Raw genomic sequence first — 144179 nt, forward strand, 5'->3', positions numbered from 1 at the left:
TCTCATTGCAAGAACAAAAGTATTTGATTGAAAACATTCTTGGAAGCATTTAAGACATTTGATTTTCTAAAAATTCTATACCTAATTCTTTTTTTTTAATGATTTATTTAATTTTCAGCATAACAGTATTCATTATTTTTGCATTACACCCAGTGCTCCATGCAATCTGTGCCCTCTATAATACCCACCACCTGGTTCCCCCAACCTCCCACCCCCCCGCCACTTCTACTGTGTCAGAAAATCAAGGCTTGATGGCAATGTGGAAGACTAAGGCATAATGGGCCCACATCATTACTGAGCCAAGATGTTGGAGACAAGACCAGACTTGGGTAACACCACACACTTTGGAACAAAGGACAACCCTTTGTGGAGATAAAATGGCACCACAATAGCTGTCTGCACAATGGCAGTGTCTTTTCTGGTGCGACTAGTGTTTGAGCTCATTCATGCTGCTGTTTGTTTTATAATATTCAATGAGTTGTGTAGGTGCATCAGTAGGAAATCAGGTTCTGGTCCAATGCTTTGTAGTCAGGCAGAAATACTATTCAGTTTATATATTACTGTATATCAGGAATAAGCAAAGAATAACATGGCTGGGTGTAAGCTAATAGAAAACGAAATTAGAGAATGTAGCTGGGGACATGGGCAAATGATTGGCACTTGTGGCTGGAGTCTTCTATCCTTGAGAAGGGTTATGGTCAAATAATCTTCAACAAAGCAGGAAAAAAATATCTGGTGGAAAAAAGACAGTCTGTTCAATAAATGGTGCTGGGAAAATTGTACAGCTATATATAGAAGAATGAAACTCAACCATTCTCTCATACCATACATAGAGATAAACTCAAAAGGGATGAAAGACGTCAATGTGAGGCATGGATCTATCAAAATCTGAGAGGAGAACATAAGCAGTAACCTCTTTGATATTGGCCACAGAAACATCTTTCAAGACACATCTCCAAAGGCAAAGGAAACAAGAGTGAAAATGAGCTTTTGGGACTTCATCAAGATCAAAAGCTTCTGCACAGAAAAGGTAACAGTCAAAAAAACAAAGAGGAAATCCGTGGAATGGGAGAGAATATTCACAAATGACATTACAGAAAAAGGGCTGATATCCAAGATCTATAAAGAACCCCTCAAACTCAACACCCAAAAAACAGATAATCATGTTAAAAATGGGTAGAATACATAAACAGATACATCAGAAAAGACACATAGACAAGTGGAACAGAGTAGAGATCCCAGATATGGACCCTCAACTCTATGGTCAAATAATCTTCAACAAAACAAGAAAAAATATACAGTGGAAAAAAGACAGTCTCTTCAATAAATGGTGCTGGTAAAATGGGACAGCTATGTGTAGAAGAATGAAATGCAACCATTCTCTTACACTGTACACAAAGATAAGCTCAAAATGGATAAAAGACCTCAATGTGAGACAGGAATCCATCAGAATCCTGGAGGAGAACATAGGCAGTAACCTCTTCCATATCAGCCACGGCAACTTCTTTCAAGATATGAAAGGTATTTCAAGATTTCCAAAGGCAAAGGAAACAAAAGTGAAAATGAGCTTTTGGGACTTCATCAAGATCAAAAGCTTCTGCACAACAAAGGAAACAGTCAACAAAACAAAGAGGCAACCCACAGAATGGGAGAAGATATTTGCAAATGACAGTACAGACAAAAGGTTGATATCCAGGATCTATCAAACTCAACACACACAAAACAGACAATCATATCAAAAAATGGGCAGAAGATATGAAAAGACACTTCTCCAATGAAGACATACAAATGGCTATCAGACACATGAAAAAATGTTCATCATCACTAGCCATCAGGGTGATTCAAATTAAAACCACATTGAGATATCATCTTACACCAGTTAGAATGGCCAAAATTAGCAAGACAGGAAACAACGTGTGTTGGAGAGGATGTGGAGAAAGGGGAACCCTCTTCCACTGTTGGTGGGAATGCAAGTTGGTGCAGCCAATTTGGAAAACAGTGTGGAGATTCCTTAAGAAATTAAATTAAATTTAATTTCCTCAAGAAATTAAAAAATTAAAAATAGAGCTTCCCTATGACCCTGCAATTACACTACTGGGTATTTACCCCAAAGATACAGATGTCGTGAAAAGAAGGGCCATCTGTACCCGAATGTTTATAGCAGCCACGGCCACGGTCACCAAACCGAGATGTCCTTGAACAGACGAATGGATAAGGAAGATGTGGTCCATATACACTATGAAGTATTATGCCTCCATCAGAAAGGATGAATACCCAACTTTTGTAGCAACATGGATGGGACTGGAAGAGATTATGCTGAGTGAATTAAGTCAAGCAGAGAGAGTCAATTATCATATGGTTTCACTTATTTGTGGTGCATCACAAATAGCATGGAGGATATGGGGAGTTAGAATGGAGAAGGGAGTTGGGGGAAATTGGAAGGGAGGTGAACCATGAGAGACTATGGACTCTGAAAAGCAATCTGAGGGTTATGAAGGGGCAGGGGGTGGGAGGTCGGGGTACCAGGTGGTGAGTATTAGAGAGGGCATGGATTGCATGGAGCACTGGGTGTGGTGCAAAAATAATGAATACTGTGATCCTGAAAACAAATAAAAAATAAATTTAAAACAAACAAAGAAACAAACAAAAAAATAAAATCTTTGTTAATTCAAAAAAAATAATAAAAAAATAAAATTATATTGATGAACAACAACAAGAAATATATACTTATGCATATGTCTCCTCAGGGTAGGGAAACAGAAGCAAAAATAATCTACTGGTATTGTACCAAAATAAAAAGCTTCTGTACCATGGCAGAAACCATCAACAAAACAAAAGGCATCCTAGTGAATAGGAGACAATACCTGCAAATGATATATTCAGCAGGGGGGTTAATATAAAAGTTATATAAAGAACTTATACAGCTCAATACCAACCCCCCACACACACACACAACCAAACAACCCTCTGATTAAAAAATGGACCAAGGACATGAAGAGACAATTTTTCATATATACTTTAGTTGTGATTTGAGAGGAGCTGTGGTGGACACTTCCATTCATATTTAGGAAACATTGATTGGGTTCAATCCCATGCAAGAAATGGGATTGTGAACAAAAAAGGCCTAGTTCCTGCCCTTCTGGACTTATATGTTAGTGTAGTATGCTACCAGATTATCCCAGAGATCAGAAGGAAAAAGAAATTATTCATGTTAATATAGAACAGACAAAGCTTAGAAGGAGGAATATGGGAATTTAGTGAGTTTAAAACAAACCGAGTAACATGATATAATAAGTACTATTCGATTTTACAAAGATGAGTTTGGAGATCTTGAGACAAAGTATGTCAGTTCAGCTCAGGTACAGTACTTGGCAGGAGGTGATGTAAATGTGCTGAGGAATATAATGAAGAAGTGAAGTGTGCCACAAAGTGTGCCATGAAGTGAAGTCTGAGCCGTAAAAACACCCACACTTAGTGGAGTAGGATCTCTTTCCTTTCAGATTACCCAGAATGGAAAGGATTTTTGTCAATCTGAGTATCACCTATTGGAAATGTTGACTGGCTCCATCAATGGAAACACTCTGGGTCTCCACACCACCCCATACAGGAGAACAGTTAAAGACAACTCCCCAAAGAAGAAATATGCACTAAACTGTTAATAAGTGAGAAATACAATTTTATTGGGTTATGCTATTATTATTTTTGGGTTCTCTGATTAGGTTATGATACTGTTATTTCTGGGTTCTCTAATGTAGCAGGTGGCAAGTGTTATCTTCACGTATAATGAATGAGCAGTTGAGAGTAGAAGAAGACCCAGTTAATATAAATGCTTTTTGAAAAAGTTTATGGCAAAAATGCAGGGGACTTTGAGATATAGTCCATAAAGGAGAGAAAAACCAAATTATTGACTTTCTCTGCTTGACTTATTTCACTCAGCATAATCTCTTCCAGTCCCATCCATGTTGCTACAAAAGGTGGGCATTCATCCTTTCTGATGGAGGTATAATACTCCATAGTGTATATGGACCACATCTTCCTTATCCATTCATCCTTTGAAGGGCATCTTGGTTCTTTCCACAGTATGGCGACTGTGGCCATTGTTGCTATAAACATTGGGGTACAGATGGCTCTTCTTTTCACGACATCTGTATCTTTGGGGTAAATACCCAGTAGTGCAATTGCAGGGCCATAGGGAAGCTCTCTTTTTAATTTCTTGAGGAATCTCCACACTGTTCTCCAAAGAGGCTGCACCAACTTGCATTCCCACCAACAGTGGAAGAGGGTTTCCCTTTCTTCACATCCTCTCCAACACATGTTTTTTCCTGTCTTGCTAATTTTTGCCATTCTAACTGGTGTAAGGTGGTATCTCAATGGGGTTTTAATTTGAATCTCCCTGATGGCCAGTGATGATGAACATTTTTTCATGTGCCTGATAGCCATTTGTATGTCTTCATTGGAGAAGTGTCTGTTCATATCTTCTGCCCAAATAGCATGGATGACAAGGGGAGATGGAGAGGAGAAGGGAGTTGAGGGAAATTGGAAGGGGAGGTGAACCGTGAGAGACTATGGACTCTGAAAAACAATCTGAGGGTTTTGAAGGGGCGGGAGGTGGGAGGTTAGGGGAACCAGGTGGTGGGTATTGGAGAGGGCACAGATTGTATGGAGCACTGGATGTGGTGCCAAAACAATGAATACTGTTATGCTGAAAAAAAAAATAAATTAATTAAAAAAAATACAGTGCAAAAACCAACCAAACAAACAAAAACATCCCCAAATTATTATTTGTTTGTTTTAATAGGGAAATATTTATCATATTTGGAAGCTGAATGAAGTTAGAGGGAGAGCATATAACATAAGAAAAACATGTAAATGACAGAACAAGTAGGACAGGGAATGAACCTGAGGATTTAGAATTTTGGTAATAACTACAAGGCCAACTCCTCCACCGAATACACTCTGGGAGTATTCTACAGCTGACACGAAACCCACATTAACTTCCGGGGCAGAGCCTTCACCATGAAACGGACCCTTGTTTCCTAGTCAGCAATTTAGAAATGGGCCATTAGTGCCTCCTGAGGATAGGGTAGAACTCTGGAGCATCTGTGCTCATTTATTGAGAGACCAGAGATGCCAGGCCAGGAATCATACCCAACAGGACTCATTAACATCCTGTTTTGTGGACCATCATTTCCAGGGGGAGGCCCTTTCAGCTGAGATGAGAAGTCCCTGGGAATGGTAGGCATAGAATAAAGCAGAGAGGGTGGAGTCATGGGATATGGAGCCAGAACAGCCTCCCGAAGGACAGGGCCCTGGTTCACTGTTCTTCCCAGGGAGAGTGAGGCTAGGCATGGCAGGGCCTCCCTTGGGCAGCTCATCCAATATGTACTTCCCCCAGATTCCTGCTGCTTTCCTCTTTGCTCCCAGACCTTAACAAGAGTAAATGACAGTCTGAGCATCTGGACCCAAGAACTCAGTCTCACACCTTCTCCAGAGCTGGATGCTGGATAGGTTATCGACCTGGAGACCTGGGTGATAGAAGAAACACCTACTAATTCTCCACAGGTGTGAGAACAGGAAATCCATCTCTGAAGTAAGAGCTTCACAAAAACTACGCAAGACTATTAGCCCTCTGTCTCTATTACATCTCTGTGAGGAATAGAGGACCAGAAGAAATGGCCCTGACATCTATGTTGGTCAATCTCCTCAGACTCTTAACCCAACTAGGCAAAATTTGAATCAGCTGGACACTCTTAGAAAAGCTTACTCTTTCTGCATTTCCACAGGAAAATCCTTGACTCTCAAACAACCCCTGAGGCAGGTTGCATGGTTTGGCAGCTTGGCTTCTCACTATCTGAGGTAAAGCCTTTATCTCTCTTTCAGGGAAGTGTGAAGCCTCTAGATATGTTGATTTTTGAAACAGAGCCCAAAGCAGACCCTAAGAGTTTAAGCTATACTGTCTTCCAGATTCTCTAGTGCTTTGGGCTCTGTACCCCATCCTAATGACCTCTATTCCTGGTTTTCTAAACATGAAAAATCCATAAAAATGAAGAAAGAGTCTGTGCAACATCCCAGGTCTGAGTGACCACTTCCTGGTGGAAGTATCAATACCTGTCCACACAGCCCAGGCTTTGCTGGCCTCTGATATGGGATTTTTGCACCTATCTGGTAATAAATGTCTCCAAATCAAAGGGCCATCTAAGAGCCAATAATATGCCTGTCATATGCTTTAATGCTTTCCAGAACAGGAATTCATCCTGTCTATCCTGTGGCCATTTAATCCAATGTAGATGCTCTGGCCCTGCAGGAGGCAGATTGGGGATCTCAGTCAGGTGTAATAGAGTGCAGATAGAATTATTGAGCCTGATTATAACATACAACACATGCTCTTTTGTTGCCAGCAGCTTTCACCTTTTCTCCTAAACACAAACACTGTGATCTTTTTGGGCAGGGCCTCATTAGTTATCAGATCTTTGAGTTCTCCCAGGCTCCCATGTTTGCATAACCAGTAAAGAAACACCTATGTTGTAATTGATCTTAAAGGTTTAGCTCATAAAGGTAATACCATGTCAAAAACTCCATCCCCTAGTCTCAGAGAGTATGGAATCCCTTCTCCCTCAAACACATGGAGAGTATGGAGCTGATCCAGGGAAGTGACTAAGGTGGATGTATTTTAGCTCTTTCTATGAGACTTACAACTATAGCCTTGAGTACTACAAACAAACGTGGACAAAAGTTATATGGAAAATGTAGGGGAAGTGCTTTGTTGAGATCACACATCTGTACCAGCTTTATATTCAGAACAGGTCATTAGGACAGTAACCGGTATTTAAATCATTAGACACACAGTATACTAAAAACAGGTACAAAAACAACCTAGGGTTTGGGTTCCAGGATATTGATTTCTAGAGAGAGGTGATTTAATTGTGGAAAGATACATGTCAAGTTTTGATGTCCTGAATAAGATTTTCATGTAGTGACATGTTAATGTTTAGCTACTGTGATGTCTGCTCTCCATTCAGATGGATCTTTCTTCAAGGTACAATTAAAAGTGTCAGAAACTGAGAAGTTAATAGGTAAAGTCCATTTCCAGTAGGAAAGACATTGCCTCATTGGATTCATGTTGGCCATCATCAGGAGCCTGTGATGTTACAAACTAGGGACCACCTTAGCAAAAATTCACTGAGAATGTATTTGATTCTAGGAAACTAAAGAAACAACACAGAATGGAGCACTGGAACTCCACCTTGGGAAGTGGCTTTATATTGATGGGGATTCTGAATGACAGTGGGTCTCCTGAACTGCTCTGTGCCACAATCACAGTCCTGTACATGTTGGCCCTGACCAGCAATGGCCTGCTGCTCTTGGTCATTACAGTGGATTCCCGGCTCCACGTGCCCATGTACTTCCTGCTCAGGCAGCTCTCACTCATGGATCTCCTCTTTACATCTGTTGTCACTCCCAAGGCTGTCATGGATTTTCTGCTCAATGAAAACACCATCTCCTTTGTGGGCTGTGCCCTTCAGATGTTTCTGGCATTGATGTTGGGTGGTGCAGAGGATCTGCTACTGGCCTTCATGGCCTATGACAGATATGTGGCCATTTGTCATCCTCTGAACTACATGGTCTTCATGAGGCCAAAGGTCTGCTGGTTCATGGTGGCCACAGCCTGGGTACTGGCATCCATAAGTGCCTTTGTTTATACTGTGTATACCATGCACTATCCCTTCTGCATGTCCCGGAAGATCAGGCACCTGCTCTGTGAGATCCCACCTTTGCTGAAGTTGGCCTGTGCAGATACCTCTAGATACGAACTGTTTGTGTATGTGATGAGTGTAACCTTCCTGATGCCCCCTCTTTTTACTATTATTTCCTCTTATGCACTAATCCTGTGTACTGTATTTCGGGTGCCTTCAAGTGAGGGGAAGCAGAAAGCCCTAGTCACCTGCTCTTCCCACCTGATGGTGGTTGGGATGTTCTATGGAGCTGCCACATTTATGTATGTCCTTCCCAGTTCACTCCATAGCCCTAAGCAAGACAACATCATCTCTCTTTTCTACACAGTTGTCACTCCAGCCCTGAACCCCCTTATCTACAGCCTGAGGAATAAGGATGTTATGAGAGCCTTGAAAAGAGTCCTGGGAAAATACATGCTGTGACACAGTCCAGCATCTAGGGAGAGCTTCTGGCTGTCCCTCAGAGTTCATTTCTCTTCAAAGATTTCTGCTAATGTCCCATGGTAAAAACACCGTAATGCAATGGCTACATTTTAATAGTTAAATGAAGGAATGTAATTTGTTTTTTTAATTTTTTTTATTTTCAGCATAACAGTATTCATTATTTTTGCACCACACCTATGGATCTATGCAATCTGTGCCCACTATAATACCCACCACCTGGTACCATGACCTCCCACCCCCCGCCCCTTCAAAACCCTCAGATTGTTTTTCAGAGTCCATAGTCTCTCATGGCTCACCTTCCTTTCCAATTTCCCCCAACTCCCTTCTCTCTATCTCCCCATGTACTCCATGCTATTTGTTATGCTCCATAAATAAGTGAAACCATATAATTGACTCTCTCTGCTTGACTTATTTCACTCAGCATAATCTCTTCCAGTCTCGTCCATGTTGCTACAAAAGTTGGGTATTCATCCTTTCTGATGGACGCATAATATTCCATAGTGTATATGGACCTTATCCATTTGTCCGTTGAAGGGCATCTTGGTTCTTTCCACAGTTTGGCGACTGTGGCCATTGCTGCTATAAATATTGGGGTACACTGGCCCTTCTTTTCACTACATCTGTATCTTTGGGGGTAAATACCCAGCAGTGCAATTTCAGGGTCATAGGGAAGATCTCTTTTTAATTTCTTGAGGAATCTCCACACTGTTCTCCAATAGGCTGCATCAACTTGGAAGAGGGTTCCCCCTTCTCCACATCCCCTCCAACACATGTTGTTTCCTGTCTTGCTAATTTTGGCCATTCTAACTGGTGTAAGGTGATATCTCAATGTGGTTTTAATTTGAATCCCTCTGATGGCTAGTGATGATGATCATTTTTTCATGTGTCTGATAGCCATTTGTATGTCTTCATGGGAGAAGTGTCTGTTTCTATGTTCTGCCCATTTTTTGATATGATTGTCTGTTTTGTGTGTGTTGAGTTTGAGGAGTTCATTACGGATCCTGGATATCAACCTTTTGTCTGTACTGTCATTTGCAAATATCTTCTCCCATTCCGTGGGTTGCCTCTTTTTTTTCTTGACTGTTTCCTTTCCTGTGTAGAAGCTTTTGCTTTTGATGAAGTCCCAAAAGTTCATCTTCTCTTTTGTTTCCTTTGCCTATGGAGACATATCTTGAAAGAAGTTGATGTGGCTGATATCGAAGAGATTACTGCCTATGTTCTCCTCTTGGATTCTGATGGATTCCTGTCTCACATTGAGGTCTTTTATCCATTTTGAGTTTATCTTTGTGTACAGTGTAAGAGAATGGCAAATAATCCTAAAATTTTTATGGAATCAGAAGAGACCTTGAATCACTAAGGAAATGTTGAAAAACAAAAATAGAACTGAGGGCATCACCTTACCTGATTTCAAGCTTTATTACAAAGCTGTGATCAACAAGACAGCATGGTACTGGCATCAAAACAGACACATAGACCAGTGGAACAGAGTAGAGAGTCCTGATATGGACCCTCAACTCTATGGTCAAATAATCTTCGACAAAACAGGAAAAAATATACAGTGGAAAAAAGACAGTCTCTTCGATATATCGTGCTGGGAAAACTGGGAAGCTATATGTAGAATAATGAATGTAATTTCACTTGTCAAATGAATTAATGTGTCTGTATTTTTACCATTTTATTTTATTTTTTGAAGTACAGTTGACATAGAATCTTACATTAGTTTCAGGTATGCAGCATAGTGATTTGACTAGGTCCTTATTTTATGGGACGGTCACCACAAAATATAGCTACCATCTATTATTATACAACACTATTACAGTGTTACGGACTACTATGCCCTTTATCCCCACTGTACCTTTCATCCTGGTGACTTATTTATTCTATAACTGAAGTCTGTATCTCTCACTGCTCTTTAACCATTTCACCATCATTCAACCACCCCCTCCCTCAATGCTCTGTCAACCACCAGTTTATTCTCTGTATTTATGGTTTGCTTTTGTTGTCTCTTTATTCTTTTCTTTTGTTTAAAATTCCACATGTAGGTGAAAGCATATGGCATTTGTCTTTCTCTGACTTATTTCACTTAGGTTATACCCTCAAGGTCCATCCATATTGCCATAAATGGCAAGATTTCACACCTTTCTCTGGCTGATTAATATTCCACTATATAGTGGAATATATATATATATATATATATATATATATATTTATATAGTGGAATATATATATATATATATTTATAATGAAATTTTATATATATATATATATATATATATACACACACACACACACACACATACACACACAACACACACACACACACACACACACACGCCACAATCAGCAGGTACTTGGGTTGCTTTCATTATCTTGGCTATTGTAAATAATGCAGGAATAAACACAGATATGTTTATATCTTTATGAATTAGTGTTTTCATTTTCTTTGGATAAGTATCCTTTCGTGGAACTACTGAATCATATATTATTTCTGTTTCAATTTTTTGAGGAATCTCCATACTGTTTCCACCGTGGCTGCACCAATTTACATTCTCACCAACATTGCACAAAGTTTTCTTTTTCTCCACATTGACACCAGCACTTATTTCTTGTCTTTCTGATCCTGGCCATTCTGATGTGTTTAAAGTGATATTTCATTATCAAATGCTATTAAATCTTTTTTCCGTCAGGTAATTTATTAAAAAAAAAAAAGTCAGTCTATTTAAACGTTGCTGTCCATTTTCCCACGTAGCTAATGAGTTAAATGAGCCCAGGTACTTTTACCAGTTTGGGACTGACAAACCTCTGACTGGGGAGTCCATACTAGACCAACATATGAACCAAAAAAAAGAAAGTTTCAAGTGGGAAGCCTAAGCAAACCCCACATCAGGGGAGCAGACCTTGAGATTTGCACAAATTTTAGACCAGCTGACCTTGTTAAATGATCATGTAGTCAGTCTAATTAACTACTAGTAGTTTATATGCATTTCTGTCATGTTCTCCCCTTTTTCCAAATAGTCTTTATAGAAAATGCCTGAGTCCTCTAACAGGTGTCATTGTTTATCTTTTTTAAAAAATTAACATATAATATATTCTTTGCTCCAGGGGTACCGGTCTGTGATTCCTCAGTTTTACACAACTCACAACATTCATCATAGCACGTACCCTCCCCAGTGTCCATCTCTCAGCCACCCCACCCTCTCACCCCCCGCTCCAGCAACTCCCCGTTTGTTTCCTGAAATTGAGTCTCTCATGGTTTGTCTCCCTCTCTGCTTTCCTTTTGTTTCATTTTTCCCTCCATTCCCCTATGATCCTCTGTCTTGTTTATCAAATTCCTTATATCAGTGAGATCATATGATAATTGTCCCTCTCTGATTGACTTATTTCACTTAGCATAATACCCTCTACTTCCACCCACATTGTCGCAAATGGCAAGATTTATTATGTTTGATGGCTGCATAATATCCCGTTGTATATACCACATCTTCTTTATCCATTCATTTGTTGATGGATATCTAGGCTCTTTCCATAGTTAAGCTATTGTGGACATTGCAGCTATAAATATTCTGGTGCCAGTGCCCCTTCAGATCACTAGGTTCAAATCTTTATGGTTAAATACCCAGTAGTTCAATTGCTGCATCATAGGGTAGCTCCATTTTCAACTTTTTGAGGAACCTTCATATTGTTTTTCAGAGTGGCTGTACCAGCTTGCATTCACACCAACAGTGTGGGAGGGTTCCCCTTTCTTTGATCCTTGACAATACCTGTCATTTCCTGACTTGTTAATTTTAGCCATTCTGACTGGTGTGAGGTGGTATCTCATTGTGGTTTTGATTTGTATTTCTCTGATGCTGAGTGATGTGGAGCACTTTTTCATGTGTCTGTTGGCCATCTGGATGTCTTCTTTGCAGAAATGTCTGCCCATTTCTTGACTGGGTTAATTGGCCTTTGGGAGTTGAATTTGATCAGTTCTTTATAGATTTTGGACACTAGCCCTTTATCTGATATGTCATTTGCAAATATCTTCTCCCATTCTGTCCGTTGTCTTTTGTTTTCATTGACTGTTTCCTTTGCTGTGCAAAAGCTTTTGATCTTGATGAAGTCCCAATAGTTCATTTGCCTTTGGCGATGTTTCTAGGAAGAAGTTGCTGCAGCTGAGGTTGAAGAGGTTGCTGCCTGTGTTCTCCTTGAGGATTTTGATGGATTCCGGTCTCACATTAAGGTCTTTCATCCATTTTGCGTCTATTTTTATGTGTGTTATAAGAAAATAGTCCAGTTTCATTCTTCTGCATGTGGCTGTCCAATTATCCCAACACCATTTGTCAAAGAGGCTGTCTTTTTTCCAATACACAATCTTTCCTGCTTTGTCAAAGATTAGCTGACCATAGAGTTGAGGGTCCATTTCTGGGCTATCTATTCTGTTCTATTGATCTATGCGTCTGTTTCTGTGCCAGTACCATACTGCCTTGTTGATGACAGCTTTGTAATAGAGCTTGAAGTCTGGAATTGTGATGCTGCCAACTTTGGCTTTCTTTCTCAACATTCCTCTGGCTATTTGGGGTCTTTTCTGGTTCCATATAAATTTTAGGATCATTTGTTCCATTTCATTGAAAAAAGTTGATGGTATTTTTTTTATAATTAAATTTATTTATTTTCAGCATAACAGTATTCATTATTTTTGCACCACACCCAGTGCTCCATGCAATCCGTGCCCTCTATAATACCCACCACCTGGTACCCCAACCTCCCACCCCCCCACCACTTCATTCCCCTAAGATTGTTTTTCAGAGTCATAGTCTCTCATGGTTCACCTCCACTTCCAATTTCCCCCAACTCCCTTCTCCTCTCCAATTCCCCATGTCCTCCATGATATTTGTTATACTCCACAAGTAAGTGAAACCATATGATAATTGACTCTCTCTGCTTGACTTATTTCACTCAGCATAATCTTTTCCAGTCCCACCCATGTTGCTACAAAAGTTGGATATTCATCCTTTCTGATGGAGGCATAATACTTCATAGTGTATATGGACCACATTTTCCTTATCCATTCGTCTGTTGAAGGGCAGAAAGATTCCCTTCTTTTTTTTTTTTTTTAATAAACATATATTTTTATCCCCAGGGGTACAGGTCTGTGAATCACCAGGTTTACACACTTCACAACACTCACCAAAACACATACCCTCCCCAATGTCCATAATCCCACCCCCCTTCTACCAACCCTCCTCCCCGAGCAACCCTCAGTTTGTTTTGTGAGATTAAGAGTCACTTATGGTTTGTCTCCCTCCCATCCCATCTTGTTTCATTTATTCTTCTCCTACCCACTTAAGCCCCCATGTTGCATCACCACTTCCTCATATCAGGGAGATCATATGATAGTTGTCTTTCTCTGCTTGACTTATTTCGCTAAGCATGATACGCTCTAGTTCCATCCATGTTGTTGCAAATGGCAAGATTTCATTTCTTTTGATGGCTGCATAGTATTACATTGTGTATATATACCACATCTTCTTGATCCATTCATCTGTTGATGGGCATCTAGGTTCTTTCCATAGTTTGGCTATTGTGGACATTGCTGCTATAAACATTCGGGTGCACGTGCCCCTTTGGATCACTACGTTTGTATCTTTAGGGTAAAAACCCAATAGTGCAATTGCTGGGTCATAGGGCAGTTCTATTTTCAACATTTTGAGGAACCTCCATGCTGTTTTCCAGAGTGGCTGCACCAGCTTGCATTCCCACCAACAGTGTAGGAGGGTTCCCCTTTCTCCGCATCCTCGCCAGCATCTGTCATTTCCTGACTTGTTGATTTTAGCCATTCTGACTGGTGTGAGGTGATATCTCATTGTGGTTTTGATTTGTATTTCCCTGATGCCGAGTGATATGGAGCACTTTTTCATGTTTCTGTTGGCCATCTGGATACCTTCTTTGCAGAAATGTCTGTTCATGTCCTCTGCCCATTTCTTGATTGGATTATTTGTTCTTTGGGTGTTGAGTTTACTAAGTTCTTTATAGATTCTGGACACTAGTCCTTTATCTGATATGTCGTTTACAAATATCTTCTCCCATTCTGTCAGTTGTCTTTTGATTTTGTTAACTGTTTCCTTTGCTGTGCAAAAGCTTTTGATCTTGATGAAATCCCAATAGTTCATTTTTGCCCTTGCTTCTCTTGCCTTTGGCGTTGTTCCTAGGAAGATGTTGCTGCGGCTGAGGTCGAAGAGGTTGTTGCCTGTGTTCTCCTCAAGGATTTTGATGGATTCCCTTCGCACATTGAGGTCCTTGATCCATTTTGAGTCTATTTTTGTGTGTGGTGTAAGGAAATGGTCCAATTTCATTTTTCTGCATGTGGCTGTCCAATTTTCCCAGCACCATTTATTGAAGAGGCTGTCTTTTTTCCATTGGACATTCTTTCCTGCTTTGTCAAAGATGAGTTGACTGTAGAGTTGAGGGTCTATTTCTGGGCTCTCTATTCTGTTCCATTGATCTATGTGCCTGTTTTTGTGCTAGTACCATGCTGTCTTGATGATGACAGCTTTATAATAGAGCTTGAAGTCCGGAATTGTGATGCCACCAATGTTGGCTTTCTTTTTCAATATCCCTTTGGCTATTCGAGGTCTTTTCTGGTTCCATATAAATTTTAGAATTATTTGTTCCATTTCTTTGAAAAACATGGATGGCACTTTGATAGGAATTGCATTAAATGTGTAGATTGCTTTAGGTAGCATAGACATTTTCACAATATTTATTCTTCCAATCCAGGAGCATGGAACATTTTTCCATTTCTTTGTGTCTTCCTCAATTTCCTTCATGAGTACTCTATAGTTTTCTTTGTACAGATTCTTTGTCCCTTTGGTTACATTTAATCTAGGTATCTTATGATTTTGTGTGTAATTGTTAATGGGATCAACTGACTCCTTAATTTCTCTTTCTTCTGTCTTGTTGTTGATGTATAGAAATGCAACTGATTTCTGTGCATTGATTTTATATCCTGACAATTTATTGAATTCCTGTATGAGCTCTAGCAGTTTTAGAGTTCTAGCAGTCTTTTGGGTTTTTGACCTAAAGTATCAAATCATCTGGAAAGAGTGAGAGTTTGACTTCTTCTTTGCCAGTTCTGATGGCAGTCGTGCATTTTATAGAGTTGATATGTGCACATAAAATAGAACTTTTTTTCACTTATTAATATGTAGTAATTTTCTCCTGTGCATTATATGGCAGCTATATTGTGCAGTGACAAAGAGAGTCTGGGGTCACTTGTCAGAGTACCGAGGTTTGAATTCAATACATTCCCACTTACTTATATAACTTTGAGCATGTTTCATTTTTTAATTTTATAACTTTGAGCATGTTTCATTTTTTAATTTTTTGATTTTTATGAACATATAATGTATTACTAGCCCCAGGGGTACAGGTCTGTGAATATCCAGGCTTACACATTTCACAGCACTCACCATAGCACATACTCTCTCCAAAGTCCATAACCCAACCACCCTCTCCCTAACCCCCTACCCCCAGCAGCCCTCAGTTTGTTTTGTGACATTAGGAGTCTTTAATGGTTTGTCTTCCTCCCGATCCCATCTTGTTTAATTTTTTCTTCTCTACCCCCAAGCCCCTCATTTGACTCTCAAATTCCTCATATCAGTGAGATCATATGATAATTGTCTTTCTCTGATTGACTTATTTCATTGTGCATGTTTCTTAACTTCTCTGTAATTGTCTGCACATCTCTAAACTGTAAACTGGTAATAATAGTTAGATTACTCCATAGTCTTTGTGAAGATTAAATAAATTAGCAAATATAAATGTAAGGCATTTAGAATAGCACCTGGCATTTAAAGAGTATTTAATAAATCTTAATTATTATGTGAATAAATAGCCTTAAAGATATTTTTGTGTGATGATATAATGTTATATCATATGGATGTTTTGTAACAGAATTGGCTATTTCATCACTGTTATACACTTAGTGTGTGCCTGTGTGTGTGTGTTTCCAAAAAGAACAATGTTGGGGATCCTGGGTGGCTTAGTCACTAGGCATCTGCCTTTGGCTCAGGTCATGATTCCAGGGTTCTGGGACTGAGATACACATCGGCTCCCTGCTCAGCGGGAAGACTGCTTCTCCCTCTCCCACTCCCCCTGTCAAATAAATAAACAAAATCTTTAAAAAAATAAAATAAATAAAATTAAAAAATAGAATCGATTCTCTAATTTCCCTTTCTGTATTTTCATTGTTAGTGTATAAGAAAGCCACTGATTTCTGCACATTGACTTTGTATCCCGCCATGTTGCTGAATTGCTGTATGAGTTCTAGGGTTCTGGGACTGAGATACACATCGGCTCCCTGCTCAGCGGGAAGACTGCTTCTCCCTCTCCCACCCCCCTGTCAAATAAATAAACAAAATCTTTAAAAAAATAAAATAAATAAAATTAAAAAATAGAATCGATTCTCTAATTTCCCTTTCTGTATTTTCATTGTTAGTGTATAAGAAAGCCACTGATTTCTGCACATTGACTTTGTATCCCGCCATGTTGCTGAATTGCTGTATGAGTTCTAGTAGTTTGGGGGTAGAGTCTTCTGTGTTTTCCATATAAAGAATCATGTCATCTGCAAAGAGAGAGTTTGACTTCTTCACTACCAATTTGGATACCTTTTATTTCTCTTTGTTGTCTGATTGCTGTTGCTAGGAATTCTAACACTATGTTAAACAAGAGTGATGAAAGTGGACATCCTTGTCTTGTTCCTGATCTCAATGGGAAGGCTGCAAGCTTTTTCCCATTGAGGATGATATTTGCTGTGTATCTTTCATAGATAGATTTGATGAAGTTCAGGAATGTTCCCTCTCTCCCTATACTTTGAAGTGTTTTAATCAGGAATGGATGCTGGATTATGTCAAATGCTTTTTCTGCATCTATTGAGAGGACCATGTGGTTCTTCTCTCTTCCCTTATTGATTTGTTCAATCACATGGATTGAATTGTGAATGTTGAACCATCCTTGTAGCCCAGGGTAGAATCCCACCTCGTCATGGTGGATAATCTTTTTACTGTGCTGTTGGATCCTGTTCGCTAGGATCTTGTTGAGAATCTTAGCATCCATATTCATCAGTGATATTGGTCTGAAATTCTCCTTTGTGGTAGGGTCTTTGCCTGGTTTGCGGATCCGGGTAATGCTGCCTTCATAGAAAATTCTGGAAGTTGTCCTTCTGCTTCAATTTTTTGAAACAGCTTCAGGAGAATAGGTGTTATTTCTTCTTTGAAAGTTTGGCGAATCACCTAACCAAAGAGGTAAAGGACCTATACTCGAGGAACTACAGAACACTCATGAAAGAAATTGAAGAAAACAGAAAAAGAAGGAAGACCATTCCATGCTCTAGGATCAGAAGAATAAACATTGTTAAAATGTCTATACTGCCTAGAGCAATCTATACTTTTAATGCCATTCCAATCAAAATTCCAACAGTATTCTTCAAAGAGTTGGAGCAAATAATCCAAAAATTTGTATGGAATCAGAAAAGACCCCGAATCGCTAAGGAAATATTGAAAAACAAAACAAAACAAAACAAAACTGAGGCATCATGCTACCTGATTTTAAGCTTTATTACAAAGCTGTGATCACCAAGACAGCATGGTACTGGCATCAAAACAGACACATAGACCAGTGGAACAGAGTAGAGAGCCAAGATATGGAACCTCAACTCTATGGTCAATTAATCTTTGACAAAGCAGGAAAAAATATACAGTGGAAAAAAGACAGTCTCTTCAATAAATGGTTTTGGGAAAACTGGACAGTTATATGTAGAAGAATGAAACTCGACCATTCTCTTACACCGTACACAAAGATAAATTCAAAATGGATTAAAGACAGGAATCCATCTGAATCCTAGAGGAGAACATAGGCAGTAATCTCTTCAATATCAGCCACAGCAACTTCTTTCAAGATATGTCTCCAAAGGCAAAGGAAACAAAAGCGAAAATGAACTTTTGGGACTTCATCAAAAGCAAAAGCTTCTGCACAACAAAGGAAACAGTCAACAAAACAAAGAGGCAACCCACGGAATGGGAGAAGATATTTGCAAATGACAGTACAGACAAAAGGTTGATATCCAGGATCTATAGTGAACTGCTCAAACTCAACACACACAAAACAGACAATCATATCAAAAAATGGGCAGAACATAGGAACAGACACTTCTCCCATGAAGACATACAAATGGCTATCAGACATATGAAAAAATGTTCATCATCACTAGCCCTCAGGGAGATTCAAATTAAAACCACATTGAGATACCACTTTACACTAGTTAAAATGGCCAAAATTAGCAAGACAGGAAACAACATGTGTTGGAGGGGATGTTGAGAAAGGGGAATCCTCTTCCACTGTTGGTGGGAATGCAAGTTGGTGCAGCCTCGTTGGAAAACAGTGTGGAGATTGCTCAAGAAATTAAAAAGGGAGCTTCCCTATGACCCTGCCATTGCACTCCTGGGTATTTACCCCAAAGATACAGATGTAGTGAAAAGAAGGGCTATCTGTACCCCAATGTTTACAGCAGCAATGGCCACGGTCGCCGAACTGTGTAAAGAACCAAGGTGCCCTTCAACGGACGAATGGACAAGGAAGATGTGGTCCATATACACTATGGAGTATTATGCCTCCATCAGAAAGGAGGAATACCCAACTTCTGTAGCAACATGGATGGGACTGGAAGAGATTATGCTGAGTGAAATAAGTCAAGCAGAGAGAGTCAATTATCATATGGTTTCACTTATTTATGGAGCATAACAAATAGCACGGAGGACAAGAGAAGATGGAGAGGAGAAGGGATTTGAGGGAAATTGGGTGGGGAGGTGATCCATGAGAGACTATGGACTCTGAAAAACAGTCTGAGGTTTTTGAAGGGGCGGGGTTGGGAGGTTGGGGTACCAGGTGGTGGGTATTACAGAGGGCATGGAATGCATGGAGCACTGGGTGTGGTGAAAAAAGAATGAATACTGTGAAGCTGAAAAAAAAAGTTCATTTTCGGTTTTGTTTCCTTTGCCTTTGGAGACATATCTTGAAAGAAGTTGCTGTGGCTGATATCAAAGAGGTTACTGCCTATGTTCTCCTCTAGGATTCTGAAAGATTCCTGTCTCACATTGAGGTCTTTTATCTATTTTGAGTTTATCTTTGTGTATGGTGTAAGAGAATGGTTGAGTTTCAGTCTTTTACATATAGCTGTCCAGTTTTCCCAGCACCATTTATTGACGAGACTGTCTTTTTTCCACTGTTTATTTTTCCCTGTTTTGTTGAAGATTATTTGCCCATAGAGTTGAGTGTCCATATCAAGGAAGTAGAAAATATCATCAGAAGTTATTATCAACAATTATATGCCAATATACTTAGCAACCTAGATGAAATAATGCATTCCTGGAAACCTATAAACTCCCAAATTTGAACCAGGAAGAAATTGACAACCTGAGTAGACCTATATCTAGTAACGATATTGAAGCAGTGATCAAAAACCTCCCAAAAAAAGAAGAGCCCAGAACCTGATGGATTCCCTGGGGAATTCTACCAAACCTTCAAAGAAGAAATAACACCTATCCTCCTGAAGCAGTTTCAAAAAATTGAAGCAGAGGGAAAACTTCCAGATTCTTTCTATGAAGCCAGCATTACCCTGATCCCCAAACCAGGCAAAGACACCACCAGAAAGGAGAATTTCAGACCAATATCACTGATGAATATGGATGCTAAGATTCTCAACAAGACCCTAGCAAACAGGATCGAACGACACATTAAAGAGATTATCCACCATGACCAGGTGGAATTCATCCCTGTGTTGGAAGGATGGTTCAACATTCACAAACCTATCAATGTGATAGGACAAATCAATAAGAGAAGACAGAAGAACCACATGGTCCTCTCAATTGATGCAGAAAAAGCATTTGACATAATCCAGAATCCTTCCTGATTAAAATTCTTCAAAGTATAGAAATAGAGGGAACATTCCTGAACCTCATCAAATCTATCAATGAAAAACCCACAGCAAATATCATCCTCAATGGGAAAGAGCTTGCAGCCTTCCCATTGAGATCAGGAACAAGACAAGGAAGCCCATTCTTACACTCTCATTCAACATAGTATTAGAAGTCTTAACAACAGCAAAGTAATAAGACAACAAAGAGAAATAAAAGGTATCCAAATTGGCAATGAAGAAGTTAAACTCTCTCTCTTTGCAGATGACATGATTCTTTATATGGAAAGCCTAAAAGATTCCACCCCCAAACTACTAGAACTCATACAACAATTCAGCAAAGTGACAGGATAGAAAGTCAGTGTACAGAAATCAGTGGCTTTCTTATACACTAACAATGAAAATACAGAGAGGGAAATTAGAAAATCGATTCCATTTACTATAGCGCCAAGAACCATAAAATACCTGGGAATTAACCTAACCAAAGAGGTTAAGGATCTGTACTCGAGGAACTACAGAACACTCATGAAAGAAATTGAAGAAGACACAAAAAGTAGGAAGACCATACTGTGCTCTTGGATTGGAAAAATAAACATTGTTAAAATGTCTATACTGCCTAGAGCAATCTATACTTTTAATGCCATTCCAATCAAAATTACACTGGTATTTTTCAAAGACATGGAGCAAATAATCCAAAAATTTGTATGGAATCAGAAGAGACCCCGAATCACTAAGGAAATGTTGAAAAAGAAAAATAAAACTGGGGTCATCATGTTACCATATTTCAAGCTTTACTACAAAGCTGTGATCACCAAGACAGCATGGTACTGGCTTAAAAACAGACAGATAGACTACTGGAGGAATTTTGATTGGAATGGCATTAAGAGTATAGATTGCTCTAGGCTGTATAGACATTTTAACAATGTTTATTCTTCCAATCCAAGAGCACAGTATGGTCTTCAAGCTTTTTGTGTGTTCTTCAGCTTCTTTCATGAGTGTTCTGTAGTTCCTCGAGTACTGCTCCGTTACCTCTTTGGTTAGGTTAATTCCCAGGTATGTTATGGTTCTTAGCACTGTAGTAAATGGAATCAATTCTCTAACTTCCCTCTCTGTGTTTTCATTGTTATTGTATAAGGAAGCCACTGATTTCTGTACATTGACTTTGGATCCTGCCATGTTGATGAATTGTTGTATGAGTTCTAGTAGTTTGGGGGTGGAGTCTTCTGTGTTTTCCATATAAAGAATCATGTCATCTGCAAAGAGAGAGAGTTTGACTTCTTCATTGCCAATTTGGATACCTTTTATTTCTCTTTGTTGTCTGATTGCTGTTGCTAAGACTTCTAATACTATGTTGAACAAGAGTGGTGAGAGTGGGTTTCCTTATTGTGTTCCTGATCTCAACGGGAAGGCTGCAAGCTTTTTCCCATTGAGATGATATTTGCTGTGGGTCTTTCTTAGATAGATTTGATGAAGTTCAGGAATGTTCCCAATACTTTCCCTATACTTTGAAGAATTTTAATCAGGAAGGATTCTGGATTATGTCAAATGCTTTTTCTGCATCAATTGCGAGGACCATGTGGTTCTTCTGTCTTCTCTTATTGATTTGTTCTATCACATTGATGGATTTGTGAATGTTGAACCATCCATCCAACCCAGAGATGAATCCTACCTGGTCATGGTGGATTATCTTTTTAATGTGTTGTTCGATCCTATTTGCTAGGATCTTGTTGAGAATCTTAGCATCCATATTCATCAGTGATATTGGTCTGAAATTCTCCTTTCTGGTGGTGTCTTTGCCTGGTTTGGGGATCAGGGTAATGCTGGCTTCATAGAAAGAATCTGGAAGTTTTCCCTCTGCTTCAATTTTTTGAAACTGCTTCAGGAGGATAGGTGTTATTTCTTCTTTGAAGGTTTGGTAGAATTCCCCAGGGAATCCATCAGGTTCTGGGCTCTTCTTTTTTTGGGAGGTTTTTGATCACTGCTTCAATATCGTTACTAGATATAGGTCTACTCAGGTTGTCAATTTCTTCCTGGTTCAAATTTGGGAGTTTATAGGTTTCCAGGAATGCATTAATTTCATTTAGGTTGCTAAGTATATTGGCATATAACTGTTGATAATAACTTCTGATGATTGTTTCTATTTCCTTGGTGTTAATCGTGATCTCTCCCTTTTCATTCCTAATTTTATGAATTTTAGCCCTCTCTCTTTTCTTTTGGATTATTTGGCCAATGGTTTATTTATTTTATTGATTCTTTCAGACAACCAGCTTCCAGTTTTATTGAGGCATTCTACTGTATATCTAGTTTCTATCTCATTGGTCACTGCTCTAATCTTGATTATTTCCCTTCTTGTGTGTGGAGTTGGCTTAATTTTGTTGTTGATTCTCCTGTTCCTTAAGGTGTACAGAGAGCTGAATTTTGGATTTTTGAATTTTTTTCAGGGAGGCTTGGGTGGCTATGTATTTCCTCCGTAGGTCCACTTTTGCTGTATCCCATAGATTTTGAATCAAAGTGTTTTTCCTCATTGGTTTCCATAAATTGCTTAAGTTCTTATTTGACCTCCTTTTTGATCCAAGCATTCTTAAGCAAGGTGGTCTTTAGCTTCAAGGTGCTTGAATTCCTTCCAAACTTTTCTTGTGGTTGAGCTCCAGTTTCAAAGCACTGTGACCTGAGAATATGCACGAAATAATCTCAATCTTTTGGTATCTGTTGAGTCCTGATTTGTGACACAGTATGTGGTTTATTCTGGAGAAGGTTCCATGTGCACTCGAGAGGAATGAGTATTCTGTTGGTTTAGGATAGGATGTTCTATATATATCTATGAGGTCCATCTGGTCCAAAGTGTCATTCAATGCTCTTGTTTCTTTATTGATTTTCTGCTTGTATGATCTGTCTATTACTGAGAGTGGCAGGTTAAGATCTCCTACTATTAATGTATTTATATCAATATGACTGTATATCTTTTTTTTCTACTTTCTATGTTTTATTATTATTATTTTTTTAATTTTTAATTTTGTATAAATATATATTTTTATCCCCAGGGGTACAGGTCTGTGAATCGCCAGGTTTACACACTGCACAACACTCACCAAAGCACATACCCTCCCCAATGTCCATAACCCCATCCCCCTTCTCCCAACCTCCCTCCCCCCAGAAACCCTCAGTTTGTTTTGTGAGATTAAGAGTCACTTCTGGTTTGTCTCCCTCCAAATCCCATCTTGTTTCATTGATTCTTCTCCTACCCACTTAAGCCCCCATGTTGCATCACCACTTCCTCATATCAGGGAGATCATATGATAGTTGTCTTTCTCTGCTTGACTTATTTCGCTAAGCATGATACGCTCTAGTTCCATCCATGTTGTTGCAAATGGCAAGATTTCATTTCTTTTGAAGGCTGCATAGTATTCCATTGTGTATATATACCACATCTTCTTGATCCATTCATCTGTTGATGGGCATCTAGGTTCTTTCCATAGTTTGGCTATTGTGGACATTGCTGCTATAAACATTTGGGTAAACGTGCCCTTTTGGATCACTACGTTTGTATCTTTAGGGAAAATACCCAGTAGTGCAATTCTGGGTCATAGGGCAGTTCTATTTTCAACATTTTGAGGAACCTCCATGCTGTTTTCCAGAGTGGTTGCACCAGCTTGCATTCCCACCAACAGTGTAGGAGGGTTCCCCTTTCTCCGCATCCTCGCCAGCATCTGTCATTTCCTGACTTGTTGATTTTAGCCATTCTGACTGGTGTGAGGTGATATCTCATTGTGGTTTTGATTTGTATTTCCCTGATGCCGAGTGATATGGAGCACTTTTTCATGTGTCTGTTGGCCATCTGGATACCTTCTTTGCAGAAATGTCTGTTCATGTCCTCTGCCCATTTCTTGATTGGATTATTTGTTCTTTAGGTGTTGAGTTTGCTAAGTTCTTTATAGATTTTGGACACTAGTCCTTTTTCTGATATATCATTTGCAAATATCTTCTCCCATTCTGTCAGTTGTCTTTTGATTTTGTTAACTGTTTCCTTTGCTGTGCAAAAGCTTTTGATCTTGATGAAATCCCAATAGTTCATTTTTGCCCTTGCTTCTCTTGCCTTTGGCGTTGTTCCTAGGAAGATGTTGCTGCGGATGAGGTCGAAGAGGTTGCTGCCTGTGTTCTCCTCAAGGATTTTGATGGATTCCTTTTGCACATTGAGGTCCTTCAACGATTTTGAGTCTATTTTTGTGTGTGGTGTAAGGAAATGGTCCAATTTCATTTTTCTGCATGTGGCTGTCCAATTTTACCAACATTATTTATTGAAGAGGCTGTCTTTTTTCCACTGGACATTCTTTCCTGCTTTGTCGAAGATGAGTTGACTGTAGAGTTGAGGGTCTATTTCTGGGCTCTCTATTCTGTTCCATTGATCTATGTGTCTGTTTTTGTGCTAGTACCATGCTGTCTTGATGATGACAGCTTTGTAATAGAGCTTGAAGTCCGGAATTGTGATGCTACCAACTTTGGCTTTCTATTTCAATATCCCTTTGGCTATTCGAGGTCTTTTCTGGTTCCATATAAATTTTAGAATTATTTGTTCCATTTCTTTGAAAAAGATGGATGGTACTTTGATAGGAATTGCATTAAATGTGTAGATTGCTTTAGGTAGTATAGGCATTTTCACAATATTTGTCCTTCCAATCCAGGAGCATGGAACATTTTTCCATTTCTTTGTGTCTTCCTCAATTTCTTTCTTGAGTACTTTATAGTTTTCTGAGTATAGTTTCTTAGCCTCTTTGGTTAGGTTTATTCCTAGGTATCTTATGGTTTTGGGTGCAATTGTAAATGGGATAGACTCCTTAATTTCTCTTTCTTCTGTCTTGTTGTTGGAGTAGAGAAATGCAACGGATTTCTGTGCATTGATTTTATATCCTGACACTTTACTGAATTCCTGTACAAGTTCTAGCAGTTTTGGAGTGGAGTCTTTGGGGTTTTCCACATATAATATCATGTCATCTGTGAAGAGTGATAGTTTGACTTCTTCTTTGCCGATTTGGATGCCTTTAATTTCCTTTTGTTGTCTGATTGCTGAGGCTAGGACTTCTAGTACTATGTTGAATAGCAGTGGTGATAATGGACATCCCTGCAGCTAAGGACATTCCTTAGTTGAAAAGCTTTCAGTTTTTCTCCATTGAGAATGATATTTGTGGTGGGTTTTTCATAGATGGCTTTGATGATATTGAGGTATGTGCCCTCTATCCCTACACTTTGAAGAGTTTTGATCAGGAAGGGATGCTGTACTTTGTCAAATGCTTTTTCAGCATCTATTGAGAGTATCATATGGTCCTTGTTTTTTCTTTTATTGATGTGTTGTATCACATTGACTGATTTGAGGATGTTGAAGCAACTTGCAGCTCTGGAATAAATCCCACTTGGTCGTGGTGAATAATCCTTTTAATGTACTGTTGAATCCTTTTGGCTAGTATTTTGGTGAGAATTTTCGCATCTGTGTTCATCAAGGATATTGGTCTATAGCTCTCTTTTTTGATGGGATCCTTGTCTGGTTTTGGGATCAAGGTGATGCTGGCCTCATCAAATGAGTTTGGAAGTTTTCCTTCCATTTCTATTTTTTGGAACAGTTTCAGGAGAATAGGAATTAGTTCTTCTTTAAATGTTTGGTAGAATTCCCCCGGGAAGCCATCTGGCCCTGGGCTTTTGTTTGTTTGGAAATTTTAAATGACTGTTTCAATCTCCTTACTGGTTATGGGTCTGTTCAGGCTTTCTATTTCTTCCTGGTTCAGTTGTGGTAGTTTATATGTTTCTAGGAATGCATTCATTTCTTCCAGATTTTCAAATGTGTTGGCTTAGAGTTGCTCATAGTATGTTCTTATAATAGTTTGTATTTCTTTGGTGTTAGTTGTGATCTCTCCTCTTTCATTCATGATTTTATTTATTTGGGTCCTTTCTCTTTTCTTTTTGATAAGTCTGGCTAGGGGTTTATCAATTTTATTAATTCTTTCAAAGAACCACCTCCTAGTTTCATTGATTTGTTCTATTGTTTTTTTGGTTTCTATTTCATTGATTTCTGCTCTGATCTTTATGATTTCTCTTCTCCTGCTGGGCTTAGGGTTTCTTTCTTTTTCTTTCTCCAGCTCCTTTAGGTGTAGGGTTAGGTTGTGTACCTGAGACGTTTCTTGTTTCTTGAGAAAGGCTTGTACCGCTATATATTTTCCTCTCAGGACTGTCTGTGTTGTGTCCCACAGATTTTGAACTGTTGTATTTTCATTGTCATTTGTTTCCATGATTTTTTCAATTCTTTAATTTCCCGGTTGACCCATTCATTCTTTAGAAGAATGCTGTTTAGTCTCCATGTATTTGGGTTCTTTCCAAACTTCCTCTTGTGGTTGAGTTCTAGCTTCAGAGCATTGTGGTCTGAAAATATGCAGGGAATGATCCCAATCTTTTGATACTGGTTGAGTCCTGATTTAGGACCGAGGATGTGATCTATTCTGGAGAATGTTCTATGTGCACTAGAAAAGAATGTGTATTCTGTTGCTTTGGGATGAAATGTTCTGAATATATCTGTGATGTCCATCTGGTCCAGTGTGTCGTTTAAGGCCTTTATTTCCTTGTTGATCTTTTGTTTGGATGATCTGTCCATTTCAGTGAGGGGAGTGTTAAAGTCCCCTACTATTATTGTATTATTGTTGATGTGTTTCTTTGATTTTGTTATTAATTGGTTTATGTAGTTGGCTGCTCCCATGTTGGGGGTATAGATGTTTAAAATTGTTAGATCTTCTTGTTGGACAGACCCTTTGAGTATGATATAGTGTCCTTCCTCATCTCTTATTATAGTCTTTGGCTTAAAATCTAATTGATCTGATATAAGGATTGCCACTCCTGCTTTCTTCTGATGTCCATTAGCATGGTAAATTCTTTTCCACCCCCTCACTTTAAATCTGGAGGTGTCTTCGGGCTTAAAGTGAGTGTCTTGGAGGCAACATATAGATGGGTTTTGTTTTTTTATCCATTCTAATACCCTGTGTCTTTTGATTGGGGCATTTAGCCCATTAACATTCAGGGTAACTATTGAGATATATGAATTTAGTGACATTTTATTGCCTGTAAGGTGACTGTTACTGTATATTGTCTCTGTTCCTTACTGATCTACCACTTATAGGCTCTCTCTTTGCTTAGAGGACCCCTTTCAATATTTCCTGTAGAGCTGGTTTGGTGTTTGCAAATTCTTTCAGTTTTTGTTTGTCCTGGAAGCTTTTAATCTCTCCTTCTATTTTCAATGATAGCCTAGCTGGATATAGTATTCTTGGCTGCATGTTTTTCTCGTTTCGTGCTCTGAAAATATCATGCCAGCTCTTTCTGGCCTGCCAGGTCTCTGTGGATAAGTCAGGAGCCAATCTTATATTTTTACCATTGTATGTTACAGACTTCTTTTCCCAGGCTGCTTTCAGGATTTTCTCTTTGTCACTAAGACTTGTAAATTTTACTATTAGGTGACGGGGTGTGGGCCTATTCTTATTGATTTTGAGGGGCGTTCTCTGAACCTCCTGAATTTTGATGCTCGTTCCCTTTGTCATATTGGAGAAATTCTCCCCAATAATTCTCTCCAGTATACCTTCTGCTCCCCTCTCTCTTTCTTCTTCTTCCAGAATCCCAATTATTCTAATGTTGTTTTGTCTTATGGTGTCACTTATCTCTCGAATTCTCCCCTAATGGTCCCGTAGCTGTTTGTCCCTCTTTTGCTCAGCTTCTTTATTCTCTGTCATTTGGTCTTCTATATTGCTAATTCTTTCTTCTGCCTCATTTATCCTAGCAGTGAGAGCCTCCATTTTTGATTGCACCTCATTAATAGCTTTTTGGATTTCAACTTGGTTAGATTTTAGTTGTTTTATTTCTCCAGAAAGGGCTTTTATATCTCCCGAGACGGTTTCTCTAATGTCTTCCATGCCTCTTTCGAGCCCAGCTAGAACCTTGAGAATTGTCATTCTGAACTCTAGATCTGACATATTACCAATGTCTGTATTGATTAGGTCCCTAGCCTTCTGTACTGCCTCTTGTGGTGTTTTTGTGGTGAATTTTTCCGCCTTGTCATTTTGTCCAGATAAAAGTATATGAAGGAGAAATTAGAATACTAAAAGGGTGGCAACAACCCCAGGAAAATATGCTTTAACCGAATCAGAAGAGATCCCAAATCGTGAAGGGGGAGTAAGGGTATAAAAAGAGGTCCAAAAAGAAAGAAAGAAAAAAAAGAAAAGAAAAAAGAAAAGAAAAAAGAAAAGAATTAAAAAAAAGAAAACAAGTAAAGAAAAATATAGAAAAGAATATATATATATATTAGATAAACTAGTTAAAAAAGTTTAAAAAAGGGTAAAAATTTAAAAAAAATTTAGCAAAAGAAGAGAAATAAAATGAAAAAGAAAAAAAATCAGATTAACTGCAAGACTAAAAAAATCACAAGGAGAAAGCCATGAGTTCCTTGCTTTGCTTTCTCCTCCTCTGGAATTCTGCTGCTCTCCTTGGTATTGAAACCACACTCCTTGATAGGTGAACTTGGTCTTGGCTGGATTTCTTGTTGATCTTCTGGGGAAGGGGCCTGGTGTAGTGATTCTCAAGTGTCTTTGCCCCAGGCAGAATTGCACCTCCCTTACCAGGGGCCAGGCTGAGTAATCTGCTCAGCTTTGCTTTCAGGAGCTTTTGTTCCCTGCGGGCTTTCCATAGAGTTCTTTCAGAAAGTGGTTGTTTTTCTGTTTCCAGAATTGCTGTTCTTCTTCTCTTCAATCTTCCGATTGATTTGCAGGTGTTTGCAATTTTTAGATAAGCTATCTAGCTGATCTCCTGCTAGTTGAGGTATTCTCAGCCTGCTACTTCTCCGCCATCTTGATTCCTCCCCTGAATATGACTGTATATATTTTTTTAAAGATTTTATTTATTTATCGGGGTGTGGGAGAGAGTAAGCACAGGCAGACAGAATGGCAGGTAGAGGCAGAGGGAGAAGCAGGCTCCCTGCCATGCAAGGAGGCCGATGTGGGACTCGATCCCAGGACGCTGGGATCATGACCTGAGCCAAAGGCAGCTGCTTAACCAACTGGGCCACCCAGGCATCCCATGACTGTATATCTTGATTAACAGTTTTCTTATGTAGTTGGTTGCTCCCATATTGGGGGTATAAATATTTACAAATTGTTAGATCTTCTTGGTAGATAGACCTTTTAAGAAATATGTAGTCTCCTTCTGTATCTCTGACTAGAGTCTTTAGTTTATAATCTACTTTATCTGATATGAAAATCGCTACCCTGGCCTTCTTTTGAGGCCCATTGGTATGAAAGATGATTCTCCCATCCCTTCACTTTCAGCCTGGGTGTATCCTTAAGTCCAAAATGGGTCTCTTGTAGACAACATATGGATGGGTCTTGTCGTTTTATCCAATCTGCAACCCTGTGTCATTTAAATGGTGCATTTAGGCCATTCACGTTGAGAGTGATTATTGAGAGATACCTTTTTATTGACATAGTGTTACTTGTGAGGTCTATGTTCCTATAGATTGTCCCATATATTTTTGTTCAATGATATTCTTATGATTTTCCTTCTTTTATAGACCCCCCCCCCTTAATATTTCCTGCAGTGTCGGCTTGTGGTCTCATACTCTTTTAAATCTTGCCGGTCTTGGAAGCTCTTTATCTCTTCATCCATTTTGAATGTTAGTCTTGCTGGATAAAGTATTCTTGGCTGCATGTTTTTCTCACTCAGTGCCCTGAATACGTCTCACCAGCCCTTTCTGGCTTGCCAGTTTTCTGTAGACAGGTCTGACATTATTCTTTTTTTTTTAAACTTATTTTTATTTATTTTCAGCATAACAGCATTCATTATTTTGCACCACAACCAATTTTCCATGCAATCTGTGCCCTCTATAATACCCACCACCTGGTACCCCTACCTCCTGCCCCCCGCCCCTTCAAAACCCTCAGATATTCTGATGGGCTTTCTCCTCTGCACATAAGGAATTTCTTTGCCCTAGCTGCTTTCAAGAGCTCTTGTCTACAATTATGATTCATCATTTTCACTATCATGTGTCTCATGGTCTTTCCAGATTCTATGACCTTGGGGAGAGACCTTTCTGCCTCTAGTACATGAACACTGGTTCCATTCTAGAGACTGGGAAAATTTTCATGGAGAATTTGTTCAACTATATCTTCTAGTCTTCTTTATTTCTCCTCTTCCTCAGGGATTCCAATAATTCTGATGTTGGAACGTTTCATGGCATCATTTATTTCCCTAATTCTTGGCTTCTAAGCTGTTTGTTTCAGGCTTCCTCTTGTTCCTTTTCCTTTATCTGTTTGTCCTCCAGATTACTAATTCTTCTGTCTCAGTTACCCTAGTTTTTAGAGAATTTAGATTAGATCAGAACTCATTGAGAGCATTTTGAACATCATCCCTGGTGGCTTTCACTTCGCCCTAATCAATTCCATTTTGTCATCCATGGCTTTCTCCAATCTAGCTATTTCCTGGATAATTGTTAGCATGAATTCCCTTTCTGATATATTGTCTATGTCCATATTCATTAGCTATGTTTCAGAAGGCCCATTCTCTGAATTTTTCTTCTGTTGGGTATTCCTCCTCCTAGTCATTTTGGTGAGAGATGGTTGAATGGATATGTAGCTGAATGTATTGACTGTGGTGCAGGCAAGGTGTACCCTGGAATGCTTCTGAGCAATCAAATGTCCCCACCCAAAAGAAAGAAAAAAGAAAAGAGAGAGAGAGAGTGTGAGAGACAGGGGAAAAAAAAAAGGAAGATAAAATAAAAGAGAAGGCCTAGCCCAAATGGGCCCCAAGGTAAGATTTATGAAGTATACAAACAAAAACAGACAAACAAAAAGAGCAAAAAAGTAGATGATAAGAGAAAAATAAATAAATGAAAACAACAACAACAAAGAACCTCATCAGAAAGAACCCCAAGTATAAGATTTATATACTACCAGGACAAACACAAATACACAGAATCACTGGTGGAAGAAATAGATGGGAGAGTGATTATAAATTCTCAGTGTGGGTGAGGAAGGTTATTTTGATTCTTCCTGAATGTATTTTCATATCTTTGTTAAAGGACTCAAATTTCCTAAGATAAAGAAGGCTTAAAAAGTGGTTTACCAATAGGGGTAGCATTGATTAGGGAAAGGGGGTTACCTTGAAGCTTAACTCTATATGAATATTAAAAAAAAAAGAATAAACTAAACAAAAATAAAATTAAAAAATTAAAAAAATAGAAAAGCAAAAGAAAAACACAGGAATATGTATCAAAAAGTTCAGGTTAAAAGGTTATTATGGAATTTGATGTACTGGACATCTCACCATGATGGTAAATAGGTTAAAAAATATATATACATATGTATATATTTATTATATAAAATATAATTATAATTTAATATATATTATATATGTTATATTTAAATAATATATATATAAATTATATATATTTATATTATTTATATAAATTTATGTATAAATCATTTATATATAATAAATAAATATTTATTTATATATTATTATATATAATATATATTGTCCAATAATATATATTGATGTCTAGTACATCAAATTCCATAATAACCTTTTATTATAAATATATATATTTCATTATAAATATATATTATTTTAATATATATTTTATTTAAATATATATATTTCATTGTAAATATATATATATTTATTTATATTGAACCAGAATAGTGGGAACGAGTTAAAAATAAAAGTTGTATCTATGAAGTAGTGGTGGTTGTCCTCTTGTCGTTTTTTTTTTTGGTTGACTTTCTGGGGAAAGCGTCTGCTGTGTGGGTTTTCAGACAATGTCCCTAGAATTAAGTCCTCCTTCCCCCATCAAGAGGGTGGGCTCTGAGGAAACTGGTTTTTCAGGCTTTTGTTCTCTGGAGTGTTTTGTTTGTTTGTTTGTTTGTTCGCTCATTTGTTTTCTCTCCCCTTGGCAGTGTTTTATGGTTTTTGGAGATTTAGAGGAAAGCAAACTCACCCAGGCCTCCTCTCAGAGAGAAGCCTCAGTCTGTTCCCCTCTGGGTGCTCCAGAGCACATGAATTCCCCCTCTGCCACTGGCAGAACACATTCCCAGTCACAGTCTTGGGTCACAGGCACTCCTGCTTGTACCCAAAACCATGATAGCCACAGCTCTCTGGGCAGCTCTGGACCTCCAGAAAGGCAGTGATAACACATTGAGATTTTCCTGCTGGCCCGGGCTGGGAGTGCTCAGACTCTCCGGGGTCTGAGAGAACACTGGCTGGCGCCTGCATGCACCTCTCTCAAGGGGGACAAGTGGGACATGACTCATACTCTGGTCGCGCGGTGCGCGTGTGTGGAGAGTGCAAAAGGCTGTGGTTCTGTTGGCTGGCAAGGCCCCCTCACCCTCATGGGAGCCACCACCCAGACACTCTCAAGCATGCTGGTGGCTCAGGGACCAAGACCTGGCTTTTTCACAGCATTCTCTCTGGCTCAGCACCAGAGGTGGGTGTCCTGGGTCCGGGGACTTAAGCCCCTGTCCCTAACTGCCCGATTCCCAAAATTTTCCCCCATAATCCTTTGCTCTTTTAGAGTGCTTTCAGCCAGACTTCAAGTTAATGCTTGTCCCCAATCACAGGGCACTCACGTATTGGGGTATTACTTTCCAATGGGTTGCTTCTGGTGGCTCCCTCCCCCTTTTGTTTATCTTCCAATATCAGTCCGATATTCCCACTCTGCTTTACCAGCCCACTGGCATCTTCTGCCCCCAAGGAGATCCAGAAGTGTATAATTCTAATCTCAGTCTGATTTCATGGGTGATCAGAGTTCTTTGGTAGGTAATCAGCTTACTTTAGGGTATAGGTTGAAACGGGGCCTCCTCCTACTTCCCCGCCCTCTTGTCTCCCCCTACCAGTAGTTTTGACAGATGAAAGTCATTTCTCATTTTCTCTCCCTTTGAATCTTTCAGTAGCATTAGAGGGCCAGATATCATCCTGAATATGCTACATGACCAACCTTCAGCAGGACTACAGATAGTCCTAATAAGACTATAGTACTCCTCACAGTGCATCCTTCATTTTATGTAGGTTTGGAAGCAAACAAATTTATATTGCTTCAAACTAGCTAAGTTTTTATGCTGCAAACTCTCAGATAACATTTATGACAGCTGATTTTTTTCCCATTATTTTTGCAAAATAATACTAAAGAAGCACTCTGTGTAAGAACTAGTAAATTAAAGGATAATGTAGTAGTCTGTGGTCCTGGTCTTTAAATAAATTCTTCCCTTATTTGTTTTTAGTGTGAAGAGGGTGCTGAGGAACATGAGTTTACAAAGGCTGCCTCATTGATTGTTGCACTCAGAAGCATCCTTTAAACATGTCTTAATCTGTCCTCCACACTTTATCTCTCTTTGCACAAGGCCCTTTGGCAATAATAACACTAATTTTTATGTGTTGGGCCCTGGTGCCAGTCATTGTTTGTGTATACTTATTTTTAAGTCTTATGTTAATTTGAGGTAGTTATTATCATCCCCAGTACATAGATGATGAAACAAAGGTTCAGAAAAATTTTAAGTTTTCTCACTCTTTTTGTATCCTGAAATTATTTTTCTTTCTTTCTCAAAAGCTCATAGTTGGGAAGGTTAAACTTTCACCTAATTATATCTGTTTATTTCCCACATCCACTTTGTGAAGACAAATCTATAGGCCTCCATTTTATGGGTTTTAAAGCTAATCCACTGTGGCAGATTATCTGTAGGCACAAAAACAATCAGGTGTACATGAACAAATATTTTAAAATAATTTTGGGTGGACTTAGCCAACAGACACATGAAAAAATGCTCATTGGCATCAGGGAAATACTGGTCAAAACCACACTGAGATACCACCTCACACCAGTCAGAATGGCTAAAATTAATAAGTCATGAAACAACAAATGTTGGCAAGAATGAGAGAAAGGGGAACCCTCCTGCAGTGCTGCTGAGAATAAAATGTGGTACAGCCACTCTGCAAAACAGTATGGAAGTTCCTCAGAAAGCTAAAAATATAGCTACCCTATGACTCAGCAATTACACTACTGGGTATTTACCCAAAGGATATAAACAGTCATTCAAAGGAGGAATTGCACCCCAATGTTTATAGCAGCAATGGAAACATTGTGAAACTATGAAACAAGCTGAAATGTTCATCATCAGATGAATGGATTAAGAAGATGTGATATAATGAAATATTGCTCAGCCATCAAAAAAATGAAATCTTACCATTTGCAATGATATGGTTGGAAATAGGGGATATTATGCTAAGTGAAATAAGTCAATCAGAGGAAGACAATTTTATGATTTCACATATGTATGGAATTTAAGAAATAAAACAGAGGATCGTAGGGGGAAAGGAGAGAAAAATAAGATAAAAGCAGAGAAGGAGACAAACTATAAAAGACTCTTAACTCTAGGAAATAAACTGTGGGTTGCTGGAGGGAAGGTGGGGGAGGGGGAATGGGGTAACTGGGTGATGGGCATTAAGAAGGGCACTTGATGTAAAGAGCACTGGGTGTTATATGCATTTGATGAATCACTAAATTCTACCCCTGAAACTAGTAATAAACTATTAACAGTGTATGTTAACTAAATTGAATTTAAATAAATTAAACAACCTAAGAGAAAGTAAGTACATTAAAGCTTACTCTAGACAATTTTGGGGTGGTTGAAGTCAGAGGGACCAGAATGGTCCTGTGAAGGAATTTGAAGTTTATTTTGTTTTCCTTTTCTTTCTTTCCGTCTCCCTGGACTATTTTTTTCTTCATGACAGTAAAGCATATGTCACTTATCTTTATTATCTGTTTATCAGTACCACCTGAGACATAGCAGAGGTTTAAAAGTGAGTGGGGAAGGATGTCTGGCTGGCTCAGTTGGTAGAGCATGTGACTCTTGATTTTGGGTGATGGGGTTGATGTTGGATGTAGAGATTACTTAAAAATGAAATCCTTAAAAAAAGAAGTTGAGTGGGTGAACAAAGTCATGCTGACACTCCACACAAACACATTTGCCATTAGCACACCAACATATTCCCTTTCTCAAGAGAAATGTAAGTTAGAAGAAGGGACTATGTTGACTGTTGAGATGTTGAGTTCTGATCTGCGATTAGGACAATCTTGGTTTAGAAGATCCCAGGACTGATCACCTGGCTAAAGAGAGTGAATGAACTGACCATTACCCACATCCAAACAAAGAAGGGTGAGTTCAATATGAGAGGGGGCAAGATACCTGGATTTGTGTATACCTGCACATTCAAATTAGCATATTCACACAGTCTTTTGTTTCATCCAGGGATGTCTGGCCACACGAAGATTCTGTCTGTGTGCCCTAGGACAGGTGGTCAAGGTCCCCTCCTGGTCCTGCCTACTCACACTGTCCAAACCCAGTGGCTAAATGAAACAAGGAGGGAATCCCTGAAGAGAGAATATTGAGACAGCAAGTGGCAGAGGAGAATCTGGCAGATTAGCTTTTGGTGCAAAAAGAGAGACAGGGGGTATTCACAGCCCTTGCAGTCACTCAGGTATCCTGGGTGAGTAGTTTAATCCTCTCCAGAGGAGACGTAAAACAGTATGAATGAGGCTATCACTCAAGACAATCAGTGAAAAAGTAGAGCAAGTATTCTCTGTCAAAGCCAGATAAACAGAGAGGGGAGTGAAAGGCAGAGTCCACCTAATGACAGGATCAAAATTTCAGACTCTCTAAAAGGATTAATTCCCCCGAATTACCTTATCTGCTCCCACCTGGTGGGCTGGCAAGAGATAAACACAGGACAATGGGTTCAGTGATGAAGCAGAAGTTAATCAATGAAGGAAATTATGGTTTCTGTAGCCTGTTAATCCATAGCCGAATAGGCAACTTCCATTGCTTTTACCACATATCTTGAAGGTTGGGACACCGTCTTGTCTACAAGTCCTGTTATACCCAAAGCCAATGAGAATGATTGTATTAAAATCCCCAATTCACCAAGAAACATGCCTTAAGGATTTTCCTGGGATTAAGTCTTTAAGCCTGAGTTCCTAAGAGCTATTGTAAACAGGGCAGTCCCTGGAGCAATTTGTGCTATTAACTTTTTAAAACATTTCTACAATAAGAGATACCCTGGGGGCATTTTTCATTCTACTCATATACTGAAATATCTGAATCTTATCTGGTAATCAGGTACTACTCTACTGTTTCTCAAACCAGTCTAAGGACCACTTGTGTCTCTAAATTGTTAGTATTTTTAAAATGGAGGTTTTAATAATGATGGTAACATAAAAGACAAAAGTACATTTTGCATCATTTGGTTGATGACTACCAAAATTACTGCTACCAAGGACTTCAGAACCCATGTGTGCAACTGTACTCAAAATGCTTTAATTAAAATCTTCAGCTAATGGAAATGGTGATGGGGTTGGGGCAAAGCTCTAAACTACAGATGGGTGATGCAGTTTAAGATATCAGGACTGTTTAAATGAAGGCTTTATTGTAGCTATTCAAATATAGAAGGGTGGTGTGAGAACAAAGTCAGCATATAACAAAGGGCCATGTAAAAAAGTCCAGAAGAGAATTCTTGTTTTCTTCAACCTCTCTTTTCAAGTCTCTCCCATGATCCACAGCATTGCTTAGGCCAAAGACTTAGGGATATTTCATTACTCACTTTTTAAATCTTGTATAAACTATCTACTCATATATCTAACCATCACCTCTGGCTCCCCATTGCTACAACCCTAGTTAAGACCAGCATCTCTCTCCTGGGATGCTGCAATAAAACTCATTCTTATTGATTGTTTTTCTTGTTTCCATACTTGTACACTTATAATTCACTCTCCATATAATACTCAAAGTGACCTTTTAGAAGTATAATATCAAGATGGCTTCTGTGGAAACTAAAATAAAATCAATTGCCTTTTTAGAACTTCTAAGCTTGTAATGGGTTGAGTTGTATCACCTCCCAAAATATGTCCACTTGGAACCTCACAACACAACCTTATTTGGTATAAAGATCTTTGCCACTGTAGTTATATTCAAGATGAAATCATCCTGGTATAGGGTCAACCCTAACCAGTAACATATGTCTTCTTAAGAAAAGGGGAAGAAGGGGCACCTGGGTGGCTCAGTGGGTTAAAGCTTCTGCCTTCAGCTCAAGTCATGATCCCAGGGTCCTGGGATCGAGCCCCGCATTGGGGTCTCTGCTCAGTGGGGAGCCTCCTTCCCTCTCTTTCTCCACCTGCCTCTGCCAATATATTTGTGATCTCTGTCTATCAAATAAATAAATAAAATATTTTTAAAAAAGAAAAGAAAAGGGGAATATAGGGGCACCTGGGTGGCTCAGTTGTTTGAGCATCTGACTCTTAGTTTCAGGTCAGGTCATGATCTCAGGGTCATGAGATCAAGCACTAAGTTGGGCTCCACGCTCAACATGGAGTCTGCTTGAAATTCTCCCTCCTTCCCACTCTACCCCTCCCTTTGCTTGTGTGCTCTCTCTCTCTCAAAAAATAAATAAAATCTTAAAAAATAAAGAAGTGGGGTAGACACAGATGGAGGGACTATCATACGAAGACAGACGAAGAGATTGGAGTTATGCTGCCACAAACTAGAGAACACCTCGGTGCCAAAATCTTGAAGAAGCAAGGAAGGGTCCTCCCCCAGAGCCTCAGAACAGAGCATAGTCTACAAGATGGAGCAAGATGCCTTGATTCAAGACTCCAGAACTATGAATTTCTGTTGTTTTAAGCTACAAAGTTTTTGATACTTCGTTATGGCAGCTCAAAGAAACTAATAGAAAGCCCTACCAATCTTGCCTCTGACTGTTACTGTGATCTCATTCATTGACATTCTTCCTGTCAAACGTCAGTCTCCAATCACTCTGACTTTTCTTTTTTCTTTTTTTTTTTTTTTTAAGATTTTATTTATTTATTTGACAGAGAGAGATCACAAGTAGGCAGAGAGGCAGGCAGAGAGAGAGGAGAAAACAGGCTCCCTGCTGAGCAGAGAGCCCGATGCGGAACTCGATCCCAGGACCCTGAGATCATGACCTGAGCCGAAGGCAGCGGCTTAACCCACTGAGCCACCCAGGCGCCCCCACTCTGACTTTTCTGTTCTGATCTCAAAAAAACTTATTCCCAAGTCATTCAGACTCTCCATTGTCTCTGACTGGACTCTCTTTTCCCAAAACAATGCCTTGGTTCTCTCTTCTCAACATTCTGGTGACAGCACAAATGTTAATTTCTCTAGGATGCAAGGTGTCCTTTAACTAAAATGTCATCTTCTCAAGAAAGGCCTTTGCTGAACTCCTGCTTAAAATTGCAACCAACTGTTCCTTGCTTTCATTCTCTCATAACAACTTGCTACCATCAGGCATATGCTTTACTTATATTTTATCATCCTCTTCTAAAACGTAAGTTCTATGATAAGAGGAATTTTTTTCATTTATTTATTTTCAGCATAACAGTATCATTATTTTTTCACCACACCCAGTGCTCCATGCAATCCATGCCCTCTATAATACCCACCACGTGGTATCCCGACCTCCCACTCCCCCGGCCACTTCAAACCCCTCAGATTGTTTTTCAGATAAGAGGAATTTTGAACTTTATTTATTGCTGTATATTCAGCACACAGAAGAGGTCACAATAAATATTAAGTTAACAAATTAGTTAGGTGTTCATTGAATAAAGAAATGCAAGCTGAGGTATTGAAATCAATGTGTGAGTTGATTATATATAGTATATATATGATAATATATATGTATATATACATGTATTATGTAATACATGTATTAATATATATAATATATATACATATATACATATACACATATACATATATAATATACATATTATATAATATATATAATATAACATATATAATACATATATATGTGTATATGTATATGTATGTGTATATATATTAATGTATAGACACATTATTATACATGTATATACATATACATATATAATGTATATATATATACATTATATATATTATATATAATACATATATATATAATCAGCTCACACATTGATTTCAATACCTCAGCTTGCATTCCCTTATTAAATCAACTCACACATATAGATAATATATATTTTATATATTATTATATTATTATTATATTATATATAATTATTATTATTATATATATTGATTTAATACAGAAGTAACAATCATATAACATGGAGGATGCTAGGAGAAGGAAAGGAAAAGTAAAGAGGGGGACATTGGAGGGGGAGAAAAACCATGAGACTGTGGATTCCAAGAAACAAACTGAGGGTTTTAGAGGGGAGAGGAGTGGGGGGAATGGGTGAGCCTGGTGGTGGGTGTTAAGGAGGGCATGAATTGCATGGAGCACTGCATGTTGTACATAAACAATGAATCTCAGAACACTCAGAAAAGACTAATGATGTATTTATGGTGACTAAACATAACACAATAAAAGTTAAAAAAAAAACAACAACCTGAAAAACTATTTTCTGTAGAGGACAAGGGTAGTTCTCAGAATATGGTGGCTTTAGTAGCTTGTTAGTTTCTCACATGCTATTATTCGCCTAGCTGCTCCCACATAGCCATTGATAGTCTGGCATACAGCCAAAGACTGATGTTTTCATTTAAAAGTATATATCAGTATCTGTGTTTTCTTACCCTGTTGACTCCACCAATTCCATAATGAGGTCCGTTGCATAGTTTTTACATAACTCTAAGTGATCCATGGCCACTTTCCCAATGATCATTCTGATTATGTGATATATAACTTCCCTTTTGCTTAATAACAAGTGAAGAGGAAATGATAAACTGAGCTTCTGAATGGCCATGAAACAGCAGGATATCTAAAAGTAGTAGTCATTCAATTCCACTTCTGGGTAGTTAAATGAAGAAAATAAAAACACTAATTTGGAAAGATATATGTACCCTTATGTTCATTGCAGCATTATTTAGTCAAAATATGGAAACATGGAGCACTGGTTGTGGTGCAAAAACAATGAATACTGTTATGCTGAAAAGAAATTAAAAAAATAAAAAAAAATGGAAACAACCTAAGTGCCAATCAATAGATGAGTTTATAAAGAAGATGTAGTGTATGTATAAAATGGAATATTACTATGCCATAAAAAATGGAATCTTGCCATTTGCAATGACATGAATGGACCTACAGTATATTATGCCAAGTAAAATAAGTTAGACAAAAAAAGATAAGTACCATATGATTTTACCTATATGTGGAATTTAAGAAACAAAACAAATAAAATGAGAGAGAGACAGACTCATAAATACAGAGAAAAATCTAGTGATTGCCAAATGGAAGAGGGTAGGGGAGATGAAATTGGTGAAAGGGATAAAGAGGTACAAACATTCGGTTATAAAATCACTAAGTCATGAAGTGTAAAGTACAGCATAGGAATCTAGCCAACAATACTATAATAACTGTCAGGTGGCAGATGATATCTACATTTATTGTGGTGAGCATTATGTAATGTATATAAATATCAAATCATTATGTTGTACACCTGAAACTAATATAATATTGTATGTCAGCTATACTTCAATTAAAAAATATAAATGCTTACATTTACATCATAGCTTCTCAAAGAATCTGTAGTATAAGATCAGTTTTTTGTTTCCTTGTATAAGATCATGTTGATACATATAATCTGAAAATAATACAACTCACAACTGCTTAGTGAATCTATTATTGCATACATTTATTCTCCCATGCAGAATCATTCTGCACACAATGCATTCAATTCAGCAGGGACATCATGACACAGAATGACCAGCGCATACATTTATTCTCCCATGAAGAATCATTCTGCACACAATGCATTCAATTCAGCAGGGATATCATGACACAGAATGACCAGTGCTGGATACCCAGAACAAGCCAGGGACAGTGAAGCTGGAGCAGCCAGACCTGTGTGGCAAGCTTGATTTTTAAAAATTTTTTTTCAGCATAACAGAATTAATTCTTTTTGCACCACACCCAGTGCTCCATGCAATACGTGCAAGCTTGATTTTCATCAAGGTCTTCTCACTTTCTCTGGCTCCTGCCAAACTTCATCCATAATTACTTTGTTTATAGATGGTCATGAAGTGATAGCAGAACTCCAAGTTGAAATTTCTCTTGGTAAAAGATAAAAGGAGGTTTGGCTATTATCATCAACATTCTTCTATATGAAAAGAATCCCTACAAGAAGCTCTAGGGAAGATGGGGTGTGGCAATCAGGGGATATTTGTAAGTCTGGGAAATGAAGTACAAGTGGTACATGTCTGTGTCATAGGACTTCTGCCAGGAGAAAGAGACAATCATGGGGGTGGGGGAATGGACAGAACTTTGATGGCCCCCAGCTACATTTTTTTATGGCTCACAGGCTCTGCTGCCAGGCATGGAAATTGGTAGTGTTTCTACATGCCAATGAAGAGTTGGGTCAATTCCACTTAATACTTACAGGTAGAGATTTAGCTGAGGGTAGAGCACAACAGTGGATTTTCTTCCAAGGGAGGGGCAGTGCACACGCTGAACATCAGTGAGTATCCACAAGCATTACCAGTAGTGCTTTTGCCAAAACTGTGGTTATAGCAGTTCTTAAAAAAGCTAAAGGGGCCATTTAATCCCACAGAACAAGTTACATCTTCTGGGATTGCTTCTCATATGTCAGCCATCCTTTTCCACTTTCCAAAAAGGAGAACTTAATGGATACTGGCACAATCAAACCTGCAGAAGAGGGATGAGCAAGTCTGAGGAAGGAACGGCTGTGGTGTATTGGTGTCACAGACATTTCTGATAAGAGAGTTCTGATGTAGGCACATTGCTTCTTAATTCTCGTTCCTTCAACCCAACAATTGTTCTTGGAGAGAAGGTGTGTGTGGTATGGGAATGATGTATGTTGGACTATGAGATCCCACACATTATTGTCTAAGCCAGTAGCTCCCCCATGTGTAGTTGAATCGACTATAGCACTATTTTGGGACTCTACAGCAAAACAAAACAACCCCCCCCCCAAACAAAACAAAACAAAACAAAACAAGAAAGAGGGTTCCATGTTAGACTTTTAAGGTAAAAAAAATTGATTTTTTTACAGGAAATTATAGTATTTAGAAGAATTTTTAGAAGAATTGTATTTAGAAGAGTTATTTAGAAGAATTGTAGAAACACTACCAATTTCCATTGATCCAGCATCTGTGGATGACTGTAGATGTTAGCATGGGATGAGGCTGACAAAGAGCAATGGAGTTTAGAACCAAAAGTACTATCTCTGGGTGAAAATGGATTAGTGAATCAGTAATGCAGTATAAATGAAGATCCTCTTTGATATATAAAAATATTCATATAAAATGATACATAAATATAATTTATATTATATGTAATGTGGTAGCAAAAAAGCTTTTATGAGGCGAGGCCACAGAGAAGAAACTTGAACAAGATACAGTTGACAAATTAAAAACATTCTAGATGCACAAGAGTACACACATGACCCTTATTGATGTATCAGCCTAGAGATAGTTCAGAGAGAAAGCTATTAAAAATGTTGAATCAGTTTGGAATGTCTTCATTCCCACAGCTGTACATCAATATAAAGATTCTTGCCTCTGAGAGGGTTTATCTTCCAAATACTTTCATAAGTGCCTCCTTCACATCCTTGTTTCTCAGGCTATAAATGAATGGGTTCATCATGGATGTTATGACTGAGTAGAACACAGAGATCACCTTATCCCCTTCACTTATTTTCTTGGAATTTGGACGCATGTAGGTAAATATTGTTGAGCCATAGAAGAAGACAACAACGATGAGATGAGAACCACAAGTAGAAAAGACCTTGATCCTCCCCTCTCCTGACTGTATCTGAATCACAGTGGAAATAATATTCCAATAGGAGAAAAGGATGAGGGAAAGAGGACCAAGGAGAATTACCACACCTATTGCAAAGATGGCAATCTCAGCTTTGTAGGTTTCTTCTGAAGCCAACTTCAGGAGTGCAGGAGGTTCACAAAAATAATGATTAATTATGTTCTGTCCGTGGTATGACAGACATAAAGTAAATGTTGTGTCTACCAGAGATACAAATGCTCCAGTGGCCCAGGACCCTGTGCTCAGCTGTATACACACCCTCTGGGTCATGAGCATGGAGTAGTGAAGGGGCTTACAGACAGCTACATAGCGGTCATAGGACATCACTGCTAGGAGGGAACTTTCTGTACACCCAGCTACTAGGAAAAAAATCATCTGAATTGAACACCCAGCAAAGGAAATGGTTTTTCTCATTACTAGCAAATGGAATAACATCTGGGGGATGATTGTTGTAGAGAAACAGAGATCAGTAAATGACAAATTTTTAAGGAAGAAGTACATTGGTGTTTGAAGTCGAGAGTCGATATGAATTAGCATTATGATGAGAAGATTTCCCAACAGAGTTATCAGGTAGATGATGAGAAACACCACAAACAGGAGGATCTGTATCTGCTGATCTGAAGAAAGGCCCAGCAAGATAAATTCAGTCACATAGGTTTGGTTTTCTGTGCCCATTGATGTTTATTTCTGCCTAAACATTAGCATAACTAGGGCAATCAGAAGTTGACTATAATGGAAAATCAAATCCTGAAAGCAAAGATCTCATTGCAAGAACAAAAGTATTTGACTGAAAACATTCTTGGAAGCATTTAAGACACTTGATTTTCTAAAAATTCCAAACCTAATTCTTACTTAAACTATTTGAAAAAGGATGCCAACATATTATATGGATTTGAGAAAACATGACGAGTTCTGTCTTTAGTAAAAAGCCCAGGTTTTTCTTTTTCCTAGTTTATTTTCTCAGTCAACAGATTTTGACTTTCATCAAGGAGCAGAAGCAATAATTATCTTTTCCTTTCTGTTTCCAAGGGATCCTTTGTCATCCTTCCTAGTAGGAAGGGAATTTTAAGAAACCATTTAGATCATGTAATAATCCACAGTCCTAGTACTTTTCTAAATTCTTTATGGTGTCAGAGAATCAAGGCTTGATGGCAATGTGGAAGATTAAGATATAATGCGCCCTCATCACTACTGAGCCAAGATGTTGGAGACAAGACCAGACTTGGGTAACACCACACACTATGGAACAAAGGACAACCCTTTGTGGAGATAAAATGGCACCATAATAGCTGTCTGCACAATGGCAGTGTCTTTTCTGGTGCAACTAGTGTTTGAGCTCATTCATGCTGCTGCTTGTTTCATAGAATCCAATGAGATGTGTAGGTGCATCAGTAGGAAATCAGGTTCTGGTCCAATGCTTTGTACTCAGGCAGAAATACTATTCAGTTTATATAGTACTGTACCTCAGGAACAAGCAAGGAATAACATGGCTGGATATAAGCTAATAGAGAAGGAAATTAGAGAATGTAGCTGGGGACATGGGCAAATGGTTGGCACTTGTGGCTGGAGTCTTCTATCCCTGAGAGGGTTATGGTCAAATAATCTTCGACAAAGCAGAAAAAATATCTGGTGGCAAAAAGACAGTCTCTTCAATAAATGGTGCTGGGAGAACTGGATAGTGAATCCAATTGGCTATGTATAGAAGAATGAAACTCAACCATCATTCTCTCATACCATACATAGAGATAAACTCGACATGGATGTAAGACCTCAGTGTGAAGCAGGGATCTATCAAGATCCTAGAAGAGAACATAAGCAGTAATCTCTTTGACATTGGCCACAGCAACTTCTTTCAAGACACATCTCCAAAGGCAAAGGCAACAAAAGTGAAAGTGAACTTTTGGGACTTCATCAAGATCAAAAGCTTCTGCACAGAAAAGGAAATAAAACAAGGAAACTAAACAAAGAAGAAACCCAGGGAATGGGAGAGGATATTCAAAAATGACACTACAGGCAAAGGGCTGATATCCAAGATCTATAACGAACTCCTCAAACTCAGCACACACAAAACAGATAATCATGTAAAAGAAATGGGCAGAAGACATGAACAGACACATGAAAAAATGTTCATCATTACTATCCATCAGTGAAATTAAAATCAAAACCACATAGATATACCACCTTATACCAGTTTGAACAGCCAAAATCATCAACAGGACAGGAAGCAGCAAGTGTTGGAGAGGATGTGGAGGAATGGGAACCCTCTCAAACTGTTGGTAGGAATGCAAGTTAGTGCAGCCATTTTGGGAAACAGTGTGGAGAGTCCTCAAAAAATTAAAAAAGAGAGCTCCCCTATGACCCTGCAATCGCACTACTGGGAAATTACCCCAAAGATACAGATGTAGTGAAAAGAAAGGCCACATATACCTCAATCTTCATAGCAGCAATGGTCACAATCACCAAACTGTGGCAAGAGCTGAGATGCATTGCAATGAATTTTTCAGTGGATTTTATTCCAAACTCGGGCTGTATTCTTGGATGAGTTAAATACTTTGGAACACCAAAGTGAAATGAACCTTATTCTGAGAGGTTCTTGAGAGATGAGGCCCTGAGAACTGATGCACCTGGGATGATCCCCAGGGTTCTCCTTGGCCACAGCTGACTCTATTATCTCTACACACAATGAGATACCATGGGACATTTTTTTTTTCTTGTAGTCATATACAATACTGTGACTGTCTTTTAATTTCCAATCTTTCTTTAAGAGAAAAATATTCATATATTCTGGGCCTGAGAAGAATTCAAGAAACCAACCATACCATCCCTATTTTCTTGTTGGGAAGCAGAATCTAGAGTGTAAAGTACATGCAAGCATATCTGCACATTCTTTAATTTAAATCCAGAGAAAAGTGGAAATTTTCATACTCTTAGTATTTTTCTATTAAAATGAGTTTAAAATTATTGCTTATTTGAGGATCTGGTGGCCACTGTTAAGCAATTTTAGCTGGTCCTATAAAACAACAGGTTTGAGAAAATCTTCGTAAAAATCAAGTATTTGATACAAGGACTTACGCATATTTTTCTGAGAGTTCTGGATTGAAATTACTCAATGTTATATGTTCCTGTCAATGTTTATTTCTTTTTATATGAAAAATATTGTAACTTTGTATATGCATTACTAAATTTACACCATTTACTTCTTTAATGTCAATACTAATATGATTATTTTATTGTTCAACAATATTTATACATTTTATCACTCAAATATTTACATATTTCCAATTGTGTTTTTTATTTACTCCAAATTTTATTCCTTCTATTATAGATGTTCTATAAAAATGTTCTCTTCATCAAGATCAAAAGCTTCTGCACAGCAAAGGAAACAGTTGAAAAAACAAAGAGGCAACCCACGGAATGGGAGAAGATATTTGCAAATGACAGTACAGACAAAAGGTTGATATCCAGGATCTATAAAGAACTCCTCAAACTCAACACACACAAAACAGACAAGCATAACAAAATATGGGGAGAAGATAGGAACAGACACTTCTCCAGTAAAGACATACAAATGGTTATCAGACAAATGAAAAAATGTTCATAATCGCTAGCCTCAGGGAGATTCAAATCAAAACCACATTGAGATATCAACTTACACCAGTTAGAATGGACAAAATTAGCAAGACAGGAAACAACATGTGTTGGAGAGGATGTGGAGAAAGGGGAACACTCTTCCACTGTTGGTGGGAATGCAAGTTGGTGCAGCCTCTTTGGAGAAGAGTGTGGAGATTCCTCAAGAAATTAAAAAGAGAGCTTCCTTATGACCCTGCAATTGCACTATTGGGTATTTACCCCAAAGGTACAGATTTCGTGAAAAAGAGGGCCATCTGTACCCCAATGTTTATAGCAGCAATGGCCACAGTCGCCAAACTGTGGAAAGAACCAAGGTGCCACTCAACGGATGAATGGATAAGGAATATGTGGTCCATATACTCTATGGAGTATTATGCCTCCATCAGAAAGGATGAATACCCATTTGTAGCAACATGGACAGGACTGGAAGAGATTATTTGAAGTGAAATAAGTCAAGCAGAGAGAGCCAATTATCATATGGTTTCACTTATTTGTGAAGCATAACAAATAGCATGGAGGACAAGGGGAGATGGAGAGGAAAGGGAGTTGAGGGAAATTGAAAGGGGAGGAAAACCATGAGAAACTATGGACTCTGAAAAAGAACCAGAAGGTTTTGAAGGGGCGGGGGGTGGGAGGTTGGGGGAACCAGGTTGTGGGTATTGGAGAGGGCACAGATTGCATGGAGCACTGGGTGTGGTGCAAAAATAATGAATACTGTTATGCTGAAAATAAATAAAAAAATAAAATAGATCCTGGATATCAACCTTTTGTCTGTACTGTCATTTGCAAATATCTTCTCCCATTCCGTGAGTTGCCTCCTTGTTTTCTTGACTGTTTCCTTTGCTGTACAAAAGCTTTTGATTTTGATGAAGTCCCAAAAGTTCATCTTCGCTTTAGTTTCCTTTGCCTTTGAAGACATATCTTGAAAGAAGTTGCTGTGGCTGATATTGAAGAGATTACTGCCTATGTTCTCCTCTAGGATTCTGATGGATTCCTGTCTCACGTTGAGGTCTTTTATCCATTTTGAGTTTATCTTTGTGTACGGTGTAAGAGAATGGTCGAGTTTCATTCTTCTACATATAGCTGCCCAGTTTTCCCAGCACCATTTATCGAAGAGACTTATTTGAAGAGTCTTTTTCCACTGTATATATTTTCTTGTTTTGTCGAAGATTATTTGACCATAGAGTTGAGGGTCCATATCTGGGCTCTCTACTCTGTTCCACTGGTTTGTTTTTATGTCAGTACCATGTTGTCTTGGTGATCACAGCTTTGTAGTAAAGCTTGAAATCAGGTAACATGATGCCCCCATTTTATTTTTGTTTTTCAACATTTCCTTAGTGATTCGGCGTCTCTTCTGATTCTATACAAATTTTAGGATCATTTACTCCAGCTTTTTGAAGAACACCGGTGGAATTTTGATCGGAATAGCATTAAAAGTATAGATTGCTTTAGGCAGTATAGACATTTTAACAATGTTTATTCTTCCGATCCAAGAGCATGGAATGGTCTTCCATCTTTTTGTGTCTTCTTCCATTTCTTATCGTTGGAGATCTTAACAAGCCTCTCTCAGAAATAGACAGATCATCGAAGCAGAAAACCAATAAAGAAACAAGAGCATTGAGTGACACATTGGACCAGGTGGACCTCATAGATATATACAAAACATTCCTCCCTAAAACAACAGAATACTCATTCTTCTCAAGTGCACATGGAACCTTCTCCAGAATAGACCACATACTGGGTCACAAATCAGGACTCAACCAATACCAAAAGACTGAGATTATTCCCTGCATATTCTCAGATCACAATGCTTTGAAACTGGAGCTCAATCACAAGGAAAAGTTCAGAATGAACTCAAACACCTGGAAGCTAAAGACCACCTTGCTTAAGAATGCTTGGATCAACCAGGAGATCAAGGAAGAACTGAAATAATTCATAGAAACCAATGACAATGAAGACACTTCGGTCCAAAACCTATGGGATACAGCAAAGGCAGTCCTAAGGGGGAAATACATAGCCCACGCTTCCCTCAAAAAAATTGAAAAATCCAGAACACTGCAGCTGTCTCTACACCTTAAAGAGCTGGAGAATTAACAACAAATCAAACCAACTCCACACATCAGAAGGGAAATAATCAAGTTTAGAGCTGAGATCGATGAGGTAGAAACCAGAGATACAGTAGAACATATCAATGAAACTAGAAGCTGGTTTTTTTTAAAGTATCAATAAGATCGATAAACCATTGGTGACACTAATCCAAAAGAAAAAAGAGAAAGCTCAAATACGTAAAATTATGAATGAAAACGGAGAGATAACAATGAACACCAAGGAAGTAGAAACAATCAGCAGAAGTTATTATCAACAGTTATATGCCAATAAGCTAAGCAACCTAGATGAAATGGATGCATTCTTGGAAAACTATAAACTCCCAAAATTGAATCAGGAAGAAATTGACAACCTGAATACACCAATATCTACTAACGAGATTAAAGCAGTGATCAAGAACTCCCAAAAAACAAGAGCCCAGGACCTGAGGGATTCCTGGGGAATTCTACCAAACTTTCAAAGAAGAAATAACACCTATTCTCCTGAAGCTGTTTCAAAAAATTGAAGCAGAAGGAAAACGTTCTGACTCTTTCTATGAAGCCAGCATTACCCTGACCCCCAAAAAAGGCAAAGACCCTACCAAAAAGGAGAATTTCAGACTAATATCACTGATGAATATGGATGCTAAGATTCTCAACAAGATCCTAGCCAACAGGATCCAATAGCACATTAAAAAGATTATCCACCATGACGAGGTGGGATTCATCCCTGGGCTACAAGGATGGTTCAACATTCGCAAGTCAATCAATGTGATAGAACAAATTAATAAGAGAAGAGAGAAGAACCACATGGTCCTCTCAATTGATGTAGAAAAAGCATTTGACAAAATCCCGCGTCTGTTCCTGATTAAAACGCTTCAATGTATAGGGATAGAGGGAACATTCCTGAACCTCATCAAATCTATCTATGAAAGACCCACAGCAAATATCATCTTCAATGGAAAAAGCTTGCATCCTTCTCGTTGAGATCAGGAACAAGACAAGGATGCCCACTCTCACCACTCTTGTTCAACATAGTATTAGAAGTCCTAGCAACAGCAATCAGAAAACAAAGGGAAATAAAAGATATCCAAATTGGTAATGAAGAAGTCAAACTCTCTCTCTTTGTAGATGACATGATTCTTTATATGGAAAACCCAAAAGACTCCACCCCCAAACTATTAGAACTCACACAGCAATTCAGCAATGTGGCAGGATACAAAGTCAATGTGCAGAAATCAGTGGCTTTCTTATACACTAACAATGAAAATACAGAAAGGGAAATTAGAGAATCGATTCCATTCATGATAGCACCAAGAACCATAAGATACCTGGGAATAAACCTACCAAAGAGGTAAAGGATCTGTACATGAAGAATTACAGAACACTCATGAAAGATATTGAAGAAGACACAAAAAGATGGAAGACAATTCCATGCTCTTGATTTGGAAGAATAAACATTGTTAAAATGTCTGTACTGCCTAGAGCAATCTATACTTTTAATGCCATTCCCATCAAAATTCCACCTGTATTCTTTAAAGAGCTGGAGCAAATAATCCAAAAAATTTGTATGGAATCAGAAGAAACCCTGAATCGCTAAGGAAATGTTTAAAAACAAAAATAAAACGGGGAGCATTATGTTACCTGATTTCAAGCTTTACTACAAAGCTATGATCACCAAGACAGCATGATATATTCAGTGGAAAAAGAAAGTCTCTTCAATAAATGGTGCTGGGAAAACTGGGCAGCTATATGTAGAAGAATGAAACTCGACCATTCTCTTACACCGTACACAAAGATAAACTCAAAATGGATAAAAGACCTCAACGTGAGACAGGCATCCATCAGAATTCTAGAGGAGAACATAGGCAGTAATCTCTTCAATATCAGCCACAGCAACTTCTTTCAAGATATGTCTCCAAAGGCAAAGGAAACAAAAGCAAAGGTGACGTTTTGGGACTTCATCAAAATCAAAAGCTTCTGCACAGCAAAGGAAACAGTGTTTATTGATTTTCTTCTTCGATGATCTATTTCTGAGAGAGGCATGTTAAGATCTCCAACAATTAGTGTATTCATATCAATATGACTGTTTATCTTGATTAACAGTTTTCTTATGTAATTGGCTGCTCCCATATTGGGGCCATAGATATTTACAATTGTTAGATCATCTTGGTGGATAGTCCCTTTAAGAATGATGTAGTGTCCTTCTGTATCTCTGACTACAGTCTTTAGTTTAAAATCTAATTTGTCTGATATGAGAATCGCTACCCCGGCCTTCTTTTGAGGCCCATTGGCATGAAAGACGTTTCTCCATCCCTTCACTTTCAGTCTGGGTGTATCTTTAGGTTCAAAATGGGTCTCTTGTAGACGACATATGGATGGGTCCTGTCATTTTATCCAATCTGCAACCCTGTGTCATTTTATGGGCACATTTAGGCCATTCACATTGAGGGTGATTATTGATAGATACGTTTTTGTTGACATCGAGTTACATTTGAAGTCTTTCTTTCTGTAGACTGTCTCTATATTTCTTTCAATGCTATTCTTAGGATTTTTCCTCTTTTATAGAACCCCCCTTAATATTTCCTGCAGTGTCGGCTTGGTGGTTGCATAGTGTTTTAAGCCTTGCCGGTCCTGGAAACTCTTTATCTCTCCATCCATTTTTAATGTCAGTCTTGCTGGATAAAGTATTCTTGGCTGCATGTTCTTCTCATTCAGTGTTCTGAATATATCTTGCCAGATCTTTCTGAATTTCCAGGTCTCTGTGGACAGGTCTGACTTTATTATGATGGACTTTCCTCTGTACGTAAGGAGCTTCTTTGTCCTGGCTGCTTTCAAGAGGTTCTGCTTACAATTATAATTCTTCATTCTTATTATTAGGTGTCTCGAGGACTTTCGAGAGTCTGTAATGTTAGGGGGAAATCTTTCGGCCTCTAGTACCTGAACGCTGGTTCCATTCACGAATTTGGAAAATTTTCATGAAGAACTTGTTCCGGAAGAACTTGTTCCGCTATATCTTCTAGACTTCTTTCTTTCTCCTCCCCTTCAGGGATTCCAATAATTCTGATGTTGGAATGTTTCATGGCATCATTTATTTTCCTGAATCTGTTTTCGTGGTTTCTAAGCTGTTTGTTCCAGGCTTCCTCCTGATCTTTTCTCTCTATTTGTTTGTCTTCCAGATCACTAATTCTATCTTCTGTCTCAGTTACCCTAGCTTTGAGAGAGTTTAGATTAGATTGGAACTTGTTGAGAGCATTGTGAACCTCCTCCCTGGTAGCTTTAAGCTCCGCCCTAACATTGTGAACACCCTGTTTGGTCGCTTTCAGTTTGGCCCTAATCAATTCCATTTGGTCATCCATGGCTTTCTCTAACCTAGCTATTGCTGGGATAATTGTTAGCCTGAATTCTCTTTCCGGCATATTGTCTATGTTGATAGCCATTAGCTCTGTTGCAGAAGGTCCATCTTCTGTATTTTTCTTCTGTTGGGCATTCCTCCTCCTAGTCATTTTGGTGGGAGATGGCTGAACCGGTGTAGCTGGGTGTATCGACTGTGGTGCAGTCAAGGTGCACCCTTGAATGCTTCTGAGCAATCAGGGTTCCCCACCCAAATGAGCGCAAAAAGAAAAGGGAAGAAAAAAAGAGAGAGGGAGAGAGACAGGAAAGAAACGTGAGATAAAATAGAAGGTTCAGCCCAAATGGTCCCCAAGGTAAGATTTATGAAGTATACAAACAGACGGAGACAAACAAAAAGACTGATAAAAGTATATGAGAAGAGAAAAAAATATATATATGCAAATAAAGGAAGAACCTCGTCAAAAAGAACCCTGAGTGTAAGATTTATATACTATCAGGACAAACACAAAAAACACAGAAATACTGGTGGAAGAAAAAGATGGGAGAGTGGTTGTAAATTCTCAGTGGGTGAGGAAGGTTGTTTTGATTCTTCCTGGATGTATCTTGATATCTTTGTTAAAAGACTCAACTTTCCTAAGATAAGGGGGGATTAGGAATTGGTTTACCTATAGGGGTGGCATTGATTGGGGAAAGGGGATTACCTTGAAGTAATAACTCTATATGAATATTAGAAAATAAAAAGTAACTCTATATGAATATTAGAAAATAAAAATTTAAAAAAGGAATAAACTAAACTAAACTAAAATTAAAAAAAAAAGAAATGCAAAAGGAAAACACAGGGGTATGTATCAAAACGTTCAAGTTAGAAGGTTATGGATTTTGATATACTGGACATCTCACTGTGATGGTAAATAGGTTAAAAATTATCTATATAATAATAAAAAATTAACTATATAAAAAAATGAGCCAGAATAGTAGGATCGAATTAATAATAAAAATTGTCCTATGAAGTAGTGGTGGTTGTTCTCTTGTCATCTTTTTTTTTTCTTTTCTGGTTGGTTTTCTGGGGGAGGGGCCTGCCACGTGGGTTTTCAGTCCCTGAAGTTCTCTCAGCTAAGTCCTCCCGCCCCCCTCAAGGGGGTGGGCTCTGAAGAAACTGTTTTTTTCAGGCTTTTGTTCTCTGGAGGTTTTTATATTTGTTCACTTTTTTTTTTCTCTCTCTTGCCTTGACCACTTTTGATGGTTTTAGGTTTAGAGGAAAGCAAACTGCACCCTGACCTCCCTCTCAGAGAGAAGCCTCAGTCCAGCTGCAGAGCCCATATAAATCTCCCCTTGGCCGCTGGCAGAGCAGGTTCCCAGTCGCGGTCCCTGGGGACTCAGGATTTTTTGCTTGTACCCAAAACCTTGGCAGCAGCAGCTGTCTGGGCAGCTCCAGACTGCCAGAGAAGTTCCAAGCAGCGATCACACAGAGATTTTCCCGCTGGTCTGGGCTGGGAGTGCCTGGTCTTTCTGGTCTGAGAGCACTCGGCTGGCATTTATGTGCACCTCTCTCAGGGGAGGGCGCGGGGCACTACTCGGACCCTGATGGCACAGCAGGGCACTTGCGTGGGAACTGCAAAAAGGCTATTCTTCTGTTGGCTGGCAAGGCTCCCAGCCCCTCACAGGAGCCTGGCGCCAAGCACTCTCAGGCACGCTGGTGGTTCAGGGACCGAGACCTGGTTTCTCTGCTGCACTCTCTCTGGCTCTGCACCAGGAGTGGCTGTCCTGGGTCTGGGGACTTAAGCCCGGACCCTAACACCCCGATTCCCACAATCCCCCCCCCCCAGTGATCCTTTGCTCTTTTTGAGTGCTTTCTACCAGACTCCCGAGTTAATGCTGGTCCCCAGGCACAGGGCACTCTCGTATTAGGATATTACTTTCCAATGGGTCGCCTCTGGTGGCTCCCTCCCCCTTTTGTTTATCTTCTGATATCAGTCCGACTTTCCCACTCCACTTTACCTGCCCACTGGCATCTTCTGCTCCAGTAGAGATCCAGACGTATATAATTCTGATGTCAGGCTGATTTCGTGGGTGATTGGAGATCTTTGGAAGGTAATCAGCTCACTTTAGGGTGCAGGTTGAACGGGTGCCTCCTCCTACTTCCCTGCCATCTTGTCTCCCCCATATTATATTATTTTTAAAAATTTTCTAGATTCAAAATCTTGAAAAGAATAGAAGAGGAAGAGGTTGAAGGAAGAGGATAAAGAGAATAAGAAGAGGAGGAGGTGGAGGAAAGAGGAGGTGAAGAAGGAGGAGGAGAAGAAGATGAAGAAGGTGGGAGGGAGAGGAGGAGCAGAAGGGAAAATGGGGGGGGGGAGAAAAAGAAGATCTTAATGAAAATAATAAAATATTACCAACACAGTTCAACATAGTGGATTTTTTCTAACATTTCCCATAATTTTGTATCCTCAGAAAGCAAACTCAGAAAAGAATCCCCAGACACATGAAGCAAACTGGTTATGCTAATAAGGGTTTTTCTAACTTAGCAATAAGAAAGAGTAAGTTCTTTGTTTCCTCCACCTCACTTACTTGACCCAGTTAATTCTATATTTTACTGCTACTTTCAACATCCCACTTTTGATACCAATTCATTATTTTTATAATGTGTTGTTTGTAAGCAAAATGAAACCCAACAGGCTTACAAAAAAGTGTTTATAAAAAGTGCTTATAAACCAAACTATGGAAAGATCCTAGATGTCCATCAACAGATGAATGGATAAAGAAGATGTGGTGTATATTTGTACAATGGAGTACTATGCAGCCATCAAAAGAAACAAAATCTTGCCATTTTCAATGACGTGGGTAGAACTAGAGGGTAGTATGCTGAGCGAAATAAATCAACCAGAGAAAGACAATTATCATATGATCTCTCTGATATGAGGAATTTGAGAGGCAGGGTAGGGGGTTGTGGGGGGCAATGAAGGAAGAAATGAAACGAGATGGAGTCAGGAAGAAGACAAACCATAAGAGACTCTTAATCTCATGAAACAAATTGAGGTTTACGGGGGGGGGGGGTTAAGGATAGGTGGTTGGATTATGGAAATTGGAGAGGGTATGTCCTATGGTGAGTGCTGTGAAATGTGTAAGCCTGATGATTCACAGACCTGTACTTCTGGGGCAAATAACACTTTGTATGTTGATAAAATAAATAAAAGTGCTATTATGATGAGAAATTATAGTTTTTATTTTATTATTTTCAGCGTAACAGTATTCATTGTTTTTGCACCACACCCAGTGCTCCATGCAATCCGTGCCTTCTCTAATACCCACCACCTGGTTCCCCCAACCTCCCACCCCCCGCCCCTAAAATCCAGGCAGTGCTGGCCTCAGGTGAGGTTCTATCCAGACACTCAACATGTTTCTTTACAGCTTTCCACATAGTCCTTCTCATTGTCGCCCTCATCCTAAAGGTTATGAGAGCTACATGCTTTCTTTCCCACATCTAAGAATAAATATAGTTTCTTTGCAACAGGCGAAAATGTACTGAAATAAAGTCTAAGGTATCATAGAATCACATTCTCTACAGAAATATTGATCCACAAAACATCAGTGGATTTTGAGCAAAGGAAACAAGATATTAAAAACATAACTATCAAATACCTAATTCAGCTATATATTTCCTATTTTATTTTATAATACATGCCAAATTCCTATACAAAAATCTGATAAAGAGAACACACACAATGAAAGAAATTTCACCTTCAAATAAGATGCAAAAATTACAAATAAAATAACAACAAATGATAAATGGAAGTAGATTAATGAGGGATATAGGATACCTACATAAAGTTTTATCAAGGAACATAGGTATTTTTGAATATTAGGGATTAGAGGCATATGACATCTATTGAGGAATATAAAAGCACAAATGCATATTTCCAATTCTAATAATTGTTGGATACCTATTTTAGACCAACCTTTCCACCGAAAATAATTATAAACCCATGAGACAAAGATCTTGGAAAGAAGAAGCACAGTATGGTGGGGCTGACAGTCAGCATTATTTTTTCCCATAAGGCCTCTGTGGATTCAAAAGAAGCAGCTGAGAATCTAATAAACTCAAGATCTAGTGGGGTCTGAGAGCCTCAAAAGTGAGGAAAATTTTTCAGTAGTTGTAAAATAGTGAGAGTGAGAGAGATAAAAAATTAGAGCTTAAGGCTTACCAAATGTGATACTAATAAATTCTCCCAAGCATTACTTAAGAGCTTTACCTTTAGAATGGGGAGTGAAATGGGAAAAAATAAACCATCTCATTTAATCAACACAATCTCTGATTTGTATAAAACAATCTTCTCTTTTCCTAGATCCTAACGAAAGCAAAATAAATTGTCACTTGAAGAAGGTAACATATTTGGGATCTTGAATCAGTTTTATAATATACCATGCACAATATCTTAGACTAAGCAATATAAAACACACACACACACACAAAAAAAAAAAAAAAAAAAAAAACCAGAACTACTTCTTAGAAGGAAAGATGAAGATAAAGGGAGATTGTGAGGCAGGGAGGTAGAGCATGAGGGACAGGAAGAGAGAGAAATAGAGTGCCCAATAACATGAACAAACATGGGAAATCCAAATATTTGCATTATCAGAAGTAATTTTTCAAATACTGTTGGTTCAAAATATTTATATTAAATAATAAGGTAGAGAATTTAATCATAATATTAAAAACATTGGAAAAAATAATATTTAGTTCTAAAAAATAAAATTATTAAAATGAGAACACAAAAGATGGTTTAACAGCATACTAGACATAGACAAAGACAGGACCAGTGAACAGGAAGATAGATAAGAAAATGTCCAAATGGAAGGATGGAAAATCAAAAAATAAGAAGTAAAAATGAGACTTATGGAACATCTGACATAAGTTCCAACAAGTAAAATTTAAGTGTCAGAGGAAAAGAAAAGATAAAATAGGTTGAAAGAAACATTTAACGAGGTAATAGTTGAGAATTTTTCAAAACTAATAAAAAAATCAAGCTACATATTTAATCAATGTGACAATGTGAAGCTAAATGATGGTTGTGTAAATTTAAATATCATAATGTATCTTTCAATAGAAATAAATAGAAATGATCAAAAGAATTAAACTATATAAAAATCATGAGCTTATTATGACTAAAACACAGAGAATGTCTAAGCTTTAAATTATCTGAATTTGGGGCACCTGGGTGGCTCAGTGGGTTAAAGTCTCCACCTTTGGTTCAGGTAATGATCTCAGGGTCCTGGGATCCAGCCCCCATGGGGCTCTATGCTCAGCAGGGAGCCTGCTTCCTCCTTTCTTCCTGCCAGCCTCTCTGCCTACTTGTGATCTGTCTGTCAAATAAACAAATAAAATCTTTAAAAATTTTTCTTTAATTACCTGAATCAGGGGGGGAAAATCCCACAAAATAAAGAAAACTCACCTTCATATTCCTGATGTAAATCTTTTCAGAAAGCTATAAAACTCCAGTGGAAACTGAGTAGAATTTCTCTGTGGTATAATCAGAAAGACAGAATCAAGAGCCTTTCTTTGGTTCTGTTACCCTCTCTAGCCACTATTTATTTTTTTCATTTTGTTGTCAAACTTTCCAATCACTCTGTCTTCTTTCATTGCCAAATGTATTGAAGATTAATTCACCATATAATTCTTTTAAAGAAGTAATAGCAAAAGCAAAAAGTTTCTTTGTTTGTCACTCAGAGATATCATACAATTTGACATTCTCTTGTTAATTTTTCTTTATCCCTCCATTTATTATACCTTCAAATATGTTATAATATCCTCTATACTAAAATGCATACATGTGCATGTGCGCATACACACACAAACACAGCCTTCCTTTGGTCTTGCTACCTTTTCTGGTCACTATTTTTTTAAATTTTGTTGTCAATCTTTACAATCACTCATTCTTCTTTCATTGCCAAATATATTCATGATTGAAAATTTTCATCTATTTTTCCCTTTTTACCACTTTACCATTTTTCATTTTTTACCATGACTACTGAAACTGCCTTTCCAAAATTTCCATAATTTGCTAATCATCCAATATGATGCGTTTCCTGAATCCATTCTTATTAGCTGGTAGGTTAGTTAGGGTTTTTGACAGTTTGACACTCCTTTTCAAAACTCTTCTCCATTTGGTTATTTTAAATCTAATTTCCTGAACCCGAACTCATTTAACATTTGATTTTGTCTCATATATATTCCAGCCACTAGGTTAAAATAGAGAATAATCACAACAAATGGAAGTTTCTTTTTTTTAAATTTTATTTATTTTTTCAAATTTATTTTTTATTTATTTTCAGCATAACAGTATTCATTATTTTTGCACCACACCCAGTGTTCCATGCAATCCATGCCCTCTATAATACCCACCACCTGGTACCCCAACCTCCTATTCCCCCGCCACTTAAAACCCCTCAGATTGTTTTTCAGAGTCCATTGTCTCTCATGATTCACATCCCCTTCCAATTTCCCCCAACTCCCTTCTCCTCTCTATCTCACCATGTCCACCATGCTATTTGTTATGCTCCACAAATAAGTGAAACCATATGATAATTGACTCTCTCTGCTTGACTTATTTCACTCAGCATAATCTCTTCCAGTCCCATCCATGTTGCTACAAAAGTTGGGTATTCGTCCTTTCTGATGGAGGCATAATACTCCATAGTGTATATGGACCACCTTTTCTTTACCCATCCATCCATCCGTTGAAGGGCATCTTGGCTCTTTCCACAGTTTGGCGACCGTGGCCATTGCTGCTATAAACATTGGGGTACAGGTGGCCCTTTTTTTCACTATGTCTGTATCTTTGGGGTAAATACCCAGCACTGCAATTGCAGGGTCATAGGGAAGTTTGTTTGGGCTCTGCAGCCAGACTGAGGCTCCTCTCTGAGAGGGAGATCAGGGTGCAGTTTGCTTTCGTCTAAACCTACAAAAACCATCAAAAGCAGTCAAGACAAGAGAGAAAAACAAAAGTGAACAAATATTAAAACCTCCAGCGAACAAAAGCCTGAAAAAAACAGTTTCATCGGAGCCCACCCCCTTGAGGGTGGTGGGAGGACTTAACTGAGAGAATATCATTGACTGAAAACCCACGTGGCAGGCCCCTCCCCCAGAAAACCAACCAGAAAAGGAAAAAAAAAAAAAAAAAAAGACGACAAGAGAACAACCACCACTACTTCATAGGACAATTTTTATTATTAATTTGATCCCACTATTCTGGCTATTTTTTATATAGTTAATTTTTTATTATTATATAGATAATTTTTTAACCTATTTACCATCACAGTGAGATGTCCAGTACATCAAATTCCATAATAACATTCTAACCTGAACTTTTGATACATACACCTGTGTTTTCCTTTTGCATTTCTATTTTTTAAATTTCTTTTTTTTTAATTTTAGTTTAGTTTAGTTTAGTTTATTCCTTTTTTTAATTTTTATTTTCTAATATTCATATAAAGTTAAACTTCAAGGTAATCCCCTTTCCCCAATCAATGCCACCCCTATAGGTAAACCAATTCCTAATCCCCCCTTATCTTAGGAAAGTTGAGTCCTTTAACAAAGATATCAAGATACATCCATGAAGAATCAAAACATTCTTCCTCAACCACACTGAGAATGTACAACCACTCTCCCATCTTTTTCTTCCACCAGTACTTCTGTGTTTTTGTGTTTGTCCTGATAGTATATAAATCTACATACTGGTTCACAAATCAGGACTCAACAGATACCAAAGACTGAGATTATTCCCTGCACATTCTCAGATCACAACGCTTGGGATCTGGAGCTCAATCACAAGGAAAAGTTTGGAAAGAACTCAAACACCTTGAAGCTAAAGACCACCTTGCTTAAGAAATCTTGGATCAACCAGGAGATCAAGTAAAACTGAAACAATTCATGGAAACCAATGAGAATGAAGACACTTCGATCCAAAACCTATGGGAGACAGCAAAGGCAGCCCTAAGGGGGAAATACATAGCCATCCAAGCCTCTCTCAAAAAAAAAAAAAAAATTGAAAAATCCAGAATACACCAGTTGTCTCTACACCTTAAAGTACTGGAGAATCAACAACAAATCAAACCAACTCCACACATCAGAAGGGAAATCATCAAGATTAGAGCTGAGATCGATGAGGTAGAAACCAGAAACACAGTAGAACGTATCAAAGAAACTAGAAGCTGGTTTTTTGAAAGAATCAATAAGATCGATAAACCATTGGTGACACTAATCCAAAAGAAAAGAGAGAAAGCTCAAATACATAAAATTTTAGATGAAAAGGGAGAGATCACAACGAACGCCAAGAAAGTCGAAACAATCATCAGAAGTTATTATCAACAGTTATATGCCAATAAGCTAAACAACCTAGATGAAATGGATGCATTCCTGGAAACTATAAACTACCAAAATTGAACCAGGAAGAAATTGACAACCTGAATAGACCAATACCTAGTAAAGAGATTGAAGCAGTGATGAAAAACCTCCCAAAAAACAAAAGCCCAGGACCTGAGGGATTCCCCGGAGAATTCTACCAACCTTTCAAAGAAGAAATAACACCTATTCTCCTGAAGCTGTTTCAAAAAATTAAAGCAGAAGGAAAACGTTCTGACTCTTTCAAGAAGCCAGCATTACCCTGATCCCCAAACCAGGCAAAGACCTTACCAAAAAGGAGAATTTCAGACTAATATCACTGATGAATAAGGATGCTAAGATTCTCAACAAGATCCTAGCCAACAGGATCCAATAGCACATTAAAAAGATTATCCACCATAACGAGGTGGGATTCATCCCTGGGCTACAAGGATGGTTCAACATTCGCAAATCAATCAATGTGATAGAACAAATTAGTAAGAGAAGAGAGAATAACCACATGGTCCTCTCAATTGATGCAAAAAAAGCATTTGACAAAATCCAGCATCCGTTGCTGATTAAAACACTTCAAAGTATAGGGATAGCGAGAACATTCCTGAACCTCATCAAATCTATCTATGAAAGACCCACAACAAATGTCATCCTCAATGGGAAAAAGCTTGCATCCTTCTCGTTGAGATCAGGAACAAGACAAGGATGCCCACTCTCACCACTCTTGTTCAACATAGTATAAGAAGTCCTAGCAACAGCAATCAGATAACAAAGAGAAATTAACGGTATCCAAATTGGGAATGAAGAAGTCAAACTCTCTCTATTCTCAGTTGACATGATTCTTTATATGGAAAACCCAAAAGATTCCACCCCCAAACTACTAGAACTCACACAGCAATTCAGTAATGTGGCAGGATACAAAGTCAATGTGCAGAAATCAGTGGCTTTCTTATACACTAACAATGAAAATACAGAAAGGGAAATTAGAGAATCAATTCCATTTACTATAGCAGCAAGAACCATAAGATACCTGGGAATAAACCTAACCAAAGAGGTAAAGGATCTGTACTTGAGGAACTACAGAACACTCATGAAAGAAATTGAAGAAGACACAAAAAGATGGAAGACCATTCCATGCTCTTGGATCGGAAGAATAAACATTGTTAAAATGTCTATACTGCCTAGAGCAATCTATACTTTTAATGCCATTCCCATCAAAATTCCAACAGTATTCTTCAAAGAGCTGGGCAAATAATCTAAAAATTTGCATGGAGTCAGAAGAGACCCCGAATCATTAAGGAAATGTTGAAAAACAAAAATAAAACTGGGGGCATCAGGTTACCTGATTTCAAGCTTTACTACAAAGCTGTGATCACCAAGACAGCATGGTACTGGCATAAAAACAGACACATAGACCAGTGGAACAGATTAGAGAGCCCAGATATGGACCCTCAACTCTATGGTCAATTAATCTTCAACAAAACAGGAAAAAATATACAGTGGAAAAAAGACAGTCTCTTCAATAAATGGTGCTGGGAAAACTGGACAGCTCTATGTAGAAGAATGAAACTCAACCATTCTCTTACACCATACACAAAGATAAACTCAAAATGGATAAAAGACCTCAACGTCAGACAGGAATCCATCAGAATCCTAGAGGAGAACATAGGCAGCAATCTCTTCGATATCAGCCACAGCAACTTCTTCCAAGATATGTCTCCAAAGGCAAAGGAAACAAAAGTGAAGATGAACTTTTGGGACTTCATCAAAATCAAAAGCTTCTGTACAGCAAAGGAAACAGTCAAGAAAACAAGGAGGCAACTCACAGAATGGGAGAAGATATTTGCAAATGACAGTACAGACAAAAGGTTGATATACAGGATCTATAATGTACTCCTCAAACTCAACCCACACAAAACAGACAATCATATAAAAAAATGGGCAGAAGATATGGACAGACACTTCTCCAATAAAGACATACAAATGGCTATCAGACACATGAAAAAATGTTCATCATCACTAGCCATCAGGGATATTCAAATTAAAACATTGAGATATCACCTTACACCAGTGAGAATGGCCAAAATTAGCAAGACAAGAAACAACATGTGTTGGATAAGATGTGGAGAAAGGGGAACCCTCTTCCATTGTTGGTGGGAATGCAAGTTGGTGCAGCCTCTTTGGAGAACAGTGTGGAGATTCCTCAAGAAATTAAAAATAGAACTTCCCTATGACCCTGCCATTGCACTCCTGGGTATTTACCCCAAAGATACAGATGTCGTGAAAAGAAGGGCCATCTGTACCCCAATGTTGCAAGGGCCACGGTCGCCAAACTGTGGAAAGAACCAAGATGCCCTTCAATGGATGAAAGGATAAGGAAGATGTGTATGAAGATGTGGTCCATATACACTATGGAGTATTATGCCTCCATCAGAAAGGATGAATACCCATCTTTTGTAGCAACATGGACAAAACTGGAAGAGATTACGCTGAGTGAAATAAGTCAAGCAGAGAGAGTCAATTATCATATGGTTTCACTTATTTGTGGAGCATAACAAAAAGCATGGAGGACATGGGGAGTTAGAGAGAAGGGGCATGGGGTAAATTGAAAGGAGAGGTGAATCATGAGAGACTATGGACTCTGAAAAACAATCTGAGGGGTTTGAAGTTGCGAGGGTGTGGGAGGTCGTGTACAAGGTGTTGAGTATTATAGAGAACACAGATTGCATATAGCACTGGGTGTGGTGAAAAATAATGATACTGTTATGCTGAAAATAAATAAATGAAAAAAAATAAATAATATAATATAACATAAAATCTGGAATAAATTACAGTTAATTCATTTAGATAATTTATTGTGGATCAATTATCTTAAAAGAGTGCTCTTTTCTGAGACAACATAATTTTACTTGCCAAATATTCTATTTTAAACTAAACTTTTATATTAAAGCATATCATATCTGCCGAGAAATACACTAATTATAGGTGTACCGTTCAATGAATTTTCACATCCTAAGTATAGCCATGTGGTCAACACCCATCTTAAGAAAAAGAAAATTGTCAGCATCCCTGAAACCCACCCCTTATCTTTTCTTTATCCTTAAACACCTTGAGGGGTGGCAACATTATGAGATAGTTTATTTTCTTTAAGGCATATACAAAGGATAAGGGGGAAGAAAACATTAAAGAGAGGTCTGTTTGTGGCCTATTGCCTTGGTAGTCAGTACACATAACTCCATACTAGTTGCCAGGACTTGACCTAGACTGAATTAATTCCTCCTTCCCTGACCTTCATTGCTAAAATGATATGTCCCAATCAGGCTGAATATCAGAAATTTTGGCAGAAATCTTGGTCAAATATGTTCTGTCTCTCCTTTTATATTTGAGTGGGGCAGTAACCCTGGAAGATTTTTGTCATCATCTTAGGATAATAAGTGGAGACTTTCTCAAGATAAGTGTGGCACCTAGAAAAATAAATTTAAAATGAAAAAAGAAAGGAAAAAACCCCAGATTTCTTCTATGTTAAACCGTTGGATAAATCATATTCTGAATTCAGCCCTTATCAATTACAATAGCAATAAATGTATTTTTAAATAGTTTGAGATGGGTTTTTGTTACTTGAAACTGTCAAAATGATGTTTTTTTTATCCCATGCTGTAATTTAAATGTTAAGAGTTAACCATTCCTTGATGTTTATATGGTATACATCTGTAAAACCATATGTGCCAGAGCTTTATAAATTAAAAAAAAAAACAATATAGTATTTCTTTTTAAAAAATTTTTATTTATTTTTTATTTTCAGCATAAGTATTCATTATTTTTGCACCACACCCAGTGCTCCATACAATCTGTGCCCTCTATAATACCCACCACCTGGTACCCCGACCTCCCACCCCCCACCCCTTAAAAACCCTCAAATTGTTTTTCAGAGTCCATAGTCTCTCATATTTCTTATGGTTTTCAGTCTCTTTATATTTCTGATTTTTTTTTTAATTGGTAACTCAGAATTTTTAAAAATTTGTTTTTGGAAATTGGAAGGGGAGGTGTACTATGAGAGACTATGGACTCTGAAAAATGATCTGAGGGTTTTGAAGGGGCGGGGGGGTGGGAAGTCGGAGGAACCAGGTGGTGGGTATTAGAGAGGGCATGGATTGCATGGAGCACTGGGTGTGGTGCAAAAACAATGAATAGTGTTACGCTGAAAAGAAATTTTTAAAAAATTGGTTTTTGCCTCTAGAAATTCAACATTTTTTTTCTAAGTGAGCACATGATATTCTCTTATAATTTTTAAGCTGTTCTCTATCATACGATATATTCTTGTTATCTGTTTTTTTTGTTTTTGTTTTGTTTTCTCTTGTTTTTTTACTTTACCAAGCTCTTAGAATCTAATATCAATGGTTCATTAACACTTGATTTCACTGAAACAAAGACACTTCTAAGGAAGAAACAGAAAGGAGAAGAATGCCTGGGTCACTCAGTAAGTGAAATGTCTGCCTTCCACTCAAGTCATCCCAGGGTTCTTAGATCAAGTCCTGCATGCTTTGCGGAGAGCCTGCTGCTCCCTCTGCTTGTACCCTTGCTCTCTCTCTGAACAATTAATAAATAAAATCTTAAAAAAAAAAGAAATAGGAAGGACAGTGGGGTAAGGATGTAGTAGGCTTTAAATGCTCATCTAGAGAATTTGGAATTTATTTAATGGATATATGAAACCAATTTACTTTGGAAAATTCATCAGTTAGTAGAATACAAGATGTATTTGATTCTAGGGTATGAAAAAATTAGAAAGGTATTGTGATAATAATACAAACAGAATTGAATGACATACTAGACTAGCAAGAATGACAATGGCAGTGGAAATATAGAGATATGAAAGATGATTGAAAAAATGAACTTGATGAGTGATCATCCTGAGAAAACAAGAAGGATAAAAGAAGTCAAAGCTGATTTTCTATTTTTAGGTCATGATGTTTAGGGAAAATGGCAGTGGTATTTCCAGGAATGAGGTCCCTATAGTTAAAAATTATTTGTGGAGTAAAATTAACTAAATTAGTCCACTTTGAGACATAAGCTAAGTGTTCTATCACAAATATTGCAGTGACGTGGACGGAGGCAGGGAGTATTGTGCTAAGCAAAATCAGTCAATCAGAGAAAGACAAATACTATATGATTTCACTCATATGTGGAATTTAAGGAAAAAAAAAAAAACAGATGAACATAGGGAAAGGGGAGAAAAAAGAGAGAGAGGAAAGTAAACCATATGAGACTCTTAACCATAGAGAACAAACCGAGAGTGGATGGAGGGAGGTAATCAGGGGATGGGCTAAATGGGTGATGAGCAAAAATAATGAATACTGTTATGCTGAAAATAAATAAAAAATAAATTTAAAAAAAGCAATTGCCATTAAAAAAAAAGAAGAGCACTTGTGATGAGCTCTGTGTGTTATATGTAAGTAATGAATCACATAATTCTACACCTGAAGCCAATTTTACCATATATGTTAATTAACTAAAGTTTAAATAAAATATTGAATAAAATATCCAGAAAAAAATGAAAATGTAGGATTCAAGCTTAGAAATAGTGGTCAGTTGTCTGATAACTTTTTTCTCCTTTTTTTAAAAAAAGTATCTACAATTAGCCAACATATAGTGCATCATTAGTTTCAGATGAAATGTTCAACCATCAATTGCATATAACACCTAGTGCTTATCACATCACATGCCATCCTTACTGCCCATCACCTAGTTATCACACCCCCCACCCACATCCCCTTCTGATGCAACCCTCAGTTTGTTTTCCATAGTTAAGAGTCTCTCATGTTTTTTTTACCCTCTGATTTCTTCTCATTTAGTTTTCCCTCCCTTCCTTTAGGGTCCTCAGCACTGTTTCTTATATTCTACAAATGAGTGAAACTGTATGATAATTGTATTTCTCTGTTTGATTAATTTCACTTAGTGTAATCACTTAGTGTAATTTCACTTAGTTCCTTCCACATCAGTGCAAATGGTGAATATTCATCCTTTCTGGTAACTGAGTAATATTCCATTGTATATAGGGACCATATCTTCTTTATCCATTCATCTATTGAAGGACATCTTGGCTCCTTCCACAGTTTGACTATTATGGACATTGCTGTTATGAACATTGTGGTGCATGTGACCCATCATATCACTACACCTGTATCTTTGGTGTAAATACCCAGTAGTGCAATTGCTGGGTCATGGGGCAGTTCTAGTTTTAACTTCTTGAGTAACCTCCATACTGTTTTCCAGAGTGGCTGTACCAGCTTGCATTCCCACCCAGTGTAAGAGGGTTAGTCTTGGCTAATTCTTTTTCCACATCCTGGACACCAATTTTTATTTCCTGTCTTATTAATTTTAGCCATTCTGGCTGATGTAAGATGGTATCTCATTGATGTTTTGATTTGTATTTCCCTGATGACATGTGATGTTGAGCATTTTTTATGTGTCTGTTTTCTATTTGTATGTCTTCTTTGGAGAAGCATTTGTTCACATCTTCCACCCATTTCTTGACTGGATTATTTGCTTTTTGGGTGTTGAGTTCCATATGTTCTTTACATATCTTGGATACTAGTCCTTTATGAGATATGGTATTTTCAAATATCTTTTACCATTCTGTAGGTTGCCTTTTAGTTTAGTTGTCAGATAACTTTCAAGGTAGGCTAGATATAACTGATAGTTTGGCCAAGGAACTTAAACGAGATCCTTAAAGAATAACACATAAATAAAGAAGGAAGAACAACAAACTAACTTTGAGGAATATTAAGATGTTGCAGATATTTGCATTGATTCTGCTTAAACCACCTGTTCCTTGATTCCACACTACAGAAAGATAGCATATTTGTTTCTTTTCTGTGTAATACCATGAGCCTTTGACTTACATTACAAATCCTAACTCTGTCATTCATTCCACTTACGTCTTCTTCTGTGGAATTACAGACCAATCTTCTTGATGAACACAGATGCAAAAATTCTCACCAAAATACTGGCCAATAGGATCCAACAGTACATTAACAAATAGCATGGAGGACATGGGGAGTTAGAGAGGAGAATGGAGTTGGGGGAAATTCGAAGGGGAGGTGAACCATGAGAGACTATGGACTCTGAAAAACAATCTGTGGGTTTTGAAGGGGCGGGTGATGGGAGGTCGGGGTACCAGGTGGTGGGTATTATAGAAGGGCACGGATTGCATGGAGTGGTGCAAAAATAATGAATACTGTTATGCTGAAAATAAAAAATAAATTTAAAAAAGAGGATTATTCACCAAGACCAAGTGGGATTTATTCCAGGGCTGCAAGGTTGGTTCAACATCTGCAAATCTATCAATGTGATATAATACATTAATAAAAGAAAGAATGAGAACCATATGATACTCTCAATAGATGCTGAAAAAGCATTTGACAAAGTGCAGCATCACTTCCTGATCAAAACTCTTCAAAGTATAGGGATAGAGGGCACATACCTCAATATTATCAAAGCAATCTATGAAAAACCCACTGCAAATATCATTCTCAATGGAGAAAAACTGAAAGCTTTTCTGCTAAGGTCAGGAAAATGGCAAGGATGTCAGTTATCACCACTGCTGTTCAATATAGTACTAGAAGTCCTAGCCTCACCAATCAGACAACAAAAAGAAATTAAAGTCATCCAAATCAGCAAAGAAGAATTCAAACTATCACTTTTTGCAGATGATATGATACTATATGTGGAAAACCCAAAAGTCTCCACTCCAAAAATGCTAGAACTTGTACAGGAATTCAGTAAAGTGTCAGGATATAAAATCAATGCACAGAAATCAGTTGTGTTTCTTCACACAAACAACAAGACAGAAGAAAGAGAAATTAAGGAGTCAGTCCCATTTACAATTGCACCCAAAACCATAAGATACCTAGGAATAAACCTAACCAAAGAGGTAAAGAATCTATACTCAGAAAACTATAAAGTAATCATGAAAGAAATTGAGGAAGACACAAAGAAATGGAAAAATGTTCCATGCTCCTGGATTGGAAGAACAAATATTGTGAAAATGTCTATGCTACCTAAAGCAATCTACACATTTAATGCAATTACTACCAAAATCCCATCCATTTTTTTCAAAGAAATAGAGCAAACCATCCTAAAATTTATATGGAACCAGAAAATACCTCGAATAGCCAAAGGAATATTGAAAAAGAAAGCCAAAGTTGGTGGTACACAATTCCAGACTTCAAGCTCTATTACAAAGCTGTCATCATCGACATAGTATGGTACTGGCACAAAAACAGACACATAAATCAATGGAGCAGAATAGAGAGCCCAGAAATGGACTCTCAACTCTATGGTCAACTAATCTTCGACAAAGCAGGAAGGAATGTTCAATGGAAAAAAGATAGCCTCTTCAACAAATGGTGTTGGGAAAATAGGACAGCCACATGCAGAAAAATGAAATTGGACCATTTCCTTACACCACATACAAAAATAGACTCAAAATGGATGAAGGACCTCAATGTGAGAAAGGAATCCATCAAAATTCTTGAGGAGAACCCAGGCAGCAAGCTCTTTGACCTCAACTGCAGCAACTTCTTCCTAGGAACATCACCAAAGACAACAGAAGCAAGGGCAAAAATGACTTATAGGGATTTCATCAAGATCAAAAGCTTTTGCACAGCAAAGGAAACTGTGAACAAAACCAAAAGACAACTGACAGAATGGGAGAAGATATTTGCAAACAACATATCAGATAAAGAGCTAGTATCCAAAATCTATAAAGAGCTTAGCAAACTCAACACCCAAAGAACAAATAATCCAATCAAAGAAATGGGCAGAAGACATGAACAGACATTTCTGCAAAGAAGATATCCAGATGGCCAACAGACACATGAAAAAATGCTCCACATCACTTGGCATCAGGAAAATACAAATCAAAACCACAATGAGATACCACCTCACACCAGTCAGAATGGGTAAATTTAACAAATTAAGAAATGACAGATGCTGGCAAGGATGCGGAGAAAGGGGAACCCTCCTGCACTGTTGGTGGGAATGCAAGCTTGTGCAACCACTCTGGAAAACAGTGTGGAAGCTCCTCAAAAAACTGAGAATAGAGCTACCCTATAACCCAGCAATTGCACTACTGGGTATATATCCTAAAGGTACAAACAGGGTGCTCCGAAGGGGCACGTGCACCCAAATGTTTATAGCAGAAATGTGCATAATAGCTAAACTATGGAAAGAATCTAGATGTCCATCAACAGACGAATGGATAAAGAAGATGTGATATACATACACAATGGAATACTATGCAGCCATCAAAAGAAATGAAATCTTGCCATTTGTGATGGCATGGATGGAACTAGAGGGTATTATGCTTAGCGAAATAAGCCAATCAGAGAAAGACAACTATCATATGATCTCCCTGATATGAGGAAGTGGAGATGCAATGTGAGGGGGTTGGGTGGTAGGAAAGGAGAAAAAATGAAAGAAGATGGGATTGGGAGGGAGACAAACTATAAAAGACTCAATCTCAAAAAACAGACTGAGGGTTGCTGGGGGGAGGCGGGATGGGAGAAGGTGGTGGGGATATGGACATTGGGGAGGGTATGTGTTATGATGAGTGCTGTGAAATGTGTAAACTTGGCGAGTCACAGACCTGTACCCCTGGGGATAAAAATATGTTATATGTTTATTAAAATTAATTAATTAATTAATTAAAAAGAAAAAGAAAAAAAAAAACTTGTCCTTTGCTGACCTCTGTTTCTCTACAAGCATTGTTCCTAGGATGTTGGTCCACTTCCTTCTAAAAAGGAAAACCATTTCCTTTGCTGGATGCTCACTACAGATAATTGTCTTCCTTCTCGCAGGGTGTACAGAATGTGCACTTTTGGCAGTGATGTCTTATGACCACTATGTGGCTATCTTCAAGCCCCTGCATTATTCCACAGTCATGACCCAGAGGGTTTGTGTCCAGTTGGTCATAGTGTCTTGGATCAGTGGAGCATTTGTATGTTCAGTGGATAGTGCCTTTACACTGTGTCTTCCCTACCAGGGACAGAATATGTGAACCTCCTGCACTCCTGAAGCTGGCTTCAGGAGACACATACAAGGCTGAGATGGCCCTCTTTTCAATGGGTGTGATTATCCTGTTTGCATATCTCTCCCTCATCCTTGTCTCCTACTGGCATAATATCTCCACAGTGATTCAGATGCAGTTAGGGGAAGGGAAGCTCAAGGTCTTCTCTACCTGTAGCTCCCATCTCACTGTTGTGGTTCTCTACTATGGCTCTGGAATAATTTGCCTACAAGAGACCCAATTCCAAGACAATGAGTAAAAAGGATCAGGTCATCTCTGTGTTCTATTCAGTTATGACTTCCATGTTGAACTCCATCATTGCAGCCTGAGTAACAAGGAAGGGAAGGGAGCCCTCAGGAACCTGGTTAGAAGATAATCTACCTTCAGAGGTAGTGATTTCTGACATTTTTCTTAAGCGCTTGGAAGATTGTGATCGACAACAATACCTCTACTATTCTCATTCTTTCTTTCCCTAACTTTATATGCCTCAGTTGATTTTCTTTTCCACAAGTATTCATTAAATGCCTATTTTGTGCAAGTGTTGTGTCCAGGACATCACAATATGTATAAACCTTCATGCCTTTCTTAGAAGATTTCATTACCTCTGGGACAAAAGAGAGCTGTGTTCTGTCCTGAGAGGAGGTGCACTTTTTTGTTGTCTTATGCACTCTTTCTTCAGTTTTTCTGTGAGGGAAATATGTCAATGGAGAATAAAATCACCCTTGAAATGTTGGACCAAGAAAAAAATTTTGATTAACCTTCCTGAATATATTGCTAGCATCCTTCACCCGCTAAATGACATAGGGCCCCCAAGTTGTTATACAGTCACCTGTGAGCTTACTGTGGTTCTGCTGGTTAAGAAGCCAGAGTTTAGTTCAGACATAAGGGGGTCTTCTGGGACAGTGAGAAAGACCATGAGTGAGGAGAAAGTCAGAGGGAGAAGCAGACTCCCCATGGAGCTGGGTGCCTGATGCGGGACTCGATCCTGGGATTCCGGGATCATGACCTGAGCCGAAGGCAGTCGTCCAACCAACTGAACCACCCAGGCGTCCCTTTGTGTGTCTTTAATTTCCATTTCTTATAAGGATACCACTCAGATTAGACTAGGGAACACCATAATGACCAATTTTAACTTAATCATCTCTTTAAAGGCCCTAACTCTTTTAGTTGGTTACATATGACTCTCCCTTAATAGTTTACCCCTCTCTTAGGTCACCTAAACCTACCAGGTAGTTCTATTGGCCTGAGTCACCTTTACAAAGAGTCTTGGCTAATTCTTCTCCATAGGATTCACATACGGCTAATTGGAGACATGCTTGATCCTATTTTGTTCAATTATGGGATGTGGAATGCAGTGTCTTCTCTTCAACTAAGAAGACTATGTGAGTCCATAATTGACCTTTAGATTTTTTATTTGTGAAGAAGGTACTTGTTCTAACATTAGTCAAATTCCAGATAAGACACATGAAGTTTTCCTGGAGTACCTTTGAAACTGTTTTCACTTAAGGTAAGGGGAAGCACCTTATTTTCTCATGGAAGAAGAAGTAAATGACTTCCTTGAAACATATCTTCAGGATATTCCTCTCCACCACCTTTTGACTATCTCTCTTTTATACCATGAAAGGGTTTAGGGCTTAATGCCTATAAATTCTCTTTTGATCACTTCCATGGAAGTCCTCTCTCATGTTTAGAATTTGGAGGTACATGGAAAATACTGTCTTATCTTTGGAATTCAAATAATATTTCTATTCCACTACAATAGTGGAGATGCAATATCTACCTGAAATTCTAGGAAATTCGGTCAAGTAGTACAATTTAAAAATAATATACTATATTATATTTATTTATTCTCCATTAGAGTTATCATTCATCCATTTTTAAAATGGACTCTGCAAAACAATCTGAGGGTTTTGAAGGGGCGGGGTGGGGAGGTCAGGGTACCAGGTGGTGGGTATTATAGAGGGCACAGATTGCATGGAGCCCTAGGTGTGGTGCAAAAATAATGAATACTGTTATGCTGAAAATAAATAAAAAATAAATTAAAAAATATCTTCATCATTTTGTACATTCTAGTAAATTTATGACTATAACTCTGAGCACTCCTTTATCTTTTTTTAAATTTTTAATAACATATAATGTATTATTAGCCCCAGGGTACAGGTCTGTGAATTGCCAGGTTTACACACTTCACAGCACTCACCATAGCACATACCTTCCCCACTGTCCATAACCCCACCACCCTCCCCACATCCCTACCCCAGCAACCCTCAGTTTGTTTTGTGAGAAAGAGTCTCTAATGGTTTGTCTCCCTCTCTATTCCATCTTATTTCATTTTTTTCTTCCCTATCCCCTAAAACCCCCACTTTGCCTCTCAACTTCCTCATATCATGAGCACTTCTTTATATTAAATATTGCTGTCTTATAATATAACACTTAGGGCAATGCCTTCCACATAATCTTTTGACCCTTATCATTTCAGGGCAGCTTGACTTCCAAGAGCCACTATCCACATATTTTGCATACAAACTTTCTTTGCCTGATATGATCAGTTTTGCTCACATGCCCAGAAGGCCAGAATGGCCCAGGGAATTAATGCCCCTGCAGCAACCAGAACTTAATTGATGACTGATGAAAGCTGGTGTACAAATACCCCAGGTCCCTCACACCCTAGGTGTGATGTCTCTGAGATACATGTTCTACTCTCTTTCTCAGAGTTGCCCAGGAGGATTAAGATCCAGTCACCCACAGTGACTTGCTTAATGATACAACCTTTATTTGCTCTTTTGCTTTTCTGTTCCTCCTCCCCATCCTACTAATTTTTGCTGAAATAACTTCCTAAATAAACTCTTTTTCATTCAAGTCCTTGCTCAGGATCAACTTCTGAGGGACTCTAAACCAAGACACACTCATTGTTTCTAATTATGTTTTTCTTGCTACAAATTGTCTCGGATGCATGCTATCTGCCCAGTTCTTTGATGTTAATTGAAAACTGTGTCCTCTGGTTATTTGAGTGAAGGAGGTAGAAGAGGAGGTAAAAACTGTGGAAAGCTCTGACTGGGACTAGCTTCCGTACCACTGGATGATATTTTTCTATTTTATGGTCTGGAGAGTCTCTTTATTCTGGAATTAGACATAAATACAACTCAGTCTAAATTCTTTGGGTATGTCAAATTTTAAATTTGCAAATTTGAAGAAAAACTTGTTTTTTATATATATACCCTTTGTTAAATTATAGAGTTGGTGGACATTTTGTCTAAACCTTGACCTATAACTTTTCATATCTCTAGTTTTTCCTGACCCAAAGTCAGTTTATAAAATACTTTTCATAGATATTTTATTTGTTATTTGTTTACTGACTTACTGATTTCCAGACCAAATATTTAATCTAACAACAATTACAGAAGGTAAAGATACTATGTAGAGATTGTGAAATTGGATTATAGATAATTGTTACTATTTATTATTATTTAAAATTTTATTTTTATTTTTATTTTTTTTTAATTTTTTTAAAACTTATTTATTTTCAGCATAACACTATCATTATTTTTTCACCACACCCAGTGCTCCATGCAATCCGTGCCCTCTATAACACCCACCACCTGGTACCCCGACCTCCCACCGCCCGCCCCTTCAAAACCCTCAGATTGTTTTCCAGAGTCCATAGTCTCTCATGGTTCACCTCCTCTTCCAATTTCCCCCAACTCCCTTTTCCATTCTAACTCCCCATGTCCTCCACTCTATTTGTTATGCTCCACAAATAAGTGAAACCATATGATAATTGACTCTCTCTGCTTGACTTATTTCACTCAGCATAATCTCTTCCAGTTCCATCCATGTTGCTACAAAAGTTGGGTATTCATCCTTTCTGATGGAGGCATAATACTCCATAGTGTAAATGGACCACATCTTCCTTATCCATTCATCCGTTGAAGGGCATCTTGGTTCTTTCCACAGTTTGGCGACCGTGGCCATTGCTGCTATAAATATTGCAGTACAGATGGCCCTTCTTTTCACTACATCTGAATCATTGGGGTAAATACCCAGTAGTACAATGGTAGGGTCATAGGGAAATTGTATTTTTAATTTCTTGAGGAATCTCCACACTGTTCTCCAAATAGGCTGCACCAACTTGCATTCCCACCAACAGTGTAAGAGGGTTCCCCTTTCTCCACATCTGCTCCAACACATGTTGTTATATTAGTTTTGAGTATAAGCATAGTGATTCTACAATTTTATACATTATTCTGTACTCACCACAATAAATATAGTCACCATCCATTACCATACAATGTTACTAAAATATTATTGATTATGTCTCTAATGCTATACTTTCCATCTCCCTGACTTGTTTATTTTACAAAGGAAAGTTTGTACCTCTTAATTCCCTTCACTTATGTTCCCATCCCCCAACTCCCTTCTCCTCTGGCAATCATCAAGTTTGTTTTCTGTATTTATGGGTCTATTTTTTAGTTTGTTTGTTAATCTGTTTTGCTTTTTAGATTCCACAAGCAAGTGAAATCATGCAGTATTTGTCTTTCTCTGTCTGACGTATTTCACTTAACACAGTACTCTCTAGGTCCATCCATTTTGTTGGAAATGACAAGATATCATTCTTTTTTATGGCATATATACATGCTAAATCATTTGTATCCATTCATCTATGGATGGACACTTGGGTTGATTCCATTATCTTAGCTCTTGTAAATAATGTTTTAGTAAACAATGGACATACATGTCTTTCCAAGTTAGTGTTTTCATTTATTTGGGTAAATACCTATACTGGAATTACTGGATCACATGCTATTTCTATTTTTAGTTTTTTTGAGAAAACTCCATATTGTTTTCCATAGTGGTTGCACCCATTTTACATTCCCACCAATAGTGTATGAGGGTTCCCTTTTCTCCACATCCTCACGAATACTTGTTATTTATTATTGTCTTGATACTAGCCATTCTGATTAGTGTGAGGTGATATCTTTTTGTGGTTTTGAATTGCATTTCCCTGATAATTTGTGATATTGACCATCTTTTCATGTGTCTGTTGGCTCTATGTCTTCTTTGGAAAAATGTCATGCAATGCTGGAATTATCACAATCCTTGGTTTCAAGATATACTGCAAAGACATAGTAACATGAGCAGTATAACTTTGGCCCCAAAATAGACATACAGGTCAATGTCAATGAAACAGAATAGAGAGCCCAGAAATAAACTCACCTGATTAATCTATAACAAAAGAGGCATGAACATACAATGCGGGAAAAGACAGTCTTTTCATTTAATGGTTCTAGGAAAACTAGACAGCTAGATGCAAAAGAATGAAACCAGACCACTTTCTTACACTGAACACAGAAATATACTCAAATGGATTAGGAACCTAAATGTGAGACCTGACCACAAAACTCCTAAAAGAAACATAAGCCTTAGAAATATACTTATGGATATGTCTCTTCAGGAAAGGGAAACAAAAGCAAAAATAATCTACTGGGATTACACTGAAAAAAAAAAAAAGGCTTCTTTACCATGGCAGAAACCATCAACAAAACAAAAGGCAGCCTAGTGAATGGGAGAAGATTACTCCAAATGATATATTCAACAGGTGTGTTAATATCAAAAAATATATAAAGAACTTATACAGCTCAATACCAAAAAAGAAAAAACACACAACCAAACAACCCTCTGATTAAAAAATGGACTGAGGACCTGAAAAGACAGTTTTTCATATATGTTTTAGTTGGGATTTGAGAGGACCTTTGGTGGACACTTCCATTCATATTTAGGAAACATTGATTGGGTACCAATCCCATACAGTTACTCTGCTAGAAGCTTGAAATGTGATTGGGAACAAAACAGGCCTACTTCCTGCCCTTCTGGACTTATATGTTAGTGTAGTATGCTACAAGATTAACCCAGAGATCAGAAGGAAAAATAAATTATTTATGTTAATATGGAACAGACAAAGCTTAGAAGGAGGAATATGGGAATTTAGTGAGTTTAAAACAAACCGAGATAATAAGAGATGAGGAAGGACACTATATCATACTCAAAGGGTCTGTCCAACAAGAAGATTTAACAATTTCAAATATCTATGCCCCCAACGTGGGAGCAGCCAACTATATAAACCAATTAATAACAAAATCAAAGAAACACATCAACAATAATACAATAATAGTAGGGGACTTTAACACTCCCCTCACTGAAATGGACAGATCATCCAAGCAAAAGATAAGCAAGGAAATAAAGGCCTTAAACGACACACTGGACCAGATGGACATCACAGATTTATTCAGAACATTTCATCCCAAAGCAACAGAATACACATTCTTCTCTAGTGCACATGGAACATTCTCCAGAATAGATCACATCCTCAGTCCTAAATCAGGACTCAACCGGTATCAAAAGATTGGGATCATTCCCTGCATATTTTCAGACCACAATGCTCTAAAGCTAGAACTCAACCACAAAAGGAAGTTTGGAAAGAACCCAAATACATGGAGACTAAACAGCATCCTTCTAAAGAATGAATGGGTCAACCGGGAAATTAAAGAAGAATTGAAAAAAATCATGGAAACAAATGATAAGGAAAATACAACGGTTCAAAATCTGTGGGACACAACAAAGGCAGTCCTGAGAGGAAAATATATAGCAGTACAAGCCTTTCTCAAGAAACAAGAAAGGTCTCAGGTACACAACCTAACCGTACACCTAAAGGAGCTGGAGAAAGAGCAAGAAAGAAACCCTAAGCCTAGCAGGAGAAGAGAAATCATAAAGATCAGAGCAGAAATCAGTGAAATAGAAACCAAAAAAACAATAGAACAAATCAACGAAACTAGGAGCTGGTTCTTTGAAAGAATTAATAAAATTGATAAACCCCTGGCCAGACTTATCAAAAAGAAAAGAGAAAGGACCCAAATAAATAAAATCATGAATGAAAGAGGAGAGATCACAACTACACCAAAGAAATACAAACTATTATAAGAACATACTATGAGCAACTCTACGCCAATAAATTTGACAATCTGGAAGAAATGGATGCATTCCTAGAAACATATAAACTACCACAACTGAACCAAGAAGAAATAGAAAGCCGGAACAGACCCATAACCAGTAAGGAGATTGAAACAGTCATTAAAAATCTCCAAACAAACAAAAGCCCAGGGCCAGACGGCTTCCCGGGGGAATTCTACCAAACATTTAAAGAAGAACCAATTCCTATTCTCCTGAAACTGTTCCAAAAAATAGAAATGGAAGGAAAACTTCCAAACTCATTTGATGAGGCCAGCATCACCTTGATCCCAAAACCAGACAAGGATCTCATCAAAAAAGAGAGCTATAGACCAATATCCTTGATAAACACAGATGCGAAAATACTCACCAAAATACTAGCCAATAGGATTCAACAGTACATTAAAAGGATTATTCACCACGACCAAGTGGGATTTATTCCAGAGCTGCAAGTTGCTTCAACATCCTCAAATCAGTCAATGTGATACAACACATCAATAAAAGAAAAAACAAGGACCATATGATACTCTCAATAGATGCTGAAAAAGCATTTGACAAAGTACAGCATCCCTTCCTGATCAAAACTCTTCAAAGTGTAGGGATAGAGGGCACATACCTCAATATCATCAAAGCCATCTATGAAAAACCCACCGCAAATATCATTCTCAATGGAGAAAAACTGAAAGCTTTTCCGATAAGGTCAGGAACACGGCAGGGATGTCCATTATCACCACTGCTATTCAACATAGTACTAGAGGTCCTAGCCTCAGCAATCAGACAACAAAAGGAAATTAAAGGCATCCAAATCGGCAAAGAAGAAGTCAAATTATCACTCTTCGCAGATGATATGATACTATATGTGGAAAACCCAAAAGACTCCACTCCAAAACTGCTAGAACTTGTACAGGAATTCAGTAAAGTGTCAGGATATAAAATCAATGCACAGAAATCAGTTGCATTTCTCTACACCAACAGCAAGACAGAAGAAAGAGAAATTAAGGAGTCAGTCCCATTTACAATTGCACCCAAACCATAAGATACCTAGGAATAAACCTAACCAAAGAGGCACAGAATCTATACTCAGAAAACTATAAAGTATTCATGAAAGAAATTGAGGAAGACACAAAGAAATGGAAAAATGTTCCATGCTCCTGGATTGGAAGAATAAATATTGTGAAAATGTCTATGCTACCTAAAGCAATCTACACATTTAATGCAATTCCTATCAAAGTACCATCCATCTTTTTCAAAGAAATGGAACAAATAATTCTAAAATTTATATGGAACCAGAAAAGACTTCGAATAGCCAAAGGGATATTGAAAAAGAAAGCCAACGTTGGTGGCATCACAATTCCGGACTTCAAGCTCTATTACAAAGCTGTCATCATCAAGACAGCATGGTACTGGCACAAAAACAGACACATAGATCAATGGAACAGAATAGAGAGACCAGAAATAGACCCTCAACTCTACAGTCAACTCATCTTTGACAAAGCAGGAAAGAATGTCCAGTGGAAAAAAGACAGCCTCTTCAATAAATGGTGCTGGGAAAATTGGACAGCCACATGCAGAAAAATGAAATTGGACCATTTCCTTACACCACACACAAAAATAGACTCAAAATGGATGAAGGACCTCAATGTGCAAAAGGAATCCATCAAAATCCTTGAGAAGAACACAGGCAGCAACCTCTTCGACCTCAGCCGCAGCAACATCTTCCTAGGAACATCGTCAAAGGCAAGGGAAGCAAGGGCAAAAATGAACTATTGGGATTTCATCAAGATCAAAAGCTTTTGCACAGCAAAGGAAACAGTTAACAAAATCAAAAGACAACTGACAGAATGGGAGAAGATATTTGCAAACGACATATCAGATAAAGGACTAGTATCCAGAATCTATAAAGAACTTAGCAAACTCAACACCCAATGAACAAATAATCCAATCAAGAAATGGGCAGAGGACATGAACAGACATTTCTGCAAAGAAGACATCCAGATGGCCAACAGACACATGAAAAAGTGCTCCATATCACTCGGCATCAGGGAAATACAAATCAAAACCACAATGAGATATCACCTCACACCAGTCAGAATGGCTAAAATCAACAAGTCAGGAAATGACAGATGCTGGCGAGGATGCGGAGAAAGGGGAACCCTCCTACACTGTTGGTGGGAATGCAAGCTGGTGCAGCCACTCTGGAAAACAGCATGGAGGTTCCTCAAAATGTTGAAAATAGAACTGCCCTATGACCCAGCAATTGCACTATTGGGTATTTACCCTAAAGATACAAACGTAGTGATCCAAAGGGGCACGTGCACTCAAATGTTTATAGCAGCAATGTCCACAATAGCCAAACTATGGAAAGAACCTAGATGTCCATCAACAGATGAATGGATCAAGAAGATGTGGTATATATACACAATGGAATACTATGCAGCCATCAAAAGAAATCTTGCCATTTGCGACAACATGGATGGAACTAGAGCGTATCATGCTTAGCGAAATAAGTCAAGCAGAGAAAGACAACTATCATATGATCTCCCTGATATGAGGAAGTGGTGATGCAACATGGGGGCTTAAGTGGGTAGGAGAAGAATCAATGAAACAATATGGGATTGGGAGGGAGACAAACCATAAGTGACTCTTAATCTCACAAAACAAACTGAGGGTTGCTGTGGGGAGGGGGTTTGGTAGGAGGTGGTGGGATTATGGACATTCGGGTGGGTATGTGCTTTGGTGAGTGCTGTGAAGTGTGTAAACCTGGTGATTCACAGACCTGTACCCCTGGGGATAAAAATATATGTTTATAAAAAATAAAAAATTATTCAAAAAAAAAAACCAAACCGAATAACACAATATAATAAATACTATTGATTTTGCAAAGAGGACTTTGGCGATCTTGAGACAAAGTATGTCAGTTCAGCTCAGGTACAGTATTTGGCAGGAGGTGATGGAAATGTGCTGTAGAATATAATGAAGAAGTGAAGTTTGCCACAAAGTGTGCCATGAAGTGAAGTCTGAGCTGTAAAAACACCCACACTCAGTGGAGTAGGATATTTTTCCTTTCAGATTACCCAGAATGGAAAGGATTTTTGTCAACCTGAGTATCACCTATTGGAAATGTTGACTGGCTCCATCAATGGAAACACTCTGGGTCTCCACACCACCCCATACAGGAGAACAGTTAAAGACAACTCCCCAAAGAAGAAATATGCACTAAACTGTCAATAAGTGAGAAATACAATTTTATTGGGTTATGCCATTATTATTTCTGGGTTGTCTGATTAGGTTATGATACTGTTATTTCTGGGTTCTGTAATGTAGCAAGTGGAAAATGTTATCTTCACCTATAATGAATGAGCAGTCGAGAGTAGAAGAAGACCCAGTTATTATAAATGCTTTTTGAAAAAGTTTATGGCAAATGTGGAGGGGATTTTGAGATACAGTCCATAAAGGAAAGAAAAGCCAAATTGTTATTTGATTGTTTGTTTGAACAGGGAAATCTTTATCATATTTGGAAGCTGAATGAAGTTGGAGGGAGAGCTTAGGACACAAGAAAAAATGTAAATGACAGACCAAGCAGGACAGGGAATGAACCTGAGGATTTAGAATCCTGGTAATAACTACAAGGCCAACTTCTCCACAGAATACACTTTGGGAGTGTCCTATGGCTGACACAAAACTCACCTTAATATATGGGGCAGAGCCTTCACCATGAAATGGACCCTTGCTTCCTGGTCTATCCAATCAGCAATTTAGAAATGGGCCATTAGTGCCTCCTGAGGATAGGGTAGAACTCTGGAGCATCTGAGCTCATTTAGTGAGAGAACAGAACAGAGATGCCAGGCCAGGAAACATACCCAACAGGACTCATTAACATTCTGTTTTGTGGACCAGCATTTCCAGGGGAGGCCCTTTCAGCTGAGATGAGAAGTCCCTGGGAATGGTAGGCATGGAATAAAGCAGAGAGGGTGGGGTCATGGGATATGGAGCCAGAACAGCTTCCCCAAGGACAGGGCCCTGGTTCACTGTTCTCCCCAGGGGCAGTGAGGCTAGGCATGGCAGGGCCTCCCTGGGGCAGCTCTTCCAATATCTACTTCCCCCAGATTCCTGCTGCTTTCCTCTTTGCTCCCAGATCTTAACAAGAGTAAATGACAGTCTGAGCATCTGGACCCAAGAACTCAGTCTGACGACTTCTCCAGAGCTGGATGCTGGATGGGTTCTCGACATGGGATCCTGAGTGATAGAAGCAGCATCTCCTAATTCTCCACAGGTGTGAGAACAGGAAATCCACCTCTGAAGTAAGAGCTTCACAGAAACTACCCAAGACTGTATTAGCCCTCTGTCTCTATTACATCTCTGTAGCAGACCTGTGGAGGAATAGAAGGACCAGAAAAAGTGGCCCTGACATCTGTGTTGGTCAGACTCCTCAAACTCTTAACCCAACTTGGCAAATTTTAAACCAGTCGGACACTCCTGGAAAAACGTACTCTTTCTGCATTTCTACAGGAAAATCCTTGACTCTCAAACAACCCCGAGGCAGGTTGCATGGTTTGGCAGCTTGTCTTATCACTATCTGAGGTAAAGCCTTTCTCTCTTTTTTCAGGGAAGTCTGCAGCCTCTAGGTATGTTGAGTTTTGAAACCGGAGACCAAAGCAGATCCTAAGAGCTTAAGCTACATTGTCTTTCAGAATCTCTAGTGCTTTGGAATCTGTCCCCTATCCTAATGACCTATATTCCTAGTTTCCTAAACATGAAAAACCCATGAAAATGAAGAAAGAGTCTGTGCCACATCCCAGGTCTGAATGACCACTTCCTGGTAGAAGTATAAGTACCTGTCCTTAGAGCCCAGGCTTGCTGGCCTCTGATATGGGATTTTTGCACCTATCTGGTAATAAATGCCTCCAAATCAAAGGACCATCTAAGAGCCAATGATATGCCTGTGATATGCTCTAATGCTTTCCAGAACAGGAATTCATCCTGTCTATCCTGTGGCCATTCAATCCAATGTAGACACTCTGGCCCTGCAGGAAGGAGATTGGGGATCTCAGTCAGGTGTAATAGAGTGCAGATAGAATTATTGAGCCTGATTACAACATGCAACACATACTCTTTTGTTAAGAGCAGCTTTCATCCTTTCTCCTAAACACAAACACTCTGATCTTCCTGGGCAGGGCCTCATTAGTTATCAGATCTTTGAGTTCTCCCAGGCTCCCTTGTTTGCATAACCAGTAAAGAAACACCTATGTTGTCATTGATCTTAAAGTTTTAGCTCATAAAGGCAATACATGTCAAACACTCCATCCCCTAGTCTCAGAGAGCATGGAATCCCTTCTCCCTCAAACACATGGAGTATGGAGCTGGTCCAGGGAAGTGACTAAGGTGGATCTATTTTAGCTCTTCCTATGAGACTTATATCTATAGCCTTGAATGCTACAAACAAACTTGAACATAAGTTATAAGGAAAATACAGGGGAAGTGCTTTGTTGAAATCACACTTCTGTACTGGCTTTAGAACTTTATATTCAGAACAGGTTGTTAGGACACTAAGTGAGTATTTAAATCATTAGATAAACAGTTTACTTAAAACATAGGTACAAAAATAACCAAGGCCTTGGATTCTAGGATATTGATTTCTAGAGAAATGATTTAATTATTGTGGAAAGATACATATCAAAGTTTGATGTCCTGAATAACATTTTTGTGTACTGATGTCTTAATATTAAGTTACTGTGATGTCTGATCTCCATTCAGATGGATATTTCATTTAGGAAGAATTAAAAGTGTCAGAAACTGAGAGGTTAACAGGTAAAGTCCATTTCCGGTAGGAAAGACATTGCCTCATTGGATTCATGTTGGCCATCATCAGGAGCCTGTGATGTTACAAACTAGGGACCACCTTAGCAAAAATTCACTGAGAATGTATTTGATTCTAGGAAACTAAAGAAACAACACAGAATGGAGCACTGGAACTCCACCTTGGGAAGTGGCTTTATATTGATGGGGATTCTGAATGACAGTGGGTCTCCTGAACTGCTCTGTGCCACAATCACAGTCCTGTACATGTTGGCCCTGACCAGCAATGGCCTGCTGCTCTTGGTCATTACAGTGGATTCCCGGCTCCACGTGCCCATGTACTTCCTGCTCAGGCAGCTCTCACTCATGGATCTCCTCTTTACATCTGTTGTCACTCCCAAGGCTGTCATGGATTTTCTGCTCAATGAAAACACCATCTCCTTTGTGGGCTGTGCCCTTCAGATGTTTCTGGCATTGATGTTGGGTGGTGCAGAGGATCTGCTACTGGCCTTCATGGCCTATGACAGATATGTGGCCATTTGTCATCCTCTGAACTACATGGTCTTCATGAGGCCAAAGGTCTGCTGGTTCATGGTGGCCACAGCCTGGGTATTGGCATCCATAAGTGCCTTTGTTTATACTGTGTATACCATGCACTATCCCTTCTGCATGTCCCGGAAGATCAGGCACCTGCTCTGTGAGATCCCACCTTTGCTGAAGTTGGCCTGTGCACATACCTCTAGATATGAACTGTTTGTGTATGTGATGGGTGTAACCTTCCTGATGCCCCCTCTTTTTACTATCATTTCCTCTTATGCACTAATCCTGTGTACTGTATTTCGGATGCCTTCAAGTGAGGGGAAGCAGAAAGCCCTTGTTACCTGCTCTTCCCACCTGATGGTGGTTGGGATGTTCTATGGAGCTGCCACATTTATGTATGTCCTTCCCAGTTCACTCCATAGCCCTAAGCAAGACAACATCATCTCACTTTTCTACACAGTTGTCACTCCAGCCCTGAACCCCCTTATCTACAGCCTGAGGAATAAGGAAGTTATGGGAGCCTTGAAAAGAGTCCTGGGAAAATACAAGCTGTGACACACTCCAGCATCTAGGGAGAGCTTCTGGCTGTCCCTCAGAGTTCATTTCTCTTCAAAGATTTCTGCTAATTTTCCATGGCGAAAGTACTGTACTGCAAAGTGTATCTTCTAATAGTAAGATGAAGGAATATAATTTGATTTGTCAAATGAATTAATGTGTCTGTATTTCTACCATTTTATTGTATTTTTGGAAGTACAGTTGACATAGAATCTTACATTAGTTTCAGGTATGCAGCATAGTGATTTGACTCGGTCTGTATTTTATGGGATGGTCACCACAAAATGTAGCTATCATCTGTTATTGTACAACACTATTACAGTGCTATGGAGTACATGCCCTTTATCCCCACTGTACCTTTTATCCTGGTGACTTATTTATTCTATAACTGAAGCCTGTATCTCTCACTGCTCTTTAACCATTTTCACCATCATTCAACTACCCCCTCCCCCAATGCTCTGGCAACCATGCTCTGTATTTATGGTTTGTGGTTTTTTTTTTACATTTTTAAATTTATTTTCAGCATAACACTATTCATTATTTTTGCACCACACCCAGTGCTCCATGCAATCCGTGCCCTCTCTAATACCCACCACTTGGTTCCCCCAACCTCCCACCCCCACCCCTTCAAAACCCTCAGATTGTTTTTCAGAGTCCATGGTCTCTCATGGTTCACCTCCACCAATTTCCCCCAACTCCCTTCTCCTCTCCATATCCCCTTGTCCTCCATGCTATTTGTTATGCTCCACAAATAAGTGAAACCATATAGTTTGTTTTTGTTGTCTCTTTATTCTTTTCTTTTGTTTTAAAATTCCACATATAAGTGAAATCATATGGTATTTGTCTTTCTCCGACTTATTTCACTTAGGATTATACCCTCAAGGTCCATCCATATTGCCATAAATGGCAAGATTTCATTCCTTTTTATGGCTGATTAATATATATATATATATATATATGCGCCACAATCAACAGGTACTTGGATTGCTTTTATTATCTTGGCTCCTGTAAATAACACAGGTATAAACACAGGTACATTTATATCTTTATGAATTAGTGTTTTTGTTTTCTTTGTGTAAGTAACTGTTAGTGGAACTACTGAATCATATATTATTTCTGTTTCAACTTTTTGAGGAATCTCCATACTGTTTCCACAGTGGCTGCACCAATTTACATTCCCACCAACATTGCACAAAGTTTTCTTTTTTCTCCACATCTGCACCAACACTTATTTCTTGTCTTTCTGATCCTAGATATTATCTTGTGTTTAAGGTGATATTTCATTATCAAATGCCTTTTTTTTTTTACCACACTTGTGTATGGATATTTTATTTGGGAAGGAGTAGGTTGAGGAACTGGGAAAAATGACATAAAGAAGGAGGCTGGTCACTGCTATGTACAATTGAGGTTCAGTAAATTCCAAGAGATTCTAAAAACCTACAGACTATGTTTTTCAGAATTGTTTATTCCATGTAGAACTTTTATCTACTAGCTCCAAAGGCCCACTAGTCACTCCATAAAATAACCCCATATTTCCAGATTGCATCTGCATGCATGTGAGGTATCTACATGCTGAAATGTAAGTAGCTGTCAGATTCCACCATCTAGAACTTTGTTGACATTAAAATTATTAGTGTTAATTTGAGCCCAGTAGATGTTGGGTAAGGCACAAGAATCCAGTATTACAGGAAATATCTAGAGGCTAGTACAGATTTAGGCACTTAATAGCCTTAATACAGTTTTAATGATGAATGATAAAGAAGCAGGGACTAATAGTACCTACAATATAGTTATTGTAAGGCTAAGTAAGAATGTAAGTATCAGCTTTAAAATACCCTAGAAGTATGCAGGTTTATTGAGTTTGGATACCCAAGGGTGCAACTGAAGTTATTTTTTCTACTTTGTAACTGGATTAAAAAAAAATTCAAGCCCTATTCTACTTGATGACCAAACCCCCTAATTTAACCATTATGCAGTCAGTTTTGGGCAGGGTCAGTATACCATCCTCTCCCCTTCCAGAGTCCATGGAGTCCAAAGATGTAAAGGACACTTGTTCAATTTAGTATTTATATTTGCTGTTTTTGTAGTTCACCATAATATCAAATGCTTTTAAATATTTTTTCCATCAGGTAATTTATTAAAAAAAATTCATCATGGTCTATTTAAAAGTTGCTATCTGTTTTCCCACGTAGCTACTAAGTTAAATGAGCCCAGGTGTTTTTACCAGTTTTGGACTGACAGACCTCTGACTGGGGAGTCCATACTAGACCAACATATGAACCAAAGAAAAGAAAGTTTCAAGTGGGAAGGCTAAGCAAGTCCCATGTCAGGGGAGCAGACCTTGATATTTGCACAAATTTTAGACCAACTGACCTTGTTAAATGATCATGCAGGCAGCCTTATTAACTACTAGTAGTTTATATGCATTTCTGTCATGTTCTTTCCTTTTTCCAAACAACCTTCACAGAAAACACCTGAATTCTCTGACAGGTGTTATTGTTTGTCTTTGTAGGTTTTTTTTAAAATGAACATATAATACATTCTTTGTTCCAGGGTACAGGTCTGTGATTCATCAGTCTTACACAAGTCACAGCATTCACCATAGCACGTACCCTCCCCAGTGTCCATCACCCAACTACCCCACCCTCTCATCCCCCTCTCCTCCAGCAACCCTCCGTTTGTTTCCTGAGAATAAGAGTCTCTCATGGTTTATCTCCCTCTCTGCTTTCCTTTTGTTTCATATTTTTTCCTCCATTCCCCTATGATACTCTGTCTTGTTTCTCAAATTCCTCACATCAGTGAGATCATATGATAACTGTTCCTCTCTGATTGACTTATTTCACTTAGCACAATACCCTCTAGTTCCATCCACATCATTGCAAATGGCAAGATTTATTTTGCTTGATGGCTGCATAATATTCTGTTGTATATACCACATCTTTTTAATCCATTCATCTGTTGATGGATATCTAGGCTCTTTGCAAAGTTTAACTATGGTGGACATTGCTGCTATAAATATTCTGGTGCAAGTGCCCCTTTAGATCACTACATTTGAATCTTTAAGGTAAGCACCCAGTAGTTCCATTGCTGCATCATAGGATAGCTCCATTTTCAACTTTTTGAGGAACCTCCATACTGTTTTCCAGAGTGGCTGTACCAGCTTGCATTCACACCAACAGTGTAGAAGGGTTCTCCTTTCTTCGATCCTTGACAACACCTGTCATATCCCGATTGTAAATTTTAGCAATTCTGACTGGTGTGAGGTGGTAACTCTCTGGGTTTTGATTTGTATTACTCTGATGCCAAGTGATGTGGAACACTTTTTCATGTGTCTGTTGGCCATTTGGATGTCTTCTTTGCAGAAATGTCTGTTCAAGTCCTCTACCCATTTCTTGATTGGGTTAATTGGCCTTTGGGTGTTGAGTTTGATCAGATCTGTATAGATTTTATATTCTAGCCCTTTATCTGATATGTCATTTGCAAATATCTTCTCCCATTCTGTCCGATGTCTTTTGTTTTCATTGACTGTTTCCTTTGTTGTGCAAAAGCTTTTTTAAAAAAATTAATTTATTTATTTTCAGCATAACAGTATTCATTATTTTTTCACCACACCCAGTGCTTCATGCAATCTGTGCCCGTAATAATACCCACCACCTGGTACCCCAACCTCCCACACCACCACCACTTCAAACCCCTCAGATTGTTTTTCAGAGTCCATAGTCTCTCATGATTCACCTCCCCTTCCAATTTACCCCAACTCCCTTCTCCTCTCTAACTCCCCATGTACTCCATGCTTTTTGTTATGCTCCACAAATAAGTGAAACCATATGATAATTGACTCTCTCTGCTTGACTTATTTCACTCAGCATAATCTCTTCCAGTTCCATCCATGTTGCTACAAAAGTTGGGTATTCATCCTTTCTGATGGAGGCATAATACTCCATAGTGTATATGAACCACATTTTCCTTATCCATTCGTCCATTGAAGGACATCTTTGTTCTTTCCATAGTTTGGCGACCATGGCCATTGCTGCTATAAACATTGGGGTACAGATGGCTCTTCTTTTCACGACATCTGTATCTTTGGGGTAAATACCCAGTAGTGCAATGGCAGGGTCATAGGGAAGTTCTATTTTTAATTTCTTGAGGAATCTCCACACTGTTCTCCAAAGTAGCTGCACCAACTTGCATTCCCACCAACAGCATAAGACGGTTCTCCTTTCTCCACATCCCCTCCAACATATGTTGTTTCCTGTTTTGTTAATTTTGGCCATTCTAACTGGTGTAAGGTGATATCTCAATGTGGTTTTAATTTAAATCTCCCTGATGGCTAGTGATGATGAACATTTTTTCATGTGTCTGATAGCCATTTGTATGTCTTGATTGGAGAAGTGTCTGTTCATATCTTCTGCCCATTTTTTGATATGATTGCCTGTTTTGTGTCTGTTGAGATTGAGGAGTTCATTCTGGATCCTGGATATCAACCTTTTTTTGTACTGTCATTTGTAAATATCTTCTCCCATTCCATGGGTTGCCTCTTTGGTTTTTTGTTTTTGTTTTTGTTTTATTTTTTTGACTGTTTCCTTTGCTGTACAGAAGCTTTTGATTTTGATGAAGTCCCAAAAGTTTATTTTTGCTTTTGTTTCCTTTGCCTTTGGAGACATATCTTGAAAGAAGTTGCTGTGGCTGATATCAAAGAGATTACTGCTTATGTTCTCCTCTAGGATTCAGATGGATTCCTGTCTCACATTGAGGTCTTTTATCCATTTGAGTTTATCTTTGTATACAGTGTAAAAGAATGGTCGAGTTTCATTCTTCTACATATAGCTGTCCATTCCATACTCTTGGATCGGAAGAATAAACATTGTTAAAATGTCTATACTGCCTAGAGAAATCTATACTTTTAATGCCATTCTGATCAAAATTCCACCGGTATTCTTCAAAGAGCTGGAGCAAATAATCCTAAAATTTGTATGGAATCAGAAGAGACCCCGAATTGCCAAGGAAATGTTGAAAAGCCAAAATAAAACTGGGGGCATCAAGTTACCTGATTTCAAGATTTATTACAAAGCTGTGATCACCAAGACAGCATGGTACTGGCGTAAAAACAGACACATAGACCAGTGGAACAGAGTAGAGAGCCCAGATATGGACCCTCAACTCTATGGTCAATTAATCTTTGACAAAACAGGAAAAAATATACAGTGGAAAAAGGACAGTCTCTTCAATAAATGGTGTGGGGAAAACTGGGCAGATATATGTAGAAGAATGTGCAAAAGCTTTTGATCTTGATGAAGTCCCAGTAGTTCATTTGCCTTTTGTGATGTTTCTAGGAAGAAGTTGCTGCAGCTGAGGTTGAAGAGGTTGCTGCCTGTGTTCTCCTCAAGGATTTTGATGGATTCCTGTCTCACATTGAGTTCTTTCATCCATTTTGCGTCTATTTTTGTGTGTGGTATAAGAAAATGTTCCAGTTTCATTCTTCTGCAAATGGCTGTCCAATTTTCCCAACCATTTGTCAAAGAGGCTGTCTTTTTTCCATTGGACAATCTTGCCTGCTTTGTCAAAGATTAGCTGACCATAGAGTTGAGGGTCCATTTCTGGGCTCTCTATTCTGTTTCATTGATCTATGTGTCTGTATGTGTGCCAGTACCATACTATCTTGTTGATGACAGCTTTGTAACAGAGCTGGAAGTCTGGAATTGTGATGTCGCCAACTTTGGCTTTCTTTTCAACATTCCTCTGGCTATTCAGGGTCTTTTCTGGTTCCATATAAATTTTAGGATCATTTATTCCATTTCATTGAAAAAAGTTGATGGTATTTTGATAGGGATTGCATTAAATGTGTAGATTGCTCTTGTTAGCTTAGACTTTTTCACAGTATTTGTTCTTCTGATCCATGAGCATGGAATGTTTTTCCATTTCTGTGTGTCTTCCTCAATTTCCTTCATGAGTACTCTATAGTTTTCTGAGTACAGATTCTTCACCCCTTTGGTTACATTTATTCCTAGGTATCTTATGATTTTGGGTGCAATTGTTAATAGCATTGACTCCTTAATTTCTCTTTCTTCTGTCTTGTTGTTGGTGTATAGAAATGCAACTGATTTCTGTGCATTGATTTTATATCCTGACAATTTATTGAATTCCTGTATGAGTTCTAGCGGGTTTTGGAGTTCTAGCAGTCTTTTGGGTTTTTGACCTAAAATATCATATCATCTGCAAAGAGTGATAGTTTGACTTCTTCTTGCCAATTTGGATGGCAGGCATGCATTTTATAAAGTTGATATGTGCACATAAAATAGAGCTTTTTTCAATTATTAATATGTAGTGAATTTCTCCCCTACATTATATGGCAGCTATTTTGTGCAGTGACAAAGAGAGTTTGAGGTCACTTGTCAGAGTATGGAGGTTTGAATTCAATACATCCCCACTTACTTATATAACTTTGAGCATGTTTCATTTTATCATTTTTTTTATTTTTAACATATAATGTATTATTAGCTCCAGGGGTACAGGTCTGTGAATCACCAGGCTTACACATTTCACAGCACTCACCATAGCACATGCCCTCCCCAAAGTCCATAACCCAACCACCCTCTCCCTACTCCCCTACCCCCAGGAGTTTGTTTCATGAGATTAGTAGTTTCTAATGGTTTGTCTCCCTCCTGATTCCATCTTGTTTCACTTTTTCCTTCCCTGCCCCCCAAGTCCCCCACTTCGCCTCTCAAATTCCTCATATCAGTGAGATCATATGATAATTGTCCTTCTCTGATTGACTTATTTCATTGAGCATATTTCTTAACCTCTCTGTTCCTGTCTGCACATCACTAAACTGTAAACTGGCAATAATAATTAGATTACTCCACAGTCTTTGTGAGGATTAAATAAATTAGCAAATATAAATGTAAGGCATTTAGAATAGCACCTGGCATTTAAAGAGTATTTAATAAATCTTAATTCTTATGTGAATAAATAGCCTTGAAGATATTTTTATGTGATGACATAATGTTATATCATATGGATGCTTTGTAATAGAATTGACTATTTTATCACTGTTATACATTTAGTGTGTGTGTGTGTGTTTGTGTGTGTGTGTTTCCAAAAAGAACAAAGTTGGGGCTCCTGGGTGGCTTAGTCACTAGGCATCTGCCTTTGGCTCAGGTCATGATTCCAGGGTTCTGGGACTGAGACCCACATCAGCTTCCTGCTTAGCGGGAAGACTGATTCTCCCTCTCCCCCTCCCCAGCTTGTATTCCCCCCCCTATCAAAAAAATAAACAAAATCCTTAAAAAATAAAATAAATAAAATAAAATTAAAAAATATAGCCAAGACAGCATGGTACTGGCATAAAAACAGACACATAGACAAGTGGAACAGAGTAGAGAGCCCAGATATGGACCCTCAAATCTATGGTCAATTAATCTTCAACAAAACAGGAAAAAATATACAGTGGAAAAAAGACAGTCTCTTCAATAAATGGTCCTGGGAAAACTGGACAGCTATATGTAGAAGAATGAAACTCGACCATTCTCTTACACCGTACACAAAGATAAACTCAAAATGGATAAAAGACCTCAATGTGAGACAGGAATCCATCAGAATCCTAAAGGAGAACAAGGCAGTAATCTCTTCAATATCAGCCACAGCAACTTCTTTCAATATATGTCTCCAAAGGCAAAGGAAAAAAAAAAAGCGAAGATGAACTTTTGGGACTTCATCAAAATCAAAAGCTTCTGCACAGCAAAGGAAACAGTCAAAAAAACAAAGAGGCAACCCACAGAATGGGAGAGATATTTGCAAATGACAGTACAGACAAAAGGTTGATATCCAGGATCTATAATGAACTCCTCAAACTCAACACACACGAAACAGGCAAACATATCAAAAAAAGGGCTGAAGATATGAACAGACACTTCTCCAATCAAGACATACAAATGGCTATCAGACACATGAAAAAATGTTCATCATCATTAGCTCTCAGGGAGATTCAAATTAAAACCACATTGAAATATCATCTTACACCAGTTAGAATGGCCAAAATTAACAAAACAGGAAACAACATGTGCTGGAGAAAGGGGAACCCTCTTCCACTGTTGGTGGGAATGCAAGTTGGTGCAACCTCTTTGGAGAACAGTGTGGAGATTCCTCAAGAAATTAAAAATAGAACTTCCCTATGACCCTGCCTTTGCACTCCTGGGTATTTACCCCAAAGATACAGATGTCGTGAAAAGAAGAGCCATCTGTACCCCAATGTTTATAGCAGCAATGGCCATGTCGCCAAACTATGGAAAGAACCAAGATGCCCTTCAATGGACGAATGGATAAGGAAGATGTGGTCCATTTACACTATGGAGTATTATGCCTCCATCAGAAAGGATGAATACCCAACTTTTGTAGCAACATGGACGGGACTGGAAGAGATTATGCTGAGTGAAATAAGTCAAGCAGAGAGAGTCAACTATCATATGGTTTCACTTATTTGTGGAGCATAACAAATATCATGGAGGACAAGAGGTGTAGAGAGGAGAAGGTAGTTGGGGTAAATTAGAAGGGGAGGTGAATCATGAGAGACTATGGACTCTGAAAAACAATCTGAGGGGTTTGAAGTGGTGGGGGTGTGGGAGGTTGTGGTACCAGGTGGTGGGTATTATAGTGGGCACAGATTGCATGGAGCACTGGGTGTGTTGAAAAAATAATGAATACTGTTTTTCTGAAAATAAATAAATTGAAAAAATTTAAAAAAATAATGAATACTGTTATACTGGAAATAAAAAATAAATTTAAAAAAATGTTAAAAAACAACAACAATATAAAAAAAATCAAAGAAACACATCAACAATAATACAATAATAGTAGGGGACTTTAAAACTTCCTTCATGGAAATGGACAGATCATGCAAGCAAAAGATCAACAAGGAAATAAAGGCCTTAAATGATACACTGGACCAGATGGACATCACAGATATATTGAGCACATTTCATCCCAAAGCAACAGAATACACATTCTTCTCTAGTGCACATGGGAATTCTTCAGAATAGATCACATCCTGGGTCTTAAATCAGGTCTCAACCAGTATCAAAAGATTCGGATCATTCCCTGCATATTTTCAGACCACAATGCTCTGAAACTAAAACTCAATCACAAGAGGAAATTTGGAAAGAACACAAATACATGGAGACTAAACAGCATCCTTCTAAAGAATGAATGGGTCAACCAGGAAATTAAAGAAGAACTGAAAAAATTCATGGAAACAAATGATAATGAAAACACAACGGTTCAAAATATGTGGGACACAGCAAAGGCAGTTCTGAGAGGAAAATCCATAGTGGTACATGCCTTTCTCAAGAAACAAGAAATGTTTCAAATACACAACCTAACCCTACACCTAAAGGAGCTGGAGAAAGAACAACAAAGGAAGCCTAAAACCAGCAGGAGAAGAAAAATCATAACGATCAGAGCAGAAATCAATGAAATAGAAACCAAAAAAAACAATAGAACATATCAACGAAACTAGGAGCTGGTTCTTTGAAAGAATCAGTAAGATTGTCAAACTCCTGGCCAGACTTCTCAAAAAGAAAAGAGACAGGACACAGATAAAATCACGTATGAAAGAGGAGAGATCACAACTAACACCAAAAAAATACAAACAATTATAAGAACATACTATGAGCAACACTACGGAAACTAATTTGAAAATCTGGAAGAAATGGATGCATTCCTAGAGACATATAAACTACCATAACTGAACCAGGAACAAATAGAAAACCTGAACAGATGGATAACCAGGAAGGAGATTGAAACAGTCATCAAAAATCTCCAAACATATAGCTGTCCAATTTTCCCAGCACCATTTATTGAAGGGACTGTCTTTTTTCCACTCGACCATTCTCTTACACCGTACACAAAGATAAACTCAAAATGGATAAAAGACCTCAACGTCAGACAGGAATCCATCAGAATCCTAGAGGAGAATATAGGCAGTAATCTCTTCAATATCAGCCACAGCAACTTCTTTCAAGATATGTCTCCAAAGGCAAAGGAAATAAAAGCAAAAATGAACTTTTGGGATTTCATCAAGATCAAAAGCTTCTGCACAGCAAAGGAAACAGTAAACAAAACAAAGAGGCAACCTATGGAATGGGAGAAGATATTTGCAAATGACAGTACAGACAAAAGGTTGATATCCAGGATCTATAAAGAACTCTTGAAACTCAACACACACAAAACAGACAATCATATAAAAAGTGGGCAGAAGATACGAACAGACACTTCTCCCATGAAGACATACAAATGGCTATCAGACACATGAAAAAATGTTCATCATCACTAGCCATCAGGGAGATTCAAATCAAAACCACATTGAGATATCACCTTACACCAGTTAGAAGGGCCAAAATTAACAAGACTGGAAACAACATATGTTGGAGGGGATGTGGAGAAAGGGGAACCCTCTTACACTGTTTTTGGGAATGCAAGTTGGTGCAGCCACTTTGGAGAACAGTGTGGAGATTCCTCAAGAAATTAAAAATAGAACTTCCCTATGACCCTGCCATTGCACTCCTGGGTATTTACCCCAAAGATCCAGATGTCGTGAAAAGAAGGGTCATCTGTACCCCATGTTTATAGCAGCAATGGCCACAGTCGCCAAACTGTGGAAAGAACCAAGATGCCCTTCAACGGACGAATGGATAAGGAAGATGTGGTCCATATACACTATGGAGTATTATGCCTCCATCAGAAAGGATGAATACCCAGCTTTTGTAGGAACATGGACGGGACTGGAGGAGATTATGCTGAGTGAAATAAGTCAAGCAAAGAGAGTCAATTATCATATGGTTTCACTTATTTTGGAGCATAACAAATAGCATGGAGGACATGGGGAGATATAGAGGAGAAGGGAGTTGGGGGAAATTAGAAGGGGAGGTGAACCATGAAAGACTATGGACTCTGAAAAACAATCTGAGGTTTTGAAGGGGCGGGGGTGGGAGGTCGGGGTACTAGGTGGTAGGTATTATAGAGGGCACAGATTGCATGGAGCACTGGGTGTGGTGCAAAAATAATGAATACTATTATGCTGAAAATAAATAAAATATAAATTAAAAAACATAGAAATTCAACCCAGGCAACCTGGTGTCAGAGAACACTTCTTAACTGCCATGTTATTCAACCCATCTTATAAAGAGTTTTAAACCACATCATATTACTTTGCCTCAAGACAAAAACCTCTAAGCTACACATATTTTGTATATCAGTAGGGGAAACCCATTCTTTTAAAATAATTTTTTTCTAGCTCACAAAGGACTCAAATTGATTCTAAGAAAACCATATATTTTAGATCATGAATAGAGTATTCCAAAGCTATTTACAGGAAACAAAGTATGTAATACTTATGATAGATTAATATATAATAATCTATTCAGCACTCCTGGTGTCAAATTCCTTTTTTAAGTATGATGATAGATTTAAAATTTTCCCTGCATATCTGGTGTCCACCTGGTTCATTCCAATTCTTTCGGTATAATATGCTTTCTAATTAATATTAGGTCTGCATACATTGGACCTCCAAAAGTTCACCTTAATATTCCAAGTGCTTTGAAACCAACAATTTATGGTATATATAAGACACATTATTTATTTTTGACATTCCGTTATTTTGAGAGGGCTAATTTGAGAGCTTTTGCAAAATCTTTCAGGAGTCAGCAAACACCAGGGAGATTTTGTGTTCTCTGTAAATAACAATCCCATACAACATATGCAAAATTATATCCAAGCCTGACAATATTAATACAATATTAAAACTTTCCACTCAGTCAATGTTCAAAAAGCATTTAAATATCTGTCTAGTGAAATATCTATTTGGTTCCTAGTAGTAATCTAGTACTTTGATGAGCAAAAAGTTTAGGTCAGTATCCTTCAGAATTTCAAAGTCTAGAAGGAAAGACATATTCTTTATAAACATATATTCACAATACAACGTGGAGGAGGTATAAATAAAAGATAGAAACTTTGTAGGACATCAAAACCCACAGGGCAGGAAAGAAAAAGTGAAGAAATATTTCACCCACTGTAAGGGGTGGCTTAAATTGTCTAAAGATGTAAGTTATTTGAGTTTTTAAAATATGGAACTAAGATGAGTCATTCTCATGGACACTAAAATCATCCAAAATAATGACAACTAGAGAATGAAAAGAAGGCAATGATCTAAGTCCCAAGGATAACAATGAGGATGGATTTTAAATTTAAATATATTGTTGACAAAGAGAACTGGGAGAAAGTCATGACCTCAAGGTCACCTAACTTACTAGGCTTCTCTCAGGATTCAGTTTTATCTCCTGCAATTCATTTCTACACTGTTACAGAAATCTTAATATTACAACTCTTATGTTACTTTGTTACTTAGTATACTTTAAGGCTAGCCCTCAAGATCCACTCCAATCTCTTGGCATATTATGCAATATAGTTCAGAATCTGGGGGCGCCTGAGTGGTTCAGTTGTTTAAGTGTCTGCCTTCAGCTCAGGTCATGATCCCAGACTCCTTGGATAGAGCCAATGTCGGGCTCTCTACTCAGTGGAGAGCCTGCTTCTCCCTCTGCGTGCTACTCCTTCTGCTTATTCTCTTCCTCTCAAACTCTTGCCCTATCTCAAATAAATAAATAAAGTCTTTTTTAAAAAGTACACTGGATAGGCTGATCTCTCTGCTTCATTTCTTACAATGACCCTTAGCATCCCCTCCCTCCTTCATCCCTACCCAAACCCCACTTCCCTCTATAGTGCTCAATTTGGGATTCCCCAAGAAACTGTTTTCTCCTGCCTCTAGTCCTTTGTACCTGCATGTTTCTCTGCCTAGAATGCTTCATTTATTTCCTTTCATGCTATCCTTCATGTCCTTGATCTTTTTTCTTGGTTATAGCTTCCTGGTACTCCAGAACATGAGCTGCCACTACCTCCTAGAAAGTTGCCTTGCTTCTTGCAGAGTGAGCAGCTACCTTATTATATTTAAATATTCCTATACTGATCCTTAAATACAAGGTTTGTGTCTTATTCACAGTGTTTGTTCAACATACAGCACAAAGCCTGAATTATAGAATATCCTTGATTATTTGTTGAATGAATGAATGAATGAATGAGACCAACATCACTGTGTTGTTCATTACCAAGACTAACATTACTGAGATGGTCAAAGGGACAGGTATTGATTCCTAACCAGCCACATTTCTTAACTAGGATCCTTCCCAATTCCTAACCACTCACAGACACCTCCTTCATAATAAGCCCTCGAACAGGGATATAATCCCTACCTCAGATGGATTGGAGACACTGCTGCTAGATTTTATTATGCAGTGTAGTAGCTTATATGAGGGAGTCAAGGAGTGCAAATAGAAATTGGTGAATAAAGTGTCTTTTGCCAGTATTGGGGAAGGTACCAGCTGTGAGGAGGTATGTGAGATCAGTGATTCAGGGCCCTCCCATTCTTCTGGCTTTGCGACTTTCTCTGGGAATGGGCAGCCTTGTTTCTGAATGGCCAACACCACTGAGAGAAGCATTCACACAGGAACAAGAGATTGCTTGTCTCCTCTTATGTGAGGAGTTAGGATAGATTGCTTCTGTAAACCAGTCACCATTTGAAGGAATTTTTCTAGCCTCCAAGGAATTGTCAGGCTGAGAACACTGCTTAGACTTAAAAATACTTTCACTCTAACCGAGCTCTGAAGGAAAAGCTGAATAAAGGAAAAATCCAAGAAAAAGGATATGAGAAGGCCCAAAAGTAGAACTTGAGGTGCCTGGCCTCACTTTCCCTGGGGGCCACAGTGAGCCAGGGTTCTTGTCTTTTTTTTTTTTTTTTTTTTTTAAGATTTTATTTGTTTATTTGAGAGAGAGAGAGCAAGAGAGAGCACTCGAGAGAATGCACAAACAGGGAGCAGCAGACAGAGTTGGAGAAGCAGGCAGAGAGGCCAACATGGGGCTCATAGCCTGGACCCTGAGATGATGACCTGAGCCGAAGGCTGATGCTTAACTGACTGAGCCAGACAGCTGCCTCCAGGGCCCTGTCTTTGAGGGTGGTTCCTCTTCCTTACTATGCAATTACAATGACTTTGACCTTCCACTTAGTTATGTATTGGTTTGTTTGATTCTTTCTTTCTTTCTTTCTTTTTCATTTCTTTATTTCTTTTTAAGATTTTATTATTTATTTGATATATATAGAGAAAGAACACAAGCAGGGGGAGTGGAAGAGGGAGAAGCAGGCCTCCCGTGGAGCAGGTAGCCTGACCTGGGGCTTGATCCCAAGACCCTGGGATCATGACCTAGCAGAAGGCAGATGCCCAGTGAGTGAGCCGCCTAGGGACCCCAACCTTCCACTATTTAAAGGGAAATCTCTCCCCAGCTGACATGTTTCCTCACTGGAAATGCTAGTCTAGGAGACAGGATTTTAATAAATCCCCTAGGTGTGATTCCTGACCTTCCACCTCTGCTTTCTTCTCCCAGTAAATGAGCTCTGCTGGCCCAGAGGGAGCCCTCCACCTGTAAAGGAAACATGGAGGGCCATTTTCACATCTCTGAGTGAGCACTTACTGACCATGCCTTGGGCTAGTACTACCAATCTGCTCCAAGTCCCAGGGCACAGTGAAGACCCCGCATGGTCTCAGAAAAGCTGAGAAGCAGGACTGTCTTAATCTTTCCCCAAGAGGTAATCCTTTCACTGAACATAAATGAGTATCTCAGAGTAAATGAACTAGAACAAATGTGTGCAGAGTTTCCTGCATTGTTTTCCCTCCATAGATTTGTTTCCTTTTTAAATTTTCTCATTCAATATTTGTTGAACTCCTATGTCCTAGATGTAAGATGCTAAATTATATGGCAATGGAAAAAATAGAAAACTATCCCTCTGTCATGGATCTTACACTGGAGCACTTGTAACATGGAAAGTGTAGCACTATATTCTGGCTGGAGGAGACACGAACCCTGGATACAGATTTACCTTTCTTAAATACAATACATCTGTCAAAACTACTATCTGTGGTTACTATCTGGACTTATAGAAGGACCTTATACACTGTCATGTTGTTTCACATGACATTACTTTTGATCGATAAATGAAATACACTTCACAGTAAATGAACTACAGCAAAGGGCCCATTCTCATGAAATTCAGTGATCTTACCATGTTCTCCACCATCACTGAAGTAGCTGATTAGATTGTATGGTATAAAACCTTTTAAAGATGTGGTTACAGCACCAGCTAGCTGGAAATACTTCATAGGGCTGGAGTAGTATCCTCCAGGATGCTGTCTACGCTCTGAATCAGCATCCAGTGCATAGTACTGTTTCTCCCACTACTAATACTCATATGTCCAGGAATCAAAAAATGAAAATAGGAGGGGCTCCATTCCTTATTCCTTATTACCCCTAGTGAGTCTTAGCAAAATTTTTGTTTCCTATCCCTGTATGTTTTCTGGCCTAGAGGTCTTAGTTCCGGAAGAAGGGATGTTTCCAGTAGGAGATAGAATAATTTTACTGAACTGAGATTTGAGACTGCCACCTGGTGTCTCCCTCGTGTCTCTGAATCAATAGGTGATTGATCCTGATCCAAAGGGAAACTGGCCTCTGGTCAATCAGCTCATCTCGAAATGCCAATCTCTTGTGTCCCTGTATATATTGTTCCATATTTTCCCAGAAAACTTTTGTAATAAAAAAGATATGTTGCATTTTATGTAAAAAAAAAAAAAAAAGGGAAACTGGTTGCTACTATGTAAGGTAAGGGAGAGTATGTCTGGGATACAAGCTCTTTTGGTATCTCTTTAGAACTACCATGATGGTGATTATAGTTAATGGAAAATTATAACAATATATTTCAGGCAGTACTTCTAATGGCTCAGACCTTTCAGAAATGAAGGCTTGGGTTACCCAACCTGGCAAAGAACCATGAACTTCTGAGGTGCTTTTAGAGAACAAAAAGATTATGGCATGGCTATTTGAAGAAGGCAATTACAAATACTAGTTACGACCCTATAAGCAGTTGCAGAAACAAAGTGAGATTTGTAATAGTTTAATAGTAATTAGTTTAATAGTTATTAGTATTTCTTCTATTATGAATTACACACACAATATTTTATATATATATATATCTCACAACTCGTCTTTCATTTTCTTATTCCCTTTATCCCTGTACTGCCTAACATACTACATATTAATAAATTAACTTTATATCACAATATTTTAGCTATAGGATATCAAAGGAGAAGAGAAAACATCCTTCAAGGACTTTGCATCTTCTGGAGGAAGTTTTACACAGGATAGTTGCATTGTGGTAGGTGGAAGTGTGACTTTGTATTTGTCTTGGTTTGGAGATTGTGTGGTTTAAAGAGATCAGTGTATCAATGGCATCAGTGTATCAGTGGCAGGTTGACAAGAGATGGACTATAGTGGTCCATTTTATGTATCATCTTAGCTAGGCTGTAGTCCCTGGTTTTTCCATCAAACATTAATCTAGGTGTTGCTATGAAGGCATTTTGTAGATGTGATTAAAGTTTATAATCAGTTAAATATGGATGGTTATTCTAGATAATCTAGAGTAGCCTGATTCAGTCAGTTGAAAGGCTATAAAAGCAGAACTGACACTTCCTTGAGAAAGAAGAAATTTCACCTGTGGGGAAGCAGCTTCAGCTCATGCCCAAGACTTCCAGGCTGCCCTTCCTGACAGCCTGCCCTATATATTTCAGATCTACTTTGCCAGCCCCCACAATTGCATAAGCCAGCTCCATGTAATAAATCTCATAATTTATATCTCCTTCTGGTTCTGTTTGTTTGGTTGAAGCGTTACCTGTACATCCAATACAAATCTTTCTGCAATAAAGGGAAAATTTTACCAATTTCATCATCTGGAAAACTTCCTGCTACTCTCGGTTTTGACAATTTATCTATTACTTTCTTGCTGGTTCACTGCCTGTGGATGTCCAGGAAAACCATAGCCTTTTCCTATCTATCTCCTTCTCTGCAGATTTCTATTCAGCTACAGGGCATTCTGTTTTTCCTTTTTGAATGCCACTCTTCCAGCTTTGAATAAAGGAATATAGTTATAACTGGAGGACAGCATTAAATATGTAGCATAGTTATAAAACCTAGTTACATACAGCTTTTGATCTTCAATTTTTAAAATATGAGTTGTGGATGAAGTTGTCAGTTTTACTATTTTTCTACTTTTAGGGTTTTAAACATTCAGAAGTAAAATATTTTAAATATTAAAGTAAAAGAAATATAAAAAGAAAATACATTATAGATGGGGAAAGACCAATGCACTGTTATGGAAAGAGTAAGTTAACTTTCTTGGAAATCAAGTTCATGAAATAAAGTAGGAGATAAGTAAGTACACAGAGGATTTGTATAACAAATGATCTAATGGCTATATAGAAAACTAAAATTCAGACAGTCTAGACTAAAAAAGGAATGTCACGTTATAAATATAGATGATACTGGAGGTTATAACAATAAAGGTTAAGGGCTGCTTAACCAAAATTGAAATGAATTTTAAGAATAAAAAATAAACATGTGAGATTTCGAAATAGCATTGTCTATTAGGAATTAACAAAAGATTTTTGAGCAGAAATATATATAACATGACACTGCTCCCTTTTAATAAAAGACTAGAAAATTCTAACATGAGTGTAAGAAGTTCTGTGATAAAAATAGAGCATCTTATATTATCTTTAGTGCCTATGTGAGGGCCATGACCAACAACGTTTCTTTTTGACCAAAGAAAAGTAGTAATATCATTATGAATATACAGTTGTTAGGCTAAATTAATGAAGGCCAGCAGAATGTAACAGGTTTAGATAAATTGGAAACTACCATAGTCTATAAAATATAATGATCTATACAAAATAAATTAAAACAATCTCATGTGACCATATACAAAAACTTAGTACAAAATGGGAAGACCATGTAGTTACAATGTAAATACAGTCAAAACAAAGCAAATATGGTATTTAAATCAATAACGCAATTAAAGGTTAGGAAATGTGGTTTCCAAAGCTTTGGCGCAAAATAGTATGCCTGCAATCCTTAAATTCTTGGCAGACTGTATTTCATTAATTCATTCATCCAGTATTGTTGCTGAGCCAGACAGAATCCATCTCTCTTCTATCATTTTATAATGGCTGAATGACCGCATATACTAGGATATTGCACCCACTTTTCCAAAATCAAAATGAAAACAAATGATAGGAGGGAAAATCCTGCACATCCAGAGCAAGTACCATCTAAGGAAAAGCATTTTTGTGACCTCTTGTCAATGTCAATGCTTCTTTTACCTAAAAAGGAATGGACTTTAATGAATTGCTATTACTTTTTCTGAAGTTCTATCTGATGACTCTCTTACATCTAAAAAAATTGTATATGTAGAGATTCCAACAAAGGAAGAAAATTAAAACATGAAATTATATATTATATATATAATTTGTTGAAACTCTACATTATGTATACATTTTATATTATAAAATTATTTTATGTATAAATATTATATATCATGATATATATAACTATATATACACACTATATATATATACTCACACATAGATATATATTAAACTTGTTTTCTCTCTGCTATGGTAAGTTTTGCATGCTGCCTACTTTATAATGTTTCTATTACATCTTAAAAGGAGTTGTATTTTATATTTCCTTAAATTTGAAAAAGTAATTACAATGAGATATCATCAATTGTTTATAAAAGGAATCAGGCCCCTAACCCTCTAGGAAGCAAGAAACAGGTCCTAGCCATGAAACTGATGATTACAGAACCTCTTTTTGTATATTCCTCCTAAGACAAAGGGCTTTTAAAATAAAGCAAAATCAAAATGGAGAAATCTCACCCATAGAGTTCTCAAAACTAGTTGGATAGTAACTGATTACTTCTTAGCATCTTCATAAAAATAAAATTATTTTATAACTTCACTACCAATGCATGTCTCATTAAATTCTGGTTATTTCACACACTGCATTATAAAAGGAAGCATTTAATTAAAGCCTGAAAGAAAAGGAGATTTTTTTTTTTATATCTGGCTCCTTATCCTATAATTGTGCACTAAGTCAGTATGTTTATAATTACAGACTTTCACCCAGTGTAGGTGGGCTCTGAGATTAAGTGAAATGAAAAGAGAAGGAATGTCTGAGTCTCTTTAGCAAAGAGAATCTTTTAAGAAAAGGGCTTGGCCACTGGACATGGTTTTTCTGATGGCATCTTTGACCTCCTTGTTCCTCAGGCAGTAGATAATAGGGTTGAGCATGGGAGTAAAGACTGCATATATGGCTGAGATCAGTTTGTTAGAATTGAATGATGCAATGGCCCGAGGTCGGACATACATGAAGATCACAGCTGTATAGAAGATGACCACCACTGTAAGGTGAGAGGCACAGGTGGAGAAGGCCTTCCGCTGTCCAGTGGCTGAGGGAATTTGCAGAACAGTAGAGACAATGAAGCCATAAGAAAGGACAGTGGCTGAAAGGGGAAACACAAGAATGAGAATGGCTAGCACAAAGTCTACCATCTCAGCCATAGAAAAGTCCATGCAGGCCAGTTTGAGGATAGGGGAAACATCACAGAAAAAATGGTTCAAGATATTATTGCCACAGAAAGTGACTTGGGAGATGAAGTATACCTTTGCCATGGAAATGGTGAAGCCACTCACCCAGGAACTGAGAGTCAGCTGCACACAAAATCCTGTGGTCATCATGGCTGGATAACGAAGAGGACAACATATAGCCATGTAACGGTCATAGGCCATGGCAGCCAAGAGCACACATTCAGTACAGGCAAGTGAGATGAAAAAATAGAGTTGGATCATGCATCCCAGGAAGGAGATGGTATTGGGATGAAGTAGGAATCCAGCCAACATCTTGGGGACTGTGACAGATACATACCAAGTCTCCAGAAAGGACATGGTACCCAGAAAATAGTACATGGGCTTGTGCAGGGACCCAGTGATCCATACAGTGAGAATGATGACCAAATTCTCCAATAGCACAAACAGATAGGTGATGAGGAAGAGGAAGAAAAGCAGAACCTGTAGCCATGGGGAAGAAGGGAAACCCACCAGGATGAATTCACTAATATGGGTGATATTTTCCTTTGACATGGCTAGGACACCAATAGACAAAGGATTTAATGAAAATAGCATGAGTGAGATCCACATTAGCAACAAGGTGCCCTCAGGCTACAGGTACTTTATCATTAAATTTAACACTGGTCCACAGTCTGGTCCTGGGGTGTGATCTGAGAGGCACGAGAGACCACAAGATCCTCTTCAGAAAATCAGACATTAGAACAGGACCTGAAAATAAATCCACCAAAGACACAAAGTTAAGAATCTCAAAGCAGAATCATGAGGTCAGATTCAGGATTTAGGCCTTCAGATCTGGGTCAGAAGGAAGTGTTCAGGTAAGGAGTAAATACTTTCCTTATCAGCATATTTTATAAGCAGCTATAAGGCAGGAAAACATCATGATTGGAATAAGTGCAAAGGATGGTTTAGGGCAAGGCAAGAAATCAGGGTAGTTCAAATTCTGGAGAAAATGAAAGCAGAAGACAAACTGGAAAACACTCTCCTAAGAGTGTTTGTGAGTGTTTGTGAGTGTTTGTGAGTGACTTTGGCCTATGCCTCAGCTATTTAGTATGTCTATTGAAAATGCTGGCAAAGCTAGTTAACAATTACTTGCCTATTTTTAGGGCCATGGCTTAAAAAATTGAATGAAGAAATGCCTGCTCTATTTTTTTTTAAATTTTATTTATTTTTTTTAATTTCTTTTCAGTGTTCCTGAATCCATTGTTTTTCTACCACACCCAGTTCTCCATGCAATATGGGCCCTCCATAATACCCACCACTAGGCTCACCCAATGTCCCACCTTCTTCCCCTCCAAAACCCTCAGTTTGCTTTTCAGAAATGCCTGCTCCATTGAGTAATTAAATACATTTGGATGTTTTTGATGGCTTCTAATGATAATGTTATGTATATAGATATATGATAGTTGTATGTATACATATAAAATAGTTCACATTTGATGTCAAATTAATTTGTATAGTTCATCTATACCCTCTCCAAAGACTGGTTCAAAATTTTTGTGCTGCCAGAAGTGTTACATGATTAATTCTATCTACTCCTTGACCCTGAAATTTCTCAATATGAACACGACTGAACACAAGTTGCATATAAAGAGCTGCCTTGAGAGTGGAGAATAAGGAACTTCAACAACCCAAAAGAGTCCTGGGCTTCTTAGGGCCAATAGAATCTGAGGAGATAATTGAAATTTAAAAATGCTTTCTTCATAAGTAGGGATAGAAGAAAGAGAAAAGTAGAGATAGAAGTTGGAGCACTGGGTATTATATGCAGCTAATGAATCATTGAATATTACATCAAAAATTAATGATGTACTATATGTTGGCTAATCAAATTTAAATTTTAAAAAGGGGAGAAACAGGGAGTTGAGGGAAATTGGAAGGGGAGATGAACCATGAGAGACTATGGACTCTGAAAACAATCTGAGGGTTTTGAAGGGGGGGGGTTGGCAGGTTGGGGGACCCAGGTGGTGGGTATTATGGAGGCATATATGGCATGGAGCACTGGGTGTGGTGCATTAACAATAAATTTTGTCATGCTATTTGTTATGCATAACAAATAGCATGACAAATAGCATGACAAAATTCATTGTTATGCATAACATGCATTTGTTATGCATAACAAATAGCATGGAGGACAAGGGGAGTTAGAGAGAAGGGAGTTGAGGGAAATTGGAAGGGGAGGTGAACCGTGAGAGACTATGGACTCTGAAAAAAAATCTGAGGGTTTTGAAAAGGTGGGGGGTGGAAGGTTGGGGGAACCAGGTGGTGGGTATTGGAAAGGGCACGGATTGCATGGAGTACTGGGTGTGGTGCAAAAACAACGAGTACTGTTACGCTGAAAATAAATATAAAAAAATTTTTAAAAATGAATTTTGTTATACTGAAAAGAAATTAATAAAAAATAAAAATAAAGCAAGACAGAAACAACATGTGTTGGAGGGGATGTGGAGAAAGGGGAACCCTCTTACACTGTTGGTGGGAATGCAAGTTGGTGCAGCCTTTTTGGAGAACAGTGTGGAGATTCCTCAAGAAATTAAAAATAGAACTTCCCTATGACCCTGCCATTGCACTCCTGGGTATTTACCCCAAAGATACAGATGTTGTGAAAAGAAGTGCCATCTGTACCCCAATGTTTATAGCAGCAATGGCCACGGTCACCAAACTGTGGAAAGAACCAAGATGCCCTTCAACAGACGAATGGATAAGGAAAATGTGGTCCATATACATACACTATGGAGTATTATGCCTCCATCAGAAAGGATGAATACCCAACTTTTGTAGCAACATGGACAGGACTGGAGGAGATTATGCTGAGTGAAATAGGTCAAGCAGAGAGAGTCAATTATCATATGTTTTCACTTATTTGTGGAGCATAACAAATAGCATGGAGGACATGGGGAGATAGAGAGGAGAAGGGAGTTGGGGGAAATTAGAAGGGGAGGTGAACCATGAGAGACTATGGACTCTGAAAAACAATCTCAGGGTTTTGAAGCAGCGGCGGGGGGGTGGGTGGGAGGTTGGGGTACCAGGTGGTGGGTATTATAGAGGGCATGAATTGCATGGGGCACTGGGTGTGGTGCAAAAATAATGAATAGTGTTATACTGAAAATAAATAAAAAATAAATTAAAAAAATTAAAAAATGGGAAACTAATTTAAAATTTTGCTTGACATTATAAATAACATTAATCTGAAAAAAAACAACAACATATTTTTCAAGAACACCAATAAAGATGACCTAGAAAAGAAAAGGCAGAATTTAGGGACTTGAAAAGCACAAGATATGGAATTTTCTAGATGTTTAGTAGTGATTTCTGATTTATTATATACCTTGTGGGCCTGAGCCCCCAGATCTCTAATAAAGTAGTTGGTTATATGTGTAGGAAAAATTACCACAGTAAAACAGAACTCTCATTTGACTTCTTTCTCCACTAAAAATAATTTTTCTTTAATTATTTTTTTCTTTTTAAAAAATTTATTTTCAGTGTAACAGAATTCATTGTTTTTGCACCACACCAAGTGCTCCATGCAATATGTGGCCTCCATAATACCCATCACCAGGCTCACCCAACTTCCCACCCCTGCCCCTTCAAAACCCTCAGATTGTTTTTCAGAGTCCATAGTCTCTCATGGTTCTTTAATTATTTTTAACAACTCTCTCAGGGAGGTCATTTTTGCCAATTGTGAGGCGGTATGGAAGCACCTAGCCTAAATTACAACAATTATAGAACAAGACTGTGAAGGAATTTTTACCTGTGAATGCACACTCATTCATGTCTGATATTTTAGGAATCATAGAAAACAAAAGAGTTACATAATAAGAGACTTGACATGGACAAAAGGAGCCCCAATACTCAGAGCGCACTAAAGCATGAAGAAAACATCAGACCAAATAATTTTAAGAGGTGAATTCTACTCCATGATCTATCTCTTATCAAGTTTGCAATTTGAAGCAAACCTCAGATAATCTAAATTTTAATTCCCTTGAGCGTGAAAAAAGGATACAATATTTAAAAATTCAACAAATCATGAATGCAGACAATTGATAGCATTATTAGTGGTTAAGGAGCATAACAAATAGCATGGAGGACATGGGGAGATAGAGAGGAGAAGGGAGTTGGGGGAAATTGGAAGGGGAGGTGAACCATGAGAGACTACGGACCCTGAAAAACGATCTGAGGGTTTTGAAGGGGCGGTGGGTGGGAGGTCGGGGTACCAGGTGGTGGGTATTAGAGAGAGCACGGATTGCATGGAGCACTGGGTGTGGTACAAAAATAATGAATACTGTTATGCTGAAAATAAATGAAAAATAAATTAAAAAGAAAGAGAAAGATCTATTGAATACTTATTGGAGGCCTGGTCCCACAATGCATTTTGAAAATGTAAAGATGAAAAAGTCCGATTTTCCTATTCAGAATTTTGAGAAATAGATAACACAAGTAAGCAAGCCATGATAGTCCAATGTGTTACAGCCACATTGAAAGATAGATACTCAAGTAGCCCATATGACTGTCTTTTAGAAGTGCCCTTCAAAGAAAGCAGTGGTTGGAACTGGAAGGTATTAGGCTAAGCAAAAGAAGTCATTCAGAGAAAGACAATTATCATATGGCTTCACTCCTATGTGCAATATAAGAAACGGGGCAGAGGGCTGTTGGGGAAGAGAGGGAAAACTGAACGGGCAGTCCTTAGAGAGGGAGAAAATCATGAGAGACTCTTAACTATAGGACATGAATTGAGGGGAGAGGAGGTGGGGATGGGGTAAAACAGTCTGAGGGGTTTGAAGTGGCAGGGGGTGGGAGGTTGGGGGAACCAGGTGGTGGGTACTAGGGAGGGCATGGATTGCATGGAGCACTGGGTGTGGTGCAAAAATAATGAATACTGTTATGCTGAAAATAAATAAAAATAAATTTTTTAAAAAAGAAGGGCACATGATGTGATGAACACTGGGTGTTGCATGCAGCTGATAAATTGTTGAACACTGTATCTGAAATTAATGATGTACTATAATTTGGCTAGTTGAATTTAAATGGAAAAAAAATCAGTGCAGCTTTCTTATCTGCACCTGGACAGCTGAACCCTGCTAGAGAAAAATCACAAAAGAAGACATGATACTGCCATAATTTATGGTCCCGGAGCTCAACTGTTTCACAAATAATGGCTGGCTATCTTACAATATGTTTTAAATCAATTCACTCTCCACACTTCCCAAAGACACTGATATCTAATCTGCCACACTTACTCTCTTTTATGACTCTCAGCAAACAATTTTACCTTTTATTTTATAAAAGAGCTTATAGGATGCATGGCTGTTCAACTTCCCACTATCAAACCATTATGCTTTCTTCTCACAACATTGCCCATTTCTTCTTTAATTCTTATCTAAGACCAGTCCCTCCAAATGCTCTACATATCCCCTTCTTCAGGAAAATGATCAGAGACCCCATCTCTTCCTGTATATAAAAATCTTTCTTTTCACAAATATTCATTGAACACCTACTCTGTGACAGGCACTCTGCTAGATACTTGAAATAGCTCATCGAACAAAGCAGACAACAAGCCCCAACATTAAGAAGCCACATCCTAGTGTAGGGACATAGGTAGTAAGTACAGTTTTTCTCAAGGAAATTTATTTGAATTAATAAAATAAGGATATAAATGTAAGAATTGATAAGTTCTATGGAGAAAATAGAACAAGATAGGTAAGGAAAACCAGGAGTGTAGGGAGTTGAGCAGTTTCTCATTTCAAATAGGATGATCAGGATAAGTCCCATTGAGCAGAATCATGGAAGAAGGTGACAGCCATTTGACTGTCTGATGAAAGAGCTTTCCAGACAAAGGAACAGGTAGCTCAAAGACTTTCAAGTGAAATAACATATGAGAACAGAAAGTCCAGTTCGTTGTACTAGAGTTCGTGGAAGGGAGAAATGAAATCTGAGAAGTAAAAGAGTAGGAGATGTGATGATGAGCAGATCACCACAGGCTTTTTAAGCAGTTGTAATCATATTTGCCTTTACTCTGAGTATAGTGGGGACACTTGGAAAGTGTTAGAGCAGTTGAATGACCTGATCTTACTGATGTTTTATGAATTCCTCTGGCATGGGGGACCTGGTGGCTCAGTAGGTTAAGTGGGTGCCTTTGGCTCAGGTCATGAGCTCAGAGCCCTGAGATCAAGTCCTGCAGCAGGCTCCCTGATGAGTTCCGTCTTGCTCCCCCTGCTTGTGCCCAGTCTCTCTCTATGTCAAACAAATAAAATTTTTTTAAAAAAGAATTCTTTTGGCATGTTATTCTTATCTAAATAATTTTCTACAACTTTTAAATGGTTAATAAATTATCTCTTTCTAAAAATGATCCTTCTTTACTGGTCATATTTTTGCATCTGACTGAAAAAATTGTACAATTAATTAATCCCTCTCTTTCCTCTCCTTTGATTGCCTACTTTCTACTACTACCTGTCTGGTAATATTACCATTTTAAAAATGTTAGCCTTAGTTTCCCACTCCCTAACTCCTCTCCCAACCTTTGCACCCACACCTTCAACCCTACCATGACAGTTCCATGTACTGAGAACACTAAGACAAATAGACACTGGAGCTATTTAGTAGAGGAGAAAGAGAAGGGAACAGAGAATTAGAATGTAATGTAATAAGCGTTGAAATAGAATATTGCATGTTCAAGGTCTCAGTAAAATACTAATTATTGGGAACCCATGGTAAAGAAGAACTTTTTGTCAGAAGAACCCAGCAAGGTCCTTCACAAAGAAGGTACAATTTGAACTGAAATGAAGCTTGTAGAGATTTGGAGATGAGGAGAAATATCAAGGAGACACAATAGCAAATTCAAAGGCACAAAGTAGAAATGAAAAGTTAATGATGAAATGATTTGCATTTTGATTAGAAAGAATTAGTGGCATGGAGGAGGGAAGTGAATCAAGATAAGCTGGAGCATGAGGTGATGTATAATTAGTCCTCTTCAGACTTTTTCCTTTATGTTCTTACTAGTCCTCTCCCCATTCCAACACACTAAGTCTTACAACATCTAACAAAATACCTCTTGTCACACCACATGTGGAAAAAAAGATGAGTGTCATTTGCATGTTCTCTAATTTTAGCCTGAGCTCCCCTGTTTTTTAAGATTAGTATTTTATTCTTGAAACTTTGAGGAAGTTGATATTATTGTATTTTCTCCATCATGACCTAGATCTCTGCATACACACCACCATTCTGAGTACATGAATGAGGGCCACATGGGACCACTGTCCTTCACTTCTCCCAGTTTTCCTACTTGGCTTTCATCATCTTCACTCTTCATCCCTACCTTCTTATATATTTGACTATAATCTAGTCAAAAAAAATTCATCATTGACTGGGTATCTATTATATGGCAAAATTTGTATCAGATTCTTTCCATATCTTAACTCACTTAATTCTTACCACAAAGGGTAAATAATTTAGCTAAATACATACAAGAAAGAAGTGCTGGAGATAGAATTACAACCTAAAACTGTTAGTGCCCAAAGCCTGTGCTCTTTCTACTAAGCAAAAATCCTCCATCTTTAAGTATTCCTTCCTACCTCTCTCTCTTCCCACTGTCACACTTCCAGTTCACACCCCAATATTGTGTGTCCACAATCTGCTCTTATTATTATTATTATTATTTTTACCATCTGGCTCACTCTCCTGGTCTTCAGTCTTGACCCTCAAACTGAAACTGAAACCAATTTTCCTTTTTATTCATGTCTTTCATGTCCAAGCTCCTCATAGTTTTTATACCAATATGAACTTTTATGGTCAGCTCAAAGTTCCAAAACCTGATTTATCTGGTTATTTCCCACAGTAACTTGCTTCCCAAATATGTATAACATTCAAGACCTGCTAGTACTCATGATGCTTTTCTCCCAATCCCTAGTCAGACCTCCATACATGCCTGAATCTATATGGCCTTTCCCACTACACACTGACCTCTGATCCAGCCACTGATGTGGTGTGCTCCACCTAACCACCATTTCCCAGCTCTGAAGGTCTTTATTAGGAAAAGAGTGTTGGCTCAGTTAGAGGAGTGGTTTCCTGACTGAGTCAAAGGAATAGATTCATGTGTGTTTTTAAAAGATTTTATTAAGGAGGGCACATATTGCATGGAGCACTGGGTGTGGTACATAAACAATGAATCTTGGAACACTGGAAAAATAAAATAAAATTAAAAAAATTAAAATTAAAAAATAAAAAAATATATTTATTTATTATTTGAGGGAGAGAGTGGATGAAAGAGAGACATGAACTGGTGGAGCCATTGAGGTGAAGGTCAGAGGGGGAGACAGGAGTAGACTCCCCTTGGAGGAAAATGCCTGACATGGGCCTCAATACCAGGACCCTGGGATCATGATCTAAGCTGAAGGCAGACAGTTAACAGACCTAGCCAACCCAGGTGCCCCTAGATTGATGTGTATTACATCACTATGTATATGCTATACTATGAAGATACTATAGGTGAAAAACAGAAGGAGGGGAAGTTAGGTGAGAACTAGGGGAGTAGTGCAAATAAAAGGATGTGGTTTGTATAATTCGGGTGGAAGTCAGGATGGAAAGAAAACTGGAAAGTTCAAGTCTCAGCAGAGGTAGAGTGGGCATGTGTTACAAGGGGCTTGAACTCATACAGAGGTTAGCAAAAAGTGCTATTGTCCACTTAAGACATATATATATATATATATATATATATATATATATATATATATATATATACCAAACAGTATTCTTTGCTGCAGACTGAGTGATTTTGCTAAAATAAACATGATCATGGACACTCCAGTGCAAGTCCTATAGTGAGAACTGCACATCCAAACTCTTTACATTGCATAGCAGGTCTCTTATAATCTGAACCCCCACATTTCTCATATCTTAATCTTTTTCCTTTGTTTGGTACTCAACTGAAGCTCAAGTCACATTGAAGAATTTGCAGTTTTCAGGGCAACATCCTGCTTCAAGACCGTGCAGTTGTGCATACTCTCTCCTCTACCTGAAAGTCCTTTTAGCTCTTGCCATGTAGCAAATGCCTATTCAGATTCATCCTCTATAAATCCCCTACCCACCCCCTACTATCACCTACCTCCTGCCCATCACCCACAGCTATCTATTTTTATATCATTTAAGACCTTAGAGCATCATATCATGATAAGATGTATCACTTTGCTTACCTTTCACCACTATGAGATTTGTGAACTTGTTGAAAATACCAACTTTATCCTGTTTTCATCTCGTTCATCTTTTTTATATCTAGTGTCCAGCATAGTTCATGGTGCATGGTTGGCACTCAATAAGCAAATATTTTTTGATATTTAATTAAGAATAGGTGTCTCACCATAATGCATTCTGTTTACTTCTCTTTAGGGATCTGGGTGAAGTAGGTTGTCTTGGTTGAGTCTGGTATGGAGACCTTGATTCAGATGCTCAGTGGACAGATCTGTGGAGAGGTACTCACAGAGAACATGGCCTGTGTTGCCTCTCCACCTGAAAGGATTTGCAGATGAGTTATAGAAAGAAAAAGAGAAAAGGAAATTAAAAAGTGCCTTTGGAATAGCCTGATCTAAATCCTGGAAAATTGTTTCTCTATGAAACTTGAGAGTTCCATGGTTTTGTGATTCTCTTTGCCTGGGAAAACTCTGGGGTCCAGATGGATTATAAGGAAATGAAAAATTATTCTGCTATTGATTCAAAGAAAATGCAGCATAACCAAAATGCAAAGGTTACTTTTGGGCCTTTGAAGAACCCTGTTGGGTGACACCCCAAATGAGAAAAAAATATTCTGTTTTGTATGTTCTTTTTCTGTAGCTATTTGATGTGTATCTTTTCCCTTTCCTCTCTCTTGCTCTCATTCAGTTCCTCTGCCACTGAACTTGGGCTGAATTTGCATGTTGACTCTTCCCACAGACCTCATTCAGGCAGAACCTGGAGATGAATAGGTCAGTGATACAACAAGCCCACTGTTCAGTGGAGACAACCATTCTTTAAAAGACACATCCTTGGGGATCTGGTTCACAAGTGCTATAGGATCTTCAAGGCAACAGTGACAAAGAAATTAGAGAAATTTCCCTAGTGATCTCCAAAGGTCAACAAACAGAGAAGATGCTAGATGATTATCAGATGGAGAAACAGAGAACAGCAACAGCTTCATAGCAAATCAGCCTAGGATTGATCCTAATATTGGTCACAAGCATTAATGTTCCTTCCTCTCTGATTGCTGGGAAGTAACTATTACTCATGAGCTAGGACTTTAAGTGATTAGTTTAACTCAGAGGACTGCTGGTTCAAAGTACAGAAAAGATGATTGAAAGGTGTTAATAGTACAAGCTAAACTCTAGGTAGAAGCACAACTATCTCTCTATTCCCTTCACTCAAGAGAGGAGTACTCCCAGGTTGTTTGTTTTTCCCAGAGACAAGCAGCTGTACATAGGGGCATGGATCAAGCTTTGTGGATAAAGCAAATTTAGAAGTAGCCAGTTTTGTCTCATCTTTTAAGGAAAATTCTCTTATCTCAGCTCTTCATTTAGTAATGTTTTATATTGCTCTTCTGTGTTTCATGTGAGTAGTTATTGAGAATAACCTAAGGAAGCTGTTTTAGAAGGAGGAATATCCATTTCTAGAGGCCCAAGAAGAAAATAAGCTGCGATTCCAAGCAAAGGAGGCAAAGTGTACATGAAACAGGCAGCTTATGGCATCTTGCTCTAAACCTTAAGACTGAAACCTTCTCTGCTCATTTAATATTTTCACATCTCCTTTAACCATCAAAGTGTTAGTACTGTGAGGACTATGATTAGTCTGTGTGGCTGGGGAAACTACAATGAGGCTGCTCAGACTTTTAAAGTCTAGAGTTTAGATCAGCAGAACAAGAAATGACCTTGTGTCTCAGATCTGGTCCAAGCCTGCTCACCAATTAAGAGACTGGGGACTCATACTCTAACATGCAAGAGAATGTGTCTTTGCCTGCAATATCCCTTTTGCATATATCTCTTTGGTTTTTGTTGTTGTTGTTGTCTTGCTTTCTTTTGTTTTTAACATCTTAATTTTATTTTTTTTTTCAGTGTTCCAAGATTCATTGTTTATCCACCACACCCAGTGCTCCATGCAATATGTGCCCTCCTTAATACCCAGCACCAGGCTCACCCATCTCTCCACCCTACTCCCTTCCAAAATCCTCAGTTTGTTTCTTGGAGTCTACAGTATTTCATGTTTCATATCCCCCTCTGGCTTATCCCCATTCACTTATCCTTCCCTTCTCCTAAGGTCCTCCATGTTGTTCCTTATGCTCCACAAGTAAGTTAAACCATATAATTGACTCTCTCTGCTTGTCTTACTTCACTCAACATAATCTCCTCAGGTCCTGTCCATGTTGATACAAAAGTTGGGTCTTCTTCCTTTCTGATGGTCATGTAATCCACTGTATATATGTACCATATTTTCTTTATTCATTCATCAGCTGAAGGGCATCTTGGTTCTTTCCACATATTGGCGATTGTGGCCATTGCTGCTATGAACATTGGTGTAGAGATGGCCCTTCTTTCACTACATCTGTATCTTTGGGGTAAATACCCAGTAGTGAAATTGCAGGGTCATAGGGTAGCTCTCTTTTTAATTTTTTGAGGACTCTTCACACTGTTTTCCAAAGTGACTGCACCAGCTTGCATTGCCACCAACAGCATAAGAGGGTTTCCCTTTCTCCACATCCTCTCCAACATTTGTTGTTTCCTGCCTTGTTCATCTTGACCATTCTAACTGGTATAAGTTGATATCTCATTGTGATTTTGATTTGAATCTCCCTGATGGCTAGTGTTGATGAACATTTTTTTATGTGTCTGTTAGCCATTTGTATGTCTTCTTTGGAGAAGTGTCTGTACACGCTTTCTGGATATATCTTTGAAAACAGCAGGTGCGGTAGCAGCAGCTGAAGGCTATTGTCCAATATTTGAAAATTTTCTTCATTCCCTGTTAAAAACTTTTGATGAGAGGTAAAACCATCAAACATAAGTAGAATTTTGGTGCCATCTATATAGCATTAATGTGAACATATTTTCTGGGCTAAAATTCATGACCAGGAACAGAGATAATTTTTTATGTGTGAATTTACTTTTATACAAACACATAGTTATAATGGAGTCAATTTATAATTCCTCCATTCAATAAGTATCCTTTATTAAAAGTGAATTTAGGTGGAATAATTATTACAATATTTATGTGATTATTTTCATCATTCATCTAATGTGAGGGCTTACATGATATTTTTCCATTTATGCTTATAAGGAACTCTGCTTCTGTCACTATTCATAAAGTTTACTGCTTTGGGTAATTTGATGGTCAATAACTGCACCACTGGAAGTCTACGATAATTCCAGATACCTTAGAAAGTAATTGAACTATTAATTCAAGGTCTCATGCCCAACCCTTTGAATTATTCTAAACTTTAATTCCTTTACTTCAAAACACCCCAGCCAATCAAATGACTAAGATCCTCTCTATTTTAATTTCCAGGACTACCATCATTAGGGACTTAAGGACATCTGTGAATACATAAGAGCAAGAGAAACTTTTTACAGAAAACCGAAATGAATTAACTAATAAATAACAATTTCCTAGTGTAATTGTATCATCAGTGTTCTGTTACAGGTAATGGAATTCACCTTAGCTAGTTTTGGTAGAAAGAAAATTTGGTTCTTTAAAATCATTGAGAGAGCTGGTACAGAGGGCTTTAGGCTAAACCCCAGAAATAACATTCAGCCTCCAGAATCCCCTCATCCCAATCACAATAGAGAAAGTTGCTGCTGTTGCTGCTGCCTCCTCTTTCAGGGCTGATGAACCAGAATCTCTGGCCCCATAATTTTGGCCATAATTTATGTCAGCTAAATCAATGTCTCTCCTTCCCTCTACATGTGACTTATGTGTGATTCAGAATCCCATATAAGCACAATAGAGAGGATAAACATGAATGAAAACCCAAGAACTATAATTTAAAGTTTTCCAGCCTCAGCATGTTAGCAGGTGTTGAGATGGATATGAAGAACTAATACATGATATTTACCTCAGTCTAAAAATTGGAAGAATTTGAAAGAATAGGATACTTAAGAATTGGAAATATATCAGATTTTGAAGGTGTGGACACTGTGGCTTTTGACTGAGAGTAGATATACATTCACACATGTAGTTACTGATCAAATGTCTATTGACTGAGGTGGGGACAAGATGGCTGGGAAGTAGGAGGAGGCGCCTTTTCAGCCTGTACCCCAAAGTGAGCTGATTACCTACCAAAGAACTCCATTTACCCATGAAATCAGCCTGAGATCAGAATTATACATGTCTGGATCTCTACAGGGGCAGAAGATACCAGTGGGCAGGTAAAGTGGAGTGGGAACCGCGGACTGATATCAGAAGATAAACAAAAGGGGGAGGGAGCCACCAGAGGCAACCGGTTGGAAAGTAAGTAATACCCCAATAGGAGCGACAGTGCCCTGCGTCTGGGGACCAGCATTAACTTGGAGACTGGTTGAATGCACTCCAAAAGAGCAAAGGATCGCGGGGGGGAAATTATGGGAATTGGGGCGGCTAGGGACAGGGGCTTAAGTCCCAGGTCCCAGGACAGCCTCCCTGGTGCTGAGGCAGAGTGCGGTGGAGAAACCAGGTCTTGGTCCCTAAGCCACCAGCATGCCCAAGAATGCGTGGGTTCTAGCTCCTGTGAGGGGATGGGAGCCACGCCGGTTGGCAGAACGAGCAAGCCCTGCTACAAAGCCTGAGATACGCGCATGTCCCTCATGCTCCCCTGAGAGAGTTACAAAGGCTTGGCCAGCGCTCTTTGACCCGCGCCATTGTTTCAGAGCCTAAGCTGCGGGCCCCAAACTCTCCCCTGACAGAGGTGCACAAAAGCCCACCCTGGTGCTTTTGGACCTGCGCCCCGTTCTCAGTGCCTAAGACCCACGGGCAACCCATAGCCGCCCCTGAAAGAGGTGCGTGCAAGCCGGGCACTCTTAGACCCAGCAAGACCAGGCACTCCCAGCCCGGGCCAGCAGGAAAATCTCAGTGTGTGATCGCTGTTTGGAACCTCTCTGGCGGTTGGGAGCTCCCAGACAGCCACCACTGCCTTGGTTTTGGGTACAAGCAAAAGATCCTGCATCCCCAGGGTCTGCAACTTGGAACCTGCTCTGCCAGTGGCCAAGGGGGAACTTATTTAGGCTCTGCACCCAGATTGAGGCTTCTCTCTGAGAGGGAGATCAGGGTGCGGTTTGTTTTCCTCTTAAAACTACAAAAACCATCAAAAGCGGTCAAGGTGAGAGAAAAAAAAGTGAACAAACATAAAAACCGCCAGAGAACAAAGGCCTGAAAAAAAAAAAAAGACCAGTTTCCTCAGAGCCCACCCCTTTGAGGGGGGCAGGAGGACTTAACTCAGGAAACATCATTGACTGACAACCCACGTGGCAGGCCCCTCCCCCAGAAAACAAACCAAGAAAGAAAAAAAAAAAGAGAGAGAGAGAGAGAAAAAAGGACTACAAGAGAACAACCACTACTTCAAGGAAAACTTTTATTGTTCACTCATTCCCACTATTCTGGTTCATTTTTTTTTTTTTTACACCTAGGTAAATTTTTTAACCCATTTACCATCACAGTGAGCTGTACAGTATATCAAATTCCATAATACCCTTCTAACCTGAACTTTTTGATACATACACCTATGTTTTTCTTTTGCATTTTTATTTTTTGAAGTCCTTTTTTTCAATTTTATTTTAGTTTAATCTAGTTTATTCCTTTTTATTTTTATCCTCTAATATTCATATAGAGTTAAACTTCAAAGTAATCCCCTTTCCCCAATCAATACTACCCCTATAGGTAAACCAATTTTTAATCCCCTTTATCTTAGGAAAGTTGAGTCCTTTAACAAAGATATCAAGATACATCCAGGAAGAATCAAAACAACCTTCCTCACACACACTGAGAATTTATAACCACCCTCCCATCTTCTTCTTCCACCAGTGTTTCTGTGTTTTTGTGTTTGTCCTGATAGCATATAAATCTTACACTTGGGGTTCTTTTTGACAAGGTTCTTCATATATATATATATATATATATATATATATATATATATATATTTCTCTTGTCATATACTTGTATCAGTCTTTTTGTTTGTCTCTTTTTGTTTGTCTACTTCATAAATCTTACCTTGGGGCCCATCTGGGCTGAACCTTCTCTTTCATCTTCTTTTTCTTTCCTGTCTCTCTCTCTCTTTTTTTCTTTTCTTTTTTTTTTCTTTTTCTTTTCTTTTGTCTCTCATTTGGGTGGGGAATCCTGATTGCTCAGAAGTGTTCCAGGGTGCATCTTGACTGCACCACAGTTCATACATACAGCTACATCTGTTCTGTCATCTCCCACCACAATGACTAGGAGGAGGAATGCCCAACAGAAGAAAAACACAGAGGATGGACCTTCTGCAACAGAGCTAATGGCTATCAACATAGACAATATGTCGGAAAGAGAACTCAGGCTAACAATTATCCCAGCAATAGCTAGGTTAGAGAAAGCCATGGATGACCAAACGGAATTGATTGGGGCCGAACTGAAAGCGACCAGACAAGATGTTCACAATGTTAGGGCGGAGCTTAAAGCTACCAGGAAGGAGGTTCACAATGCTCTCAATGAGTTCCAATCTAATCTAAACTCCCTCAAAGCTAGAGTACTGAGACAGAGATAGAATTAGTGGTCTGGAGGACAAACAGATAGAGAGAAAGGATCAGGAGGAAACCTGGAACAAACAGTTTAGAAACCACGAAAACAGAATCAGGAAACAAATGATGCCAAGAAGTGTTCCAACATCAGAATTATTGGAATCCCTGAAGGGGAGGAGAAAGAAAGAAGTCTAGAAAATATAATGGAACAACTCCTTGAAAATTTTCCCAATCTCGTGAATGGAACCAGCGTTCATGTACTAGAGGCTGAACGGTCTCCACTCAAGATTATACATTCCAAAAAAACACCACGACACCTGATAGTCAAATTGAGGAATTATAATTGTAGGTATAATCTCTTGAAAGCCGCCAGGGCAAAGAGGCTCCTTACTTACAGAGGGAAGCCCATCAGAATAACGTCAGACCTGTCCACAGGGACCTGGCAAGCCAGAAAATGCTGTCAAGATATATTCAGGGCACTAAATGAGAAGAACATGCAACCAAGAATATTTTATCGAGCAAGACTGACATTCAAAATGGTTGGAGAGATAAAGAGATTCCAAGACTGGCAAGGCTTAAAAGACTATGCAACCACCAAGCCGATACTTCAGGAAATATTAAGGGGGTTCTATAAAAGAGGAAAAATCCTAAGAATAGCATTGAACAGAAATATAGAGACAGTCTACAGAAAGAAAGACTTCAAAGGTAACTCAATGTCAATAAAAAGGTATCTATCAATAATCACTCTCACTGTGAATGGCCTAAATGCGCCCATAAAATGGCACAGGGTTGCAGATTGGATAAAATGACAGGACCCATCAATATGTCATCTACAAGAGACCCATTTTGAACCTAAAGATACACCCAGACTGAAAGTGAAGGGATGGAGAAGCATCTTTCATTCCAATGGGGCTCAGAAGAAGGCTGGGGTAGCCATCCTCATATCAGGTAAATTAGACTTTAAACTAAAGCCTGTAGTCAGAGATACAGAAGGACACTACATAATCCTTAAAGGCACTATCCACCAAGATGATCTAACAATTGTAAATATCTATGCTCCCAATATGCGAGCAGCCAATTACTTAAGAAAACTGTTAATCAAGATAAAGAGTCATATTGATATGAATACACTAATAGTAGGAGATCTTAACACGTGTCTCTCAGAAATAGACAGATCATCAAAGCAGAAAATCAATAAAGAAACAAGAGCATTGAATGACACATTGGACCAGATGGACCTCATAGATAGATACAGAACATCCCATCCTAAAATAACAGAATACTCATTCTTCTCAGTGCACACGGAATCTTCTCCAGAACAGACAAAATACTGGGTCACAAATCAGGACTTAACCGATACCAAAAGACTGAGATTATTCCCTGCATATTTTCAGATCACAATGCTTTGAAACTGGAGCTCAATCACAAGGAAAAGATCAGAAGGAACTCAAACACCTGGAAGCTAAAGGCGACCTTGCTTAAGAATGCTTGGATCCACCAGGAGATCAAAGAAGAAATGAAACAATTCATAGAAACCAATGAGAATGAAGACACTTCAGCCCAAAACCTATGAGATACAGCAAAGGCGGTCCTAAGGGGGAAATACATAGTCATCCAAGCCTCCTTCAAAAAAAAATTGAAAAATCCAGAATACACCAGTTGTCTCTACACCTTAAAGAACTGGAGAATCAACAACAAATCAAACCACTCCACACATAAGAAGGGAAATCATCAAGATTAGAGCTGAGATCAATGAGGTAGAAACCAGAGATACAGTAGAACGTATCAATGAAACTAGAAGCTGGTTTTTTGAAAGAATCAATAAGATCGATAAACCATTGTCCACACTAATCCAAAAGAAAAGAGAGAAAGCCCAAATTCATAAAATTATGAATGAAAAGGGAGAGATCACAACGAACATCAAGGAAGTAGAAACAATCATCAGAAGTTATTATCAACAGTTATATGCCAATAAGCTTAGCAACCTAGATGAAATAGATGCATTCCTGGAAAACTATAAACTCCCAAAATTGAAGCAGGAAGAAATTGACAACCTGAATAGACCAATATCTAGTAACGAGATTGAAGCAGTGATCAAAAACCTCCCAAAAACAAGAGCCCAGGACTTGACGGATTCCCTGGGGAATTCTACCAAACTTTCAAAGAAGAAATAACACCTATTCTCCTGAAGCTGTTTCAAAAAATGGAAGCAGAAAGAAAACTTCCAGACTCTTTCTATGAAGCCAGCATTACCCTGATCCCCAAACCAGGCAAAGACCCTACCAAAAAGGAGAATTTCAGACCAATATCATTGATGAATATGGGTGCTAAGATTCTCAACAAGATCCTAGCAAACAGGATCCAACAGCACATTAAAAAGATTATCCACCATGACCAGGTGGGATTCATCCCTGTGCTACAAGAATGGTTCAACATTCACAAATCAATCAATGTGATACAACAAATCAGTATGAGAAGAGAGAAGAACCACATGGTCCTCTCAATTAATGCAGAAAAAGCATTTGACAAAATCCAGCATCCATTCCTGATTAAAACACTTCAATGTATAGGGATAGAGGAAACATTCCTGTACCTCATCAACTCTATCTATGAAAGACCCACAGCAAATATCATCCACAATGGGAAAAAGCTTGCAGCCTTCCCGTTGAGATCAGGAACAAGACAAGGATGCCCACTCTCACCACCCTTGTTTAACATAGTATTAGAAGTCCTAGCAACAGCAATCAGACAACAAAGAGAAATAAAAAGGTATCCAAATTGGCAATGAAGAAGTCAAACTCTCTCTCTTCGCAGATGACATGATTCTTTATATAGAAAACCCAAAAGACTCCACCCCCAAACTACTAGAACTCACACAGCAATTTCAGCAACGTGGCAGGATACAAAGTCAATGTGAAGAAATCAGTGGCTTTCATATACACTAACAATGAAAATACAGAAAGGGAAATTAGAGAATGATTCCATTTACTATAGCACCAAGAACCATAAGATACCTGGGAATAAACCTAACCAAAGAGGTAAAGGATCTGTACTTGAGGAACTATAGAACACTCCTGAAAGAAATTGAAGAAGACACAAAAAGATGAAAGACCATTCCATGCTCTTGGATCGGAAGAATAAACATTGTTAAAATGTCTATACTGCCTCGAGCAATCTATACTTTTAATGCCATTCCGATCAAAATTCCACTGGTATTCTTCAAAGAGCTGGAGCAAATAATCCTAAAATTTGTATGGAATCAGAAGAGACCCCGAATTGCTAAGTAAATGTTGAAAAACAAAAATAAAACTGGTGGCATCATGTTACCTGATTTCAAGCTTTATTACAAAGCTGTGATCACCAAGACAGCATGGTATTGTCATCAAAACAGACACATAGACAAGTGGAACAGAGTAGAGAGCCCAGATATGGACCCTCAACTCTATGGTCAATTAATCTTCGACAAAACAGGAAAAAATGTACAGTGGAAAAAAGACAGTCTCCTCAATAAATTGTGCTGGGCAAACTGGGCAGCTATATGTAGAAGAATGAAACTCAACCATTCTCTTACACCGTACACAAAGATAAACTCAAAATGGATAAAAGACCTCAATGTGCGACAGGAATCCATCAGAATCCTAAAGGAGAACATAGGCAGTAATCTCTTTGATATCAGCCACAGCAACTTCTTTCAAGATATGTCTCCAAAGCCAAGGGAAACAAAAGCGAAGATGAACTTTTGGGACTTCATCAAGATCAAAAGCTTCTGCACAGCAAAGGAAACAGTCAATAAAACAAAGAGGCAACCTATGGAATGGGAGAAGATATTTGCAAATGAAAGTACAGACAAAAGGTTGATATCCAGGATCTATAATGAACTCCTCAAACTCAACATACATGAAACAGGCAAACATATCAAAAAATGGTCAGAAGATATGAACAGACACTTCTCCAATGAAGACATACAAATGCCTAGTGGACACATGAAAAAATGTTTATCATCACTAGCCCCCAGGGAGATTAAAATTAAAACCACATTGAGATATCTCCTTACACCAGTTAGAATGGCCAAAATTAACAAAACAGGAAACAACATGTGTTGGAGGGGATGTGGAGAAAGTGGAACCCTCTTACACTGTTTTTTGGAATGCAGTTTGGTTCAGCCTCTTGGAGAACAGTGTGGAGATTCCTCAAGAAATTAAAAAGAGAGCTTCCCAATGGCAGAGTCATTGCACTCCTGGGTATTTACCCCAAAGATACAGATGTCGTGAAAAGAAGGGCCATCTGTACCCCAATGTTTATAGCAGCAATGACCACGGTCGCCAAACTATGGAAAGAACCAAGATGCCCTTCAACGGACGAATGGAGAAGGAAGATGTGGTCCATATACACTATGGAGTATTATGCCTCCATCAGAAAGGATGAATATCCAGCTTTTGTAGGAACATGGATGGAACTGGAAGAGATTATGCTGAGTGAAATAAGTCAAGCAGAGAGAGTCCATTATCATACGGTTTCACTTATTTGTGAAGCATAACAAATATCATGGAGGACAAGGGGTGTTAGGAGAAGGGAGTTGGGGTAAATTGGAAGGGGAGGTGAATCATGAGAGACTAAGGACTCTGAAAAACAATCTGAGTGGTTTTAAGGGGCGGGGAGTAGGAGCTTGGGGTACCAGGTAGGGGGTATTATAGAGGGTACGGATTGCATGGAGCACTGGGTGTGGTGAAAAAATAATAAATACTGTTTTTCTGAAAATAAATAAATAAATTTAATTTAAAAAATAAATGTTTAAAATGAGCAGTTAAAAAAAAGTCTATTGACCATTAAATAGATAATAAAGAGAAATAAATTTTACTAATTGTGAGTCATACAGAAATGTCTGTGATATAAGAATCTAGTATGTGATATTAAAACTAATATGAGAAATAATATGTATATTTGAATCATTATCAGTGTAAGACAGAGTATGGAAGAATGTTGCAACTAAGATATTGTCACACTAAATAGGAGTTAAGTGCAGCTAGAGATCGTTTCTTTCTCTTTTTTTCCTTTTTATTATGTTTAAATTTTTTTTTTACTAACATATAAAGAATTATTTGCCCCATGGTTACAGGTCTGTGAATCATCAGGCTTACACATTTCACAGCACTACCGTAGCACATACCCTCCCAAATGTCCATAACCCAGCTACCCTCTCCACACCCCACACACCCCAGAAACCCTCAGTTTGTTTTGTGGGATTAAGAAGCTCTTATGGTTTATCTCCCTCCTGATCCCATCTTGTTTCATTTTTTCCATCCCTAACCCCCACAACCCTGACTCTCCAATTCCTCAAATCAGAGAGGCCAAATGATAATTGTCTTACTCTGATCGGCTTATTTTGGTTGGCATAATACCCTCTAGTTCCAACGACATCATCACAAATGGCAAGTTTTCATTTCCTTTGATGGCTGCATACTCTTCAATTGTATGTATGTACGTATGTGTGTGTATATATATATATATATATATATATATATATAGTCTCATGTCGTCTTTATCCATTCATCTGTTGATGGACGTCTAGGTTCTTTCCATAGTTTGGCTATTGTGGACTTTGCTGCTATAAACATTCAGGAGCACATTCCCCTTCAGATCACTACATTTGTATCTTTAGGGTAAATACCCAGTAATGCAATTGCTGAGTCATAGGATAGATCTATTTTCAACTTTTTGAGGAGCCTCCATACTGTTCTCCAGAGTGGCTGCACCAGCTTACATTCCCACAGTGTAGGAGGGTTCCCTTTCTCCGCATCCTCACGAACATCTATCATTTACTGACTTGTTAGTTTTAGACATTCTGACTGGTGTGAGGTGGTATTTCATTAGTGATTTTGATTTGCATTTCCCTGATGCCGAGTGATGAAGAGCACTTTTTCATTTGTCTGGATGTCTTCTTTGCAGAAAAGTCTGCTCATGTCTTCTGCCCATTTTAAATTGGATTAATTGTCTTTGGTTTTGAGTTTACTAAGTTCTTTAGAGATTTTGGATACTAGCCCTTCATCTGATATGTCATTTGCAAATATCTTCTCCCATTCTGTCAGTTGTCTTTTGGTTTCATTGACTGTTTCTTTTGCTGTGCAAATGCTTTTGATCTTGATGAAGTCCCAATAGCTCATTTTTGCCCTGTTTCCCTTGTCTTTGGCGATGTGTCTAGATAGAAGTTGTTGCAGCTGAGGTCAAAGAGGTTGTTGCCTGTGTTTCCCTCAGGATTTTGATGGATTCCTATCTCTCACATTGAGGTCTTTCATCCATTTTAGTCTATTTTTTGTGTGTGCTGTAAGGAAATGGTCCAATTTCATTCTTCTGCATGTGGCTGTCCAATTTTTCCAACACCATTTTTTGAAGAGACTGTATTTTTTTCCACTGGACATTATTTCCTGCTTTGTTGAAGGTTATTTGGCATAGAGTTGAGGGTCGACTTTTGGGCTCTCTGTTCTGTTCCATTGATCTATATGTCTGTTTCTCTGCCAGTATCATATTGTCTTGATGATAACAGCTTTGTAATAGAGCTTGAAATCTGGAATTGTGACGCTGCCAACTTTGGCTTTCTTTTTCAACATTCCTCTGGCTATTTGTGGGTATTTTCTGGTTTCATAAATTTTAGGATTATTTGTGCAATTTCTTTGAAAAGAGTGATTGGTATTTTGGTAAAGATTGCGTTAAATGTGTTGATTGCTTTTGAGAGTTTCACTATATCTGTTCTTTCAATCCATGAGCATGGACATTTTTCCATTTCTTTGTGTCTCCCTCAATTTCCTTCATGAGTACTCTATACTTTTGGCGCTTTGATTAGGTTTATTCCTTGGTATATTATGCTTTTGTGTGCAATTGTAAGTGGGATTGAATCCTTAATTTCTCTTTCTCTGTCTTCCTGTTGGTGTATAGAAATGAAACTGATTTCTATACATTGATTTTATATCCTGACACATTACTGAATTCTTGTTTGAGTTTTAGCAGTTTTGGAGTAGAGTGTTTTGGGTTTTCCACATAAAGTATCATTTCATCTGCAAAGAGTGACAGTTTGACTTCTTCTTTGCTGATTCAGATGCCTTTTATTTATTTTTGTTATCTGATTACTGAGGCTAGGACTCCTAGTACTATGTTGAATAACAGTAGTTATAGCAGACATCCCTGCCATGTTCCTGACCTTAGGGGAAAAGATCTCAGTTTTTCCCCATTGAGAATGATATTTGCTATGGGTTTTTCAAAAACGGCTTTGATGATATTCAGGTAGGTACCCTCTCTCCCACTGAGAGTGTTTTTGAAGAGTTTTGATAAAGAAAGATGCTGTAGTTTGTCAAATGATTTTTCAGCATCTATTGAGAGTAGCATATGGTTCTTGTTCTTTCTTTTCTTAGTGTATTGTATCACATTGATTGATTTGCAGATGTTGAACCAACCTTGCAGCCCAGGAATAAATCTCACTTGGTTGTGGTGAATAATCCTCTTAATGTACTGTTGGATCCTATTGGCTAGTATTTTGGTGAGAATTTCTGTGTCCATCAAGGATATTGGTCTGTAATTCTCTTTTTTGATGGGGTCTTTGTCTGTTTTGGGATCAAGGTGATGTTGGCCTCATAAAATGAGTTTAGAAGTTTTTCTTCTATTTCTATTTTTTGGAATAGTTTCAGGAGAACAGGTATTAAGGTATTAATCCTTCTTTAAATGTTTGGTAGAATTCCCCTTGGGAAGCCTTCTGACTCTGGGCTCTTGTGGTTTTTTTTTTTTTTTTTTTTTTTGGAGATTTTTGATGACTGTTTCCATCTCCTTACTGGTTATGGGCCTGTTCAGGTTTTCTATTTCTTCCTAGTTCAGTTGTGGTAGTTTATACATCTCTAGGAAAGCATCCGTTTCTTCCAGATTGTCAAATTTGCTGGCATAGAGTTGCTCATAATATTTTCTGATAATTGTCTGTATTTCTTTGGTGTTGGTTGTGATCTCTCCTCTTTAATTCATGATTTTATTAATTTGGGTCCTTTTTTTTTCCTCTTTGATAAGTCTGGCCAGTGGTTTATCTTATTACGATAATCTTATTAATTCTTTTAAAGAACCAGCTCCTAGTTTTGTTGATTTGTTCCAAGGTTCTTTTGGTTTCTATTTCATTGATTTCTGCTCTGATCTTTATGATTTCTCTTCTCCTACTGGCTTTAGGCTTTCTTTGTTGTTCTTTCTCCAGCTCCTTTAGGTGTAGGGTTAGGTTGTGTAAGTAAGACCTTTCTTGTTTCTTGAGAAAGACTTGTATCACTATATACTTTCCTCGCAGGACCACCTTTGCTGTGTCCCAAAGATTATGAACAGTTGTGTTTTCATTTTCATTTATTTCCATGAATTTTTTCAATTCTTCTTTAATTTTCTGGTTGTCCCATTCATTCTTTAGGAGGATGCTCTTTATCCCCCATGTATTTGAGTTCTTTCCAACTTTCCTCTTGTGATTGAATTCTAGCTTCAGAGCATTGTGATCTGAAAATATGCAGGGAATGATCCCAATCATTTGATACCAGTTGAGACCTGATTTGTTACCCAGAATGTGATCTATCTGGAGAATATTCTATGTGCACTAGAGAAGAATGTGTATTCTGTTGCTTTGGAATGGAATGTTCTGAATATATCTGTGATGTCTATCTGGTCCAGTGTGTCATTTAAAGCTTTTATTTCCTTGATCTTTTGCCGGAAGATCTGTCCATTTCAGTGTGTGTGTGTGTGTGGGGGGGGTGTGTGTGTGTTAAAGTCCCCTACTATTATTGTATTATTGTCGATGTGTTTCTTTTATTTTGTTATTAATTGGTTTATATTATTGGCTGCTCCCTTATTAAGGGCATAGATATTTAAAATTGTAAGATCTTCTTGTTGGACAGACCCTTTAAGTATAATATATTGTCCTTCTTCATCTCTTATTATAGCTTTTGGCTTAAAATCTAATTTATCTGATATAAGGATTGCCACCTCACTTTTCTTTTGATGTCCATTAGCATAGCAAATTGTTTCCCACCTCTCAATATAAATCTGGAGGTGTATTTGGGTCTAAAATGAGTTTCTTGTAGACAGCATATTGGTGGGTCTTGTTTTTTTATCCATTCTGAAACCCTTTGCCTTTTGATTGGGGCATTTAGCCCATTTATATTCAGGGTAACTATTGAAAGATATGAATTTAGTGCCATTGTATTGTCGGTAAGGTGACTGTTAATGTATATTGTCTCTGTTGCTTTCTGATCTACTACTTTTAGCATTTCTCTTTGCTTAGAGGGCCCCATTTAATATTTCTTGTAGGACTGGTTTGGTGTTTGCAAATTTTCTTCATTTTTGTTTGTCCTGGAAACTTTTTATCTCTCCTTCTACATTCAGTGACAGCCTAGCTGGATATAGTATTCTTGGCTGCACATTTTTCTCATTTAGTGCTCAGAATATATCATGTAAGTTATTTCTAGCCTGCCAGGTAGACTTCTTGTCCTGAGATTCCTTTAGGATTTTCTCTTTGTCACTAAGATTTGTAAGTTTTACTATTAGGTGACGGGGTGTGGACCTATTTTTATTCATGTTGGGGGGGATCTTTCTTCCTCCTGGATTTTGATGCTTGTTCCCTTTGCCATGTTATGGGAATTCTCTACTATAATTTGCTACCATATACCTTCTGCCCCCCTCTCTCTTTCTTTTTCTTCTGGAATCCCAGTTATTCTAATATTGTTTTGTCTTATGGTATCACTTATCTCCAGATGTCTCCCCTCATGATCCTGTAGTTGTCTCTCTTTTGCTCAGCTTCTTTATTCTCCATCATTTGGTCTTTTATATCACTAATTCTCCATTCGGCCTCATTCATTCTGGCAGTAAGAGCCTACAGTTTTTATTACACCTAATTAATATCTTTTTTGATTTCACCTTGTTTAGATTTTAGTTCTTTTATTTTTCCAGAAAGGGCTTTATTTCTCTGGACAGGATTTCTCTAATATCTTCCACTTCTTTTTTGAGCCCATCTAGAACCTAGAGAATTGCCATTCTGAACTCTAGTTCTGACATATTACCAGTGTCCATATGGATTAGGTCCCTAGCTATTGGTACTGCCTCTTGTTTTTGAATTTTGTAATTTTATCCAGACAACAATATATGAATGAATGAGAGTAAAAAGATGGCAAAGACCCCAGAAAAACATATGCTAAACAAGTCAGAAGATTTGAAGGACCACAAGGAAGATCAGAAGACTGGGAGGAGAAGAAAGGGGGAAAAAAAAGAATTAAAAAATTAAAAAAATAAAAAAATTAAAAATTAAAAATTAAAAATTAAATAAAAATAAAAAATAAAAATAAAATGTATACATAAGACTGATGGATAGATTAGAGCCACCCACTTGATTTGGGGGGCATATTCTGGTCTCTTAGAAGACACTATCTCCCAAAATTTTAAAGAAAGAAAAAGATATCTATATACAAAAATAAAGATAAACACGATGAACAGATGAATATCACTGTAAAGATGAAAATTTTAAAAGACTCTAAAAAAGGAATTGATAAGTTGGTTGGAAGAAGGAGTGGAAAAAAAGGAGAGAATGTGATCAGGATGAAGCTAGCGTTAGGGTATATTTTGATCTACTAGAGAAATGGTATCTCAAAATTTTTTTTTCTTTTTTTCTTTTTTCTTTTTAAAAAACATATATTTTTATCCCCAGGGGTACAGGTCTGTGAATTGCAAGGTTTACACACTTCACAGCATGCACCAAAGCACATACCCTCCCCAATGTCCATAACCCCACCCTCATTTTCTCAACCCCCCTCCCCACAGCAACCCTCAGTTTGTTTTGTGAGATTAAGAGTCACTTATGGTTTGTCTCCCTCCCAATCCCATCTTGTTTCATTGATTCTTCTACCCACTTAAGCCCCCATGTTGCATCACCACTTCCTCATATCAGGGAGATCATATGATAATTGTCACTCCGCTTGACTTATTTCGCTAAGCATGATACGCTCTAGTTCCATCCATGTTGTCGCAAATGGCAAGATTTCTTTTGATGGCTGCATAGTATTCCATTGTGTATATACACCACATCTTCTTGATCCATTCATCTGTTGATGGACATCTAGGTTCTTTCCATAGTTTGGCTATTGTGGACATTGCTGCTATAAACATTCAGGTGCACGTGCCCCTTTGGACCACCACGTTTGTATCTTTAGGGTAAATACCCAGTAGTGCAATTGCTAGGTCATAGGGCAGTTCTATTTTCAACATTTTGAGGAACCTTCATGCTGTTTTCCAGAGTGGCTGCACCAGCTTGCATTCCCACCAACAGTGTAGGAGGGCTCCCCTTTCTCTGCATCCTCGCCAACATCTGTCATTTCCTGACTTGTTGATTTTAGCCATTCTGACTGGTGTGAGGTGATATCTCATTGTGGTTTTGATTTGTATTTCCCTGATGCCGAGTGATATGGAGCACTTTTTCATGTGTCTGTTGGCCATCTGGATGTCTTCTTTGCAGAAATGTCTGTTCATGTCCTCTGCCCATTTATTGACTGGGTTAATTGTTCTTTGGGTGTTGAGTTTGCTAAGTTCTTTATAGATTTTGGACACTATTCCTTTATCTGATATATCATTTGCAAATATCTTCTCCCATTCTGTCAGTTGTCTTTTGATTTTGTTAACTGTTTCCTTTGCTGTCCAAAAGCTTTTGATCTTGATGAAACCCCAATAGTTCATTTTGCCCTTGCTTCCCTTGCCTTTGGCGATGTTCCTAGGAATATGTTGCTGTGGCTGAGGTTGAAGAGGTTGCTGCCTGTGTTCTCCTCAAGGATTTTGATGGATTCCTTTTGCACATTGAGGTCCTTCATCCATTTTGAGTCTATTTTTGTGTGTGGTGTAAGGAAATGGTCCAATTTCATTTTTCTGCATGTCGCTGTCCAATTTTCCGAACACCATTTATTGAAGAGGCTGTCTTTTTTCCACTGGACATTCTTTCCTGCTTTGTCGAAGATGAGTTGACTGTAGAGTTGAGGGTCTATTTCTGGGCTCTCTATTCTGTTCCATTGATCTATGTGTCTGTTTTTGTGCCAGTACCATGCTGTCTTGATGATGACAGCTTTGTAATAGAGCTTGAAGTCCGGAATTGTGATGCCACCAACTTTGGCTTTCTTTTTCAATATCCCTTTGGCTATTCGAGGTCTTTTCTGGTTCCATATAAATTTTAGAATTATTTGTTCCATTTCTTTGAAAAAGATGGATGGTACTTTGATAGGAATTGCATTAAATGTGTAGATTGCTTTAGGTAGCATAGACATTTTCACAATATTTGTCCTTCCAATCCAGGAGCATGGAACATTTTTCCATTTCTTTGTGTCTTCCTCAATTTCTTTCATGAGTACTTTATAGTTTTCTGAATATAGATTCTGTGCCTCTTTGGTTAGGTTTATTCCTAGGTATCTTATGGTTTGGGGTGCAATTGTAAATGGGATTGACTCCTTAATTTCTCTTTCTTCTGTCTTGTTGTTGGTGTAGAGAAATGCAACTGATTTCTGTGCATTGATTTTATATCCTGACACTTTACTGAATTCCTGTACAAGTTCTAGCAGTTTTGGAGTGGAGTCTTTTGGGTTTTCCACATATAGTATCATATCATCTGCAAAGAGTGCTAATTTGACTACTTCTTTGCTTATTTGGATGCCTTTAATTTCCTTTTGTTGTCTGATTGCTGAGGCTAGGATCTAGTACTATGTTGAATAGCAGTGGTGATAATGGACATCCCTGCCATGTTCCTGACCTTAGCGGAAAAGTTTTCAGTTTTTCTCCATTGAGAATGTTATTTGCGGTAGGTTTTTCATAAATGGCTTTGATGATATTGATGTATGTGCCCTCTATCACTACACTTTGAAGAGTTTTGATCAGGAAGGGATGCTGCACTTTGTCAAATGCTTTTTCAGCATCTATTGAGAATATCATATGCTTCTTGTTCTTTCTTTTATTGATGTGTTGTATCACATTAATTGATTTGTGGATGTTGAACCAACCTTGTAGCCCTGGAATAAATCCCACTTGGTCGTGGTGAATAATCCTTTTAATGTTCTGTTGAATCCTTTTGGCTAGTATTTTGTTGAGTATTTTTGCATCTGTGTTCATCAAGGATATTGGTCTATAGCTCTCTTTTTTAATGGGATCCTTGTCTGGTTTTGGGATCAAGGTGATGCTGGCCTCATCAAATGAGTTTGGAAGTTTTCCTTCCATTTCTATTATTTGGAACAGTTTCAGGAGAATAGGAATTAGTTCTTCTTTAAATGTTTGATAGAATTACCCCGGGAAGCCATCTGGCCCTGGGCTTTTGTTTGTTTGGAGATTTTTAATGACTGTTTCAATCTCCTTACTGGTTATGGGTCTGTTCAGGCTTTCTATTTCTTCCTGGTTCAGTTGTGGTAGTTTATATGTTTCTAGGAATGCATTCATTTCTTCCAGATTTTCAAATGTGTTGGCGTAGAGTTGCTCATAGTATGTTCTTATAATAGTTTGTATTTCTTTGGTGTTAGTTGTGATCTCTCTTCTTTCATTCATGATTTTATTTATTTGGGTCCTTTTTCTTATCTTTTTGATAAGTCTGGCCAGGGGTTTATCAATTTTATTAATTCTTTCAACGAACCAGCTCCTAGTTTCGTTGATTTGTTATATATATATATATATATATATATATATATATATATATATATATATATTTGGTCTCTATTTCATTGATTTCTGCTCTGGTCTTTATGATTTCTCTTCTCCTGCTGGGCTTAGGGTTTCTTTCTTGTTCTTTCTCCAGCTCCTTTAGGTGTACGGTTAGGTTGTGTATCTGAGACGTTTCTTGTTTCTTGAGAAAGGCTTGTACTGCTATATATTTTCCTCTCAGGACTGCCTTTGTTGTGTCCCACAGATTTTGAACCGTTGTATTTTCATTATCATTTGTTTCCATGATTTTTTTCAATTCTTCTTTAATTTCCCGGTTGACCCATTCATTCTTTAGAAGGATGCTGTTTAGTCTCCATGTATTTGGGTTCTTTCCAAACTTCCTCTTGTGGTTGAGTTCTAGCTTTAGAGCATTGTGGTCTGAAAATATGCAGGGAATGATCCCAATCTTTTGATACCGGTTGAGTCCTGATTTAGGACTGAGGATGTGATCTATTCTGGAGAATGTTCCATGTGCACTAGAGAAGAATGTGTATTCTGTTGCTTTGGGATGAAATGTTCTGAATATATCTGTGATTTCCATCTGGTCCAGTGTATCATTTAAGGCCTTTATTTCCTTGTTGATCTTTTGCTTGGATGATCTGTCCATTTTAGTGAGGGGAGTGTTAAAGTCCCCTACTATTATTGTATTATTGTTGATGTGTTTCTTTGATTTTGTTATTAATTGGTTTATATAGTTGGCTGCTCCCACGTTGTGGGCATAGGTATTTAAAATTGTTAGATCTTTTTGTTGGACAGACCCTTTGAGTATGATATAGTGTCCTTCCTCATCTCTTATTATAGTATTTGTCTTAAAATCTAATTGATCTGATATAAGGATGGCCACTCCTGCTTTCTTGTGATGTCCATTAGCATGGTAAATTCTTTCCCACCCCCTCACTTTAAATCTGGAGGTGTCTTCGAGCTTAAAATGAGTTTCTTGGAGGCAACATATAGATGGGTTTTGGTTTTTTATCCATTCTGATACCCTGTGTCTTTTGATTGGGCATTTAGCCCATTAACATTCAGGGTAACTATTGAGAGATATGAATTTAGTGCCATTGTACTGCCTGTAAGGTGTCTGTTCCTGTATATTGTCTCTGTTCCTTACTGATCTTCCACGTGTAGGCTCTCTCTTTGCTTAGAGGACCCCTTTCAAGATTTCCTGTAGAGCTGGTTTGGTGTTTTCAAATTCTTTTAGTTTTTGTTTGTCCTGGAAGCTTTTAATCTCTCCTTCTATTTTCAATGATAGCCTAGCTGGATATAGTATTCTTGGCTGCATGTTTTTCTCGTTTCGTGCTCTGAAAATATCATGCCAGCTCTTTCTGGCCTGCCAGGTCTCTGTGGATAAGTCAGGAGCCAATCTTATATTTTTACCATTGTATGTTACAGACTTCTTTTCCCAGGCTGATTTCAGGATTTTCTCTTTGTCACTAAGACTTGTAAATTTTACTATTAGGTGACGGGGTGTGGGCCTATTCTTATTGATTTTGAGGGGCATTCTCTGAACCTCCTGAATTTTGATGATTGTTCCCTTCTCTGTATTGGGGAAATTCTCCCCAATAATTCTCTCTAGTATACCTTCTGCTCCCCTCTCTCTTTCTTCTTCTTCTGGAATCCCAATTATTCTAATGTTGTTTCCTCTTATGGTGTCACTTATCTCTTGAATTCTCCCCTTGTGGTCCAGTAGCTGTTTGTCCCTCTTTTTCTCAGCTTCTTTATTCTGTCATTTGGTCTTCTATATCACTAATTCTTTCTTCTGCCTCATTTATCCTAGCAGTGAGAGCCTCCATTTTTGATTGCACCTCATTAATAGCTTTTTGGATTTCAACTTGGTTAGATTTTAGTTGTTTTATTTCTCCAGAAAGGGCTTTTATATCTCCCAAGAGGCTTTCTCTAATATCTTCCATGCCTTTTTTGAGCCCAGCTATAACCTTGAGAATTGTCATTCTGAACTCTAGATCTGACATATTACCAACGTCTGTATTGATTAGGTCCCTAGCCTTCAGTACTGCCTCTTGTTCTTTTTTTTTGTGGTGAATTTTTCCGCCTTGTCATTTTGTCCAGCTAAGAGTATATGAAGGAGCAAGTAAAATAGTAAAAGGGTGGCAACAACCCCAGGAAAATATGCTTTAACCAAATCAGAAGAGATCCCAAATCGTGAGGGGGGAGAAAGGGGATAAAAAGAGGTCAAAAAGAAAGAAAAAAAGAAAAAAAAAGAATTAAGAAAAGAAAATGAATAAATAAAAGTATAAAAAAGAAAAATATATATATTAAACTAGTTTAAAAACGTTAAAAAAGAAAAGGGTAAATGTTAAAAAAAATTTTAGCAGAAGAGAAAAAAAATGAAAAAGAAAAAAATTAAATTAACTGCAAGAGTAAAAAATCACAGGGAGAAAACCATGAGTTCCGTGCTTTGCTTTCTCCTCCTCTGGAATTCTGCTCCTCTCCTTGGTATTGAAACCGCACTCCTTGGTAGGTGAACTTGGTCTTGGCTGGATTTCTTGTTGATCTTCTGGGGGAGGGGCCTGGTGTGGTGATTCTCAAGTGTCTTTCCCCCAGGTGGAATTGCACCGCCCTTACCAGGGGCTGGGCTGAGTAATCTGGTCGTCTGTTCTTTCAGGAGCTATTGTTCCCTGAGCGCTTTCCATAGAGTTCTGGAGGACAGGAATACAAATTGCGCCCTTCTGATCTCCGGCTGAGGAGCTGAGAGCCTGGGGCCCCACTTCTCAGTGCGCCCTCAGAGAACAGTGCCCCAGTAACTCCCGTCTGCCTGACCTCCGGTCGCGCTCCGAGCTCACTGAGCCAGCGACTCTTTTACGGTAACCCCCAGCTGTGAGCTTACTGTCTGCTGTCTCTGTAGCTGGCTTTCCCGTTCCAGTACCCGCAAGCTCTGTGACACTCAGACACCCCCGATCCTTCTGTCACCCTGTGGGACCTGAGACCACGCTGACTCTACGTGGGCTTCACCCCCGTTTAGCCTCTGGAGCAGTGTCCCTCAGCGGAACATACTTTTAAAAGTCCTGATTTTGTGCTCTGTTGCTCCACTGCTTGTGGGGAGCTGGCCCCTCCCCCCAGGGTCTATCTTCCCTTCGCTTTGGATTCACTTCTCCGCCAGTCCTATCTTTCAGAAAGTGGTTGTTTTTCTGTTTCTAGAATTGCTTTTGTTCTTCTCTTCGATCTGCCGATGGATTTGCAGGTCTTTGCAATCTTTAGATAAGCTATCTAGCTGATCTCCTGCTAGATGAAGTAGTCTCAGCCTGCTACTTCTCCACCATCTTGACTCCTCCCCAGGTATCTCAAAATTTTAAAGATAAAAACCTATATGTAGGTCTTTCATAGATAGATTTTATGAAGTTCAGGAATGTTCCCTCTCTCCCTATACTTTGAAGCATTTTAATCAGGAACGGATGCTGGATTTTGTCAAATGCCTTTTCTGCATCAATTGAGAGGACCAAGTGGTTCTTCTCTCATCTCTTATTAATTTGTTCTATCACACTGATAGATTTGCGAATGTTGAACCATCCTTGTAGCCCAGGGACGAATCCCACCTGGTCATGGTGGATAATCTTTTTAATGTGCTGTTGGATCCCATTTGCTAGGATCTTGTTGAGAATCTTAGCATCCATATTCATCAATGATATTGGTCTAAAATTCTCCTTTTTCATAGGGTCTTTGCCTGGTTTGGGGATCAGGGTAATGCTAGCTTCACAGAAAGAGTCTGGAAGTTTTCCTTCTGCTTCAATTTTTTGAAACAGCTTCAGGAGAATAGGTGTTATTTCTTCTTTGAAAGTTTGGTAGAATTCCCCAGGGAATCCATCAAGTCCTGGGCTCTTGTTTTTTGGGAGGTTTTTCATCATCGCTTCAATCTCGTTACTAGATATTGGTCTATTCAGGTTGTCGATTTCTTCCTGGTTCTATTTTGGGAGTTTATAGTTTTCCAGGAATGCATCTATTTCATCTAGGTTGCTAAGCTTATTGGCATATAACTGTTGATAATAACTTCTGATGATTGTTTCTACTTCCTCGGTGTTCATTGTGATCTCTCCTTTTTCATTCATAATTTTATGTATTTGAACTTTCTCTCTTTTCTTTTGGATTAGTGTCACCAATGGTTTATCGATCTTATTGATTCATTCAAAAAACCAGCTTATAGTTTCATTGATAGGTTCTACTGTATCTCTGGTTTCTACCTCATCGATCTCAGCTCTAATCTTGATGATTTTCCTTCTTATGTGTGGAGTTGGTTTGAATTGTGGTTGATTCTCCAGTTCTTTAAGGTGTAGAGATAGCTGCTGTGTTCTTGATTTTTCAATTTTTTTGAAGGAGGCTTGGATGGCTATGTTTTTCCCCCTTAGGACCTTTGCTGTATCCCATAGGTTTTGGACCGAAGTGTCTTCATTGTCATTGGTTTCCATGAATTGTTTCAGTTCTTCCTTGATCTCCTGGTTGATTCAAATTTCTTAAGCAAGGTGGTCTTTAGCTTCCAGGTGTTTGAGTTCCTTCTGAACTTTTCCTTGTGATTGAGCTCCAATTTCAAAGCATTGTGATCTGAGAATATGCAGGGAATAATCTCAGTCTTTTTGAATCGGTTGAGTCCTGATTTGTGACTTAGTATGTGGTCTATTCTTGAGCAGGTTCCATGTACACTTGAGAAGAATGAGTATTCTGTTGTTTTAGGGTGGAATATTCTGTATATATCTTTGAGATCCATCTGGTCCAATGTGTCATTCAATGCTCTTGTTTCTTTATTGATTTTCTCCTTCAATGATCTGTCTATCTCTGAGAGAGGCATGTTAAGATCTCCAATGATTAGTGTATTCATATCGATATGACTCTATCTTGATTAACAGTTTTTTTATGTAATTGGCTGCTCCCATATTGGGGGCATAGATATTTACAATTGTTAGATCATCTTGGTGGATAGTCTTTAAGAATGATGTAGTGTCCTTCTGTATCTCTGACTTCAGTCTCTAGTTTAAAATCTAATTTGTCTGATATGAGAATCGCTACCCCAGCCTTCTTTTGAGGCCCATTGGCAAATATCATCCTCAATGGGAAATAGCTTGCATCCTTCCCATTGAGATCAGGAACACGACAAGGTTTCCCACTCTCACCACTCTTGTTCAACATAGTATTAGAAGTCCTAGCAACAGCAACCAGACACCAAAGAGAAATAAAAGGTATCCAAATTGGAAATGAAGAAGTCAAACTCTCTCTTTGCAGATAACGATTCTTTATATGGAGAACCCAAAAGACTCCACCCTCAAACTACTAGAACTCATAGAACAATTCAGCAACATTGCAGGATACAAAGTCAATGTAAAGATATCAGTGGCTTTCTTATACAATAATAATGAAAATACAAAAAGGGGAATTAGAGAATCAATTCCATTTACTATAGCACCAAGAACCATAAGATACCTGGGAATCAACCTAACCAAAGAGGTAAAGGATCTGTACTCGAGGAACTGCAGAACACTCCTGAAGGAAATTGAAGAAGACACAAAAAGATGGAAGACCTTCCATGCTCTTGGATCGGAAGAATAAACATTGTTTAAATGTCTATACTGCCTAGAGCAATCTATACTTTTAATGCCATTCCGATCAAAATTCCACTGGTATTCTTTAAAGAGCTGGAGCAAATAATCCAAAAATTTGTATGGAATCAGAAGAGACCCTGAATCATTAAGGAAATGTTGAAAAACAAAAATAAAACTGGTGGCATCACGTTACCTGATTTCAAGCTCTACTACATAGCTGTGATCACCAAGACAGCATGGTACTGGCATCAAAACAGACACATAGACCAGTGGAACAGAGTAGACAGCCCAGATATGGACCCTCAACTCTATGGTCAAATAGTCTTCAACAAAATAGGAAAAAATATACAGTGGAATAAAGACAGTCTCTTGAATAAATGGTGCTGGGAAAACTGTGCAGCTATATGTAGGAGAATGAAACTCTACCATTCTCTTACACCGTACACAAAGATAAACTCAAAATGGATAAAGACCTCAACGTGAGACAGGAATTCATCAGAATCCTAAAGGAGAACATAGGCAGTAATCTCTTTGACATCAGCCACAGCAACTTCTTTCAAGATATGTCTTCAAAGGCAAAAGAAACAAAAGTGAAGATGAACTTTTGGGACTTCATCAAAATCAAAAGCTTCCGCACAGCAAAGGAAACAGTCAAAAAAACAAAGAGGTGACCCATGGAATGGGAGAAGATATTTGCAAATGATAGTACAGACAGAAGGTTGATATCCAGGATCTATAATGAACTCCTCAATCTCAAAACACACAAAACAGACAATCATATTAAAAAATGGGCAGAAGCTATGGACAGACACTTCTCCAATCAAGACATACAAATGGCTATCAGACACATGAAAAAATGTTCATCATCACTAGCCATCAGAGAGATTCAAATTAAAACTACATTGAGATGTCACCTTACACCAGTTAGAATTGCCAAAGTTAGCAAGACAGGAAACAACATGTGTTGGAGGGGATGTGGAGAAAGGGGAACCCTCTTACACTGTTGGTAGGAATGTAAGTTGGTGCAGTCCCTTTGGAGAACAGTGTGGAGATTCCTCAAGAAATTAAAAATAGAACTTCCCTATGACCCTGCCATTGCACTCCTGGGTATTTACCCCAAAGATAAAGATGTCGTGAAAAGAAGGGCCATCTGTACCCCAATGTTTATAGCAGCAATGGCCATGGTCACCAAACTGTGGAAAGAACCAAGATGCCCTTCAACGGACGAATGGATAAGGAAGATGTGGTCCATATACACTATGAAATATTATGCCTCCATCAGAAAGGACGAATACCCTACTTTTGTAGCAACATGGATGGGACTGGAGGAGATTATGCTGAGTGAAATCAGTCAAGCAGAGAGAGTCAATTATCATATCGTTTCACTTATTTGTGGAGCATAACAAATAGCATGTAGGACATTTGGAGATATAGAGGAGAAGGGAGTTGGAAATTGGAAGGGGAGTTGAACCATGAGAGACTACGGACTCTGAAAATCAATCTGAGGGTTTTGAAGGGGTGGGGGGTGGGAGGTCGGGGTACCTGGTGGTGGGTATTATAGAGGGCATGGATTGCATGGAGCACTGCGTGTGTGCAAAAATAATGAATACTGTTATGCTGTTATGCTGAAAATAAAAAAATAAATTAAAAAAAAAGAAGTGGTTCACCTCCCCTTCCAATTTCCCTCAACTCCCTTCTCCTTGGAAGGGGAGGTGAACCATGAGAGACTCTGGACTCTGAAAAACAATCTAAATGTTTTGAAGGGGCGTGTGGTGGGAGGTTGGAGGAACCAGATGGTGGGTGTTAGAGAGGGCACAGATTGCGTGGAGCACTGGGTGTGGTGCAAAAACAATGAATACTGTTACGCTGAAAATAACTAAAAATTTTTTAAAAAGCGAGATGCTGCCCATTTTGGAGAACTATTAGGTGATAGGAGAAAATATTAAAGATCTATCACATGCATGATAAGTGTTCAGTAAATTATTGTTTTCATTATTCCTGTTATAGCCATCATATTCTACCACATTGTCAACTTACTCTAAAATATTGGAGATTTTGCATATGGTTTTTGAAGTTATCATACTTTACATACTTTTCTAATTAAAAAATACCTATAATTTGATAGATGCTTCAAATGGCAGCATGTATGAAATTGTTTTGGTGTTGACGGTGATGGTGATGATATTTACTTTCAGATTCTTGTACCTAATTCTTTTATTTAAGAAAGTGATCATTTAATAAATGCAAAATAACATAATTGCTATCCTAAAGAAATATTAACCTGGCATGGAGTATGGATGAAACAGAGGAAAAACCCAAAGGGTGTCATCAACATGATGCAGAGTATAAGAAATTTGGACAGATGGAAGGATTGGTTGTGGAAAGATTTAATGTGGGGCCCTGGGAATGGGATGAAGAGGAGGGACTTTCTGGTAAATAACCAGCATGGTACTTTACATAGGAGATTGATTGGCATAATTGGTGATAAAACTACACCGCATCAGGATCTCTGCTCAATGGGGAGATTTCTTAACCCCTCCTCCTCTGCCTGCCTCTCTGCCTACTTGTGATCTCTGTCTGTCAAATAAGTAAATAAAAATCTTTAAAAATTTGCGTTGTAGAGCAACATTTCCCAAACTCTTAGGAAATCAAACATTTTTTTAAATAAAAATTTGTGCATAACCCTAGTATAAAAAATGTCAAAGTAATAATTATTCTGTAAACTCAGAATAAATAAATAAATAAAATAAGTGGGGAAATGTTACCTCCAAAAAAAAAAAAAAAAAAGAATTAGAAAAAGAAAGTTAAAAAAATTTAACTATGCAAGACTAAAGGATCATGGTGGGGGGCGGGGCATGAATTCTATGTGTTGCTTTCCCCTAGCTCTGGAGTTCCATAGTTCTCAATGATTGGTGAACTTGGTATTGATGGATGTTCTTGCTGATCTTGTAGGGGAGGGGCCTGTTGCAATGATTTTCAAATGTCTTTCCCAAGATGGAATTGCACCACCCTTACAAAGGGCCAGGCTCAGAATCTGCTTGGGTTCACTCTTGGAACTTTTGTTCCCTGAATGCTTTTCCATAGAGCTTTAGAGGATGAGAATATGAAAATGGCAGCCTCCCAATCGGAGTCCTGGAGGAACTGAGAGCTCAGGTCTCCCTCTTCATTGAGCCCCCAGAGAAAAGAAGTCAATCCCTCCTATCTCCCTGGTCTCTGGCCATAGTCCATGCTCACCCAGCTTGTGACTGAGCATTGATCTCTGGCACACAGCCCCACTTGGAGTCTCCAAACCCAGCAGATTCCTGCTAGTGTTCCCATGCCACTCCTTCCATAAAAGGAAGGAGGGGGTCTCATTGGATCTTCACTTGTGGGGTCCCTGCTCGAAGAGCAGTGCCCTGACTATGCCTGGATCATAGTTTAAGGTAACCCCGAGCTGAGAGCTCCTTCCTTAGCTCTGTCTATGTAGCCACTTCCCTGCACCAATACCTGGAAGCTCTGCCACACACAGTCACCCCCAGAATATCTGTGGCCCCACGGGTCCTGTGACCACACTGTCCCTGCAAGAGCTCCACTCCTGCTTAGCCTCTGGAGCAATGTCCCTCAGTGAAGACTGCTAAAAGTTCTGATTTTGTGCTCCACTGCTCCACCACTTGCCAGGATTTGGCCCCTCACTCCACAGTCTATCTTCCCATTGCTTTGGACTCACTTCTTCACATGTATACAGAAAAATGTTTCTATGACCAATGTCAAAGAAATTACCACCTATGCTTTCTTCTCTGAGTGTTGTACTTTCAAATCCTCACATTTAGGTCTTTAATCCATTTTGAGTTTATTTTTGTATATGCTGTAAGAAAGTCATTCAATTTTACTTTTGTGCAGGTAGCTGTCCAGTTTTTCCAGTACCATTTGTTGAAGAGACTGTCTTTTTCCAATTATATTTTCTTGCCTCCTTTGCCATAGATTAACATATTAATGTGGGTTTATATCTGGGCTCTTTTTTGTTGTTGTTCCATTGATCTATTTTTGTGCCAGTGCTATACTGTTTTTAATACTACAGCCTTGTAATGTATCTTCAAATCTAGAATAGTGATAACTACAGTTTTGTTTTTCTTTCTCAAGATTGCTTTGGCTATTTGGCATTTTTTTGTGATTTCATAAAGATTTTTAGGATTATTTTCTCTAAAAGCTTTGTGAGAAATGCTGTTAGTATTTTGTTAGGGATTGTAATGCATCTGTAGATTGTTTTTGATAGTATGGACATTTTAAGAATATTAATTTTTTCAATTCATGAGCATGGGATATCTTTCCATTTGTTTGTGTTATCTTCAGTTTCCTTCATCAGCGTTTTATAGTTTGAAGGGTACTGGTTTGTCACCTCCTTGCATAAGTAAATTGCTAGATACTTTATTCTTTCTGGTGCAATTGTAATAAAATTGTTTTTTTAATCTCTCTTTCTGTTAATTTATTATTCATGTACAGAAATTCTATTAATTTCTGGATATCTGAAATTTTATTGAATTCATTTTTTACTTATAGTAGCTTTTTGGTGGAGTCTTTAGGATTTTTTATGTGCAATATTATGTCATATAGTGACAGATTATAGTATTACAGCAAATAGTGAGAGACTAACTTCTTATTTACCAATATAAATTCCTCTTATTTCCTTCTTGTCTGATTGCTCAGGTTATGACTTCCAGTAGTATGTTGAATAAAAGTGGGAGTGCCTGGGTGGCTCAGTGGGTTAAAGCCTCTGCCTTCAGCTCAGGTCATGATCTCAGGGTCCTGGGATCAAGACCCAGATCAGGCTCTCTGCTCAGCAGAGAGCCTGCCTCCTCCTCTCTCTCTGCCTGCCTCTCTGCCTACTTGTGATCTCTATCTGTCAAATAAATAAATAAAATCTTTTTAAAAAAGTGGTGAGAGTGGACATCGTTGTCTTGTTTATGATTTTAGATGAAACATTCTCAGTTTTTCATCATCCAGTATGATATTAGCAGTGGGTTTTTCATATATGCCCTTTAATAGGTTGAATTATGTTCTCTCTAAATCTACTTTGTTGAGAGTTTTTATCATGAATGGATGTTAAATTTGTCAAATGCTTTTTCTGTATCGAGATGATGATATGATTTTATTTCTTCACCATATATATTCATTTTTATTTAATTTTCATGCAAACATTTAAAGGTAGATATTATAACCCATATTTCACAAATGAGGAAACTGAAGATCAAAGAAATCACAATTTAAATAA

General features: G+C 38.3%; 4 protein-coding genes and 1 pseudogene across 4 annotated transcripts; 3 read left to right on the forward strand and 2 right to left on the reverse strand.

Moving 5' to 3' along the window:
* The first annotated feature begins 7223 nt into the window (after positions 1-7223).
* On the forward strand, positions 7224-8156 carry LOC131821805 (olfactory receptor 2AG1-like). The gene has a single exon (XM_059158135.1). The coding sequence runs from the start codon at positions 7224-7226 to the stop codon at positions 8154-8156; it is 933 nt and encodes a 310-aa protein (XP_059014118.1).
* A 34564-nt stretch (positions 8157-42720) lies between these two features.
* On the reverse strand, positions 42721-43644 carry LOC131821814 (olfactory receptor 2D3-like). Its single transcript, XM_059158146.1, has one exon. It carries the CDS (start codon positions 43642-43644, stop codon positions 42721-42723), a length of 924 nt encoding a protein of 307 aa, XP_059014129.1.
* Positions 43645-44725: 1081 nt separating this feature from the next.
* Positions 44726-70865, forward strand: LOC131837936 (olfactory receptor 2D3-like; annotated as a pseudogene).
* A 12584-nt stretch (positions 70866-83449) lies between these two features.
* On the forward strand, positions 83450-84382 carry LOC131838031 (olfactory receptor 2AG1-like). Its single transcript, XM_059183704.1, has one exon. It carries the CDS (start codon positions 83450-83452, stop codon positions 84380-84382), a length of 933 nt encoding a protein of 310 aa, XP_059039687.1.
* A 19166-nt stretch (positions 84383-103548) lies between these two features.
* LOC131821822 (olfactory receptor 6B9) lies at positions 103549-104505 on the reverse strand. The gene has a single exon (XM_059158156.1). The coding sequence runs from the start codon at positions 104503-104505 to the stop codon at positions 103549-103551; it is 957 nt and encodes a 318-aa protein (XP_059014139.1).
* Between the last annotated feature and the right edge of the window lie 39674 nt (positions 104506-144179).

This window comes from Mustela lutreola, chromosome 1, assembly GCF_030435805.1.
Source record: "Mustela lutreola isolate mMusLut2 chromosome 1, mMusLut2.pri, whole genome shotgun sequence".
NCBI lineage: Eukaryota > Metazoa > Chordata > Mammalia > Carnivora > Mustelidae > Mustela > Mustela lutreola.

Coding starts and splice junctions, on each gene's coding strand:
- LOC131821805 (XM_059158135.1), top strand. CDS start 7,224: ATGGAGCACTGGAACTCCACCTTGGGAAGTGGCTTTATATTGATGGGG.
- LOC131821814 (XM_059158146.1), bottom strand. CDS start 43,644: ATGGGCACAGAAAACCAAACCTATGTGACTGAATTTATCTTGCTGGGC.
- LOC131838031 (XM_059183704.1), top strand. CDS start 83,450: ATGGAGCACTGGAACTCCACCTTGGGAAGTGGCTTTATATTGATGGGG.
- LOC131821822 (XM_059158156.1), bottom strand. CDS start 104,505: ATGTCAAAGGAAAATATCACCCATATTAGTGAATTCATCCTGGTGGGT.